This window comes from Ylistrum balloti, unplaced genomic scaffold (genome assembly GCF_031769215.1).
Source record: "Ylistrum balloti isolate Yb309-2 unplaced genomic scaffold, AGI_CSIRO_Ybal_v1 Utg370594, whole genome shotgun sequence".
Taxonomy (NCBI): domain Eukaryota; kingdom Metazoa; phylum Mollusca; class Bivalvia; order Pectinida; family Pectinidae; genus Ylistrum; species Ylistrum balloti.
In genome coordinates this window covers 144,958-268,856 of record NW_026782368.1, presented here as the reverse complement: position 1 = coordinate 268,856, position 123,899 = coordinate 144,958, and the positions used below count along the sequence as shown (strand labels likewise).

The 123,899-nt window shown below is 34.7% G+C and overlaps 7 protein-coding genes and 1 non-coding gene across 10 annotated transcripts in view; 2 read left to right on the top strand and 6 right to left on the bottom strand.

Annotated features, from left to right (window-relative positions):
- Window positions 1–6,995: 6,995 nt before the first annotated feature.
- Window positions 6,996–8,219, bottom strand: LOC132556862 (uncharacterized). Its single transcript, XM_060221303.1, has one exon. The coding sequence runs from the start codon at window positions 8,217–8,219 to the stop codon at window positions 6,996–6,998; it is 1,224 nt and encodes a 407-aa protein (XP_060077286.1).
- A 6,816-nt stretch (window positions 8,220–15,035) lies between these two features.
- Trnae-uuc (transfer RNA glutamic acid (anticodon UUC)) lies at window positions 15,036–15,107 on the bottom strand. Its single transcript has one exon. It is a non-coding gene; the product is annotated as a tRNA-Glu (tRNA).
- Window positions 15,108–18,116: 3,009 nt separating this feature from the next.
- Window positions 18,117–30,503, bottom strand: LOC132556841 (SEC14-like protein 2). Its single transcript, XM_060221278.1, has 11 exons — window positions 30,393–30,503; window positions 26,049–26,118; window positions 25,715–25,758; window positions 25,308–25,464; window positions 22,820–22,914; window positions 21,565–21,721; window positions 21,185–21,271; window positions 20,959–21,065; window positions 20,397–20,512; window positions 19,174–19,337; window positions 18,117–18,752 (listed from the first exon to the last, which is right to left on the bottom strand). The coding sequence occupies exons 1-11, from the start codon at window positions 30,501–30,503 to the stop codon at window positions 18,631–18,633; spliced, it is 1,230 nt and encodes a 409-aa protein (XP_060077261.1). The 3' UTR covers window positions 18,117–18,630.
- Window positions 30,504–40,219: 9,716 nt separating this feature from the next.
- On the bottom strand, window positions 40,220–46,958 carry LOC132556840 (SEC14-like protein 2). Its single transcript, XM_060221277.1, has 11 exons — window positions 46,905–46,958; window positions 44,986–45,055; window positions 44,620–44,663; window positions 44,148–44,304; window positions 43,858–43,952; window positions 43,154–43,310; window positions 42,626–42,712; window positions 42,063–42,169; window positions 41,634–41,782; window positions 40,901–41,067; window positions 40,220–40,347 (listed from the first exon to the last, which is right to left on the bottom strand). The coding sequence occupies exons 1-11, from the start codon at window positions 46,956–46,958 to the stop codon at window positions 40,220–40,222; spliced, it is 1,215 nt and encodes a 404-aa protein (XP_060077260.1).
- Window positions 46,959–50,042: 3,084 nt separating this feature from the next.
- LOC132556839 (uncharacterized) lies at window positions 50,043–51,326 on the top strand. The gene is made up of 3 exons (XM_060221276.1): window positions 50,043–50,226; window positions 50,684–50,839; window positions 51,127–51,326. The coding sequence occupies exons 1-3, from the start codon at window positions 50,043–50,045 to the stop codon at window positions 51,324–51,326; spliced, it is 540 nt and encodes a 179-aa protein (XP_060077259.1).
- Window positions 51,327–55,022: 3,696 nt separating this feature from the next.
- Window positions 55,023–66,930, bottom strand: LOC132556858 (serine/threonine-protein kinase dst2-like). The gene is made up of 14 exons (XM_060221300.1): window positions 66,880–66,930; window positions 65,075–65,240; window positions 64,861–64,913; window positions 63,984–64,439; window positions 63,321–63,510; window positions 62,514–62,680; window positions 62,059–62,160; window positions 59,940–60,111; window positions 58,791–58,883; window positions 58,395–58,483; window positions 57,956–58,056; window positions 56,326–57,289; window positions 55,779–55,883; window positions 55,023–55,440 (listed from the first exon to the last, which is right to left on the bottom strand). Exons 2-14 carry the CDS (start codon window positions 65,109–65,111, stop codon window positions 55,411–55,413), a joined length of 2,559 nt encoding a protein of 852 aa, XP_060077283.1. The 5' UTR covers window positions 65,112–65,240; window positions 66,880–66,930; the 3' UTR covers window positions 55,023–55,410.
- Window positions 66,931–67,015: 85 nt separating this feature from the next.
- Window positions 67,016–73,620, top strand: LOC132556854 (density-regulated protein homolog). Of its 3 annotated transcripts, none has more exons than XM_060221293.1 (7): window positions 67,016–67,041; window positions 68,995–69,118; window positions 69,584–69,603; window positions 70,017–70,101; window positions 72,616–72,780; window positions 73,017–73,156; window positions 73,512–73,620. In XM_060221293.1, exons 2-7 carry the CDS (start codon window positions 69,001–69,003, stop codon window positions 73,554–73,556), a joined length of 573 nt encoding a protein of 190 aa, XP_060077276.1. In that variant the 5' UTR covers window positions 67,016–67,041; window positions 68,995–69,000; the 3' UTR covers window positions 73,557–73,620. The 3 variants fall into 3 exon arrangements, with proteins under 3 accessions (XP_060077276.1, XP_060077275.1, XP_060077274.1); XM_060221292.1 differs by having other exon boundaries at window positions 67,022–67,055; XM_060221291.1 differs by lacking the exon at window positions 67,016–67,041 and adding an exon at window positions 67,532–67,614.
- Window positions 73,621–111,221: 37,601 nt separating this feature from the next.
- Window positions 111,222–123,899, bottom strand: part of LOC132556863 (LHFPL tetraspan subfamily member 7 protein-like) — a 14,276-nt gene continuing 1,598 nt past the window's right edge. The window contains exon 2 of the mRNA XM_060221304.1: window positions 111,222–111,448. Within this exon, the coding sequence (XP_060077287.1) occupies window positions 111,222–111,448 (227 nt within the window). The remainder of the gene's footprint in view (window positions 111,449–123,899) is intronic.

Sequence of the window (123,899 nt, the reverse complement as noted above, 5' to 3'; positions counted from 1 at the left end):
GTCATTTGTATATATATGATGTGTATATAAACGTAGATGATGGGGAGGCCTGTTTTATATGTATATAAGTGAAACATTAAGTAATGATATGTATAGATGTTGTTGACCGTGCTGCATCTGCGCGTATGTACATTCGCTGCTTGTAGGTAGTGTTTTGGTGTGTCGACAGTGGCTATATGTGAATATATGTGAGTAAATGTGTAGATATGTCAACAGATGTGAAAATGGTAGATAGTATTTTTCAGCTGAAAGTCTTTTATATGTTGCATGTTTTTAATATGTAAGTGTACTGTGATATTGGTGGTTACAGTGACGCATACTTGCTAATATTTATGTATACTTGAGCCATCTGAGGGTACCGCCTATATGGTGATACTAAGTAAATGTACAAGTGTATATGTGGGTGTATTAAGTGCTATGTATTGCTACACAGTACTCAGAATTTACATGTATTCAACGTGTCATACTTCTGTAAGGGGTTGGACCTACACTATTATTGAAGGGTTATACAGGTGATACTTGTACAGGGTGCTAGTAAGTGGAGTCAAGCTGTTTTACCTTGATTAAGTGTGTGAGTGAAAAGCATTTAATTTAGAACCTTTCTATTACAAAGTTTGTGTGGTAATACACTTAGTTTATCTTCAAGCTTTAAAGATTTAGAGATAAATTTATTCCATTGATATTCTTTTGACTTTAATATTCGACTCTTTCTCTTCTATATATGTTTCAGACCTGTATTATGGAGATATGTATCTTTGATCTGATTTGGACACCAGTCTTAAAGATATGTCTTTGGTCTTGACGATTCTAACGTGTCTTTAATCCAGACAACTCTCACAGACATGTCTTTATCTTGACAAATCTCATGTCTTTTGATCCAGACAAATATCATAGAGATATTGTGATCTGGACAAGTCTTACAAATGTGTGTTTGATCTGGACCAATCTTAAAGACATGTTTTTGACCTTGAACAGTCCAACAGATGTGTCTTTGATCTCCAGCTGTTTCATAGAGACATGTCTTTGATCTAGAACTGTCTGACAGCTATAGAGTTGTATGGCTGAAATATGTTATGAACCTTCTTTAGGAAGGAATTGTCCAATATATTTTGGGAGAACTTCTCCAGGCAGGAATATATTTTAAGATTATTTTAAGTACGTTTGGCAGTAATGAAACAGGTTGTTTTTGGTCATGCCTGTAACAAGAATGTTACTGCAGTCAGAATTATGTGGGATATGATATGACTAGTTGTTTCCAGAGTAACCAGTTACAGGTAACCACTGTTAACTACCTTTCCAGGTCAGCAAAGTGACAGGTAACCAGTGTTAACTACCTTTTCAGGTCAGCAAAATTACAGGTAACCAGTGTTGTTACTGCCTTTCCAGGTCAGCAAAGTTACAGGTAGCCAGTGTTAACTACCTTTTCAGGTCAGCAAAGTTACAGGTAACCAGTGTTAACTACCTTTTCAGGTCAGCAAAGTTACAGGTAACCAGTGTCGTAACTACCTTTGGAGGTTGGTACTAGTATGAGTACTTATAGGTTAGCAATCTCAAGGTATTAACATGTTAACAGGTTTACAACCTTGTCCGGTTGTCATAGTGACGGTAAACAGTAGGTTTACAACCTTGTCGGGTTGTCATAGTGACAGGTAAACAGTAGGTTTACAACCTTGTCGGGTTGTCATAGCGACAGGTAAACAGTAGGTTTACAACCTTGTCGGGTTGTCATAGTGACAGGTAAACAGTAGGTTTACAACCTTGTCAGGTTGGCAGTGTTACAGGTGTTGGAAGCATGACATACAAGTTGCCATTTGTATTTACAGCTTGTGAGATTGGCTGTTTCATACAGGTTAACCAGTTGTGTTTAATTTATTATAAATTGTGGTGAGCATTTATTCTTGCTTTCAGTATTACTGTTCTGTGGCAGTTTGTTGGTGTAAGTGTTGGACATGGTAGCTTACAGTACATAGCATTATGGAGCCATGCTGAAATGATGCTATATGTTAATTAACTAGTACCATAGTATATTTGTGATCAAATCAATCTCCTTGAGTGTAACAGATATTGTTGTTGAGAGCGTGAAGTTGATAATTTGAAACTGTTTATTCTCTTCGTAAATACATCCTGTTATATCCTCATCAAGCCATCCATCCCAGTACTGTGTCCTTGACATTGTCCTTACCCATGTCTTTGACCTTGTCATTGTCCCCTTGCCCTTGTCTATGACCTTGACATTGTCCTTGCCCTTGTCTGTGACATTGTCTGTACTGTGAAGTATTTGTATCAGTTTGTAAGTGGAAAGTCTTTAAAGAGATGTGAAATTATTTATTTTTCATATTGTTTACATGATAACATTGTTTCTGCATTAGATGTTATTGTCATTTGACTTAATAAATCGCCAGCTGATAAAACAGACATATTTGTTTTAGTTATTTCAAATACAGTGAACTGTCAGGTATAAGTTTGAAGGTGATGACAGTAAATACTCTCCTTCCTTGGACGAGGCACAACAACTATATACATCTTTGTCATCTAGGTGATGAAAATAGTAACATGTTAAAATAATTTAGAGTTACACAAAATTGACTTTATGAAAGTATTTGTGAATATACAGTATGTATTAGAGTATAATCCTGGTAATGTAGGAGGATACACAGGTAAAACAGGTGGGAGAACAACACAGGTAAAACAGGTGGGAGAACAACACAGGTAAAACAGGTGGGAGAACTAAACAGGTAAAACAGGCGGCAGACCTTAAACAGGTAAAACAGGTGGCAGACCTTAAACAGGTAAAACAGGTGGCAGAACTAAACGGGTAAAACAGGTGGAAGAACAACACAGGTAAAACAGGTGGAAGAACAACACTGATAATACAGAAATAGACTTAACTACTGTCACGACATTACTGCTCTCGTGTTTTCTCGAAACGTGGCCTAGAGAACGGGCCACAACAAAAAACATTAAGACAGCCGGTTGTATTTTACAACTTGTTAGCTACTTAATTTTTGATAGATGAATGATCAAAGCGAGTGATTAGATTTTTACCTTTTAAAAACGTTTACGACATCGCTAAATCTCGGGGACTAGCTAGCCACGGTTTTAGGCTTTAACAAGCGAGACCAAAGGTACAACATTATGAAGTAGTGTCCATCAACTTACACATCGCCGAATTCTGACTTGATGGACTAAGTCTCACAAAAAAATGTACAAAAGAGGCTGCGTATATATTGCAAACGGGATAATTTGGTCGTGTGATTTCAGTAGTTCTTAATTACGATAGATATGTACGAATATCTATCGAATTAAGGTATAAAATATTCACAGGAGATACCTGCTGTGGGTAAAAAAACACTCAAATTGGTCAAACACGCGTTAATGAATGTTGTGTGTTTTGATGAATATGAAGAGACAAACCAAACCATAATTCCTGAACTACATGGCCAGTTCCTGCCTCATATGACTTAATTAGTATTTTGTCACACAAAACCTTCTTTAATTTTAAACCATTTTCTTTCAACATTTGTATGCATTTATAATTAAAACACGACATTGTGTTTCATCATGAAAACATTAAGCGCCGCATTTCCTTTGGGTGTTCGACTCGATATTACGATTTCCACGTCTGTATTCATTTCGATATAGTAAATATTGTGTTTCTTTGGCATAGGACGGGCGAACATTGTTTTGTTGTTCAGGCCAGTGGTGCTTGTTTCCTAATCCTCTCCCAGCATGCATTGGAACTTGCTCCAATTGCAGGATCCCTAGAGGCAACTTAACACTGTCTGAATTTGGCGCTTTGTTGAGGGTTAGTCCCTGTCAAACCACTAACCAAAGACTTACTGAGGGTAGATTAAAAGTTCTTATAACACAACCAGTAAAAGATTAGAGTGAGACGTGTCTATGTCCACACGGTCATCTTCATCAGATAAATACGAGATTGTTAGGAATCGAACAATGTTTTTGATTTACTATAGTCATATATGTACACTAAAATCGAAAACAGTGTGGCAATATGGTAAACAGATAAAAGAACACATTATGGTTCCAATGTACTGTAGATAATTTTGCTGTATGGAATGACCTGTAAGATTTATTGATATAGGGCTGGGAATGCTTTCGCTCTCATCCAATGAATTGTTTGCCTTTTTGGGACTCCTCGTCTTTCTGATGTTCATTAAGTCGGACTCTGAATCTCCTGTCCGTTTCTCCTATCGAGAGCCCTTGGCGTAATGGATCACTACCTGTCCTTTCCTGTCGTTCTTTTTCTTGCTGTTTTGTCTCTTAGTCATTTTGCTCTCATTAATTAGTTGTTTGATTTCTGAAATGCCAAATCCTGGGATCCACATGTTTTCATGGCACTATGGATGTGGTTTTGTTTATGCTTCTTGTTCTGTGTCAATCGTTTCTGTTGACCAGTTCGTACAACGTCCAACGTCTGGTGTAAGTGGTGGTGAGACCGGAAGTAGGGGTATTGATGTGCTCAGTCAAATCACTCTATGACTATTTCCTGGTTATTTCCAATATATCGTCAACAGATCGTTTCCACAGACTGGAGTCGTGGCTATGGCCTCTTTGTCCAAGTGATCCATGAACAAGTTGACCACAATCGGAGACACTGGACTGCCTGTGACTGTGTCGAACCATTGCTGATTGATGGTATCTCGGAAAACAAATAATGTTGTAAGCACAAAATTCTAGTAAATCTATCTTGGGTATGGAAATTGACATTCTTTCATCGTGACCAGTCTTGCTCTAGGCTGCTCCGAATGATAGCAAGTGCTTTTTCACTTGGTGTGTTGGTGAAAAGAGACACTACATCGTGTAAAATGAATTCCTGGTCGTTCTGGAAAAACACTGTAGACATACTTCCTGCGAGGTCTTGGAGTTTTTGACGCACATACTCTTGCACATCTATGACTAAGTGTTAAACAAGCGTTGCCAAATCGAATTCCTTAGTTATCTATCGATATTGTAGTAGTGTAACAACTGGATGCCTGTGGTCAGTATTAGGTGACTGGGTGATGTGTTTGACTTCCGCGTGATTGCGCTATATTGTCGGCTCCAACTCCTCACGTGCAAGTTGGTTTACACGAACCTATTGGACTAGTAGCGGTGAGTGCATGTTCTGAATATCGATTTTTGTTTACTTATTTATTTATCTTATTTTCTGTTTATTGATTTGTTTTTTGTCTTGGTTACTGATCGTGACAAAGACAAAAAGTTGTAAATAGCTGATCGTTAGAACCCTTCCGCCCATCAGCTCACATACACAGGGAGGCCATTACCTTTAAATGACCACAGCTGTTGATAGTACGTTCAAACCAACAATTGGGTACATGTATGAGAAGACTATTAACACAAGATCATGCTAGCTTCCAGTAACTATACACTTTAAAAACCATTAAAAAGATAAAACAACGAGTTTGGAAAATAGATGACTTTAATAGAATGGAATGTCGGATTTTTCAATGTACAAAAATATATTATCAATGACATTAAACTAGGAATTGTTCATGAATATAAATATTAAGTTTGATTTTATCACAACAGATATAAAACATCACGGATCAATCACTAGAAATAGGACGTGCTTTAAACATGGATCGATGGCAACTCGTTGATACATCTGGTTATAAATAATCCGGGTATCAGCCCCCATCGGTCACATGATCATTAACCAAAGTGTACTGATCAAAACACAGTACATGTATATCTAAAATACGACAGTTATGCACCTCTTCTGTCAACAAAAAAACTGAAACTATTAGGTCGTCTTCTCAGGTAACTAATATATACAATCAAATGATATCTATTATATAAATATATTAAACTCTGGCCGAATTCTGCAAAATACCCCTTGTTACATATTCTTTTATTTACACCAAGAATAATTGTCACAAACATCACTTGTCTGGACAAAAAAATCCAACTCAAACTGGCTACAATTACTGGCTCAATACTTAAATAAGAAACAATGCCACTGAATAGTACAAGCATGCTATGTAAGGAAAGTTGAAATCTTTTTACCCTGAAATTTTTCAACTTCAGTAAAGTTTTGATTAAAAAAATCAGCCTAAAATAGACAGATAGCACGGAAATGCAAACACTTAATTAAACAAATAAAGTGAAATAAAATATAAAATAATGGTAAAATGATGGAATGTAAAAACGGACACTTGGTGTCATTGGAATGCGAGACGTCACTAAAAACAAGTTGTCCTAGTTTTATAAACAAACTACGATCACGAGTACATATCATAACAAATGGTCACACATATATGGCACACAAAACTTTCTTTGATCGTCAATTAAGTTCGTGTTACTCCTCTTACTGTCATGATGTTTGGAAATTATTACCAGATTTTTATCTCAGCTATCATTTATATTTTTGTGTGCTGAGTTTATCGTCTCGTGAAAAAAAAAGTGTCACCTTGTAGTATCTGGTGAATATCTCACTGAACCACATACAGAAGACCGTCGCATGTCACCCAGAGAGAGGTAAAGTGTCTAGCCCAAGTACACAACCACACCAGCTCAGATCGGTTCGTTTCTTAGTCGCATGTAATATACAAACCGCCATTGGTAGCGAGGGTCTAACCACGCACCTCGGAGTTTTACCTATTATTACATAGGACAACGTTCTACAAACTTGGGAAAAGTGGGCTCTTAAGATCACATAGAATCTAAAACAATAAATGCTGTCAGTGTTGTAGAATACTGTCAATAGGCGGTATAAAGTTATGTATTGCATTTCAATATTTATAATCTTTAAACTTTTACAATTATTCAGTACATGTGTATACATGTATCCGAGAGGTAAGTGTTCACAAATCAATCATGCATGATATTCAGGGGTTACTCTCTTTACGTTGTAAATTATTTATAATTTCTAGAGATAAAAGTGCATCTGCCTAGCTACCCGTTCAGACAGCCCTGACTATGGAAGCTCAAATGTAAGAAAAATGAACCCGAAACATCCTATGTTGTTGTCAACATCATGAATGGTACACTACCACAAACGGAAGTCCATACACTCCGAACGACATGTTTTTTGCCATTTTCGATAAGCCTTCCGTTTCTATGTGATGATCATAAATTTCTTCCGGAAATATAAGTCCTTTTCTATGGCATTCGGCTTTTATTAACAAACTGCATCCACCCACGCCATCCAAAGCCACAACTCGCCCTTCGGCCCGAAGATCTGATAGATACAGCCTTAGAGTTGTACTGTATCCTTCCACTACCAATTCGTATGGCTGAAGTGTCTTTTGGTTCCTAAGGGAGTCTTCAGTTTCCCGCCAAGTGTTTTTGTCGTAAACGCGGTCAACACCGCCGGAAGAGAAGAGACAGAGCGGTGTGACCACATCTTTATCAGGATACAAAAGTTGCTGAATGAGGTCAGGTGGCATGCTTCCTACATCACTATCTATCCATAAAACATAGTCTTCGTCTTTGAGACCGCCTTTAAGTAAAAGATTCCGCGCCTGCGCAAGGTGCTTCCGGCGTTTATATTGAACTGTTATATGATGTATATCGCCCCAGCCACCTTCAACCTGTCCTGAAATATTAAAATGGAGAACGTCGGTCCTCTTAAAGCCGAAATCTTTCAAGTCTTGCGCAACCTCGTGCGCTACAGTGAGGGTGCCATCATGGCTACCGTCCTCGCCGAAAACCACTGAAATAAGATGATGAGGGTAGGACAAATGGTTAATTTCCCGAACATAGTTCATCAGGCTGTTTTCGCTGTTATGAATGGGTGTCAGAATCACCACTTTATCTGTGTATTTTCTTGATTTCAATTTCAGATAGTTCTGCATGATGGTTTTATTTAACCTGTACACTCTGTCTGTTGTAGACACACGAGGGACAGGGAGGATGAAATCCAACGTATCACTGTACTTATACTTGGACATGTCTAATTTATTAGAGGGGTTAACATTCAGGTTCGTCATTTTATCGGCTTCTAGTGGGCGAGCTACCATTTCCCTGGTACCTAACATGGTGTCATACACGGAACCTTGGGCAGGCTCCCACTTCAGCGAATCATAGGCTCCAGATTCACTTAAATCACTGAAGGTTTTGGCACGTGAGTAGTAACCATCCATGGCGTGACTGAGCCAGCGCGACCGTGTGTTCACAAGGATGATCATCAGCAGTCCTAGTATATTTACGGCGAGAATGGCCGTCACCACGTTTGGTTTATATCTCCGGATGTTCATACTTGGCACTCTTGCTGTCTGTTGATGACTCTCTGTCTGCTACCTCTTCAGAATCCAGTTTCCTCACATCTTTCCGATCGTTTGTTTAAACGTCCATCCTTACAAAAGTGAAAGGTTTGCGTCCGGCTAGATGTCCATTTTGTTTTTTGTGCTGTGTCTAACTCCCGTGACCTGCAAGAAAAAGAGGATTTTTTCTGTACGTCAATATAACACTAAATTTGAACAATTTTTTTCTGATGACATGATATGTGTTTGTGGCGTTGTGTGAGAGAATGAGTTACTCTAAAACACAAAATGATAGTTAACTTCATGACAGGAAGTGAACGTGATACTTTCACAAACAACGCGTAAGATAAAGTCAGCTCAGCACAGAGGATGACCTAGGTTTAACAGAAAAAAGTGTAGTAGTTTCTGTCAGTCATTGTGTTATAAAATTGATTGTACACATCATTATATATATGAAGAGCTAGGAAGTTTACAGAGAAATGAGATAGAATATAGTGAGCAATGTTCCAGACGTGACTCACTCCGAACATCAACATACAAAGGGCCGTCATTCCGTATACTGTTAGCATGGTATCAAATGAAAACATTTCATATCAAAACAGATTAGTAGTCTTTTTTTTGTTTCGGTTTATGACTGATAAGCCTCTTGATAAATCCTGATATCCACTTCAGTATTGGAAGACATTTTTCGTAGGCGGGGAAAGTCATGTATGGTCGACATCGAAGCCTCGGTTGTAAGATATACAAGCCGAGGTCATAGAACAGTAAACCGTCCGAAGACGTACTCTATTTTTTTTTTTTTTTTTGACTGGTAAGAACGATGGGGAGGGGATGGGGGTTATACTAAATGTCGGAAAGTCAGGTTTCTACAGTGGCGGACATGATATCAATAAATATTGCGTGGTTACGAAATATTCCGTTCGAATGGAATATCTTTGCACGGTTACGAAATATTCAATTCTAGTGTAATGTCATTATTTAGTTACGATCTATTTCCATTCTAATGTAATATCATTGCGTGTGAACATACTATTATTGCGTATATGTAAGAAATGATCTTCACAGCTATCGTAGGTCTCAGAATATAGTAGCAAATCAATGCTACTTTATATATATGTGTGTCCCACGTTATCTAGAAAGATATTTATTCTCTGTCCAAACGTAACACAAGCGATACTGATAATAACTCGTCATGTCTTGTATATAGGGTAAATATGTGTCACGTGTAACACGTGCCGGAACATGCAAAATATATTTATTACTTCGATTTCATACGTCTTTCTTTAAAGTTGCAGTGGGTTTTTTTAATGTCGCGTAAGATTTAAAACAGTGACAGTGTGCTAGAAAAAGGACAGTAAAGCACATGTTACTATCTAATGCTCTCTCTCAAGAGGTTCAGTGTGTTATGTGTAAGATATCTAAAGACTTGTTATCAGTATCAGATTTCTCTCGAAAGGGGTCGACAATTGATAAATCAACAACACAGATATTGTGGGGATCATTTATGAACGCCCTTATGATCTCATTTAGAAATTACGGGGAACATTCTATTTCCTTGTGTGAATCAGATGTGTTGGATGTTAATATGCTTGCCGATGGTTTATATATAAACACGGTTCTCATTTGAGAACGTGGCATTACTTACTTAAATTATTTATCTATTGATTATTTACCTATTTATTATTTATCTATTAATAATTTATCTGACAGGCGGGCCGATGAAGCAGACGCTTATTATTTAAGAACCTCTCCTCATATGAAATCATTTTCATGGTTAAATATGGAATTTTGTTCAAGCCGACTTTCTGTAAACTCGCGTAAATCACAAAACCGAACTTTAAAAGATAAACGAAAACACTGAAAATAATATCTTATTTTCCAAAATCTATCTGATCATTAATCTATCACTGAAAGGATTTGTGTCTAAGCACAAAATGTGTATCTAAGCATGTGTACGATTTCGTGAACAGAAGACTAGGGTAGGTCTATCATTCACCTAGACTGTAACAAATTCTCAGGTCCTTGTGATACAGACTTGGGTAAGTCTTTATTCACATATCCTGTAACCTATTCCCTGATCCCCTGTGATACAGACCAAAGGTTGGCCCATATTCACATACCCTGTGGGTTATTAGCTGGTCCTTGTGATACAAACCAGGGTAAGCCCATATTCACCTGTAAGTAGACGGTAAATTGTCGAGTCCCTATGCTCTTTCATCAGCGAGAAACGACGTGTGGGATTATTTCGTGTCCTTTCAGTTCGTGTACCCTAGCTGTCAGTTGTTGACAATGTGACTGTTGACTGGGTATTAACATGGATAGTTATTGATCGATTGTAACTCAAACAAACCATGGATCGATACTGTAATCAGGTAATATTTAAAATGTAAACGAGTTATGCATAGTATATATATATGTAGATATAGCACCTGAAAGTAGCGAAAGTGCATAATATTGATTAAGCACATATACGACATAAAAGAATTATATTAGAACAATTACTTCATCAATATATTTATGCAGATGACCTTACCTGAGAGTAGTAGTGCAGGGGAGAAGAGAGTCCTCACAGTTTGTAGCGTACCTTTCCTTACCTTACCTGTGTGCTGATATATAAAACCACTTCCGTGAAAACACAGACGAGGTCAAAGGTCATGCAGGTAAAACGGAAAAGGCCATACACCGGTGTTGGGTCAATATGAAAACCCTGTCGTTTTTTGCCCAGGTGTCGGTGTTCTGTTAATTTAACCACACAATGAAGATGACATTTAACATGTTAGTTTTGGTATTTTACATACGACACATGTATCTATATATACTGAATCACTACTTGTCGTGTTTCCGTCATCTCTGATTTACAGATGTGTATCATTTCTATTTCAATGCCTACTTCTATGTGTCATTTCTATTTCAATGCCTACTTCTATGTGTCATTTCTACTACAATGTCTACTTATATACAATTTCATCTTAACACGTGAACTTAATCTAGCATCCGTACCAGATATGAAATAAGTATTTCAAACAGAACAATTTGAATTTCTTTTTAGCAACACCGCCATAGACAGATACAACTCATTAGTTGACTGGTGGACCTTATACTGCATCAGTTTAAAAATCATAGTGTAGAGAACATTTTCTTTTATGTAGAAAAATTGGATATAGTCAAATCAATGGGGTCTTCAATATTGATTTGCAACTATCTCTCGACTTTAATTTATCAAATATAACACACAGTCATGTTAATTCTAGGTCTTATTTAACTTTAGCTCTATAAAACGCACCAACCTGGCAATATCAAGCCAATTCTCACTAACCTGACAATATAAAGTCAATTCTCACAAACCTGGCAATATAAAGACAATTCTCACAAACCTGGCAATATAAAGTCAATTCTCACAAACCTGGCAATTCAAAGTCAATTCTCACAAACCTGGCAATATAAAGACAATTCTCACAAACCTGACAATATAAAGTCAATTCTCACGAACCTGGGATTATAAAGTCTATTCTCACAAACCTGACAATATAAAGTCAATTCTCACAAACCTGACAATATAAAGTCAATTCTCACGAACCTGGGATTATAAAGTCTATTCTCACAAACCTGACATTATAAAGTCAATTCTCACAAACCTGACAATATAAAGTCATGACAAACCGCTTCACAATGTGACTTACCGTTGTTTGTTAGTCTGGTAACAAAGGTTTATAAACACTGTAGTTGTTTTATACTTGTGTTGTATATAACACCAGACCCACTAGTACTCGTACGACTAATTGCCGTGTAATTATCGTCTGTAATCTGATATAATTACTGATAATTTTCATTGTGTAATTATTTGGGGGGATCATTACTTCCGGCGATAATGGTGTTTTGTAAGTTAACACATCTACAGTACTGATGGTCACAATAAATTATACATACAAACATGTAATTATCACATCAATCAAACTACTTCTCTAATTGGACATTCAACCGCAGATATCATGTACAAAGATTTTTATATCAATATAGACGATGACATGTGTTCCTAGAACAACGGATCTATAGCTACATGTCAAAGGAGACATTTGGAAAATGCGACTTGGGATTGTGAAACAAAAATCTATACAAAGAATGATGGACTCTGTTCATAAGGAAACGAAAAACTTGGCAGCGCTCGTAACTGTCATTCAGAGGTAAATATATTTTAGAGTAGGATTGTATATAAATTTCCGATATAAAACCAAACTAATTTTGTGTAGACTTTTGGGTGAACTATTGATTACTAATATATCTATTTTCTAATTGAAAATATCCAGGAATTGATAGATAAAAAGATCCACTGACTCAGAGGGCTGGGCTTCCAGATAATGTGACATACACCTGTGTCATGCACCTCTACGATGCAATATTGCACCGAAGGTAATAAGAATGACCCAGGTGTATCAGAGGACAGAGTAGATAAGAAATGTAGGTTAGGTTAAAAATGATAGTCGTGCACATAGAACATTTGTTCTGTAGAATATAAACATGCCCCTGTGAATATAATTAGTCTGTGGAATATAACCAGGCCCATGTAAACACAATTCGTTCGTTAGAATATAAACATGCCCCTGCGAATACCATTCGTTATGTAGAATATAAACATGCCCATGTGAAAACAATTCGTTCTGTAGAATATAAACACGTCTTCGCGAATAGAAATCGTATTCTGGAGTAAAACTATACGCTTGTAACTTTAATTCGTTTTGTAGAGAATAACTTTGCTCGTGAGAATATAATTAGTTTTGTAGCGTAGAACCATGATCATATGAATGTATTAAATAATATGAAATTAACTTTGCAGAATATAAAGCATGCCTTTGTGAATATAATTTGTGTTAAAGAATATCACCTGTGAATATAACGTATGCAAACCTTTCCATACGGAGGTTATAGTTTACAACTATCTGTGTGCAGTCCCTACATGGGCGCCAGTGTTACAGACTATTTTGTGCCGAGGGGCATTCAGAAAGCATTACATAACGAAACAATCAGATTTATACGCCAAATGATATAACCACAATGTATGTTTTATCGTGGTTAAGATTCGTCAATGTTTAACTATTTGTTTGTTTGGACAGTCATTAGCTCCACCAGGTGATTAATGAATGATCATGAAATGTTGTTAACTTGCAGAAAATAGTCACAGGTAAAAACTGTCTAGACAATTGACCTCCACTGTAGCACGTGCGCGAAACAAAAACGTTTCTATTACCATGGACAATCAGATTTGTGAACAATTATCGTCTCTGTAAGGTGATGTACCAATGACTTGTGTTTTAGAGGAGGTTTTCAACCGAGTTTTGTCACCGTTTGGTCACGTGCATTGATATAGCATTATCTGTCTTGTTGACTATGACAGTAGATGTACACTGGGTTCTACAAATTACACATCAACTGACTTGTTTATCAACCAGTCAATAACCTTCTATCTATAACCGCTGCACTGGTAACATACATACCTGACCGATAGCCACCCGTATAACTTAAGGCATGACTGGAGAGCGGTATCCTCAAGAAATGTGTTTGTTGTTGTTGTTTACTGGGTTTATTGGCCTGTGAATGTCCAGAGTTATTTTGAGGCGGTGTCTCTTTGCAGTAGCTGGTGGCTACCTCAGTGAACAACATACAAGAGGTCTACGCATGCCATCCACAGTAATAAGGGTAAAGTTGTCACGTACAAGGACACAGCCATGTCAGCGAAGACCGTCCCCTTTCTCAGCTTCTTAAGAAACAGAAACTGGCACGCGTAGAGGGTGTCATTGTCGACTGTTTGGTGACGTCACTTCGACTCTCACTTTTATATTATCATAGCTTTTTGGAAGACAATAAATCGTAAACAAAGACATACTAAATCACCACATGAATTAAGTTTATGACTCCACATCTGTCGGATCATCCACTGAAATACAATGACACATAACTGTTCAACACTCACATTAAAATAAATTCTGCTGTAGACCTATTTACACAGATACCCTACTTTAAATAAAGACCCACAGTTCTCTTCACTGGGACATACACCCATTGAACTATGAAATTTTCATGCATTAGCAAATATCTAAAATTACGAATTTTTCATGTTACACATACACTAATGATATGACTCAGATATGCATTCCCTAAAACAAAGCCCAATGATAATTATTTCTCTATCTGTATAACACTCTTCAAAACATTCGATTCACTCCAAGGAAATTTGCTCACCAAAAGCCACTTTTTTCTCATCAATGTACCATATCTGATATGACCATAAGTTTCCTACTAGAGATGTTACTACAATGTCATTCTCGTTTGAAAATCTGCCCCTATTATTGCTGATGAGGAGTTTGAAATTGCAGTGTACTTTCTGCCCAAATGTCTCACAATTTCCCAATATTGTGGATTACGAACGGATAATAATCGCAGCCTATCAGTGTACAACAGTAGGCGGTAGCTTGGTTTTGTAAAACTGAATGTCCTGTCAGTTTCTATGTTCATTCCTTTACGTGAAGTGAGCGTATTTGTTTAAACGACAGAACTGATGGCAACTTTAAAGTATTTCCACATTTAAGTACAGTGGCAGAAAAGTCACCAATCAGGCCACCACACTCAGTCACATTGTAATGAAGACGGCAAAATATCGGTCTGAAAATGTGTCATTATGATAGAAATTCGAAAGTATTAAATGTTACAGACGTACTCTCTTACTATCAGCATTTGGATTACTTACATATTTTATATTTTTTTGCCATGAACCCCAAACGTAAGAGCGACCTCTTTCATTAGGATTAAAAAATGATTTTCCGATGCCGGGAATTGAACCCGGGCCGTCTGGGTGAAAACCAGAAATCCTAACCACTAGACCACATCGGATCATGCCTATAGTAGATATTGTAATGAATTAAGAAGGCGATATTGATTAATTATGATCACCAGCGTCAGTAACATTAACTCCACATGTTTATCGTTTATCTTACTAGATTGAAGATGATTGTTGTAACATTTATAGACTAACGGAACAGCTTATTCAATGAGAATCGATGAATTATCGTAAGATATGTCTAATATCAACATACATTATAGTGATATGGCGGGCGTAAAATATTTTTCTACATATTTTTACAGCAAAATTGCAATCATGTAGAGCGACCGAGTCAATCCTGCTTATTTGTATCAAGTGTTAAATGGTAGTTAATCGACTTTTAGAACATGTTTATTAAACAGTGTACTGAAAACACAACTGACCAGAGACAGTAGATCTATTACAGGGCTGTAATAGACCATACAACAAACACAACAGATCAGTCATTGGGCCCTTAGTGTTGATTAAATGGGTGATACACATTATGGGGAAAGTTTGCGGTCGTTATAAGAAATTATTTGGCAAATGTTCTCTTCCCTTATGCGAGATGGAGTTGGACGTTTAATACTCGTTAGTATGCCTGGTGAATCCACTGTTGTTTACTCACTTCTCGTTTGAGAACGCGACATTACTCGCTGGGATAAATTTGGTGGGTGTCGTTGATGAAGCATTAATGATATTTCTTTATAACATAAGCTTTATTTATTTTACAACTATTTATATTATTTCAGTCATATCGTTTTGGTTGGTTGGGATGGAAGCGCGCAAGGACAAGTTTCAATTGAAGTAACTTTATTATAATTTTCCACCAGTAAACAAGAACAATTCCTTGTGCTTAATCATCAAAACCATATAGCACCGTAATTCAAGTATCAACCCTACGATCGATGTATTACGTAAAAATAACAATGCACTCACCATGGTATTAATAAATCACAAAAATGATGTTCCAAACTTTGATTACATGAGCGATATGCAAAAAAGTAAAACATTTAAAGTTAAAAAATTTAGGATTTTTCATATTTTCTTATGTTTCCACTTATGGATGTTTTATGTTCAATAAATGACAAACTTTCGAACTAAGGTAGATAACAAATATTAATTGGCATTCGATTTTCTATAGTTAACAACTGTAATTGTTTTCTTTTTGTGTTGAACATTCACCTAAGATTGTGATTCTCACAGGAAGATGGTGCACTCTATTTCCTGACCAATGTTCTGTAACATTGGTAATGTCTGTTGACAATTACGGTGATCAGATGGGTGTCGGCTAACTTGTTCATATTATTTGACATTATTGTATTACAACTTTTAAATAGCTGTTGTATGTTACACCGTTATCCACAGACACTATCTTCTCATATCACTAGCAGTTATGAGGGCGTGAACCAGTTAAATACCATACTAAAACTGTAGGAGTATGATATTGGTCTACACATTCGCGGTAAATCCAATGCATTTCCCGTCGTACATGAAGAACAGAATTGATTCGAAATGAAGCAAAGTTGATGTTTGAATTCATACATATCTAATTAACGAATGCACATGAAACAGGACCGGTTCGTTGTCTGATGTAAGTATAGACTGGATTTGTTTATCCGAATCATCATGCATCACGAACATCCATCACTATTAAAGATTTCATAAAAATCTATTAAATGAATAAAAAGCAATGATGAATTGATAAACAGATACAACCATTATATCTATTCTTTACCCTGCCCGAGAATGTTTATTCCGTCACACATGACATATCGTCATGCTCTTGCATCAGACGTCATAACGCACGTCTCCTCAGATTAATTACACATACGAGTGTTCGTTAGAATTCGGCGAAGTTGGCGGGCATTTTTTATTTATCTAGTTAACAAGACTTTAAAACACATAAGGTAGACAAGATCGAAACTATAATGAAATTAACCGAAAATTTCTGTTTGTCCGGAGTTTTTTCATATCTATTAATTTAGTTTTTGTTAAAACACATCGGATTCGTAGACACTAGATTGTTCATATTACAGGTTCGTAATTAATCTTTTAACTGCAGACTAACGATGCCGACAAGTCTCTTATTGCCTCCATCTTTTTTCTACAACGAAACAACAGGAACAGCTCTCCCCCATTTGATAAGCGTAACGATTTCAATTTCCCTATAATGAATTTTCCATTTCTAGGTAGTAACGTTGAAAGCGTTAGAGTATCTCATGTGGTAGCGGATCTGATAGGTTATAATTTTTCTAGTTTTCGAGAAATGCAGGTTGATGAAGGCTACGAGAAAGTTTTATGGACACATACATGATTTTATTAGGGAATTATTTTATTTCCATTTGTGATAAAATGTTCGACCTTCGTTTGTTGTTAACGGAGGTCTTGTGTGTGACCCAGAATACGACATTACTGACCAGGATTTAAAATTTTAACGGTCCAGAACACGTGGTCTTATTCTACTTTTACTTTCTTTAATAAGATTTTGTCCCTATGTCTTCAACTTTGAATCTGAATTCAGTTTTTAAACAGTCTTTAATTTTTTACCGTTCAATTAGTCAAATTCTTTTGGTGAAGTGCTAAGCGTCTGTTTGCGACATCGTGTATGGGAAGCATTTACCTATAGTAATTCCTACTGCGTCGTCGAGTCAGTAAAACAATGATTTATGACCACAGAGTAAATGATATGCCACATTTAAAGAATTGTCCAGCGTGCTCATTCGATACACATAGGGACAATACATCAAATTTACATACTGTCGACACTACACACGTACAGTATAGATATGACCAGTTGTCCGACTTTGTTTTATCACAATATCGTTGTATGTAAGCTGAACACATAATATCTATATAACGTGGTGTTTCTCCATGTATATTTATTTATTTTGGCTTCTAATATTTCTAATTTTCCAAGCACAATTTTTTATAAAAAAAAACTCAGAAGAATGTCGGTTTAATCTCCATTCACTTTCCTGATCAGCCACATTTCCGATACATGTACGTGTGTTTTATAACACAATTTATACAAAATAAACTTCTATAGAAAGGACGAAGCAAAATCTTTAATAAACTACAGACGACAATGATATAAAAGTACAAAATAGGTTGCAGTATAGCAGAATCTAACCTCACTTTCCTCACTACATTTGTTGTTCTACAGCACAGAAAACAAAGATTGCCAAAAACGCACACATGTGCATTTCATGGCGTTGATACAACGTATTCAACAAATTCGAAAAGAAATGCTTCATCCTTCAAATCGGTCAGGTAATATTTGCGGCGATAATCTGATGTCATTTCAAAGATGTTTAACGTAAAAGGGTTGACGGTTACCGTCTAATATAATACATGTATTTGAACATTCAGTTCAAAATGTAATCATAGTCAATGTTTCGACACTGCAGATGTCCTGTATCAATAAGCTGGCGAATGCTTCGATGTTGTCGAAATCACGTGATCAAGAACTGGTTACTGGTTATAAATCGGTGTTACTGAATCACGTGTTAATTAACTGGTGAAAATTTCGACGTTGCTGAAGTCACGTCCCATTTAACTCGTGAATATGTCGACGTTGCTAAAACCATCCATACTATCTGGTACCATGACGTCAACAGAGTAGAGGATCTTCTTACTACGAGTCCAGCTGTATGTGTTGTCAAATCTTATAACATCTGTAAATATATGAAGAACCCTTTTTATACACCTAAATAAAAAATATGATAACACATTCCTATAATTTAATTTGAAAACAAGATAAACAATAAAACAGAAAATGTCCTGACACAGTGACGCCAGGGAAAATAAAGCTTCATATATGAGTTTCGGACGAGACGCTTACGAATTGATTTCTAAAGGTCATCTTCCGTAAACAAGATTATCAAGAAACTAAAGCACGTGATGTAAACTTGACTTACAACGGCCTAGATCTTACATAATAGTTGTTCTTTAAAGGCATAAAATGAACACCACCCAAGTGTAATTAGCACAGTATCGTAAATACGTATTTGTTTGAAATGAATTAAATAAATAAACTTTGCGTGTCTTAAAATAAGATGCAAAATAATTATCAGATCAATAATTATTGTAGCTTACATGTGCCGACAGTTTTGCACACGACACTTCCATCTCCAGGATAGATATGACTAGTTACTCTCTCTGTCGGAATAATCTCCTCCAGATTGCCTTTCCTCAATCCATCTTCTATCCGCTTGTAGACCGCGAAGCCAATATCGTAGCCCTCCGTAAAGAACTGCCAGCTATAACATATTTTCGTGTGAAGTTTACCATTCATAAAATGTTGTTAGAAGACACGTGTCTAAGGAAGCACCACGGAAAAACGGTTAAAAGGTCAGGACAGAGTAAAAAGAAAAGGAAATTGACTAACTGAAAACGTTGTCACATTTTATAATCTGTAATCGTTGTTACATTTTATAATCTGTAATCAATGTCACATTTTATAATCTGTAATCGTTGTCACATTTTATAATCTGTAATCGTTGTCACATTTTATAATCTGTCACATTTTATAATCTGTTACATTTTATAATCTGTAATGTTGTTACATTTTATAATCTGTAATCAATGTCACATTTTATAATCTGTAATCGTTGTCACATTTTATAATCTGTAATCGATGTCACATTTTATAATCTGTAATCGTTGTTACATTTTATAATCTGTAATCGTTGTCACATTTTATAATCTGTAATCGATGTTACATTTTATAATCATTTTATAATCTGTAATCTTTGTCTCATTTTGTAATCTGTAGTCACATTTTATAATCTGTAATCGTTGTCACATTTTATAATCTGTAATGTAATCGTAATCGTCACATTTTATAATCTGTAATCGTCGTCACATTTTATAATCTGTAATCGTTGTCACATTTTATAATCTGTAATCGTTGTCACATTTTATAATCTGTAATCGTTGTCACATTTTATAATCTGTAATCGTCGTCACATTTTATAATCTGTAATCGTTGTCACATTTTATAATCTGTAATCGTTGTCACATTTTGTAATCTGTAGTCACATTTTATAATCTGTAATCGTTGTCACATTTTATAATCTGTGATCTTGTCACATTTTATAATCTGTAATCGTTGTCACATTTTATAATCTGTAGTCGTTGTCACATTTTATAATCTGTAATCAATGTCACATTTTATAATCTGTAATCAATGTCACATTTTATAATCTGTAATCGGTCATCTTACCCACCTGTCGTACACTTTTATAATCTGTAATCGGTAGAGTGTCACATTTTATATCCAGTAATCGTCACATTTTATAATCTGTAATCGTTGTCACATTTTGTAATCTTTTATAATCTGTAATCGCATTACTGTCACAGACGTAAATTTGTCTCTGTCCAGGCTGTTAGCGTTGGCATAAAGTTCTTTCGGTACTTCGCCTCCCTGGACAATCTAGTTTTATGTGTATAAACAATCATTGATCTATTACCCAACATTAACTATTCAGGATTTGCTATTTATGTATTTTTTGAAGCAATATGTGTCTAACAAACAATAAATGCTATACCTAAATACAGAGTCTATATCATATATCATCAACATGATTAACAGTCACAATAGGATTAATCCAGACGTCATTTCTAAGGAATACTTAGTACCAGTAAATTTATCAAGATTAAAAACGAACGATCTTTGGAAAATGTATTGAACATTTCTCTTTTTTATAGGTTACACATTGTATGTCGGCGAACTTGGAACTGAAAAAATATGTATATTCATTTACAAAAGACAGTAAACAATGGTAAGACACTTTCTGTTCTGGAGAACCAGTTGATATCTACGTAACTAGTGACATTTCTTCCATAGACAGAAATCACCCCGCCATACCAAAAACCTACCATTTCACCACATCTGGGATCTCCACTTTTGTCCACTAGCGTACCACCATAGGCAGCCGGTAACTGGTCTGCATCGATGTATTCCAGCAAAGTATCTTTGTAATTCGCTGTAAAAACCCAAAATGATATAACAAAATAAAATACACGCATTTTGGATTCATTACCATGCACTTAACAACCGTTGTGCTTAAAATATTCAAATACATTTTGTTAAAAATTTACATACTTGTACCAAAAACTTTAATTTTCTTTCTGGTTTCCTCCGCCACAAAAGGTCGCACCAGTTTCCAGATCACAGGGAAAATCTTTGGAGCTAAATGCAGAATCACAATTAACGATTTCAATCATCATCACATATGTAGATTAAAACAATTCCAACAGACGGTACCGCCAGGTTAAGCTATATTATAACCAAAATACAACGAACAGGTAGATTCCTCTCATACACTAATCTGGACTTATCACTGCTATAAAGAAAACGATGAATACCTCGCGAAGGGAGATAACTCAAAGCAACACGAACAATTCTATCTCAAATTATTTGTGATCGCAAATGCTTAAAAAGAACTCTGAAGCGACACTGATATTGTAATCATAGCGTTTTACCATTGATAATAAAGATAAACTTCAGTCTCTCAGGGTAGTTATCTTCCACAAGGGTGACAAACTGGTTAAATGTGTCAATTCCGGGTTTCCACAGATGACGCATCCCAACCTTTTCCATATCGTATATTATAGTCTCCTTGTCTATCACCTTTCCTAACTACAAAAGAAAACATTGATGAGTACATGAATCGGAAATTATGATACCGCGTATTTTATCATTTTCAACATATTGAAAAAATGTTTTTTTATTTAATGAGTGTAAGTATATTTGAATTTTAGGATTGACATGTAAACAAAATCGTAATACAATGTATATTAATTAACAAGGTAATATACTGTAACAGAATCTACCCCTGTACGTGTGTAGTGATGGTGTCATGTAATTACATTAGTGCAGAAATGAAAACGGTGTATCTTTAATATAGTCATACATATAGGATAATGGTCTAAAAAGAAAACTACGGCGTGCCTTCAGTTTAAAATGAGGTTTGGTAATTGAAGACAATGAAATATATCCAATGTTCTTACTGAAGAAATGTTTTTAAGAACAGGGCTTTAAAACTCTGTACTTCTATGTTACGATGAGCAGTGCAATTAAACAAACTACCAGGCTATTACTTGGATAGAGATTCAGAAGTTACATACACTTATAACAGATAAGTGGTCGTGCATCATCTCACAGCATATCATAGCAACATGAATCATGATGCTACTATCAAGGGAGCGTAAAATTATACATCCAAATATACATAAATAGGGTGTGTGCATGCTTTATCTTATCGACACTAAATGTTTAATCACGTTGCGTTCAAACATCACATCAAAACATACAGAAATTGATCATTTAATTCTTGTGTATGATTGTCGAAGTACTTTAACTACATGCTGTTAAACTGGTGATGAATTTCCTTATAGTAACATTGAGCAACACAATATGACAAAAACACAGCAAAGCTATGTAAACAAAAACCTGTAATATTGCATGACGCAAACGATGCTCTTAACACATTGATATCGAGAAAACTGAATACAACACTAGGCCATCATGCAACGAAACTTACCGGCATCATCAACTCGTAAAACAGAAAGTAACACGAAAGAGACAAGTAATATTTGGCGTACAAAGATTTTCGATAATGATTTGAATGCAGATGTTACTAACTGCTGCACAATATGCATATATTGCATTCAAATGCATATTCCAATGCCTGGTCATACCATTACATAGCATACTGACATGTAATGTATAGCCCACCTTGTGTGATTGCTCCACCATGACCTTTGAGAATCGTTCCAGGTCACACAACTTGTGGAGTAGCATGTCTTTTTGGTTGGCTGATGCCATTAAGCCTGTAAGGATAACACTATATAGTAGGAATGTATAACACTGTATTGTAACCCTGTAAGGATAACACTGTATTGTAACCCTGTAAGTATAACACTGTATTGTAGCCCTGTAAGGATAACACTTTATTGTAACCCTGTAAGGATAACACTGTATTGTAGCCCTGTCAATATAACACTGTATTGTAGCCCTGTAAGTATAACACTGTATTGTAACCCTGTAAGGATAACACTGTATTGTAGCCCTGTCAATATAACACTGTATTGTAGCCCTGTAAGTATAACACTGTATTGTAACCCTGTAAGTATAACACTGTATTGTAAACCTGTAAGTATAACACTGTATTGTAACCCTGGAAGTATAACACTGTATTGTAGCCCTGTAAGTATAACACTGTATTGTAACCCTGTCAATATAACACTGTATTGTAACCCTGTAAGTATAACACTGTATTGTAACCCTGTAAGTATAACACTGTATTGTAACCCTGGAAGTATAACACTGTATTGTAACCCTGTAAGTATAACACTGTATTGTAACCCTGTAAGTATAACACTGTATTGTAGCCCTGTAAGTATGACACTGTATTGTAACCCTGTAAGGATAACACTGTATTGTAGCCCTGTAAGGATAACACTGTATTGTAACCCTGTAAGTATAACACTGTATTGTAGGAATGTATAACAACGTATTGTAACCCTGTAAGGATAACACTGTATTGTAACCCTGTAAGGATAACACTGTATTGTAGCCCTGTCAATATAACACTGTATTGTAGGAAAATTAGACCCTGTATTTGTATGGTGTGCTTGTTGTTTTATTCGCCACGTGAAAAGATGGTGCCATTTTCATGAAGGATCTACCTGTATAAAATAAAAACGCAGCTACCTCAATGAACAACACTAGGGACACTTGTGTCAGTCAGAGCCTTGTCCAAGGACACAATCATATCAGTACAGGACGGTTAGTTTTCTCAGCTTTATATACTGTACAAAACGTCCTGAGTAAGGATCGAACCAGATACTTTGAATCTCCAGGATTCATAGTCCGATGCGCTGACGACTGAGATGTTGAGGCTTATGAAGAAGGAATTAATCACACTGCCTTATACAATAAGGACGCCCAATACTGAATTGTTAAATATAGGATAACTCCAAATATAGAGAGGTCATTAGTGTGACCTTCGCAAATTGAGGAGATGAAGACAAGACAGATGACCCAAATGTTGACAAGCTATAGTCCCACACGACCAGGGATACAGGAGGCCATTTTTTCACCAAACCTGTTGATGGCAGCAGAGTAATCACCACGCACTAAATACACGAATGTATTGCAATACTGTTCACAAATACACTCAGATTGCAATTTTATCCGTGGTATAAACTTGTTTAAAATATAATTTGTGTAATTACAAGTACAAAGACCACACCATTATTTTCTACTATGTAAAATAAAAGATGAGGAAACAAGTTTGTTACCATGTGTTTCACATACCTTTCTGGACTGTTCCTTCATAATTCTGCTGAACAATTCTAGTCGATAAACTTTGTGTTTTATCAGATCTATTTTTCTTGCACATGCACATAGCCCTGAAAGGGGAAAGTTCTAATTCGTGCACATGCGAAAAATGAAGCGATCGTTGGAGAAGTAAGGGCGACTGGGGTGATTAAAGTATTTTATATCAAAATCGCTACTTCTCAATTCCAAAGAGCAAAAAAAAAGTAAAAAACAAAAATAAAAATAAACTAAAAAAACTTCTAAAAACGTCTCTCAAATGTTCTCAGGAATTAACTTGGAATCAATCAACAGGGGTGTTTATTGTAGAATTAAGTATTAGAATTTAAATATAATATACAAGTGATTCGCGTTCCATATTCATTTGAGTGAGCTATTGACATTTTGACTTGGGGGTGAACATTGTGATATGAACGAAAAGGAATCAAAACGTCACAACGACACTTTCAAACTTAATAAGCCCAAAATAGATAATTACTTACTTACATTTGACGATTTCAAAATCAGGAAAATATTAATACGCTACTATATGATTATCCATTCTCTTACATATCACAACTACCGTTGGATATCAACATGCATATGTTCTCAACATATTAGGGTAGAAAGAATACGCCTAGAAAAAGGTACAATTCAGTTGGTGGAGGAAGAAGCTTGATCAAGTTCCAACAACAGTATATCCATATTGTAAAAAAGTAAAACACGCAATATGTGGGATTCTTAATGCCGACAGATACATAAAAAAATTCAAATGTGACGTCATCATTTTCTTCTACAATTAAATAATTGTACCAAAGATTTGACGTTATCTTCTACGGCTACCGAAATGTCTTTCACTTCATATTTTGCTGATTCTGGGTCAAAAAAACAAAACAAAACGCACCTTTGAAATCCAATCTACCTAACGGGTCCACCCATATAGGGCATCCCTCTTTGTCGAAACCACTAGTTCCTCCTGTAAAGTACTTCTTCAGGACATCTGGCGACTCAAAATCATCTAGAATCGTGTCGACATTATTCTTTTCTCGCCACGACAAACTCTACAATGGAAAAGATCCATCAGAACGACATGCGTATCTGCGAGAATGTATGTGGAAAATTTGGGTAGGGAATTATCCATGGTTCCAGACTATAACATAGTTCTTTCTTTGAATAATTTGAAACATGTTATACTATGAATTCTATCGGTAATACACAGATATAAAATCAAACATCAAATATATATATTCTTCCTTAACTGATATAAATACATATAAAGCCTTCTGACCTACTTATTTGCCGTGTACTTACATTTCTTAGCATCTCCTCGGATTTGTTCAGGTCAAATTTTCTAGCTGTTAAAAAGAACACATTAATTCTCTTTTAAATCAATTTTCATGAACATGTTTATGAAAGTTTGTATATGTCTCTTATTTGATGACCCTCTTTTGATAACCCTTGGACTTGGATTTCTTTTTTTCTATGAAGACTTCAAAACAAATGTATTTCTGATTAAGCATTCCAATAAGTTGTAATAATTTCAACTGAAATTTTCTGATCGTTGCCAAGACTTATAATTACCTTTCGGTCGAGTTATCATTTATTTCGGGGTCGTGGCTTACTTCTGAACCAGCGTCATACTTACCTTTAAGCCACCGGAGAAGGAATCTATCATCATGCTCTTGACGCAAAACATCTTGAACTTTGTTCCTGAACTGTATGTAAAAATAATTCTTTAGTTACTATTTCAAATATATATGTTCATTCGTTAAATATTGACATACTTTGAAACATTCAAGGCTACACACAAAGACTTTGTATCGATTTTTCCGCCATTGCACATTTCAATACTAGCTGTAATTGTCATACAGCACTTCGAAAAATCTCATAATGGGAGAACTACACTGACATGTTATAGTGTTATCACACTGAAATGTTACCACCGGACGTGGTATGTTATTCCAGTTGGGTTAGAGATTTTGTCCGACGAAAACATAGCATGCTCATACAGACAGATAAAACATATTTGCTAACAACCCTTTGACAATAAAGACGGGTTGTCAGTATAAGGCAACCGGGTGGCATCTAAACTAAAATCATTTTAATTAATTCCATGGACTTTGTTCTTCAAAACCAATGCAATTGAATTATTACCATTTTATGTAAAAGAATTCAATTGCTTTTTCTATAAAGATTAATTATCTTTTAATTATCCAATTTAACAAACCGACAGTCACATACACCTCATGCAAATAACCATTGAACCCATTTCATTTTTTAGGTATTATTTATTTTCCAGAATGATAAGTACTATCCAGAATTGTATCTAAGACGTTGGCAAAATTTTGAATATTTTATTCCCGTAAAACCTATTGATGTTTCCTTATACATCCATTCACTAATTACGTATATATATATTGTATGTGGTACTAAATGCCTCCATGTATAATCACTATTGACATAAGTGATGGTCGGAGAGAACCACTTAAGTGACATCCTGTTACAAGTGCGTCATTCGGTTTTCCCTATATATCAGCCACTCAGATCTCGTGATGAGAATAATACTTCAGCACGAGACGAACATATTATTATTTGTCATCTATAGGAATAATTTAGTTTTCCGTAAACTATGCTTGCAATATTCGGAATGATAAATCATCGGTATTATCCGTAATACCCGTATCCCGGACATATGGACACACTTCCAATTACGTTTCTATGTTATTCCGATATTCACAGTCGATTTCCAATGCTAGTTTTAGGGCTGAATGTATTCAGGGAATCCCTCTCGAAGTTGTTGATATCAATTTAGATAACGATACCGCATAGCCAATCAATGAAATAGCAACACATAGCACTCCCCGATGGCATTAACAAACGCTAATGTTACCGATATGCAAGTAAAAATGTAAAGGTTTGAGATTATAATGTAAAGGTTAGAGATTATAATGTAAAGGTTAGAGATTATAATGTAAAGGTTAGAGATTATAATGTAAAGGTTAGATATTCTAATGTAAAGGTTAGAGATTCTAATGTAAAGGTTAGATATTATAATGTAAAGGTTAGAGATTATAATGTAAAGGTTAGATATTCTAATGTAAAGGTTAGAGATTCTAATGTAAAGGTTAGATATTATAATGTAAAGGTTAGATATTATAATGTAAAGGTTAGAGATTATAATGTAAAGGTTAGATATTATAATGTAAAGGTTAGATATTATAATGTAAAGGTTAGAGATTCTAATGTAAAGGTTAGAGATTATAATGTAAAGGTTAGAGATTATAATGTAAAGGTTAGAGATTCTAATGTAAAGGTTAGATATTATAATGTAAAGGTTAGATATTATAATGTAAAGGTTAGAGATTATAATGTAAAGGTTAGAGATTATAATGTAAAGGTTAGAGATTCTAATGTAAAGGTTAGATATTATAATGTAAAGGTTAGAGATTATAATGTAAAGGTTTGAGATCATAATGTAAAGGTTAGAGATTATAATGTAAAGGTTAGATATTATAATGTAAAGGTTAGAGATTATAATGTAAAGGTTTGAGATCATAATGTAAAGGTTAGAGATTATAATGTAAAGGTTAGATATTATAATGTAAAGGTTAGAGATTATAATGTAAAGGTTAGAGATTATAATGTAAAGGTTAGAGATTCTAATGTAAAGGTTAGATATTATAATGTAAAGGTTAGAGATTATAATGTAAAGGTTTGAGATCATAATGTAAAGGTTAGAGATTATAATGTAAAGGTTAGATATTATAATGTAAAGGTTAGAGATTATAATGTAAAGGTTTGAGATCATAATGTAAAGGTTAGAGATTATAATGTAAAGGTTAGATATTATAATGTAAAGGTTAGAGATTATAATGTAAAGGTTAGAGATTCTAATGTAAAGGTTAGATATTATAATGTAAAGGTTAGAGATTATAATGTAAAGGTTAGAGATTATAATGTAAAGGTTAGAGATTATAATGTAAAGGTAAGAGATTCTAATGTAAAGGTTAGAGATTATAATGTAAAGGTTAGAGATTCTAATGTAAAGGTTAGAGATTATAATGTAAAGGTTAGAGATTATAATGTAAAGGTTAGAGATTATAATGTAAAGGTAGAGATTCTAATGTAAAGGTTAGATATTATAATGTAAAGGTTAGATATTATAATGTAAAGGTTAGAGATTATAATGTAAAGGTTAGAGATTATAATGTAAAGGTTAGAGATTCTAATGTAAAGGTTAGATATTATAATGTAAAGGTTAGAGATTATAATGTAAAGGTTTGAGATCATAATGTAAAGGTTAGAGATTATAATGTAAAGGTTAGAGATTATAATGTAAAGATTAGAGATTATAATGTAAAGGTTAGAGATTATAATGTAAAGGTTAGAGATTATAATGTAAAGGTTAGAGATTCTAATGTAAAGGTTAGAGATTATAATGTAAAGGTTAGAGATTCTAATGTAAATGGTAAGAGGTCATAATGTAAAGGTTAGAGATTCAAATGATTCTGGTTGTTAACCACGCATCCACATTATGTTTACATATGTTATAAAAATCGTTTGTACAATTATTCAAAATGGCCACATTCAAGTTGAAACATAATCTTATCTACGTTTTCGACTGATGACTCCATCATTTTACAGATCGATCTGATCCTTGTTCATCTTATTTGCTCCTAACTGCTCCTCATGTCTACCGAAACTAGAACGGCTAGACTTGACAGTCCTAAAGATCAGGTAACGATACAAATTGTTAATCCTACGCTCATTCTGTTTTTATGCCTATCCTCTCACATTTACTGCGACAGTTCATCAGAAGCACGAAGATGAGATCTTCAGGGTACCAAGGAATGCTGTACCTACAGGGTACAGTTAATGCCTCCTACAGGGTACAGTTAATGACTTCTACAGGGTACAGCTAATGACTTATACAGGGTACAGCTAATGACTTCTACAGGGCACAGTTAATGCCTCCTACAGGTTACAGTTAATGCCTCCCACAGGGTACAGTTAATGCCTCATACAGGGTACAATTAATGCCTCCTACAGGGTACAGTTAATGCCTTCTACAGGGTACAGTTAATGACTTCCACAGGGTACAGTTAATGCCTCATACAGGGTACAGCTAATGACTTCTACAGGGCACAGTTAATGCCTCCTACCGGTTACAGTTAATGCCTCCCACAGGGTACAGTTAATGTCTCCTACAGTGTACAGTTAATGCCTCCGACAAGGTACAGTTAATGCCTCATACAGGGTACAGTTAATGTCTCCTACAGTGTACAGTTAATGACGGTTTTGACGATTTCAGTAAGAAAAGAAATATTCCTTATTTATGTGTTTGATTCAAGATAGTATGCCAGACTGGTCCGTTGGTGCCTTTTCCTTATATGAGAAAAAGACATATTTGCATTGACCGAGAGTTACATGACAGGTGTACCTGATCTTAATTTCCTTGCACTTTTCCCTGGCTCTCTGTGTAATTCTTCCTATTTTGTCCTAGTTTCATCGAACTTCATTTTAAGTTTAGATTCTGTTGATATGTCAGTATCATTGTCTTAGTAAAATAGTTTTTAAAAAATGCAAAAATAACTTTCTGGTCATATATCTATAATCAGCAGTGTAAAACTATAGATTGTACAGAAGACAAAATTACTCATAGTAATATGTAAATGCACAATATCTTACACACATGAAATACCTTGTATAAGAAGGAAGAAATGGTTAGTTTCGGTTATCTTCTGATCTGAATCACCTTCGATCCAAACATTTATCCAGTGACAATTTGATAGAAATTTTATTCAGCCACCATTAAATGGACTGACAGAACAAACAAACGATATTTTTCCTACGCGATAACTTGTTTTGTTAGACTTAAAACCAACGATGCATGAAACAACTAACTACGTAGTAAAGCACTATAAATAGGGTCTTAATTGCATGCATGAGTGGCTAATCATTTACACGTTTACATAAAGGTGCACGTTACCGTAGCAAGGGCCAGCTCCTGTTCGGGAGTTAAGGGAACAGGTTCCAAGACTCCCTTCCCTAAGTCTGTTTTAGGAATAACGCTGTCCTCCGGCGTGCCCAGATCCCCCATTTTGGTCTGCAATGAGATGGAGGTTAAGTGAAACCTAACGCTTAGTCATGTCAATACTAACATCACGTGCCCTGGCCTACATTAGACAAGTAGAAATATGCTTAACAAATGTCGCACACTTAAAAAACTCTCTTGATGTTAATCAACCTTAACGAAATATGACGAAGCTGACAATGCGGGGATTAAGCCTAACGTTAACGTTACTAAGGTATAAACAGTCAGACATGGCAACTTAACGTGATATTCTTTTTTTACAACCGCTGTCAGAATTATAACATATTGTAACATCGACATTAGGTTAAATCGTCGTTACAGCTCTGATTAGACACGTATGAATACTGTCCATTTATATTTACACAACTCGTTCAGCGGGTTCACTTACCGACAATATTGATTTCTCTCGTCTGTCACATGTTCAAATTTCGACACCTGTCTTACTGATATTGTATTTCTTCACCACAAATACAAGAATATTTCAATATACTACCTCCCCAACGACAACTGATCGTCCTGGTGTGATCTCCACCGAACCATGGCACTATATAGAGATCACCGGGTCTAATCGACTGATATATGACTTGGGTATATATAACCTATGTATACCTAAACAGTTATACAGAACCATTCATACCGGTGTTATAGCAAAAACGTTCTACCTTTAATAAATGGTAACTTTTAGACGCTACCTGCTCTTAAGTTACTGCCTTCTGCCGAGTGCACTAGGAGAGTTTCTCTCAAATCGATCAACTGACGGGTATGTCAAGCGTTTGGTGATATTTGATTTCAAAATGTGTTCATTCAATATTCAAGGGCCTTTTCTCATCATCGCGATTTTCGTCATTTGACGGACAAATTCAGGGTTTCAAAAGATGCAGATTGGTGAAAATTATGAGGAAGTTTTACGTTCGTCATAGTGATCTTATTGAGAATTGCGATATGAAGTTGGGCAACTGTTCTATACCTTGTTCTCATTTGTCATTATTTACTTGGATTGACCAAGGTTTACATTGCGGGTGTCGTCGGTGAAGCAGAATACGTTTACTCTTCTGGAACACCTGGTCATACTCCTTTGAACTTTTCTCCGTGTATATCTGTCTTTTGTTCATATTTTGCCCTAGTTTTATTGAAATTTGGGATAATGATGACGTTGACATGTTGTTTTCTTGTTGTTTATTAATATCATATATTGATGTAAGGTAATCATCTATAGGAGAGAGCAAAGCTACGTGAGTGCCTTTAAGAAAAACCCTCTAAAACTGTAAATAGAACAGAGGAATATCGAACTTTAACACTGAACATGAGGAATTTTATCGAAACATATAGTATTTTATCAAATCTGATCTCTATCATAAAGGAGACAACAAAAAACAAGCCACTTCGTGTAAAATAAAGCATTCCTTTTTATTTAAATCAAAGTATTCATTTTCGATGATTACATAATTTAGTGTTGTTCTTTCTATACCTACAGCTCAGAGGTCAAACATGAAGAGTTAAACAGACGATCGGCCTAATAATTACAGGTAAGTATACTGAGGATGTTGTCTGTAGTTAGAACAGCAACAGGGAGTATCATAATTTATGTGTAAAAGTATTAGAGGGACAAAAATCAATTATTAAACAATATTCCGAAATTTAATATCATTTTCATGTTATTGACCAAACGATGTAAATTCTAAAAAAAATTAAATTAAGCAATTTATACATAAATCAACAGACTAGTTATTGCTTTATGTCGTCATCGATTTTCATACTCAAACACACAAAAATTAATTTAGTATCCTCTCCAACACATACACATCACAAGTCACAGCCAAATATTAGACATTCACGTTTAAAAATACGTGATTCAAGTAAGATTTTACAATATCAACATATTATGGTAATTGGAACACAAGCTGCATCCCTTTAATTAAAAGTTCCATTTTCATTGAAATCTGTTATATTATATTTGAACCCTTTTAAGACAACTGATAAAACCTGTGATAAATCCACTCCTTAACATCAAGTTACACCTCTATAACAGTAAAAGCTGCATTGTATTAAAACATAACAAAATGTCTTCAAATCATTTTCTCTCTAAATCATTCACTATCAGCATTATAAAATACCTCCAGTTTCCCCGTTATTTTCTTGTACTGGTAAATATGTTCCTGATGTGGGTTCATTCAGTCTTTTATTCATTCTACATTTAAATATTCAAGTGCATATTGTATACAAATGAATTCAAACTTATCAGAGATAATCAAACTGTTCTCTAATGGCAGTGTGGAATGAGAATGCCTCATCACTGATTGCTTTGTTTTTTTTCACATCTCATCTCTTAAATATTTTTAATGTAGTCCGGAAGTAAATCCTAAATATTCTGAACACAATTCTATAGGATTGTTTACAAAACACAGTGTGTTATAAATTATACTATTACTATTTTACTACTTACCACAAAATCGCAAACAATAACAATACAATCAAAACAATGGCTACATAAAACAATGTGTTAATTACATACTAACAGTAGTGTTAATTACATACTAACAGTAGTGTTAATTACATACTAACAGTAGTGTTAATTACATACTAACAGTAGTGTTAATTACATAATTACATCATAACAGTAGTGTTAATTACATAATTACATACTAACAGTAGTTTTAATTACATAATTACATACTAACAGTAGTGTTAATTACATGCTAACAGTAGTGTTAATTACATAATTACATACTAACAGTAGTGTTAATTACATAATAACAGTAGTGTTAATTACATACTAACAGTAGTGTTAATTACATAATAACAGTAGTGTTAATTACATACTAACAGTAGTGTTAATTACATACTAACATTTAACAATACATAACAACACAGTACTTCAGTTATCCATTGTCATTTTAACTAATTTAGTCTAGCTATGCATTAGGATGAAAATGTTGAATTTCACTGGACATGGCCAATGACCTTGCACTAAGATGGCAAGGTACATGTTCTATATATTTCATATTTCAAACAAAAGAAAAAATTCAACATTCAACTTCAATAAAAGACAAGGCATTACATCACAAAAAAATCTTTTGATTTAGACCACCTTGTTATCTATATGTTCTATATGCCTTCATTACAATGGTTTGTGTTTGATTTTCTAATGTAAAGAGCAATTTATTAGTGGTGTCAAGTTAGCACTTTTCAAAACTGCACATCCTTGGAACTGTTAATATCACATAAAAACTGGTCGCCAGGGTAGATAACACCGACTGAAGAAATGGTAGCTGTGGGTTAAGTCTTCAGTTTCAGACGATATATATTAAAACATTGAGACAGTTATAACAAAAAGGAAATAAAAGAGAAAAAATAAATAATGGAATGCAAAGTAATAAAAGTATATTCAAAGTAAACATATCGCCAACATAATTAAGTTGTAATCTAGACATCATACATGTATCTACTATCCAGTCAAGGGCGTCTTTTGCTCAAAGTTTAATCGATTCAAATTTTTTCTAGATGAAGAATCATGAAAAATAATATTTGTCAAATACTGTAACCATGGAAATTTTTGCAAGGGGTTAATTTCGCAATTAATTTTCATTTGACTTTGTCTATAGAATTTAAGCATTTCACAAAATATTACGCATAGAGGAAATTTTTGCGATGCAACAACCTTCCTGTAGTTAGCGTTAATTTCCCCCTGGCATAAATTTCCATGTCTACAGTAACACAGAGCTATGATAGAAGGTATGTACATTTGTATTTTGTATACTATTGATCGCATTGTACATAATTTTCCACATTCACTGTAACTTACATTATGTACTTCTACATCAACATTATGTAGTACATTTATATCAATATTTAAGTCAATCGCAACAGGTTCGGGATAAGTTGATTTTTTATTAGTGTGAAACGTCTACCAGTTTCGCCCGAACAGTGGGCTTCTTCGGGACCCTGAAGAAGTCCATTGTTCGAGCGAAACCGGTAGATGTTTCACACTAATAAAAATTCAACTTATCCCGAACCTGTTGCAATTGACTTATATACTTAGTTTCCCCTATTCTTCAATCGCCCTGCATACCGGGTGGTATCGGGGCAAGGGATATAAATAACCAACGGAACCTCAATAAGAATTTACGGTGTTGGCTCTACCCCTGGATTTCTATATCAATATTCGAAACAATACAAGAATACCAAAGAGATACTAAAATGTTCAAAATAAATAAATCGTATAGAGAATTAAAATTATTTGCTATTAGATTTTTTCAAATGATATATCTCCGTATTCTCTTGTTTTCTCTCCATTATCACACTAATACCTTAATTTTGGGTATTTTGATCAAAATGGTAATCCCATCAGTACACAACACATGTTGTAGTAAGGAAAATTAATGACGAGTTCCTATTTTTACTGTTATTTAGCATTTTCCAACAGAAACTGAGAGACAAAATGAAGGCAATTGTTACCAATGTCAAGGAAAACATCTTCAGCATCACGGCTAAAACGGAGAATTGCTTCGTGGCAATTCATCTGTTTTATATGTACCATAACTAATTATAAACATGATGCCAATAAGATGCCCTAACTTGATGCACTCTTTATCTTATATTACAATTTATCATATATCTATATATAGGTACTTCTGTCAATGATACTGTGTACCTAATTATATAGATCATTTTTTGTTTCAAGTATACTTACGAAAAGTGATATCTATGTAGCCATCATGTGCATTTCTGAGTAAATCATTTTTAGATTTTATCATAAAAAAAACTTAAACAAAAAAGTTTTTTTTATTTTTTGGAAACCAAAAATGATATCTATGTTAAAACATCAATAATTTATATTGATCGTGCATTGTAGGCATATACAGAGTGATAATACACTAAATTAAGTATTGACTACCGTGGCAAGATCCACACTCTGATGGGAGATAACAGATTCATTCACAACTAACACAGTAATTCATCTGCAGCTCTGAACTTCATATCATCATTATAATATTATAATAGATTAATGTTGGTTTAATTTTGTATCTGAAAGAATCATTTAAAAAATATATATATAATATTTCTATTTGTTTACAGACTGAGCAACACAAATAAATAAATTTTACATTAATTTGGATACGAGATCAGCGGATGTATTTAGATAAAACATTTTAATATTATGTGTAATTTTACTCAGTGAATGTTTATCTCAACAAGATCTTGCCCTTCTATTGATATCAAAGTGGTTAGAAACTTCAACATAATAACATATTTAACCTTACCACCATATATCTGCAGACAACATTAGCCAGCATTTACACCAATTTGAGCAATGGTAACAACAAAATTGGCACTAAATACCACAAATACTGCTAGGCTAGGCACTTTAACAACTATAAGCAAATACCATATAACAAACATGTCAAACTCTGGTCAAAGGCTTGACATCTTGCTTAACAACTGATCATCTGAGATTTCATAAACACTTAACAGCCAGCTGGAACCAAAGTTCATCGCAAATCAACATACATTTTTAATTATCATAGGCTATGGAGCTTCTGTTACCTCATAATAACAGAAATGTTTACATAATCTGCTGTGAGGTCACGGAAATGGTCTCTATATATCCGATTCTATGATCTATGATATAAGGAACATGAATGATAAATCAACCTGACATTGAGCTAAGGTTCCTATAGTTATACATAATGGTGGATACAACTGTAGATGTCAATACTGTTACATCTGACAATGAACTATGGTTCCTGTAGTTAACACAATTATAGCACTTGTTTCACACCAATACTGTTACATCTGACAATGAACTATGGTTCCTGTAGTAAGCACAATTATAGGTCTTGTTTCATACCATTACTATTAAATCTGACAATGAACTATGGTTCCTGTATTTAACACAATTATAGCTCTTTTTCACATCACTATGACGTCAATATTGTTACATCTAACAATGAACTATGGTTCCTATAGTTGGCACAATTATAGCTCTTTTTCACACCAATATTGTTACATCTGACAATGAACTATGGTTCCTATAGTTAGCACTATTGTAGCTCTTGTTTCACATACATATCATCACTGTTAGAGCTGAAAATAACACACACTTCACATTTCTATGGTAACAGGCATTGAGGGACTCACAACACTCTTATTGCTGGACATAAAGTCAGTTTGGTCCCCAACCATCTGGTAAAAACACCAAAAACCCACGACAGACAAGATTTAGCAAAGACATTGTTTATACAAAGTTACAGTCTGTTTGGTACATACCATCATGTAAGTATATTTCCTACCAAGTCAATGATCATTTCTCAATATTTTTCAATTTCATTTTCATAAAACTCTATATAAATAAGAGGCCCATATGGCCTGTATTGCTCATCTGACTTTGTTTGGCAGAAATTTGCTTCATCCAAACAAAACCAAAGAATTTCAAAAGGTTTCCCCATTTGGCTCCACCCAACTGCCCCTAAGGGGTCAGCCAAACCATTTATAAAAAAGTGTCCTTCACCCAAGCATGCTTCAGCACAAATTGGGACAAAATCTTGGCATTCCTACAAAAGAATGATTTTAAAGGTCTGCCTCTATTCCCCCTATTTAACCCCATCCCTCCCATTGGGTAGAGACCCACTTTGTATACAAAAATTCTCTCCTCCCAACAAGGCTTTAGACCAAATTAGGACAGAATCTATGCGTTCGTAATAGATATTAAATGATTTGTTCTATTTCCCTATTGACTCAACCTTCCTGCTTCAGTGAGCCGAGATCCATCGTTTATACAAAACTTATTCACTTTCAACCAAGGATGCTTCATACTAAACTGGGACAGATAAAGGCATTTCTTCAGAAGAAGGATTTTAAAGAACAAAATTTACTCTTTAAGCCCTGCCCAATAGGTCCCTTGGGGCTAAAACCCAACATTCACACAAAATTTGTTCCACTTCTCCAATGGATGCTTCTGACCAAAATTGGTCAAAATCTGCTAAGTCTTTCTCTAAAAGTTACTAGTAGCAACATTTAGAGAAAAAATAGTCACCACAGTACAGCATAAATTCACTTTTCTTATGAAAATTGTAGAATAAAACCGGGTAACAACAACATTTCATTGTATTCAGCTATGATTTGTTTACTACATCTATAATACTGTATCTGACATAGTAACTTACAGTAAATGCTGTATTAACAGTGATTAATACACGCTTTATAAACATCATCGTTTCACCAGGTAAAATGACAATTCTGAACATCAAAAAATAAACACAGTTCTCCTTAATGTAAAAAACATTGAATTCCTACACGTATAATAGGTTGAAATGTTGAGGCAGGAAGTGGTGCTTGGAACACAAGGTGTAGTTGGATGTAGACGGTGATAGGAACAAAATACTTACACAAATCATAAACAAATCATCAACAATATATATGGCAACATACACAATGTATCGTGGAATTTGGTGTGTAAATTCATCAACATTTTCTTGGAGTATACTTCAGTACATACATAATCAGTTCTAATGTCTAATCCTTTTCTACTTCTTGTAGAATATTGATTGAAAAAATTACGAATTTCCAGTGATTTTAAATACAATCATGATTAACTTATTTAATCACTTGTTAAATTTCCAGAATCAATATTTTTACAATAACTGCACTGATTCAGTATTTCTTTTTGTACTCCATATATTCTCATATTGAACTAATTATAATGCACTAATGGTTTCATTACTTTTTTATTTGAATTTTTGTAGCCATCCATCTCATATTCAACAAGCATTAAAGAAATCCTGAAGATCCCAATGAACTCTTTACAATCACAAATTTTGGAGGTGAAGAAAAATTTTTTTGACGGATTTAAAAGGATGCATGACATAAACAGAAATAAAAAAAAAGAAGCGCAATATGATAAATTATCTGGTTTACAGTGCAATATCATTAAAAATCGTAGAACACGTGACTGTGTCTCGACAAACGAAAATGCAGAATAAAAACAAAAAATGTGATAATGTGATATATAAAATGTTCTGTCCTGAGATGTTCATGTACAATAAATAATGTTACAGATTTTTACAGGAATAAAAACTCAGGATCGTGAATCAAAATCCTGGATTTAATTCTTAAAAAATTGTCTTATTAATCATATTATTTTCTATTTTCAATTTTGCTGCCAAATGACCAATCCTTTTTCTGAGGTTTTACTATACACTAAGATATATCAATAAACAACAGTATACTTTTTCTATATGGTGTAATAATAACAGTTCAGATTTTTGTCAAAAAGACGCACTGAATAATGTTTAAATATTATCAGAAAGTTAATAAAAACATAATAAGTAAATCACTATATATGTATATATATATATATATCAACTTATAAGATAAGCCAATCACTTGTACATTTTCTATATGTAGTACCAGGTAAATTCATTTATTGGTTTTGACAGATAAAAAAATGCTTAATGGTTTTGTTAAATGATACATACAAATTACAATAAAAGAATAAAAGAAATAGCTGTGATATTACATGGATTTCACGGAGTTTGCAGAGTGACATGCTGTAATAGAATTAGATTTGGCCTTCATGTTGAAGCTAAAATAGCAAGACAATGCAAGAATTATATATCAATTGGTTACTGAACTGATGATGAAATCTAAAAGAGTATTAAGTATAAAAAAAATGAATTAGAAACATAAAATGCTTATTTCTTATATGTCTCTGATTAATTTCATTTTCTCTTTCTGTTTTTATGTGAATGAAAAGAAAAGACAAAATAAACGGTGAAAAAAAATTAAATGTTGAAATCAAAATAAAAATTTATCCTCCGTATATTTAAAAAATTTATTTGATTAAACTCTCACACAGATAATACTCTCTTATTTTAAGTACTGTAAGACTTCAGTATACACAACGGATGGAAAGGACGTTTCACTAAAACCCCTGATATCTGATCTTACACAGTTGTTACTAATTTACTTCAATGGTGTTAGCCAAACGTAAGTTATATATCCTTAAATATGCCTGAATCTTCCATCAACAATATCAAAATTTAAGTATTCAAAACATCATCTTGATAAAACATAAGTATCAATTATTTATATCAGTTTTCATTTCTGTAACAGTAATACCCTTGTTTTCAAAATGTCAGGACCTGATTAATTCTATTATTGCACACTGTCAAATCTGATGCTACCAGTAACAGGTAAACAGGTATCTCAGAGTAATATTTGGTCTGTTTGATTATTACCCCATCTATCTCTTGTGATTGAATACAAATTTTAACATTAGGAATAGGAATATTGAAAATCCTAATTATTTACACTGTTACGTTAAAAGTAATGACAACAACAAATAAATAAATAAATAACACCATTTGATATATTTGCAAATGAATATTTCATCTTTAAAATATTGGCACTAAATGGTAGTAATTTCAACTTGTCTGAAGCTAATATTGACTGTAGCTTTTAAGTATTATTACAAAGTGACATGTATCACGGTAGCAACCTGGCAAGCTTATGCTTAAATCTCTCATCACAGAGACAAAACAGCCGTCTCAAATTCACATCATATATCTGATTAATTCTAAAACTATCATACCTATTACATGGGGTTAGTAACCCATGGTGGGACTTGTTCCTGTAGATTATCACAAAAGGTTAGTTACATTTGAAGAAACGTCTGTTAGCACTGCCATATCAGATATGTATCTACTTCTAAATATCACCATGGGTTAACACCCAGTAGGACTTTCACTAGCCAGCTCAAACTCATCTTCTGTGTCCGGTTCTAACATCTCTATAATATAATAAATCTTCTTACTTCTTGTCCAGCTGTAGGTATTATCAAATCTCACAACATCTGAAAATGAAATAAAAATACAAAATTTCAAAGTTCTGTATCTGATAAAGAATTTTCTGAAAATACTTGTGACTATGTATCCTGCCTAGTTTATCAAAAACATCAATAACTTTGTAAGGCATTAACTCAGATAGAATTTTTTTTACTTTTTTTTTCTTAATCAGATGAAAGTTTTGATATAACTTGATATGAAGAAAGATATAAACTGTCCAATTTTATTCCTTTCAGAGAAAATATTGATACAACTTTGAAGTAATTATATAATGAGAAGGATTTTCCCCAAAAATGACTTATTTCTAAGTGTTCAAATGTCAGATTTATGGTAAACGTAAAAACGATAACAAAGTTGTGAATTTTTTTCTTGTTTTGATATATTATTTTTCATTAGTTAATTTTTTATCGTTTAATTTTTGCAGATAAAAAAAACTACCAGCAATATCTGCAAAAATTAAACTATGATGCCAATTTCCTAATATACTGTGTGATTTAAAGTAATAACAAGAAAACTATTAATATCCAAAATAAAAAAAGAGCAACATAAGATTAGATTTACATGTGCCAGGTTCTTGGATGATGACACTACCGTCCTCAGGGAAAATGTGGCTGTTGACACGTTGAGATGGGATCACTTGTTCCATGTCGTTTGCCTTCTGTCTGCTGTCCTTGGTCCGCTTGTACACTCCAAACCCCAGGTCATATCCTTCAGTGATAAACTGCCACCTGTCATTAAATAAGTTGATATACACCTTAACAAAGGTCCAGACATCTCCTCTGTCTTCTTCAGATTATTCACTCTCTCCAATTGTCAGATACTTGTCCATAACAGTGCTTTTCCTTAACATATTTGTATCTAATTTTACAGCATGGTGGAATGATACGAAGATTCAGTTTGATGATGAACTAACACCAGTAGATAGTTGTTATCAACACAGTGTGAAGCTATTGGTGATACCTGGTATACTTATTTGTGGCTATTGGTGATACCTGGTATACTTATTTGTGGCAAGACTACTTCCTCAGATAAACTAATTAAGAAAAATCTATTTATCAGAAAGAAATATTCCAGGAATTGAGCTAATTTATCTATTTATTTAATTGATTTCTAATTTAAATAACAGCAATTCACCATCAAAAAGTATTTTTGGCAATTATTGCATTTCAATTATATATGAAAAGCATAACAGAAGGAAGAGGTTTTCTCTTGGATTTGAATTTCAAGAAACATAAAAAAATTAACAATGGCTTTAGGTAACAAACAGTAAATCAAAGGTATATAGAATATTTACCTGATGGCACTATCTGGTTCATTCACCGTCAAGTCTACTTGTATGGAGGACCCCCGACCTATAGTAACCGCAGTGTACTTCTCCATGTCAAGTGAATTAATACTGACTTTAGAGTAGAAATCTTTTGGCACATCTCCTCCTTGACACACCTGTACAGGTAAAGAAGAAGTAAATGTTATCAGGTACATGAAGTATTAAGTACTGAGACAGCAGTACAGGTAAACCTAATGTAAACACCTGTACAGGTAAACCTAATGTAAACACCTGTACAGGTAAACTTAATGTAAACACCTGTACAGGTAAACCTAATGTAAACACCTGTACAGGTAAAATCTAAAATCTATTACTAAATTAGTCAATGATTTTTTATAAAGAGTAACAGTTCTAAGCTTTAGGCTTTAATGCTTTATTCAAAACCACAAAACCTACCAGAGCACTACAGCGTGGGTCTCCAGGAGGATCGGTCCTGGTGCCACCATATACTTTTGGTAACTGGTCAGCATCTATGTACTGTAGTAGAGCACTGGAGTAATTACCTGTTAAAATGACAACGTTTTTACTGGTTCATGAGTAACTTAAAAGTAGAAATTTGTTGAATTAATTAAAATATCTAAAAATAACACGCTCAATACATTGCACAGTGCTGCCACCATAGGTGAACTGAAATTTTGGCATCATAAAGAGTTGTCGGGAGAGTTTGATCGGTGAAGAAAACACAGGCAGTAGGCAAGAGGATAAACTTGTCATACAGCTTTTGGAACATGAAGCATAGGAATGTCTACATCACCAAAAGGCTATCTATTCTTTCACTACCATTTGATATTTTAGCATGAAAATATCTGAGCATGATGTCAGAGAATATTTGTTGTGAAATATCAGTTACATCAACAAGTCATAACCCTTAGTCACATTTTAGTATATTGGAAAAAGCTGATACCAGTGTCCAGGAGACAGATTTAAACTATACTTATATAAAGTAAACATTTACTCACTTGTTCCAAATATTCGGACTTTACTTGCAGTGGCTTCAGACAAAAATGGTTTGACAATATTGTAGGCTATTGGAAAAAATCTTGGAGCTGAAATATGAATCAAAATGTGATCATTGTAACGATTTCTCAATAAGTACATCATATTTTCTAAACTTCATGTACGCATCTGAACAATGGCACCAGATGAATTTACATCTCTTTATAAAGATTTAAAGATAATTTATCTCACTGTATCTCAAAAGGAGTTATCAGTTATGGTGATATAGGGTAGTAGTATGCTGAATACTGTATCCTGTTTGCTTACAGACATTTGAGTACATGTATCATTATTAAACAAAATAAAGACTAAGACAGACCAGTGAAAAAATGTGAAATATTACCAATTATTGGAACCAAATGTCAATATGTGTATATGATCATATTGTAAATATCGTCTATTTCCTACGACAGATTTTTGCAAGATTCCTATATTTCTATGACATAAGAAGTTTAAATGCGAGTCTGAAATGTTAATCTGAGAAATATTACCATTGATAACGAAGACAAGCTTGAGAGTTTCCGGGTAGTGCCACTCAAACATATCAACGATTTCACAAAATACGTCCACTCCAGGCTTCCATAGATGTTTCATTCCGAGGTATTCAAGGTCATAGATCACTATTACCTCATCCACTTTGTGTCCAAGCTGACAAACAAGCAAAGAAATCCAGCTTAAAATGATTGAAATCCAACAATATCTACACTGAATTCACTTCTGCACATAGTCCTTAAGGTTTTTTTCTATTTCTTAGGGGTGGGAAAAGCGAGAGAGAAAATATTTTTGTTACATCAAAATCTACATGTTGTAATTTGTGGTTTGGTCTCCTGGTGTTCATGGTTATTACATATGTATGGAGACAGATCAAACCACACAACCAAGATCATCACTGAGAAACACAAACCTGCCCTTAAGAGAACCACAAACCTGCCCTGAGTTAGGATTGAACCACACACATTGGGTCTTCACTTGAGGTTGAAAGGTATGATGGCCAAATGCCTGAGCTTACACAGCCCTTATATGATAAACAACACAAAAATCAACATGGATGTACACACTAACTTCTTTCTTTAAGAAGTGAGGCTCAATGAGTTTGTATGTCAGACATTTCTCTTATCTGTAAACTTTAATTTAGGTCCTTCATGTTAATGAGCTAAAACTATGTAATGTGCCCAATGGAACAAAAATTGCTCACTTTTTCTGTCTGTTCTATGTGAACATCTCTCAGTTTTTCAAAGCGATGCACCTGAGTCTTAATTACATCTGATTTCTTGACAGACCGCAAGATACCTGTAACATAAAGTCAAATATTTTATTCCTCATAAATGATTGGATATGATTTCACAACTTAAAAATTGTAATTTTCAAAATTTTAACAGTATCACCATCCTTGATACTGTGTTGAAATTAACACGAACAAAAGGTAACACTATGATAAGAGAAGAATAATTGCATTTAAGGCTACTGAAATAAACAAAATCTTACCCTTAATGTCAATCCTTCCAAATGGGTCAATCCAGATGGGGTTGCCTAACTTGTCATAGCCACAATGTCCCCCTGTTAGGTACTTACTGACGATCTCTGGAATCATATAGCTTTCTAGGATTGTGTCTGCACCTGTTTTCTTTCTCCAACTAACGTCCTGTTCATTATTGACAAGCATCAAATCAAAACATAATTAAAGACAAAAAAACATATCTCATCTATTATTTGTAGATCACAATGACATTTGAAAATGTGAAAATGTGATACGAAAATTTGTATCCATGCGTACATGTTGCATCTATACAGCATAAAATTTTAATGTATATTTACTTCTGACTACATTTATGACACTGTAATTTCAGTGCCTAAACTTCTGAAATGACTGAGACATTCAGTGGTGTTTCACTGAATTTAAATGATGATTACCATAAAGGGATATCATGCATATTACATAAACTTATAAGGAACTTACATTTCTAAACATTTCTTCCGACTTCTTGAGATCAAAATTCCTGGCTGCATGAGCAAATAGAACAATAAAAAAAATGCTAGTAAAGAATTTGATGAAAAGCAATAATCATGAACATAAAACCTGGAGTTATTTTCAAGCTTTCAACATGTAACATATGCTTAGATATACACAGACTTTCTATGGTCTCTCTTTCTGTTCACAGGTATTTTATACTTATTTTGTCAAATTTGAGTTTGAATGAAGACTTCATTTACATGGTGGTATTTTCTTAATGTTTTTGTTTCAGTTCACGATGTATTATCAATGGCACAGTACAACTACATGTATCTTGATGATCTCTCCAGGTACATACACCAGGTACTATACCTCTGAGCCAGCAGAGCAGGTAGTAATCATCATGGCTTGGTTTCAGGACATCTTTAATATTTTCTTTGAACTGTAAAACAAATAATATTAATAATAATGAAAAAGATAAAATAAAAATCCAAGATGCTACTCTAATGAAGATCCTAAATTTCATCCCCAATCTAGTGCATTTTTTACCTCTTATATTACTTGAAGTATTGTGTTCATAACCATTTGTTTGCTGGCAGCTTGCAATGCATACTATCTTCATTTTCATTCAATTTGATTCAAAGTTTTATTTAAAGTCGGTGCGAGAACAAAAGTAAAACATAAGCTCTTATGAGCTATCAAAACCGACACATATAACATTAAAAGACATGCACAGTTTCATTAAGTAAGACATACAATACAGCTAATAAAATGTTCAGATATACTGTTCTTGGGTGTATTACATACTCTACCGACATGTGTTGCATCAGCATTTTGGCCCGTACAAGCTGTTTATGAGTGTTTCAAATTGTACAAGTGTGTTTGTTATTCTGAAGTGGTCTGGCAGGGAATTCCATGTTTTTGGTGCCTGTGATCTGAAAGATTGTTTTCTGTATGTTGTAGTTATAACATGAGGTATATATATCTGCTGTGTTGTGGTAACAGAATGTGTAGGATTTTTCTGTAATGTGGAGAAGATCATGCAGGTAGGTGGGTGTGTGTTTGTGTGTGAACTTGTATACTTCTATTGCAGAACTTCTGAGGCGTCTGATTTTGAGTGTAGGTAATTTTTAACAGGGGGAGTAAAATTTGGTATGTGCTGTCACAGTCATTGTAAATAAACGAGAATGCCCTTTCTGGAATGTTTTCAGTTTTTTAGGTGTTAGTTTTGCAACAATCATGTGAGTGGACGGAAGTTGGAATTTGATAAGATGACAGAGTGATAGCGAGTGAGTTTACCTAATCTGTTCAAGTGTTTTCCAATTTGTAAGAGTACATTTAGTTGTTTAGATACTTTTTTACAGATGTTTGAGGTGTGTGTGTGAACATTTAACTAAAATTCTATTGTGACCACTAGCAATTTGACTTCTGGATTGCATTTGATTGTGTTTCCAAATCGAAATATAATGTTTTGTGTTTTTTCCCCAATATCAATGGCCTGAAATTTATCTCAATTTGCTTACATGTGGTTGTTTGCAAATCTGCGTATGGGTATATTGCTATCTGTTTGTAGAGATGTTTTCAGAGTAAAGCAGTTTGACACCCATACCCAGCTCTTAATGCTGACAGGTAGTGGTGAAAAATATTTTTAAAGAAGTCACTGAGCTGTGTGTGCATGGATCTCTCAAAGACCTTGGAATGTGCTGGTAGTATGTTTACTGGTCTATGACTTTTTTTGTCTAATGTAATGTACTGTTCTTTTTATATAGTGGCCTGACTTGTGCTATTCTAAGTGTGTCTGGAAATTTTGACATAGTGAGTGAAAGTTTACAGTTGTTGTGATGGGTTATCATGAACAGGTGGTCACATTTTCAGCGAAAAACTTATTTTGGTGATCCTGAAGAGAGTGTCGAGAAGGAACTGATGCATTTTGTGTAGTTAAGAAGGTTAGTGAGGCAGTGTGAAGGAATTTCCTTCAACAGTGAGCGAAGTTAAAAAGATTAGTCTGTTGAACACTAATTATACATCTCTGCAGTAAAGGCACTGTAAGCACACATTATTTTTTTGTTTGCATTGACATAAAAAAAACGAACGGTGTCCTATATTGTGTTCGTGATAATGGACAGGTTTATCAAAACATATAAATTTATTGTAACCAGATTAAAAACAGCAGGCGTACTGATCTGAAGATTGTCACTGAATATGGCATTGGACTTTGTTCTGATAATCTGTAGCGTAATCTATTTCAGTTGAGTCCATTTTGACAGATGTCACTAACATTAACAACTCACTGTTTGTAGGGCAGTGGCTTGTACAGCGCTGAGATCACCGACCCTTCCACTCATCCTGTCGCTAGAGTGTTCCTGTTTAAGACATTTTGTGAACTGTCAAATCTGTCAACAATCCATGTTACGCCGAGAACTGTTTGTTTATGTATCCACAAACACGAAACATATTCTATGGGCAGGCGCTGAACCGGAAGCCCATGACTGGGTTGTGTAAATTTAGAAACGGTAATCCTACCTCATTCCGCAATCTACGCCTACAGAGAAAAGACAAGCGCATCTTGCTGACAGTATCAATCTCTGTTCTAATGTGAAGTTGTTATATAAATGAGTATACTTGCTTTAAAAAGAATTTTTAGTTTCTGAATGCATCAGATCAGAAGAGAAGAAGAATTTAACGACATGAGGATTGTTTCAACATTTGTCATGAAATTTTACAGCGACGTGCCTGTACACGTGAAAGGTTTCTCTTGACACGTAAGAGTACCTATCCTTTTTTTATAACCAACTATCATACTTGAAATACTTACACCATTATTCGTGGTATTTTTTTTTAAAATCATTAATCGATATGTACGTTACAAACTAAATGCCTATTTAACTATATACAACAACGGCGCGGGTCACTTGGGACCAATATGCTACCAGAGACGTATACAACATGTCTCTAATGTCATGCAGCAGCATTTAACTTCTAAATGACATTTTTCCTTGTTGTGATTATTATGTTCTGTTCATTATTTGTGGATTTCAGCATTGAACTTGATCTTATATCAATCTATACATGGTGTAAATCTTTTCAATTTTGCATCAACATTTTGTGACATTTTGCACATGACGAAGATATAACTAATCTATACACTTGATGTTACACAATGTATGTTTGTATGTATATTTGAGGTCTTCAAACTACACACCGATGAAATTCAGCGGGGAAAGTAATCATTGTTAGCATTACCCATGTAGATTGATGTCTTTTTTCTTCATCCTCTGCTGCCAAATCAATTAATTTTTTTGTGTGAAAGTAGTAGCATTATTAAACAAACTGAAGTGAGAAAAGAAACAAAGTCATCGTTTTTTTCTGTTATACTATATATATCTAGCTATTCACTCGGGCACGGCACAGCACTGCTATACTTAACTTCGACAAAGAACACAGACCAGTCAGTGTCAATGTCTCGAGGTATTCAGTTTTAATTGGTGATATCACCAAATTGAAAGTCATTAGAAATATTAATTAATTGACTAATCATTCTTGAATTAATTACTATAACACAAATTCAAGTCGAATAGGTGACTGTAATGAATAGACGATATCACTGAAATGAATAGGTGATATCACTGTAATAAATAGGCGGTGCCATTGTAATGAATAGGTGATATCACTGTAATAAATAGGCGGTGCCATTGTAATGAATAGGTGATATCACTGTAATAAATGGGTGATGCCATTGTAACGAATAGGTGATATCGTTAGGATTGATTAATAATATTAGTACCGTGAATTGGCGACTATGATAAATAGGATGTATTGATGATATCAAGGAATAAATAGTAAAACAGTACCCCATATATTACGATGCCGCCGGATTATGTGTGGGATTTCACGTTTGGTAAACAGATGGAATATCAAGTTACTGAGGTAATTCAAGGTATACTTGAGAATATGACGATGATAAAGGTGACGGAGCCACAAGGAACATTTTTATAAAGTGTTATCACACTGAACTTGCATAATGATGACGTATAACTGGGTATCCGTTATCACGCGATCTTCACAGTTATAGATACGCGTGTCATAAGCCTGGAATGAAAAAGACATTTGAAAAAAAAACCAGAATGGATCTACTGAAGTGAAAACACCGATGCAATACAAAAATATAGACAAAAGAAAAGAACAAACAGAATGCAATCAGACTAGAATCTCATAACATCGTTCCTTAGCTTCTGTTTGTCTAGCCCGAGTATAAAAACTTAATGGCGATTGTCTGCTTCGGGTACATGCTAATTAAAACATCCCCAGTTTCTGTACTTATACAGATCGTCTGGTTTTGACAATATTCTTCCCAGCCATGCCAAAAGTAGTTTACAATTATGCTGTAACTCAATATATTGAACGACATACATGTTTTTAGCAAAGGAAATCTGTCTTCCGTAATTCATCATCTAATTGTGAAAATTTTAGTCAGTTATAGAATCATACATGGCGTAAACAACCAAATCACGCATGATGCATCACATCTTACATCTGGTGTAGAAGCCTGTTTGTTTGGCTACAGTTTATCAAGAAGAAATTTTATCAAAATTTTATTCTCCTTTTCAAAACACACGACAATATCTGGCAGTTTATCACATACATTGTACTTCACAGTACACTGGTCCTAACCGTCTTCTACACAGAACACCCAGCCAATAGGAAATCGAGAAACTGCTAACGGTAAAGTCTCGTTCTATTCTAGCTTCAATAGAGTTAAGTATAAATCTAAGTTAACTTGTCAATGATAGAATCGTTCGCGCCAATGGAGAACTCTGCTTCAGAGCTTTGTCAGTCCAGGTTGTCCTATAGTGCATTCATCGAACACGTCGTATTTGATAACACAGAAGAAAATAGGACATTTCAACATGATAATGTAATCTTGCTTTTGTACATTTTTACCCTTGTATAACTATTCATATTTATGGTAGGGTATTGATGGATGTATCGATGTCCCAACAGTGTTATTCGGGTGTCCATTTCGCCCAACGCGGAGTTTAGCGATGTGAATATGTCCAGTGTGTGTTGATTAGATAAAATGCATTCAGTGAAACGATTCAATTGATCTCGAGGTATACGGCTCACTTTTAAAGATTAAGTAGGGGACTTAAACGTTTGTATCTTCGTTGTGTTGAATAAGGCACAAGATAACTCCTCATTGACATGGTGTCAAAACAGTTCGGTCCTGCCCCGTACTTTGAATTTATTTGTTCTCAATACAGCGAACGAATAGGAATGTTTGTAAACAAGATTGACACTCAGTGAATGTTAGTTTTCACAACAATTTTAATGCATTACAGAAATTAGTATGAATTTGTTTAGAAACTGGAACAGATTCTACTTGTATGGTGAAATTTGTTTGAATTTCGTTCAGATATTTTCAAATTAAAATGTCTCAGTTTATGAAGCAATCCCTTTACCTGAAGGCTGCTGTTTGTACATTGGCAATGGGATTTGTGACACACATTATAAGTTTTGCATCTCCATATTGGTTTATAAGTGAAGGAGGTGTGAATCTTGGATTATGGCTCAACTGTGTGGGAACATCTTGTGACGACATAACATCGCCTCCAGGTAGGTTGTCAAACATAGCCATTGTGTGGCTTAATCATCTGTCAATTAAAATTCAAACTGATTACGGTATTCACATCTTTAATGAATGTTTAATTTGTATTGGTTTTTATTCCACATCAGTAATATTGACATGACGACCACGTTTACAGCAGGATAAGAGTGTCATTCACTTACTTTTTAACAGTCGTGCAACTATTGGACCTAAGCAAGGGACAGCTATTCTTTAGACAATAAAGCGAGATCTGCTGGGATGTGCTTCTGTTCCAGTTATTTTAATGCTTTGCAAGCGTTTACAGATATCGTGTGACGAAACAGACTATCTTTCGTTATTCGTTTAGAACTATGCACTGACAAACAGAAAGGCCAGGCATTCTGTACACGGCAACATTGAAATTCTTTGACATTGTCAATTAATTTTATAAAACGAAAGCTTACTAGTAGCTGTCGGATGTTCTAGGTTGGCTTCGCAGTACCCAGGTGTTAGAAACGGTCGCCGTTGTCAGCGGATTAACCAGCTTTGTCGTTCTGACGGTGACGGCCATTACACAGAACTACAAACAGCAGCAAAGAAAGGCCCGACACATAGTAATAATAGTGTTATCGTTTCTGTCAGGTCGGTATTTCGTCTTTGTAATTAATTAGTACGCATTCCTTTAGATCTGTTCGCTAGTGTTGGGTTTGAAGTCATTATGTATATCGGAGTACATCCTAAATTTAGTTTTTCTACTGCAAAAAATTATTTTATAATGTAAAATAGTATCGTATGACATTTGGCAGCAAATGAGCAATTCTGTACGATACCATCTTCAACAACATTTGATAATAACAATGATAAAAGCAAATTGAATTAAATATAAATAGTTGCGTTGTTTCGCTAACATGCCCTCCCTTTCGTTTTAGCCGTGTTTCTACAGATCGCTATTGCTGTGACCATCCGATCGAACTTCACTGTCGGAGGATCGTCACTGTCCTGGGCTCTCTCTGTTAATATTCTAGCCTTAGTTCTATATGGAACCACAGGAGTTGTGCTGATAATTGATATTCTTCATCTAATCTTCCACGGAGGGACTCCAAAGGAAACACCAACGCTGAAGTTGTGAACATACTCACCACTCTGATGAATAATGATGTCCTCGTCTCGGATCGATGTTGAATCAGCCAATTTGATATCGTGATTGTAAAATCTCATTTTATAATTACATTGCTTAAACAGTTCTGTAAATAAATCAAAGACAATCATTTCAATTCAGTTATTTTTTTAAATTCTCGAATTCACGGAATCACTTCAAAATTGGTATGTTCCTTGAACCTATTGAGCTAGTCTTTGGAGGCTATACATTAAACAATCACCATCAACAATATTTATTCTGATATTTTATCTTTCTATTTAGCAGTGTACATAAACACTGAATGTGTTAAATTCTAGTGTAGCAATTATCAAACAGAATCTTCTTCAGTATCAGTTCTTTTCACACGTGCCCTTAGATTAAGACACCATATGTCGTGGCCTGTTAAAAACATCCAATGTTGACCATTAACTCGTGTTGTCGCTGACTTTCATGAGATATTAACTGGTATTGAGATAGGCTCTATAAATCAAGGAAAGCAAAACGTAACCAAAGTAAAGCCAGACTTGTTGTGTTACTCCGAGTCTTACTATTATTTTCATCATTAAAGTCCCAGCGTCTCCTATATTGGTAAAATGTTGACGGGTTTCGACCAAATATCAACCTACTTGAGATCTCGGTAATATTAAGGAATGCAAAATTCGGTTCTAATCTTACAGTGAAAATAACTTATTTGAGGTCTCGGTAATATTAAGGAATACAATATACGGTCATAATCTAACAGTAAAAATAACTTGAGGTTTCGGTAATATTAAGGAAAACAAAATTCGGTTCTAGTCTAGCAGTAAAAATAACTTATTTGAGGTCTCGGTAATATTAAGGAATACAAAATTCGGTTCTAGTCTAGCAGTAAAAAATAACTTATTTGAGGTCTTGGTAAAAAACAAAACTCGGTTCTAATTAAATTATGTGGAGGAACCAGGTAATCATCTTCCAACTTTACAGATTTTGATCAGTATCGAACTAATCCGAGATATTATTGATATACATTATGCCAAATTTGATTCCAATCTTACGGTTAAAGTTCAATCATTTTCAGGATTGTTGACGGATTTTCACCAACATCAAACCGATATCTTATTGATATCAAGAAACATTCAAAATTTGGTTAAAATCTGATGAAAAAGTCGTTATTCGATTCAAATGTCAAACAGAGACATTTTAGGCAGGCAGACAGATGGACAAGGAAAGAGACATACAGAAAGGCGAACAGACCAAAAACATTATGCCCCCTTCCCTCGAACTTCAATCATCATTATTGGTACTATGGTTTTTAAGAAGACGTTTATTTGTGTGTTTTTCGTTTTTGTTTTTTTTGTTTTATCAAATTTGATCCCTGTGTACTTAAAATTGTCAGGAATAGTATTCTGAAACTTGAAAAGATTCTAAAGTATTACACATATATATCTTTGACCTTAAAAAATGGCCGGGGAAATTCTGCAGCACTCTATTCCAAATACCAGTAGCTTTAGTTTTCCGGAACTGAAAGAGGATTCTCAGATAACTGAAATCCCTAAGACAAGGTAATTCATTCTAGTACCTTGTTGTAAAATGTTGGGAGTCTGAATATACTGGAACATGAGAGGATGATTAAATGTTTTTAAAATATTTGACCTCTTGTGACCTTGAAAAAGGTCATGGTAATTTATATGCGGAAACTGTAGAATCATTTCCAGGTACCTACTTGGCAAATATCAGTAACCTGGATCTTCTAGCAATTGAGTTATTACATTCTCAAATGTTTCTTTACAATTCAAGGTCATTTATACGAGGAAACTTTGTAGTTCTCTATCCTAGGTACCTTGTGGTTAATATAATATTACAGCTTTTGGTCAATTGGAATTTGAAAATATTGTTAAAGATACTGACCCCTCTGACAAAAAATAGGCCAAGGTCATTAATATAAGGAAGCTTTATAGTACTCAATCCTAGATAATTACTGATCAAATATCAGTACCCTAGGTTTCCTGGCACTTGAGAAGAATGTTCTCAAATGTTTCCTTAATGTACATAAGTGACACCTATGACCTTGGGAATCAGTCAAGGTCTTTTATATACAGAAACTTTGTAGCACTCTACCCTAGGTACCTTGTGGTAAAATGTTATAACTCTAGGTCTTCTGGAACCTGAGAACTTTCTGTAATTTTTTTAACATATTTGTCCCTTGTGACCATGCAAAAAGGTTATGTTCATGTGAGGAGAATATACTGGTCTCTGACCCAGTTACCTCCAGGTCAAATATCATTACCAAGTTTCTTACAGTTTAGAGTTGATGGATGGGCAGACAAAAGATCCTTCACCATACTAGAAGCTCACTGTGAAAGTAAGCTAACACTCAACAAAACCTTCATGATTACAAAATGTTTTTTATTAAAATAAATATAAATAAATAGTGTATTTGATATATCAACAATAACATAAAACTTCTCTATAAAATGTAGTCCCTGGATGCTGCCTTCAATGCAGACATTGGATATCAACAAATATGTTTTATCAAGAAAACAGACATCCAAACCTAACACAAGTTACCATTTTCCCTCCCAATAAAACATTATTTTATAAATATAGGTATTCCAGACAAACCTTGTAACTAAAAATTCATAACTATAATATCCTTTTTGAAATTGTTATAGACAAAATGTTCTTGCTATAAGATCTTCTTTAAGATAGAAGATTTATTACTCTATAATTGCATGCTGGAGTAAAATTGAAACCCTGTCAAAGTTTGACATGTGAAACTGACCCACTGCTATAGGAATGTGTGTTGTTTGTTTAAGCTTACTTATTTAAATCAAATCCAGTCACTATAACTGTTATGCTGACCTTTTCTGTTCCATTCAACTTGTGTAAAAAAGTAAACAGGGCCAATCTATTATGTATAATCTACAAGATAGCATACATACAGAGCTTTCAATTTTGTCAGATAAACTTACTGAAAACAGAACTTCTCAATTGTTGAGATGTCATTACATATACAAAAAAAAGTTTGATTTTTATATACAAGCACTAAAGCCAATTAATGGATTCTCTTTAAAATTAAAACCGAAAGCAGATAATGATGAAGAGTCGGTTCTTATAACAATCTCATCATATTTATCAATGATGTGGCTGAGCTACCATTTCTTATTGAAAATGTGATTATAGCGGTCATTTGGTGATTCTTATTTAACATCTTGCTTAAATAAACTTCAAAGAAGAGTATGATAATAAAAAGTCTTAAGTTTGGTAACACATCCCACTTCCTGGTCAGTAGTAAAGGTGTTCCACGAAAAATATTGCAGCATGCAGAGCATCGTTAACACGAAATTTATTTCCTAGTTTTTAATGCTGATATATATACCAGTATATCTTAGTTCTTTCACCGAAAATTAAAAAACAGGTTGGAATTTAATGTGACTAGGTGAAAATAATACTGTTTATCAATTACATTGGAATGTATTAGTGACACAATATTAAAGGGGAGACAATCTCATTCTTCGATCATATTTAGTAATTCATATATCTAATGCATAAATCATAATATTCCTTAAAAGATAATCCTAAGATGCCTTCATTTACTTTGTAAAACAATTACCTTATTGTAGATTAAAATTACACGTTAAAATATGGACGGACAATGGTGTGTAAAAAACATATACCTAATTAATAAAAGTAAGATAGTGTGGTTGAAAGTAAAGCTTTTTAAATTCCTTTTCAGTAAATATATTTTGCTCCAAAAAAAGTTGTATTTCCAGCTAGATTAATTTTTTTGCAAAATTTCAAATGACATTTTCAGGTCACTAATTAAAACAAACTGCTTTACTAAGATAAATAAATTGTTATACAATGAAGTTTAAGTCTATACCTAATTCTGCTTCTAATAAAATTTTGGATGAATTGTTTGATGTAATACAGATCCATATACCTGGTCAGTAAAGCCACTAAACAGATTTAAATGTCAGTAGCTGACCATATCACATGGATGACAAATTATGAGAAATATTTTAACAGTTACAGATATAATATCAACTTTTGTGTTGGGTGATTTATACAGGCGTGCACAATAAATCAATCTGTTTCACAGGCTGCCTCTTGCATTGGGTTGGTCCTGGAAAAAACGTAATTCTGATTATAAAAAAGTGATAAAAAGGATAGTAAGAACATTGACAACTAAAGAAAGATTGCTTTTAAATCAAGTTACATAATGATCATCTGCTGTACAGAGTATCCTGTTAAATACTAGTACAGTTTACTCATCATATTTTGACATATTTGAATAAAAACAATTATAGCTCGATGATGTCAGTTGATATCATTGTCATTTATAGACTTTGTATATATACAGAATATATAATATAAATTGTTTGTGAAGGTTTCAGAAAGAGTTTCCTAAATCTAATACATAACAAGGAATACAATTACATGTACCCAGTATGGAATATTTACCTCTTTTAATGGAGATGACGGGTTTGTAGATTTCTCCAAATTTTCTATCATTTTCTTTGATTCTTGTAAAAGACGTTGTAATTTTCTACCCGGTGAAGATTCAGGCTGTAACAAAATACCATTTTCGTTTATAAATTTGAAAAAAAAAAAAATGTATGCTTGAACATATACCTATTTCTGCATACTCCTATCTAAATAACATCACAATTATATTTTATCTTCAGAGTGAAAAATTGTTAACATCTTGGTTGTGAATTATGAAGTTGCATTATAATATCAGTTCTGCAACGTAAAATTGTACTTTATCCAATCAGGAGAGTGATATAAAGCATTGTCAACCTATATTATCAATAATTACACTTTTTATAAACCTAGCGACCATCCAATGTGAAGACAACCGTATATAAGTAATACCTTAAGTGCAAAGTATATGCATTTCTTGGGTGAGGGGGGGGATTATTTGATAATATCCTCAGTAGATTCTATGTGTGTATATATCTATGAGTTTACTTGATTTTAAAGATTACAGCTCTAAAGGAAAACTCACATCAGAGTTAGCAAGATGTCTTCTGTCTGAGGAATTCTCTTCAAACTGTGGTTCATCATCCAGAAACGAAGAAAGTCTGTCTTCAAAGGATACAGATATGTTTTCAGCTGAAGTATGGGCCTGAATGGCTTCTGTGTCAGGCCACTTTCTACTGGAATTTCTAGGTGAACTGTTCCCCATCTGATCATCTTTAACATGTATATGTCTCTGTTCCTGTTCACTATAACTGTGTGAATGATGTCTGGTAGAAACAGGAGAGATAGTCTTGGCGACCTCCCTTAATTCTGTCATTCTGACAGATTTTGGTGAAGTGTTATCTCCGTTCCAGCTGTTGTTCTGTGAGGCTCTGGCATTCACTTCCTCTCGACCACTTCTATGCTTATCAAATTTACACAATGGTGGAGTCCTAAATTGACCATCACTATCCTGGTTTTGCTCAGATATTTGTTCAAAATCTTCAGTTTGTTCAGGTTGAACAAGAGTACCTTGACGGGTACGTTGTACTTGTTCATTTTGTGCTTGAGCTTGAACAACAGGTAAAAGTTTATGAAAAATCTGTCTTTTACTTTTTGGCGAATTTGACTTCTGCTGCCTACTGAAGTTTTCTGATTCCAACAACCCTGCTGGTAAACTCTGATGGAAGTTTCTAGCTTCAAGTGGGCTTGCAGGAACTAACTCCGGTGAATGATGCTGATGGTGGTGCCGCTCATGTCTCTCTGATGTACGGGAAGAATTACCACTCTTGCGATTTGAAGATGATGATGGTGCTGGTATCTGAGAGGAATTAACACTGTGGCGATATGAATGGTTCTGTTTTTCAGCTAATTCCTTTTTTGGTAAACATGATTTTTGTGATCGATTCTGATTTTCTGAGTTATAATACAGTGGTGACTCGTTGGAAGGTGGAGGAGGAGAAAGACTGCTGTGAGACTTACTGCCATAACTGCCACTTCCTCTAGATGAGCTGAGGATAAAAAAAGTCTCTAGAAACCCAAATGCATATAATATGGACAGAAAGTTTCTAAGGCTAAGATACATGGATGAAGCAAAACAATCATAAATAAAAATTGATAAATTAATAATAATTATTAGGAACTACTAAAATATTTATCAATATGTCAATTTCAGTTATATTCATTTCTAATACAGGTAATAAAAAAGTCAGCAGGGGGTCAATTAGATATGGTACCAACACCCTAATAGTTTTATTTCAGAAGTGGTAAAGTGCTAACTTTGACCTTTACAAGTTGACAAACATCCACCAAAATTTTAGCAAGTGTAAAAGTGGATGTTATAATATCATGTCAGGAATATTAACTTAATTTGTGTGTGTGCTTGTGTGTGTGTGTGTTTTATTTTTGTGTTTTCTAAAGGGTATTCAAGCTGTTTGTTTTCCAAAAGAACACTGGATAGTGATCTTTATATCTAAACAGGGGACAGCAACACAAGACGAAAGGCCATTTCTTGAAGTAGGTAAATAATAGGATGGATGGCAAGTTAACCTGTATCAACTACCCAGTGTAATTCTGTAGACAAGGTATTCTGTATCAACTACCCAGGGTATTTCTGTAGACAAGGTAATCTGTATCAACTAGCCAGGGTATTTCTGTAGATCAATCCCAGAACTTACTTATATTCCTCCAAACTGCCTTGTTGTTTTGTAATTATTTCCTTTGTTGTGTCTAGGTTCAGCTGTAACAAATTCATCTCCCTCTGCTGGCGTTCATACAACTAAAACACAACAGAAATAAATAGCAATGAAATACTCATTTACAGCACACTGATAACTCAGAATAATATATCACTATACATTTTATTAAAAAGATTATTACACTGAATGTGAATGGCTAATTTGACACAGAAATAGATATTGTTTCCACTTGTTTATCCATTTTTAACTCCAAGCACTACTGAATATATTTTTCTATTCATTTATGACAAAATTGTTGATACATTTTCAGCTATCTCTCATTAGCTGTGTGCTGAAGTTCACTGAGGACCTACAGTAAGTATCTTATAGTTCAATAAATAAACTGATGGTGTAACAGGACCCTCAATCTCCTCTATACCTCTCTAACATGTCGCAGCTGATGATCTGTTCTGCCTTGCTTCGCTCTAAGAGATTCAATCACTTGTTCCTTACATTTCTCACGATCATCTGAAGGAACATTAGACATTATAAGATAAAAAATCCTTATAAACATAATGTAAAGAAATTCATTACATATATTACAATAATAGCTTATTTACAGTTCAAAATGTTTACCCAAAAAATGGACCTCATTTCAAATTATGATATCTTATATACCAAAATTGGTTTAGAAAAAATTGTGTATATAAAGCTTACACAGAAAGATTAATTTGTATATTTACTTACTCCAGATACATGGAGCAAACAAACATATGAATGATGCAGTATCCATATTACCAGGAATTACACTATATATTTGTTACATTGAACTTACTAAACTCATCCTGCATGACAGCCTGTAGGTGTTTCATCTGGTCCAGTTTCCCAGTCATCTCCTGTACCTCAGAGTCTCTCCTTGTCACCAACTCTGCCAAACAGATCAAACTCTTATTATGTAAATACATATGGTTGTCTTTGAGAAAGAATTTAAGTGTATATATTCAAACGATAAATATCATATAGAACATCTGTCTATATCTGAAACAAAGGTAAACCAATTAGAAAGAAGGCTTAAAAGCAGTGAACACTGAACAGAGATGTATTTCCCAAAGTTATTCGGCATGTATAAACAAGCCAATTTAGTAAAATACAGTCCCACATCCAATGTGAAATCATATGTCAAGATTGTACAGATGATAAATTTGTGCAGAAGCTATTTTTAGACTCTGAATGTTTGACAGACTCATGTACTAAATAAAGAAATGTGATTGGTAATACAACTACAAATAAAACAGCTGGATGAATACTGGTAAGTGGTGCTGCATTACTATCATCTCCAGTGACACCATGTATCACTGAAACTGCATTCGGTGGTATCATTCGCAATGAATTCAGTAATATCAATCTTGTTTCACAGGCATGTATGCTTTTCCTTCAATGTGCCAGTGAACCTATGTCCTACAGTAAGATGTTCCACTGGCAATACTGCAGATCAAGCCCAAACAAACCTTTTTTTTTAATAAAGGTTCAAGTTCAAAATGCACATGAAATCTGACAGGAGTATAATGTGCAGAAGGATGAGCAGACAGACACAATGAAAACCTACAGCCCCATTAGGTTACATAAAGAATGACTTTTGCCTTTGAAGTATTTAAGTTCATTGAAACATTCTCATCTTATGTCGCTTATACTTATATTGCCAAACTCTTCTTCAGGATTTATATTCCCATTCATACTGTCAACATGGCTTCATAGCATTAATTTCATCACCTTAAGATTATTAAGAAGGGCAAAACATTAAGTCATAAATGTACATGCAATCATATTTTTACCATAATGGCATTTTAAGACTTTAAATCAATTTTCTTTACATCATGTGGCAGAAAAAATAACTTAATTGTCCATTTAGAAATCAATTGACTTTCTGTAAAATTCCTCCCCCAAAACAAGTTTACAATAAATATGTACATCAGAAGATTCTCACCTGTGGAGACTTCCAATTCCTTTTTAAGGTCACTATGTTTCTGTTTCCATTGGTTTGCCTGTTTAACAGCCTCCACTTCTCCATTCTGACACTCTTTACAACGAATGTCCAGTTGTTTTAACCGGTCATTCAGCTCCTGTATGTGGGAGGTTGCACTGGTCAGATCTTGTTCCTGAATAAAAACTAGAACTATCAGCAACATGCAAAGGTAAAACTCTATCCTCCTATAGGAAGTAAGAAAATGGGAAAGCCTAGATAAAGACTAGAACTATCAGAAGCATGCAAAGGTAAACCTCTATCCTCCTATAGGAAGTAAGAAAATAGGAAAGCCTAGATAAAGACTAGAACTATCAGAAGCATGCAAAGGTAAAACTCTATCCTCCTATAGGAAGTAAGAAAATGGGAAAGCCTAGATAAAGACTAGAACTATCAGAAGCATGCAAAGGTAAAACTCTATCCTCCTATAGGAAGTAAGAAAATGGGAAAGCCTAGATAAAGACTAGAACTATCAGAAGCATGCAAAGGTAAAACTCTATCCTCCTATAGGAAGTAAGAAAATGGGAAAGCCTAGATAAAGACTAGAACTATCAGAAGCATGCAAAGGTAAAACTCTATCCTCCTATAGGAAGTAAGAAAATGGGAAAACCTAGATAAAAACTAGAACTATCAGAAGCATGCAAAGGTAAAACTCTATCCTCCTATAGGAAGTAAGAAAATGGGAAAACCTAGATAAAGACTAGAACTATCAGAAGCATGCAAAGGTAAAACTCTATCCTCCTATAGGAAGTAAGAAAATGGGAAAGCCTAGATAATGACTAGAACTATCAGAAGCATGCAAAGGTAAAACTCTATCCTCCTATAGGAAGTAGGAAAATGGGAAAACCTAGATAAAAACTAGAACTATCAGAAGCATGCAAAGGTAAAACTCTATCCTCCTATAGGAAGTAAGAAAATGGGAAAGCCTAGATAAAAACTAGAACTATCAGAAGCATGCAAAGGTAAAACTCTATCCTCCTATAGGAAGTAAGAAAATGGGAAAGCCTAGATAAAAACTAGAACTATCAGAAGCATGCAAAGGTAAAACTCTATCCTCCTATAGGAAGTAGGAAAATGGGAAAACCTAGATAAAGACTAGAACTATCAGAAGCATGCAAAGGTAAAACTCTATCCTCCTATAGGAAGTAAGAAAATGTGAAAAACTCAAATAAAAACTAGCAAATGCCTGGAAAACGTGAACATCCCAGCTTTTATGTTAACCAGAATCTAATCAATTGTAGTTCTTGGTACTATGATAGTATGGGTAAACATGAATCTGTTGAGAGGATCCCGAGATATGACACTGATTCAGAACAGAAAGTGAAGAAAAGGACGGACATGGGTAGTGCTATATGCTCCCCCTCTCCTGTCAGGAATATAATGAAAGAAAATGTGTATAAGACAAGAATGGTCTCAACCTGCAGCCAAGTGTAGAATGTGATGTTCTCATAATATGGGGCTAAATATAAATCTGCTACCTGAGATACCAAACATACATGTATATTTCACAGTTCACTTGGAAAATTTGGTAACAATAATAGTAATCAAATATATAAACCACAAGTGACAACATCTTTAATAGAAAATGTAATTCTTTGGTACATGTACCAGAAATACTTAAATATTTAAACCAGAAAGAAGTGGTATTTTACAAAATTTATCAATGACAATTAGAAATGGAACATATACTATGTCTAACACATATAACTGCAGTTTTCACAGAGGTTGGGAGTATAGGTGGGTAAAACAAAAGGTTAGTAGCAAAGAGGTCTATCACATTTAGGTCAATCAAGCTGTCTGTATGAGAAATATATACTTGTACTGTATGGTTATTGAACAAAGGATATCACAATTCAGGAGACAATGGCCTGAAAGTGTGCTCATTTTGAAATACAAACACAAAAGCAACAAATGTGTCTTTAAACTAAGTAAAAAATGTAATGTTAGCCTATAAAATCAAACTAATTGTAAAACATTTAACTTAGTGAAACACATGAATTAAAAACCTATAAAATGAAACAGCCCTTTGAAAACTAAATAGGATGAATTGTTTTCATTTCAAATCAGTTTGGAGGGGACCTACCTTAAGTTTAACCAAAGTGACCATTTCATGTTCTCTGGCCTGGAGTTGACCAATGGTATTGGACAGTTCTCTCTTGGATAAGCTCAATGACTGGTTCTTCTCCTAAAGTATCAATGTATAGTACATTTTGTTTACAGATAAGTTGGCAGTTTACTGTTACAGTTATTGAACCTCTATTTTAACAATAAATAACAAATATGTATCATTTATACCATCAAAATCAATGAACAGTACATATTATATGGCACTATAATCTGTGCATAGTTGTAGTCTTTAGTTGTGAAGAGGATGGCAGGAAAATGATAACAAACTAAAAATTCTGTTAATTCATATCTTGTCTAAATTCATTATAGAAATAACTTTTAACAGTATATAGTTTTAGTATAAACAATATTTTCATTGGAGAGTAAAAACATCACACAGATACACCAATCATCAACCTTAGTGTTTACTACCTCCAGTTCCTGTATGACTGTGGTGTGATGACTGTTCTCTGAGCTCAGTTTGGCCAGCTGTTCCACTGTTGACTCCAGCGTTGAGTTGTGGTTGTGACTTTCATTCTTTAATAGCTTCAGTCGTGACATGGCACTCTTTAACTGCTTGTTCCTCTCATTTAAATCACCTGTGTACAAATCAGGTGACAACGTAACTATCATCATTAAATCAATTTATTTTTTCAAAGGATTATGTTAAACATTTCAGATAATTTTTTTGTCATGTACTAATGCCAAAAACAAGATTTTCTCTTAAGCAGTAAGCGTAATGTTGTTCCAAAATGAAGAAAAATCAGGAACACATTTTCAATCTTTAAGGAAATGTTACCAGGGTATCATCATCCCCCATTTTATGCAGACATTAGTTGCTGTAAGTCGAAGAAAAAGGACTGATACTTTGGTTGACATACGACTGTAGAAAAATACAGGTTTGATATTTCCATTACAGGTATCACTGTATTAAAGGATTATAAAAGCAAATTATAATTGATGTGGTGTATGTACAATGATCAGGAGTGGGGTTCACACAGGATGTAAATCAAACAGAGAGGTTAAGTCAGTGTTTATTTTAATACAATACTTTCTGGTAAACCATCCAAAAATCAAAAGTCATCTACACACCAATCACCCGAGTTTCTGTCATTTAAATTATCCTTTAAATTTACATGCCTGTTAACATCAATTAAGAATATCAAAATTCTATCAGAACCAAATCATTATATTTATAGATATATACTTTCCCTAAGCTTTGTTTTCAGAGATACAAACCATCATATCTTGCACATTTCTGTTCTAGAATTAGGATTCTTTGCCTGTCCTGTTCCCATGCCAACAACTGCTGTTGATGGGCAGACATCATGTCATTAAGTTCCCTGTCACGATCTTGTAACTCAGCAACCAACAGCTGAATCTCCTGTCTTTGCCTCTTTATAGTTGAGCTCTCAAGATCAGAGGCATTCTTTAAATAACAAAACATATGACATGTATCAGGAAAATTGTTACAAATTTTTTATCTAACAACAGGAATAACGAAACAAGTGCTCAAAAAATTCATGTAATATCAAACTAAACCATACATATGACTTTACTTCTGTTATAAATATATAATTTGTTCTGAAATTTGCAGCAGTGTGTTGTGGTTATACTGTCAAAATTTGAGTTTTTATCAAAATGGCTATTTACGAGCTTAATCAAACGAAGGACACATTTATTTTCTGTTATTGAGTATATTTTTCAGGAATGTAGATCAGTCAGCAGCCTCTAATGTGTGGGTCACTTTATACCACTGATGTAGATACATTAGTTTCATTTCAAGTTTGGGCTTATTTCTTAGCAATATTTTTCATCGTTGGTCTATCCATCACAGACACTTAAAATGAAATCCATTTTTTATAAAATAAAGTTTAGATTAAGGCTGACTCTGTTGAATACCTGAGATCTAAATGAGTATTTTTCATGAGCTCTAGCTGGACTTGTCACTGCTCCAGGTTCTGATCTGATCACACTAGACTGACCACCATACTGTCCACTCACAGACTGACCAAATGTTGACAATTGTCTTTGTCCTGCTGGAGAAGTTGAAATTTTCTTGTTTTCTGCATATGGTATTGACATATTACGATAACTTTCATACTGGTTATTGTATGTTCCCTCTGCTGGGGGCCTTTGCGCAATGCCTACATCAAAGGGAGGGAACTGTTGTTGTGGCATCGTACTAGGTGGAGGTGTGTGAGCTAAGGGTGCCACTCGACTGGTGTTGCTTCTCTCATGGTGGCGTGGTTTATCGTTGCGTCTTTGTTGTGAGCTTAATCCCCCAGTCTGCGGTGGTACACTGATAGTTTTCTTCGTGTGTGCTTTCTTTTTGGTGGAAAATGGAGGAATAGATGACTGTAAATATAAATGTATCTACCAGTTATTTGTAGAATCGTGTCCGGTAACATGAAAAAATGCAAATACATTAATAAAATCTGGAAGGAAATTAAAATTATACCATAGGCAAGAGAAATAACTGTATTATGTATGTACTAGTAAAACACATACATACAGTTAATCAACATATAGAATGTATTGTTTGAAATTTCAAAATATTCAAACCATACCATGAAAATGATCATGATTTGAATTTCTTATGAAATATTTTTTACTTGATCTGACCTCATGAATCTAAACACATAAGCATGAAAGAGTTCTTCATAATATTGATAACATTATCCAACAGAGTCCTTCAATGCTATAAATATATAATGCCTTACTTGTAATCTTTATATCTCTGACCCACACTATTTTACATAACACACTTCATGCTAACCTTGACGGGTGTACTGTGGATAATGTCTTCTGCATTAGACACTGGCAATATTCCTGTGGACAGAGATAACATATTAACAATATCCTAACTATAATTATTATTTTCTTGAAATTAAGGTTATATAAACTGTATTGCCACAGCTTCCTTAAAAATTTCTTTTAACAATTTATTTCTTTAAGATTTTTATAAAAGTACAATAGCAGACAAAGCATACCTGAATCATCCAAAAATGTCCCTGGTTGAAAATCCATTCATGGAGCCCAACATGAATATAATTCATAAATCAATCAGGACTGGCTATGAAAGTTGGTCAAGTTCTACCTGCCACCCTTCTTCACTGGTGATTGTAGAAATTGTCTCCCTTTCAGATTCTCAGCTTTCTGAAATAAGATGAAAGAGTTACAACATTAACATATATATATCGTAGTCAGTAGTTAACATCTCTGTTCTGAATGTTTGTAATGTTGGTACATGTATTTGTAGGACTAACAAAGTCTAACAAATATCAAAGGAATTAATCATTATAAATTTCCCCAATATCAACATACTAGACAACTTGACAGAAATTTGAAACTACATGTAACATTATCATTGCAATAGGCAGAAATGACGTTGACATTCACATGATGACTTTCACCTTTAACCTATTCAAAAGGACTGTTGACTTCTTGGTTAATTCCATCAAGCTAATTACATTCACAATGTAATGATGATTTTTTTTAACCATTAACAGATAAACAAAGGGAAATACTTGCCTAGAGGTTTAAATTCATTCAAGTATAAAATATTGGTCAGATCTAGTCACTGTGAAATACCCTGTATAATGTATTAAGCAACAATATATATATCAGCCATGTGAGTATCAAATTTGATTAAGGTAGAACTTCAATATCAATCCATCAATTAATTTCAACTGTGAGCTTAAATCAGAGGCTCAGTGGGCATGCTTCACTTATATTGTTATGTATCTAATGTTTTACCAAGTGGATCATAATCAAATCTATCTTATTTTACTTTATCCAGCAACTTGTGCTGATATAGTCTGAATACACCTGCAGCATGTATTTTTGCTGTGTTTAGCAGTGACGGAAAATAGCTATACATGTATTTTAGAATGTGCATCAATTCAACAGAATAAGTTTCTGGTTTATTTAAACATTTCACTGAAAAATTTAAAAATATATAGATAAGTGATTTAATTTATTGTAACAAACAAGTTTATTTATGACAGGTTTGCCACTATTGTCTTTCTCCATTCTCATAAAAATCTGACTGATATTTTAAGACACTGACCTATACTATGATGAGGATGTGTGCTAACTATAACCACCATAAGTAACCATAAATAAGTATGGCAGATATTTTAAAATTTAAAGTCAGAATTTCAAATGCATGTGATCATGATTAAATGAATTGATGACATTCAACTGAAGACCCCGACAGAAGCTTATCTGGGATAAGACCGATAATTCCTGTCGCTAAAATGTATCATGCTGTAATTAATTATTATATTTTTCTAATCATGCCCTAATCTGGAATACACTTCACCTTCTTCAGCTGTATTATACATGAAACATTCCCATTCTTGAAACCAATTCATTCTTTATGCTTTTATACATCATGTATATATTTGTAATCATATTAATTTATGTAAGTTAATCCAAGTTAATACATAAACTTTTTAACTATTAAGAGAAAAAAAACCAGAAAACCTATCCAGAGGTTGGCTGTATTAGCTCTATTCCTTATTAAACATGAACTTGTAATCCAATATTTGTTTTCAATAATTCCATCCTTTTCTGTATCGCTCAAAATATAGCTTTATAATTATTTTCTCTTAATCTACAGATTAAAATTTTAACTGCAATTCAAAATGCCAATATCAACAGATTCGAAAACATGCACAGACCCATCTACCGGAAAAACGGCACTAGGTTTGTTGTTTTTCCATCTACAATCAAGTACTAGAACATCATGAATAGCGTCAAATATTGTAAAATCGTTATAAAACAAACTTACGAATCACCGGCAAGCTAAACGTAAAAATGAAAGCTACTGATTTATCTCCTGCGAGAGTCCGTTTTTTTGAATTTGTTTACAAAATTTCCTAATCCGGTTCCTGTTTGAAAGCGCATGCTCAATAAGCCGGCTAAGTTACAAGTACATCCGGAAGAAATACATGTGAGTGAAAAGTGGTATGTGATAGTATATTTTGTTATTTTATCGCATGATATTTTGTTCGGTTAAGGATTATGATGTAAATTAATATGAACAATGTACAAAGTAATTGATACCAAAAGACATCAGATTATTTATACGCACCGTTCTGTTATAAAATCTGTTTGAGTTTACCTTCAAAGCTGTGTGACAAAAAAATCACTGCTCGTCTTCGGGAAGACGACTTGAAGATCCTAAACCAATGGTTTATTCTGTTTTTAAAGCGATTTTTAAATTCTTATCACTGTACAAATTTGTGTCATCATTTTCATTGTAAATGTACAGCTCTTCGTCATTTGATGTCAGTCTTCCAGAAGTTTATTAACATTCACGTACAATGTACAGGTCTGGGGCTTGACCAAGACACTGACGATAAATTATAATGTTACATTATCACTTCACTCTGCTGTACAGGTGTATCAAGTTCCATAATGACCTCACAACCTTTTCTGACAATGGAGGTAATAGCTTAAAACATAGACGGGTGTGTCGGGTTGTAACTAACAAGGAAGGTATAAAAGCTCTAAACAGAGACTGGTACGTTCGATTGTACATGAATGTATACATCGCAACATCAAAACACACGCTATTTTAATTTTGTAATTAGCATTTTCTGTATGTTCAGATTTGACAGGCTTAGTCTCCACAACATGAAGTCATTTTTCCCTAAGCAGCAATTTGAGTTGACAGTATATACTATTTGGAAGAGTAGCTGGCACATTTGCTTTCATAATTTCAAACTTGGTGGGTTAAATCACCATGACATAGTGTTGTATATTTTTGGACAACAATTTCATTCTGTTTTTTGAAGAGTTACTACTACTTGTTTTCATAATGTTAATCCTGTTGTGAAATATCCTGTCAATTTTCAATATATTCCTTTCAATATTGGAAGTCTTTATTGCCATGACACAAAGTTTTTTTTTCCTGAACAGCTGGTAGATTTGACTGTTTTCATGTTAATTTTGCTCTACTCTTAGTTTTGACTGATTTCTTTCAAACTTGAAATAGACTTTAAGACATAGAAGTTAGATTCAATGTTTTTTAAAGGTTTTACGGTATTCAACTTATTGCTCATCATCTTTTTTACTTTTTTTACCTTTGTACAATGATCTACTTCCTCAGAATTTCTCTTATCTTGTCCAGATACCACCTTCCTCAGTTTTTAATCTATTTCCTTGAAACTCGTTTTTTCTCTTGATGTTTCAACTAATTTTTACCATTTCCATATTTGTAATTTATTTTATTGATACAATACATCTCAAATGTTTCTTTGGAATATGACTGGCATACTACTGTTGGTAATGGGATGAAATTCATTTTCTCACATTTTACAATGTGGTTAAACAGTTGCAAGTGGATGTAAAGCATGGTAGAGAGTGCAAAATGTCTAGACATCCATCTATATCAGTGATCAGAAACACTTGTCTTTAACTAGTCAAAACAATTTGTCCTGTTAAAAAATATACTGCTATTTATGTACATACACTTGATTTTGAATATTCTATTTTCACTGAAATTAGGTATTAGAATATAGATCCCTGATTGGTCAAACTTTTGTCATTGTTAATCAAAATGTCTAATATACATGTATTGTATGTGGGAGATATGATAACATTTTGTATTACATGTACAATGACCATGCTCATGATATACCTATAATAAGTTGTTTAGGATAAGCACCTGTGTGAGTTCAGTTATCCTTTAGAGGAATTATGAAAATGGGAATGAAATACACCTGTAATTCACTATTAGTTTACTTAGCAAATCGCTAATAAAGGACATTTTTTTACGATGGATAAACCAGGAAGTAGGAATTTGAGTTGAGATATTGTGAACCTCACTTTCTCTAGTTATATACACTTAACAAGCTGTAGATAAAACTTAAAAGAACCATATCTATTTTTTTAATTGCAGTGAAACATGGCTGCTGCTGAACCTGTAGTGGTACCAGCGCCCGCAGCAGAAGGGCGTCAATACCTGGTGTATGAAGGGCCAAGGTCGGATATCACTTACCCTATCAAGGTGTTGTATTGTGGAGGTAGGTAACTTTATTTTCAAAATCTTGTCCATAATCAAAGTAAAAACTTTAAAATTCTCATAAGGAATATTTAATATACAAATAGGATAGTGATATATTTTAGGATGGTGATATGTTTTATATACACAAATAGATTGGTAAGATAATTTGCATGTCAGATTTAGTTACATGTACCATTGTGTCATATCATAAATTGTATTTGCAAGTTTGTGATGTCATTTCATTATCTTTGTCATCACGACATGTCATAATATCAAACATTTTGGTATGTAATGTTGCACACCAAATTTGAAATGTGTATATTTATTGAATAACACCACAATCCTGTGGTCTATGTAAATACTCTGTTATGTGGTATAGAATTCATGAATACCTATCGATTTGGAAGATAGATAAAGGATATACAATTTATATATAATGCTTTATTTTGAGAAGTACTATAGTATTGGTTGGTTTTTGTTTCAGAGTGTTCCATGCCACTTGAGGTAAGCAATTCATTATGACTTAACATGCTTTCTCTACTACTAGGAATACACCTTACCATCTCTAATGTTCAGCAAAGTTATGAACTAGTCTTCATTTTTATGTAATAAGCCCATCCCATTACTTTGAGTTACAGGTAATGTGTTGTCTTCTTGAATTAATACAGGGTAAATTTGGTACCAGGTAGCTTATATCAAGATAACTTTGACAATTTATGCTTCATTCCTCAAACAAATTCAATTTTTTCTCAACAAGAAGGTCTTTGTTTGAGTTAACTATTCGCTTCTACTGACAAAATTCTACCTATTATTTTACATAATGTATGTAATTGTACTGTCTAACCTCAGACTAGTGTTTTTGTTATGAGAGTTATTTCCCTTTAGACCTTGTGTGTCTATTGCCTTCTCTGTTTTAGTACTGTGAGTATTATCCAAACTATGAGAAATGTAAGAAGTGGCTGGAGACAAACTTACCTGAACAATTTGAAAGGCTGAAGGCAGGTCAGTTTAACTAATTTATGTCCAACTAATTTTTGACTTCTTTAAAAAAAAACATCAAAATAAATTTTGTGTGATGGTGTAGGAGATAAATAATACTATATGGTAAAACATTAACAAAGTTAAAGAAAAGTATAGTTTAATATTTTGCTTGTTCCAGAATAGCAATATTATTTTTAAAATATGTTATCTAATAATGTAATGCTTTTGATGATTTTAGGAAATAGAACCTGGGAAGTCATGATGAGTTTTATACTACAGTTTCATGGCAAATATTCCAGATCTAGAATGTGTATATTACTGCTTGTGAACTACTTTGAGACTGTGTCATATTACGAATACCGACAGTCTTCAAACATTGTTTTCAATGGCCTAGGATGTCTTTTGACAATTCTAATTCTGTAAACATACATAATTAAGCACATTCAAATCTTAAAACATTATCACTTCTTGGCAAATTTAGTACAACAATGAATTTTTTCATCCACAATCATTGTTACATACTTTTTAGGTCATCTGACCCGAAGGGTCCGATGACCTATAGTCATCATGCTTCGTCCGTCGTCGTCCGCCGTGCGCCGTCCGCCGTGCGCCGTCCGTAAACTTTTCATTCAAACGACTTCTTCTCAATAATTGGAAGGCCCAGGCAACTAATATTTGGCCTGTAGCTTGCTTTGATGAAGCCCTACCAAGTTTGTTAAAAAGAATGACCTTGACCTTCATTCAAGGTCACAGGGGTCAAATGTCTTAAAATCTTCAAACGACTTCTTCTCAATAACTGGAGGGCCCAGGCAACTAATATTTAGCCTGTAGCTTGCTTTGATGAAACCCTACCAAGTTTGTTCAAATGAATGACCTTGACCTTCATTCAAGGTCACAGGGGTCAAATGTCTTTAAATCTTCAAAGGACTTCTTCTCAGTAATCAAAAGGCCCAGGCAACTAAAATAAGGCCTGTAGCATGCTGGGATGAAGGACTACCAAGTTTGTTCAAATGAATGACCTTGACCCACTTTAAAGGTCACAGGGGTCAAATATGTTAAAATCTTTAAACAACTTCTCTCAATAACCAAAAGGCTCAGATTGCTGATATTGTGCCTGTGGCATGCTGGGATGAAGGGCTATTAAGTTTGTTTAAATGAATGACCTTGAACAACTTTCAAGGTCACAGGGGTCAAATATGTCAAAATCTTTAAATAACTTCTTCTCAAATACTAGAAGGCCTAGGGGGCTAATACTTGGCCCATAGCATGCTGGCATGGAGCCCTACAAAGTTTGTTCAAATGAATGACCTTGGCCCACTTTCAAGGTCACAGGGGTCAAATATGTTAAAATATACAAAGGACTTCATCTCAATAAGCAAAAGTCTATGAGTGCCGATATTTGGTCTGTAGCATGCTGGGAGGAAAGGCTACCAAGTTTATTTAAATGAATGACCTTGAACAACTTTCAAGGTAGCAGGGGTCAAATATGTCAAAATCTTTAAATAACTTCTTCTCAAATACTAGAAGGCCTAGGGGGCTAATACTTGGCCCATAGCATGCTGGCATGGAGCCCTACAAAGTTTGTTCAAATGAATGACCTTGGCCCACTTTCAAGGTCACAGGGGTCAAATATGTTAAAATATACAAAGGACTTCATCTCAATAAGCAAAAGTCTATGAGTGCCGATATTGGGTCTGTAGCATGCTGGGAGGAAAGGCTACCAAGTTTATTCAAATGAATGACCTCAACCCACTTTCAAGGTCACAGGGGTCAAATATGTTAAAATATACAAACGACTTCTTCTCAACAAGCAAAAGTCCATGAGTGCTGATATTGGGCCTGTAAGATGCTTGGAGGAGAGGCTACCAAGTTTGTTCAAATGAATGACCTCAACCCACTTTCTAGGTTTGGCTTGCTTTTTGTCAGATGACCGTTAAGGCCCATGGGCCTCTTGTTTAAACAATATATTGAAACTACAATTACAATAACCATTTATAGTGCAATATTTTCAATGTGAAAAGCACTAAAATAAGATTATAATGAAAATACATACATTGTTTGTAATTAAGTTTTTGCCTTCCTAATTTGTGTCTAATAGAGAAATATAGGAGTTGTGTTTTCAGTTGTCGAAATTTTTCATGGTAAACCCAAAAGCTTGCAACAAAAAGGATGTATTTTTCATGAAGGTCATAAAATGACCTACTCTTTTCTTTACTTCATTTTTAAGGTCTCTTTTTTTCTTGATTTTATTTCATCTTTGAAAATTATAAAAATAGATTCCTTTGATAATAAGAACAATAACATTTTTCTGCACTCCTGTGGTCGATTTCAGTATATGTGTTTAGTATTTAGGACTGTTACAGTGTCAGATATCCTTAAAATGTAAACAAGGGGGAAACAAGAGTTATAAAAAAATGTGCGGTGTTGAGATTAGACTTAAAAAACTAATACAGTACACGTGTAGAATTCATACATTTTGTTCAAAGAGGCTTAAAATGGAAAAATTAGAATTATGTTCTGGATTTTTGTGTTTAGATGGGGAAGAAGGAGAAACTGGAGATGCAGAGAAGAAAAGACAGAAGAGGGGAGGAAAAGGACAGGTGAAAGCCAAAAAGAAGGCCGAACCTCAGGGAATAAATCTGGGGTACATAAAAAGAGGAAAGAAAAGGAGTACAGTGATCACTGGCCTCTCAACCTATGGTAAAGTTTGTTTTACTGCATGCTGTTTATAGAAGATAGTAATGAAGGGGAAAATTTCTCTGAAATCAGTCTGTGAAAACAAAGAAATATATATCAAATATATATTGTTATCTTGAGGTGTAAACAAGAAATTTGATCACTAGAATTGATGATTATAAACTAAGAACCTACTAAAGTGAAATATATTTCATTGATAATTTTCAGGGAAAAATATCAATATTTCATATTTGTTACAGAAATTGATCTGAAGGAAGCTAGTCGATTTTTCTCCCAGAAGTTTTCCTGTGGTTCGTCTGTAGTAGCTGAAGATGAAATCTCTATTCAGGGAGATAAGCGAGATGACTTATTTGACATTCTGTGTGAAAAGTGGCCCCAGGTAATTAGTAATTACAGGTTATTTACTCAAAACATTTACCAATTAAAGTTTTATATTCATATGATTTGCTTTTCTGTTTTGATTGTTGTTAATAGTATTTAGCATTATGTACTGAGCTGTCTTATTAGCTTGTTCAGTCCAGCAGTAAAATGCTCTATCCCAACTCGCAGAAAATATAAGATGAATTCTGACATCAAGTTAAGATAATTTCCAGACAAGTCAGTGGTGATGTCAAGCACAAGGATGTAGTTTTAAAATGTCTCATTGGTAGAGTAGAATATGTCTCTATGGCAGGTAGGTAAAATTAGGATTGTGCCTAATACTTTACTTAAACCAATGTTTTGTTTCTTTTCAGATTGATGAAGACAATATAGATGACATTGGTGAGGTGAAGAAATGATAAAGTTGTTTAAATTATTTATCTTTGGGAAAAAAAATTAAAGTGAAGTAATTTTAAAACAGTATTTTATTGTGTTGTTTTAGCTTACCTGCTGAAAGAATGGTGGAGTTAATGTCCTGAAATTTCTGTTGTCAAATTACTATTTTTCAAGTTCTGAACAACCCAGGGTTCAAATTTGTTAATAATTGTCAATGGTATGATGGTCTTTACAAGCATTTCAGTTACATTGCCCATTAACTAGCTTTTTAAGTCACCAGAGACAAAGTTCTCAGGGTGACCTATTGTGATCACCTTTTGTCTGGCATCGTGCATTGTAAACTTTTAACATTTACGACTTCTTCTGGAAACACCTGAACCAATTTCAACAAATTTTGCAAAAACCTTCCATGACTAAGACGCACCAAAAGTATAAATTATATGGTCCTAGAGGCCTGAGGGGTTGGGCCAGAATTGTCTTTACCAAAATTGTAATTTTCATGACTCTAGTGTCTTATATTTCCTGCTTGGGAGAGGTTAAAGTTTACTTCAGTTCATGTAGAAAAATTAAATTTTTGTGATGAGATGCACATATTGACCTTGCCTGACACCAAGGGCTGTTGGATGGGTCCAAAAATTGGTCAAATTGACTGAAATTTCAAAAAATTTATTTTCAATACTAAGATAAAGCAGAACTAAATACTCTTCATGCCTAATAGTTGTTTACCAGAATTGTGAATTTCATTACCTCATGGGATGGGGTAAAAATTACTAAAGTTTATTTAGGAAAATAACATGTTTGAGTGCGATTAATTCAAACTTGGCTAGAAACCTTAGCATGGGACAGTAGTTAATGTTATGTTCAGTCTGCATTTACAGTATGTTAACAATGTATGATGTATGGTAGTTAAAGTCATATAACTTTTTAAACAAAATCTTCTCTATGACGTGCAGTGTAGCTCAGGTAACTGTTAAAGCTCTAGACCTCTTATTTGTATGTGTGGTTAATTCGGTGTTGACTGGTGGGGAGAGGTTCTGTTGGGGATTTGTAATGAAGTGCAATGAAAGGACATTGTAGTTATTTATGTGTAAAAAAAAAAATAAAGAAAAACTGTAGGTCACTGATTTACATTTCGTCCATTTACCTACGTTAAAGGTAAAGATTATGCGGGCTCTGTCTCCTACAATTATGAGTCACGTGACCGGATGTGGTGCCCTGCTTGGTCTTTGGTTGTCACTTCCGGCTCACTAGAAGCCACACCAGTACGCGACACATAAACTCACCTCACATACACCGGGATGGTTGTCTTTACAATGACCATTGCCGGTAATAGGATGTTAAACAATAATAATAAAAAACAAAACAAAACGTAAATTAAGGATTTGTTCGTGGGCTTAAATATCGATTCCATTCCAATATTACTAGTTGTATTATGTCTCAATTTGTCCTTAAATTATTTCTGTCTTCTATGCACATTAAGCTCTGTATGTCAGTTTACAGAAACATTCGTCTTAACGGCAGTACGCTCAAAGACGTCGCATCTCAGATGTCAAGATTATTTTTATCACTTCATTTTTTTTCTTTTAAAACAATCAATATCCACACAAAAGTAGGTGTACATACCGTTAATATGATTTTTCAAAATCGTATTAAGTAGTACGGATTTCTGTTCTGCCTCCGCATTCTGTTTACTACAGCTTTACTTGTCGCTAAGAAGCTTTTCACTTTGCGTTTTGAAATAGTTGTGTTTTATATTGATAAAAGTACACTGCTCTGTAGAGATACCTGTAACGAGGAGAAAGGGAGAGAGAGGAAGGAGTATGGTGAACCTATCCTCGGACCGATTCAGCGCTACCCGGAGTGAATCCATGTCTTAAAGTTGTCTGTTACAGATGGTTTTTTCCGGAAGAATTAGTCCAGATCCGGCTTTAACACTTGTACACGCAGAGAAATCAGATAGATATCAGCATACGGAGCAATAATTAAGCAAATTTAAAATTCAGCACGTGCACTCACCCTGTGAATATCAAACATGTTCTCCGTAGGGAAGCCAAACACGTGCAATATTTGGCACGTGCATCGCTCGATATAACAGTGTGTTTAATTGATTAAGAGATAAGCTGATATTGACAACTGCACGGTAATACTCCCTACTTAACGTGCTGGTATAACACTGGGGAACATTCGAACCATTTTCTACTTTCCGATATATACACCAGAGTCAATAACAATAATAAATTAAGACAGAGACTGTTACGCAATGTTTACACTTATGGTAGAAGGTTCGAGTTGTTTTTCACATTCACCGTTTCGTTCGTAAATCTTGATTTTCCAGATTCTTCACTCGGACCAAATTCTAGCACATTGACAAGTGTTTCTTAGCCACATGTCTTACATAGGATGTAAACTACAAGATTGATTTATTAAAAAAAATCACAAATCGGTCATGAGACACAAGGTACACAAGCTAATCAGTTCACCCCATCTCACCTAGTTTAGGAGTTACCAGGCCCCACTTGTATAAAACATCTCAACTTGAGATTTCCACAAGTCGAGATTTTCCTCAGCTGATATCTTCTCAGAAACGGCTCGTATAAACTTTTCTCAAGGAACAGAAGGAAGTCATCGGCAAGGATGTCCTGAAATTCCTTGAGGAATTTTCATACAAGATATTTTTAAGGAGATATTAGCTGAGGAAAATCTCGGCTTGAGGAAATCTCAAGTTGAGATGTTTTATACAACTGGGGCCAGGTGTGGTAAAATATCCGATTAGCTTAAACTATATTTATAAATCATTATTTTCATTCATTATTAAAACGAGAATAGTGTTATTACTTAAAACTTTCAAATGTTTTGAACTAATTTGAATGTAAGATATACCGTAAACTGTGGGTGTTTTTGGTTTGTTTTGTGTGTGATTTTTTGTTTTTTTTGCAGAAATTTGTACTAGTTGAAAAGTTTATAAATAAATTGTTCCCAATAAATATTTAAGAATACCTTTTCAGCATTAACACTGTATAGTGCCTTTGAAAAATAAAAAAAAAAGATAATCCACAACATCCTGGATATCATTTTGGACTGATCTCCGTGTTACGTTTTCTCAGCGTCATAATGAAATTAAGTCGTTACATCAGCGTAACATCGCGAGGAGTAGAGTCACGTGATTAAGACATCAAATGCCTGTTGACGTTGTGTAGCGATCAAAAATGTCTGTACAAGATGTTTTTATCGAAATGGATATGAGAAAATTCCATAATTCCTTTTCATCGTTTTAAATATGAACTTGATGAGCATGATGCAGCTGTATAGAAAACTCTTTAATACCATGTGCTTAGACCATTCCTTCACTTCCTCTTGTGATCGATCTGGCAGTTTATTTGAAATCCAATGTAAAACACTTCCGTTTGAGGTAGGCTTCATCACGATGAAGCACGTAAGAGCGATGTAGATGTTTAACAAGCACTAAAACATCATCACATTGGTTTCCTAAGTTCGCTGCATTGATATGCTAGGGTTTTACAAAAACAATTTAGCAGCTAAAACATGAATGACCTTGATTTCATTTGAATGTCAAATATTGCAATTCCATATGCACAGATAGATGACATGTTCAATGTACTTAATAATGGTATACGTGATTACATACATGTACGTTCAGAAAACCACTAGACAGTGCATAACACATGTTATAGCCTTATTCTAGCCTTAATCAAACGGAACGACCAACTTTTTCGGCTGTACTTTAATTCTATGTACACTAAGGTCGAAAATATTGTGACGAGATGGTAAACAGATTATGGATGACAGGGAAAACAACCTTTTTCAGGCTGCTGGTTAAGGAAGCCATCTGGACACGCTGCAGCGGGGAGGGGGTTACAGACTCTCGCACATCTGTGACCAAGTGTTAAAACCAATCGTAGCCGAATTGACTACAGTACAATGTTACCATCCTGTGTATTTATTTCGTCTATAATCTGTTTACCATCTCGTCACATTATTTTTGACCTTAGTGTACATAGGATTGAAATACAGCCGAAAAAAGTTGGCCGATTCCTTAACATTTCTTACACAGTGCTGTTACGCTCCCCACCGGTCATTTGTCTGATGAAGGTGGCCGCGTAGTCATCGGAACGTCACGTTTTAATCTTCTACTGGTTGTGTTATAAGATTTATTATTCTATGGAACGGACTTGTAAACCCAGTGATTCCTTGTTGAAACATTACAAGAGGATATAATTACATAGCTATAAGCGCAATCGAATCATAAAATTTCGAAGCTTGTATTCTGTCTAGATTATCAGGAAATCAAACACAGGAGGCAAAATTAGATAAAACAGTCTGAAACTTTTTAAGGATATAAAAAAACCTCTTTAATGCCGATAACGTTTAGGTATAATTACGTGATTTGAACTGAAAATATAGATAAATAGACTGAGTGGCCTTTATGAAAAGTCCTTATTGGTAAAGCCTTTTAAATGTCGGTATGCTGGTGTCATGTAATGTTGACACAATGTTAATACATTGCCTTGGTTTAGCATATCAGTGTATCAGCATACATGTAGCGCGAAGTTCTAAAACGGCATCATCACACGCTAGAAACACTAGGTATGTAATGTGAAATTTCTGAAACAGAATCATGGGTATTGAGCAACAACACAACTTAAAGTAACGTTTCTGAAATAGAATCGTGTCATTCTAGTTACAGCACTCATTAGAATCTTGTCGCAGCGTGCATGTAACGGGAATGTCTGAAACGGAATCATGGGAATCTAGTTATATAGTACATGTAACGGAATCTCTGAACCGGAATCATGGGAATCTAGTTACATAGTACATGTAACGGGAATGTCTGAAACGGAATCATGGGAATCTAATTACAGAGTACATGTAACGGGAATGTCTGAAACGGAATCATGGGAATCTAGTTACAGAGTACATGTAACGGGAATGTTTGAAACGGAATCATGGGAATCTAGTTACAGAGTACATGTAACGGGAATGTCTGAAACGGAATCATGGGAATCTAGTTACAGAGTACATGTAACGGAAATGTTTGAAACGGAATCATGGGAATCTTGTTACAGAGTACATGTAACGGGAATGTTTGAAACGGAATCATGGGAATCTAGTTACAGAGTACATGTAACAGGAATGTCTGAAACGGAATCATGGGAATCTAGTTATATAGTACATGTAACGGGAATGTCTGAAGCGGAATCATGGAAATCTAGTTACAGAGTACATGTAACGAGAATGTCTGAAACGGAATCACGGGAATCTAGTTATATAGTACATGTAACAGGAATCTTTGAAACGGAATCACGGGAATCTAGTTATATAGTACATGTAACGTGAATTCCAGTTCAAGAATTATGAAGTAAGACCATACATATAATGCTTATTCCGTAAATGGTATTAATTTTATAGTTGTTGAGTCACAATTGCATGGAAATCATCACACAAGATCACTTGTTTATAATAGAATGTTTGTCACAACAGATCACACGAACTCGTGGTTTTCGATACAAATGATGTAGGATGGAAGTTTTGAATTCCCTCCACGTCAGCACAGTCAGCAAGCTATAGAATTCGCTTAAGTGCTGACAGCTCTTTTTTTTCTAATGAAAACAAAATTTACAATACTCTTGCGAGACTCAGGAGGCCCTCTTAAAAAGCTGACTAGAATCTGGCGTTGTGGTTTACACCTTGCGTTTAAGACCTGGTCTTAAGGGGGCATTTTCTCGGATAACTGAAAAAGATCGAAACTGAATTGTGTCATTACCGCTGCAGTGACGTTCACGCTTCTGGTTAATATCTTATTTTAATTGTTTCAGCATGTTTCGGGAATTGTCAGTTGTCTTCGTTGACGTCATGTTACTAAGTTTGCAAACAGAAGTGACAGAAGCAGGCAAGGAGCTCCATTGTGTAGGAATTTATACCTGGTATTATACAGCGGACCATACCTATATCTAATACTGTTTCTGGCAGGTGTTTGTATCAATGTCCATTATACACATGTAAACATGCTGTTACGGACGATAGTCAAATAAGATCACACGAATCAAATATTAACTAAGGGCCACGGGTTGCTTATGTCCTACGTACAACTAAATCAGAGCCCTGAGATAATAAGTAAGGGCCCTGTGTTACTGACAAAGGGACCTGAGATTATTAAGTAATGCACTGTGTTACTAAGAGCCCAAGTATTACTAAGAAAAAATCATAAGTTACTAACAGACCTGAGATTATTAAGTAAGGCCCTGTGTTACTAAGAGCCCAAGTATTACTAAGTAAGGATCATATGTTACTAACAGAGGGACCTAGGATTGCTAAGTAAGGCATCTTTGTAATTAAGATCCCAAGGATTAATAAATGTTACTAACTGAGGGACATAGGGTTATTAAGTAAGAAGCTGTGTTACTAAGAGCCGAAGTATTACTTAGTAAGGATCATATGTTACTAACAGAGGGACATGGGGTTATCAAGTAAGACCCTGTGTTACTAAGAGCCCTAAAATTACTAAGTAAGAGCCCTTTCTTACCAACAGACCTAACAAAACTAAGTAAGGGGCCTATATTATGAAGACAATTGTGATAACTAAATAAGGGTCCTGTGATTCTATCAGCCCTAGGATAACTAAGGAATGACTGTAAGTTACTAACAAAGGGACAAAGGACAACTAAGTAGGGCTCTATGATACTAAGAGCTTTAGAATTATTAAGTCAGGGTCCTATATTACTAAGAAAATTCGGATAAATAAATAAGTTTCCTATGGTACTACGAGCCCTAGGATAACTGAATAAGAACTTTAGTTTACTAACAAAGGGACATAGGACAATGAAGTAAGGTTCCTATTGTACTACGAGCCCTAGGAAAACTGAATAAGACCTTAAGGTTACTAACAAAGGGACATAGGACAATGAAGTAAGGTTCCTATGGTACTAAGAGCCCTAGGAAAACTGAATAAGACCTTTAGGTTACTAACAAAGGGACATAGGACAATGAAGTAAGGTTCCTATTGTACAACGAGCCCTAGGATAACTGAATAAGATCTTTAGGTTACTAACAAAGGGACATAGGACAATGAAGTAAGGTTCCTATTGTACTACGAGCCCTAGGATAACTGAATAAGAACTTTAGTTTACTAACAAAGGGACATAGGACAACGAAGTAAGGTTCCTATTGTACTACGAGCCCTAGGATAACTGAATAAGATCTTTAGGTTACTAACAAAGGGACATAGGACAATGAAGTAAGGTTCCTATTGTACTACGAGCCCTAGGATAACTGAATAAGAACTTTAGGTTACTAACAAAGGGACATAGGACAATGAAGTAAGGTTCCTATTGTACTACGAGCCCGAGGATAACTGAATAAGAACTTTAGGTTACTAACAAAGGGACATAGGACAATGAAGTAAGGTTCCTATTGTACTACGAGCCCTAGGATAACTGAATAAGAACTTTAGGTTACTAACAAAGGGACATAGGACAAAGAAGTAAGGTTCCTATTGTATTACGAGCTTTAGAATACCTCAAATAAAACCCGATGTTACTAAGAGTCCTAGGATTACTCTCTAAGGACCCGATGTTACTAAGAGCTCCAGGATTACTCTCTAAGGACCCGATGTTACTAAGAGCCCCAGGATTACTATCTAATGACCCGATGTTACTAAGAGCCCTAGGGCTACTATCTAAGGACCCGATGTTACTAAGAGCCCTAGGATTACTATCTAATGACCCAATGTTACTAAGAGTCCTAGGATTACTATCTAAGGACCCGATGTTACTAAGAGCCCCAGGATTACTATCTAAGGAACCAATGTTACTAAGAGCCCTAGGATTACTATCTAAGGACCCGATGTTACTAAGAGCCCCAGGATTACTATCTAAGGAACCAATGTTACTAAGAGTCCCAGGATTACTATCTAAGGAACCAATGTTACTAAGAGTCCCAGGATTACTATCTAAGGAACCAATGTTACTAAGAGTCCCAGGATTACTATCTAAGGACCCGATGTTACTAAGAGTCCCAGGATTACTATCTAAGGAACCAATGTTACTAAGAGTCCCAGGATTACTATCTAATGACCCGATGTTACTAAGAGTCCCAGTTACTACGAGCCCTAGGATTTCTATCTAACGAGCCCTAACATAGATAGGCGTGGTTCTTTATCAGCCACCATGAAGTGAGGCGATACGAAATCAAGTGGCAATCTCTTCACATAGAATGCATGATTATAATGTTATGTATCAAAATGTCAGGACAATGCACCTCAAAGTCCGCCATACAATCAATTTACTTATACAAGTTTTGAAGAAGGAGAGATTATTTCAAGATGCTAGATATTTTCTTCCGGTTTGTAGTCGTAATAACACACGTCCACATCTGTAGCTTAACGCGAGTGACATGTGCCATTTCCGAGGGCAAACAAAAATAAATTTTTCATTCCGTCTTAAAGCTGTAGAAACGATTCGCGATGTTTTCGATCAAATCATATGTCTATACAAAGTCACCAAATCTATATCAGATGTGAAAAAGTGCGGCAGCCTTACAATACGGAGCATGCATCATCATACACATGTTGTTAGAATGACTCTTACAGAATTGTGAAGAAACCAATGTGAGATCCTGGAGTAGACGTACTCAGACTTGTCAATTCACTTTTACGCATTCTGCGTAGGCAGACGAAAGAAAAGTTGGGTTTTTCCGGTATTTGTCAGATTCGTTTTACACAAAGGGATGATTTAAGATATAAAGCCTGACACTGATTCCAAGCATGATCAATTTCTGCAAACTTTAGTTTCCATTCATCATTATTCAGTAGTGATTCTGACATCAACGTAGAGATGTCATGACATTTATTGCACAAAATCTTTTTTTTTTAAACACAATATTGTAATCTTATCTCGTTTGATGAATATGTCCCCCTCTGATCAATCCTAATCAAAATATATTAAACTTTAATTTGAGACCCTAGTTTATCGATTTGTTGTCATATCACTTTGAAATAAGGGGGGAGGGGTGGGGCTGTTTCCCGTTTCCCGACCGTCCATTCTTTTTTGCGATATCTTGGCAAAAATTATTCTAAAAACTCCGTGTTGATTTTACTGATGTTCACTGGCGATCCCCAGCAGTGCTACTACCCTGTAAATTTACCTCAAACACTTGACATATATTTATACAGACGGATGTCAAACAATCTTTCGACACCAATCTGGGAAGATAGTGGTCGCCATGCCATGATCGGTTTTGACGATGAACTTGATTATATGCACATGCATGCCTTAAACATCATGAACTTACACAGCAAGCGACGATGGGATCCGGTGTTCTTTACAAGTATGCATTTATTTTGAATTTCCTGTGGTGGTAACTCTGCATTGTTTAAACAGATAATGATCAAACTTCTAGTTGGTTATTGATGTTTATTTCATTAAGATGAATTATAAAATAAACTTTTATTCATTTTACAACAATTTCGAAGCATGTTTTTTCTACTTCTATTAATCACTCTTGTTGGCCCGGATGGAAGCGCCGAGGGGCCTTGCTGTGGGAGGAAACTGGAGCACCCGGGGAAAATCCACGTGGTCGGGCAGGTGACCCCCATACCTTTCCACGTCCATTCCAAGAATCGAACCCCGCACGTCTAGGTGAAAGGCGAGTGCATTACAACCACGGCACCACCCTGTTTATATTCCCAGACAAAGCAGTAACGGGGAAAGATTGAAGAACTTTTGTTCCGGAGGGGGTACACAAAGGTGACATTGAAGAACTGGTGTTCCGGAGGGGTAAACAAAGCATTAACGGAGGGGAGATTTTCATGGTGACATTGAGGAACAATCGTTCCGGAGGGGGTATAAAAAGGTGACATTGAAGAACTGGTGTTCCGGAGGGTAAACAAAGCAGTAACGGAGGGTAGATTTACATGGTGACATTGAAGAACAGGTGTTCCGGAGGGGTTAAAAAAAAGGTGACTTTGAAGAACAGTTGATCCGGAGGAGTAAACAAAGGTGACGTTGAAGAACTGATGTTCCGGAGGGATAAACAAAGCCGTAATTCAGGGGGGATTTACATGGCGAAATTGAATAGCAGGTGTTCGATTCACAACGAGCAAGACGCCTATCACATTGCCTTGTTGAAAACAGTCCCAGTGACTCGCGTTGAAGATCAAGGTAAGCGGCGGAATGTATTTGGTTCCCATGACAACCCCATGGTCTTTTAAAATATCTTGCTATCAGATTCATTTAATTGATATTAATATATTGCAAGCTTGAAATCTGACCATTTTCTCCATTTATTCCGCAGTATTTCCACGAAATAAACCCTGCTGCATCTATCAGCTAAAACTTGTAGAACAATAGTTTGAAAACAAAGCTGTTATAGTATGAGGACAAAGGTGTGCCTTTTCCCCTTTAGCTTGAAATAGGTATGATAGCGTACAATGTGAAAAAAAAATCTTTCGAAAGAACCGTTTTTCCATAGCGACTTCAGGACTGAACCCTTTAGGGTTCCTCAATATCTGGAAAACAGTATCACAACATCTACCATGATTTTAGAGTACTAAGGATGGACGTAACAACTAGACGTACTAACAATTGATAATTATGTTAATGGATTCTTGTAGAGTTAAGGAATCCAGTGTAAACGAGGAAGGTTCGTATCCTTATCACTGATGAGTATTCCTTTAGAATGTATAATGTAATAATGATAATCGTTTGTTTCATCATTGGACATATTGAAAATATCCCAAGCCTATTTCTTTTTAAAATCTAAGCTGGGGATATATTAGTGTTCATACCTTATCTGCAGACATATATGTGTTCTTTTTTTCTATTTCAGGTCGATAAATGTGGTATTGACATCGAGGTAAAGAAATACATATCTTTATTTTGTCTTCATTATATGATATAGGCTGCTAATTCCTTTTTAGAAAAATGGACCTTACAGATTTAATCCTCTTTGAAAGTAACTCCAGTACAGCAGTACACTTCTCTCGGTGAAGTCTTCCATAAAGTGAATGAAAGAAATCTGACGATTTTCCGGACCCCACCTACCATTTTTGTCGCTGATTAGTGCTATTTGTGGCGATATACAGATTATAAAAAGGTACATGTCTATCTAGCCCATAGCTATCAGAGGAATTGGAACAAGAACACGAAGTTATTTAAAATTTCTACTATTCGTATGAATAGGTTAATTAGTCTAATTTGTGCCACGTGGTCAATAATTTCATTAAGTCTCTATGCTAGCTTTCGAATATTATTTGTACCTAACTTACGTAGCACAGGGAAACGAATACGGGGTTCTTCGGATAAGATGGACACCTGTTTTGTAAAATCTCCACATTGCCTTCAAACTTATTAGTGAATCCTGTAGGCCTATGTTGATATTGATGTCTACGATAATGATGACGTCACATTTTGTTTTACCGCATCAGAGATACCCCTTAACAAATACCACATGGGATCAATGCAATCATTTGACACAGTAGTGCTAAGTTGATGTTTGATGGTGGATTCACACAATATACTTCTATAGAATGAAGTTTGGTACTACTTATGAACAATTCATGCCGAAAAATTTACAAAACATCTTTTTTAAACATTTAAATCTTACAAACACAGTTCACGCTGTACGTCGTGTTGCATATCACGTTTGTCTTGTACAAAGTAGTTACACTCTTTGAACTACATGGGTATTTCAATCCCCAATCAATACCCGCTTCCTTTTATAGCCTCATTCATTGCCACCAATGAATGTGTGACTTGACATTTAAACATAATACAAAATCTCCCTGATTCTTCAAGGTGTCTGGCACGGTTGTTGCTATTTCTGGAACAATTAAAACTATCACTGGCTTCTTCCAAAAGTACAACTGACCATAACAATGGGTCATCGTCTATTGTTTTGCCATCTGTAATTCGTTCTAAATTGTTCCTTTAAATGGAGATATTTGAATAATTCGATTTTAATTTTTGATTTATAGTGTTGTCTCCCCAACCAGAGCTGTATAATTTCATAGTTTTTAGTTAAAACATTCGGTGAAATGTTACATGGTAAAAAATGTTCTAGAATGGACTCCTACACAAGAGTACTAATGACTCAAAGTGATCGCATGGAACTCCGTTCAGTACATCTAAAGATGTCACAGTCACTCATTATATTTTTTACCATAACCTGTCATTAAATTATTGAGTCTCAATAGATTCGATCTCTTCTTAGAAAGTATAGGCCGTGTTGCTGCAGAGCTTCTTCAATAACAAGGAAAACAAAAGACACGGCATACAATGCGGAAGTAGCATTGTAACGCTTGTCAATATCTGCGCTGCACGACTAGCTGTTGCTGTCAATCATTCCGTTAATTGACTTGGAAATGTACAGCACCATATACAGAAAACGTTGCTCGGGTCGCGCACCTGACTTTGAATCAACTGGAGATGTCAATTTCATGCAAGTCTGACCCTTGAATGAACTAGATATTTATGCTTTTGTGTTGTAGAGTATACAGCCTTAATTGTGCCAATGGGATCTTGACGTGATCTGTAATCAGAGTTTCGAGTCAATTAAGAGCCTACTGCTATACCAACACTTGTTTACGTTTATATAGACAGTTTTTGGATCGAAATTGCGCGAGATGCTATATACGGATGTGTTCCAGAGTACATGATTCGATGTCAAATATCGCGTTTATGAAAATATTGAGACATATATATATATTTAATTAGACATATGACAAGCCAACTTCACATTTATTCTAGGTGAAATGTCGATCTCGTGTTTTACAAAGTGGTATTTATATCTTTTTATAAATTATGATAAATCTTATAGATATCATATATGAACTAAAGAAGATATTATAACAAGTATATCAAATATTTATATCCCATACATTATCAAAAGATATATTAAAATTCTATATTAGATATTTTATAAAGTATTAAAGATATCTTAAATAATTTTAGAGTTCGTGACTTAGAAAGGGAAAACTAAGTCGAACACTGCTCGACGATGTCAAGAAATATATTGACAGCCGAAACTATTTAATGTAGTACTGGTCATAAAGAGCAATACATGTCCGGTCTCGTTCCGTGGGAGCACCGCCTTTTTGTCAATATGACAGCCTTGTAACAGTGCTCGAGAAATTTGACGGTTTGACAAAGTCTCGTTTCTATAAAATACATCTGATATGAGACGAGACTTCGCATGTTCCGATATATCTTATAAAGTTTATGATATATCATATTATATAAGATATTTTACTTATATATAAGATCATATATCAGATATACGGAAACCTCATACAAATGAAATGAAATCTGAATGAAACATTATAAATAAAATTAAGTCATGATTCTGTCATCTTGGATATACACATGTATATGTTTCTATAACGTTTTACAGGAAGGGAGATTAACTAATAATTAGAAAAAAAATGCAGTGTTTCAAGGCCTAACAATAGGTTTTATGTCATATCACATGTAATTGAGTTCAAAGATTTTAGTAGGATCTTTAAATAAAGGATTACAAACAAGTTTTGTTTGGCCTTATATTTTAGAGAATTAATCCAAACATTCTTCAGATGACATGTATTCATATTGCATTATGGGAATTTTATACAGATAATTCAATTTGTTTCGATTTTGATTAGTTTGAAAAGAGATCGATAATCCGAAAACCATTCGGGTCTTTCCGTCATTTCATCACCGAGATATGAAGGCAATGTCTAATTATGTATGTTCCAAGAGTTTTTGTATGATCATTTTACTGAAAACATGTAAGAAAATTGCAATGGAAATCTATTGAATCTTTTTTTATATCAAAAATTAAAAAAAAAAAAAAAACAAGGAAAGAAAAAAAATGCTACAAATGTTATTTAGATAGAAATGACTCCTGATATTCTGGGATAGATCGAGTGCGTCTCCTCGACTAGACCCTCATTCATGAACATCATGTAAACATGGCGTGCTGTGGTAATGAAACAGACAGGTTCAATGTACAGAGATGGCGTTAGTCTTATATTGAGTATGTAATTATACGTAAACAGGCGACACGGAGGAAAAAGATTTCACTGAATTAAAATAATAGAATTTCGACGGATTGAATCGTCCGGCATGATTAAATTACGGGATGATGTTCGCATCACCTAATTCTATATTCATCGATTTTGATATAATGCCTTTTTCAGGAAACGAGATTTTGGATTAACAGCCAGCAAGTTCGAGGTTAACCAGTGCTTTTAGTATAGAAAACGAAAATAGGATTTAAAAACATCGGTACATTTTAGTTTACTTTGTGTTAATGTTCTGGGTAAATTAAGTGTAATATAATAGCTGCGTAGAAAATAATTTTGATATGAGTATAATTATATACACGATGGACTGGAAATTGTTAATTCCATACATGATTATATGTCTCTGGGAGCCGGAAATTATAGAAGATAGGAAATCTATTACGAATTAACATTGATCAAGTTTAGTTACTTACATTTTGCAAAGGACATTCCCAGTATCTCCTTCTCAACACGATAATTTATAATCCGCCATTTATCGCTTCGTCACTAAATAGGGCAACTTTTCCGGAGTCAAGTGACGCTTCACCCCTCAAATTGTTTCGTGTTTGTGCAAAATTAATGGAGTGAAACACTTGAAATCAATACTGTTTTTCAAGATTTGTTTGAGATTTTGTTCAAATAAGTATCGTCAGCTAGAGATTAAAGCAATTGAACTGAAGGTACCTTCTGTAATTGTTTTCATTACATCTGCAATATTATTTCAAAAACATTTTATTCATAGGTTCAGAGAGAGAGAGAGAGAGAGAGAGAGAGAGAGAGAGAGAGAGAGAGAGAGAGAGAGAGAGAGAGAGAGAGAGAGAGAGAGACGGGTGGGTGGGCAACATATGAACACAATCATATCCAAAACTAAAATTAAATAAAACGGGCAAATATGACCAGGTGTTCCGAAAGAGTAAGCGTCAAATGATACCACGGTCTAAGCTAAATACCACGAAGAACGTTTTTAACATTAGGATTGTAGAAGTACGGAACATAATACCGGGAGAGGTGATATCTCCAACGAGCCTGGACTGCGGAGCAAGGAACACAATTTTGTCATACCCAAACAACAATATTGAGTTACACTGCAATGCTACTGAGTGTAAATGTAAGATTTATTATTAGTTAGAGACAATAAAAACGAAATCTATATTCTACGGCTCGGCTGCAACAACAAACTTAGTCATGACAAATTACCAGAACCGGGTCTTCCTGCTCTCGGCAAATCCATAATACCGTTCAAAATGAAAAATGCATTTTTCCTGAAATTTTGATATTTGACATTATGCAAAATTAAATTGCCGCTAGAATGCGATCGCGAGTTACACTGTCCATAACAAAGTTACGTCCTGAGATAGTACGTTTTAAAAGTGTTTTAAGCTTTTTTGAATCGGTAACGGTGGTAGAAGGAGGGGGGTTAGGATTACTGGGAAAAGATAGATATGTCTGTATCAATTGTGGTGACATTAGAAGACGTAAATAACTATATATTCTATGCATTATTCATGAATCTGTCAGCTAAAACACATCTGTAACAATTTGATCTATTGAAAATAGAATCTAGTTTAGGATTATGCGATCTAACTTGGCAGCGAGTGGAGGAAAACTCTTCCATCGCAGATAACCCTTAATAGTTTTCAAGAAAAGAGTTTCTGTTCTGGACAATTTTTACGAGAGCTTTAATCACTGCTGGGTATTCAGCCCACCCGAACAATGAACATTACACCAAGTATTTCAATAAACCGAGAATAAAACATGTAAATTTAAAAACGAATCCGGACATCACGGAATCCGCAATACCAAAGACAAATCTATTCGATCCACTGCAGTGATGCTTTATTCGATCAACACTATTTTCATTCACATATATTTCAATTTCTACTTAAGCCAGACTCAATGAAACTTCCAAATTTAGCCTGTTTCCTCTGTTGATGAATTTGATCAAATTAACATAGATCTGGACGTATGAATACATAATGTACATGCTTTAAAGGGAGACAAACCTTTACACATGTTTGATGCTAAATTTAGAACAGAATATGAATTGATCAAGATAAATAGTATATATGATAGTTATTAAATACATTTTGAAATAGCATTATGATAATATTTATAAGAGAGCAATTTTGTTTTTCCATTGTTTTTCTGCTTCAGACCTTGCAAATGTTTGCAACATTTTACTGCCCGAAAATGAGCATCACAAACCAGACAAAGAGCTTCCACACTTTTGATATAGAACTGCTCCTCGCCATTATTTTGATGCCATGGATACACAAGCTTCTAAAAAAAAGGTCACAAAACACGGTCCATGACAATTTAAATATGACTGCTACCCAGTTGGAAGCGAAGTGGGAGACGACCGTAGAACTCGCTATAGGCATTATTCTTACTCGTGGCTGTCGGGAAATTTTTATAATTTCTAAAATGCATTGTTCAGATCGATTGTTACAGTTCAGTTATGTTGTTTTGTATTTGTCATTGTGTTGCATAGTCGTATTGTGCCTAAGTGATACCGTTTGGTCATCCTCTAATTAAAAATGTCGGACTGTGTTTTCACGAAATTTTGCTCTAGTAATTGCAGATTTCAATTTATTTAAAATATTAAAACAACCCGTCTTAACTAAAGTATAAGCATTGAATCTTGCTTTTGTCGATATCATGGGATGATGAATTGAGTAGCCCTTGAAATACATTCACCATGAAATGTTTGGCAGTTCATTAAATTTGTCTCAAGAGCATGTCAATTCACCATCTAATGAAATTGACAAAAGCAAGATTCAATGCTTAAATGAAACAGTGAAAATAATGGTATTCATTAACGACATATATGATACATTGTAACGGAATGTCCCGTTCTATGGTTATAACCACTGAAATGGTACTATGAAATTGTCATGGCAACATTTAAGTCGATACAACACTCATTTAACATAAATGTGTTGAAAAGGAGTTGAATAGTGCAATCAGCTAATGAACAAACCAAATGTAATTGAATTTGCCGTTGTCCAAGTTACATTCATATTGTCCATAAATGCCAACTGGAATCAGTTCAATGTTGAATCAAATTGTCAAAGGGTAAGAGCATCTTGTTCATTGAATGTGAATTGGGAATGAAATAAGTTTTTGACAAAGGAAATATTATATATCCGAGAGTGCATGCGAGGACCATGAACGATTTGTATAAATTTATACTGACATACAAGTTGTATGGTCTCTCTTTCTGGCACTGCGGGCGATGTATTCTATATATATCGTCTATTTGACTAGATTCTCTAAAGGGGTGCGATATAAAGGGAAGAAGCTTAAAATGGTCCAATCAACTCTCACGATCAATGAGGTCAAATAAAAAAGGAGATAATAGCACGAGGGAGGTCTATCTTTATGGTTAAGTACGGCGTGGAGTAGTTCATTGATACTACATATTCTCATATCAACTGTATATCACTAAATGGGATTAAACGTAAAACAGTATATATAATGTAGTGAATAGGTTCTAGATGGGTTTACTCTAAAAGGAAGCTATATCGATTTCGTCGAGGTGCTGATGTGACGGAAATGCTTTCAAGCGTCAGTGTTATTTTTACTGTTTATGTACCGCCGAACAAGATGTCTGGTGATAACCATGATGTGTTTCTCTGTGTTTTACTGTCATTTTCTCTAAACAACAGTCCTGCAAACGTCACAGAACATGTCATTTTATCATCGTTAGATTTACGAACCAATGAGTGAAGCTATAGTATACAGAGATATACCATTCATTTAACTAATGTCAAACACTTTTGTTGTCATTTATGTGTACTTGTAAAATAATACCTTTATTAGATCAATTTGTCCTTATTGATTTCCTTATAAGGAAATGTGTGATAAGAACCAATGACTGCATGGACTTTTGGTGGTATTTTATCGCGAACCAATTCATGTTCGTTTCCTGCGCGTGGACTTTTGGTGGTATTTTATCGTGAACCAGTTCATGTTCGTTTCCTGCGCGTAGACTTTTAGTGGTATTTTATCGTAACCAGTTGATGTTCGTTTACTGCTCGTGGACTTTTAGTGGAATTTTACCGTGAACCAGTTGATGTTCGTTTCCTGCGCTTGGACTTTTGGATGGTATTTTATCGTGAACCAGTTGATGTTCGTTTTCTGCGCGTGGAACTTTGGTGGTATTTTATCGTGAAACAATTGATGTTCGTTTACTGCGCGTGGACTTTTGGTGGTATTTTATCGTGAACCAATTCATGTTTGTTTACTGCGCGTGCTGTTTTGGTAGTATTAATCGTTAACCAATTGATGTTCGTTTCCTGCGCGTGGACCTTTGGGTGGTATTTTATCGTGAACCAATTCATGTTCGTTTACTACGCGTGGACTTTTTGTGGTATTTATCGTGATCCAATTGATGTTCGTTTCCTGCGCGTGGACCTTTTGTGATATTTTAACGTGAACCAATTGATGTTCGTTTACTGCGCGTGGACTTTTGGTGGTATTTTTCGTGAACCAATTCATGTTTGTTTACTGCGCGTGCTGTTTTGGTGGTATTAATCGTTAACCAATTGATGTTCGTTTCATGCGCGTGGACCTTTGGGTGGTATTTTATCGTGAACCAATTCATATTCGTTTACTGCGCGTGGACTTTTTGTGGTATTTATCGTGATCCAATTGATGTTCGTTTCCTGCGCGTGGACTTTTTGTGGTATTTTATCGTGAACCAAGTGATGTTCGTTTTCTGCTCGTGGACCTTTAGTGGTATTTTATCGTTAACCAATTGATGTTAGTTTCCTGCGCGTGGACCTTTGGGTGGTATTTTATCGTGAACCAATTGATGTTCGTTGCCTGAGCGTGGACCTTTGGGTGGTATTTTATCGTGAACCAATTCATGTTTGTTTACTGCGCGTGCTGTTTTGGTGGTATTAATCGTGAACCAATTGATGTTCGTTTCCTGCGCGTTTCATTTTATCAGCAGATCTAGAGAAGTAATAATGACGACGAAAGAAAAAACAAAAACAAAATAAAAAAAAGACAAAGAAAAAAATCAATGATTTATCCTTTTCTCAGGACTAAGTAAACTGAATAATATAATTGCGTTAGATAAAACAGAGCAGAGAAGTTGGACTGCTACCTTACTTTTCAAGACCCAAAACATGTTACACAGCATAGTATGTTCATTGGGTTGTCTAAGGATGCCATTTCAGTCTGCCCATATGTAGAAGCTATAATGTGCCAAGGCGTATTATTAGTGACAAAAAATTGACAGCAGTGGTGTTAATTAGGGCCGTGTCTATTTGTAAAATTACCATCACAACGTTGATATCTCGGATGGAAAATGGAAATTGTCGACATCTAAGTGACTTTGTGTTATTTCTTGTTAGGAAAAGGCCGGTCGTAGTGGTGGTTTAAGTTACGTGGGCCGTCCCGTGTTTGGAAAGGTGGTCGGATGGCGCAGTGGTAGCGCACTCGCCTTTCACCTACACGCCCGAGCTCTAATGGAACGTGAAAAGGGTCACCTGCACGACCACGTGAGCATTCCCAGGGTATTCCAGTTTCCTCCCACAGAAAGATCCCATTCACGTTTCCATTCCGGATAACAAGATTGGTTAATATAAGCTTAAAGTGTGTTTTGAAAAAAAAATGCTGTAAAACTAGTTTATATATATAGATATTTTGATTGTTAGTGTGTTAATTACGTCACTGTGACGGGGTTTTACCAACCTCTATTTCGTATCATGTAATGTAACTTGACATTTATATCTGAAACACAGGCGAGATAGAAAAAACAATGTCAAATAGAGAGAAAAAAATATAAATTCTAACTGTAGTCAGACTTTCATACCGATGGGCAGTTGTGTTCCAACGGAAAGGTAAAGTTGCAAAGCTTAATGCTTGATAAGTCGCCGAGATAGACACTGTGTACCAGGCTCCCTAACATACTGGAACTGGACTTAGATCTTAGGCCATGGCTAGTGAAAGCCTGGTTTCCTGGAAGAATTCGGAGGAGAATTAGCAGTTTTCACAAGACAGAAATCAATATGAATATCTGGTGTGGTGAAACACTGTTATCCTGTGTCCATTTCAGACTACGTGACGCGCCTTCAAAATAAATTCAAAAATCCTTGGCTGTATATATGTATATTTCGGGTCAAACTGGCTATACTTGAATGCATATGCGTTTATTGTCAACACTTGGGGATCACCAAGTTCACTTTCTACAAAATATTTCAAAGTCATTATTATTTTATTAACAATTAAATCACTGTTGACTGTTTTATAATTTCGAGTCCGTTTGAAATAAACTTGAAGCGAACAGATTGTTGAATGTGTCAGTAACTTGACGTTAAACGCATATTTTAATTAGATACAATTCACATTACGTGACAAAATCTCACAACTACTCACGGCTCAGCTGAGCAATGATGTGAAAGATAATTATACAGTTATTAAAATTTTAAAAAGCGGAGTTCGGTAGGGTTACATACAGCTTTTTTGCTTCTTCTCCCGTTTGTTCATCGACAGCAGATTAAGGAAATGAACGTAATTGTAGGATTATTGCTAAGTCTTCAGCATTTCCCTGTTTCAATAAAATAGAAAATATTCTTGACTTTCCACGAAATCCGTTCTTTCTGGCTTTTCATTCAATAGCTTAGCGCAACCAAGTGGTAATATGGTTGATGGATGTGAATGGTTTTATACAGTAAAGCTGTCAGCTGAGAATTAAAGTACGTGTCAATCTCGGTATTTTTTGTGCTGGACAGCTCTATGGAAACGAAACAAGGCTGACGTGAGCGGAACAAGAGAAAACGATCGACGTCCTGCCGTGAATACAATTATTTATATTATATTTTCAATCAGATACATGGCTAGAGCAATTAAGTAAAACGATTGAATTTCCAGTCATTTATTGGAAGTTGAATGCAGCCAATTGCCAAATGTTATTGGCGGTCTCGATTTGCTGTTTCATGTTAGGAATTTTTTTTCTGCTTGTTATAATTTGCTTTCATTGTCAAACTTTCTGAAAGCAATTAATTTTTACTGTGGATATATAAAAATGTTTTCTCTTTACATTTCTGGTGTTATGTCACCTTTTTCCTCTGTCTCCGATTCTGTTGTACGTTGTGCAAACAATCGTTTGTTTGGTTCCGTTTTACCTCAATGTTTTGCAATAACACGCGATATTTTAATGATGTTTGTGCCTTGAGGGATATTTGAGGTGATCCTGAAACAACGACTAATGCAGAAGAATTGTCTTTAAGAAAACGAAGAGAAAACCATTGCTTTCACGTAATTAACTTGAAATGTGTAAAACTTTTCTATGAAAGAGCCTATATTGGCGGTTTTATTGCGAAAGAAATAACAAACAATTAAATTTGTCTCTGATTGTTCGGAAACAATCTGGTATTTGTGACACGCCTATTTTATGGCGATTTTTAATTGCATGTATTCCAGGATCATGTAGGAATGGTATTGATATAATAACACGTGTAATGTTCTGATGTTGTGTAGCTAGTTTTTTTTTATCTGTTGGCTGTTTGGTTGTTGTACTGGAACAGGTCGATTAGTAACATCATGCAGCATATTATCATAATGTAAATATCCAATACTTTATTGGTTGATATCGAAATATTACATCGTGTTGGATGAGGATACATTTGTATATAATGTACCTTTAATAAAAAGTGTAGGTAGTGAAAAAAAATGTTTCCTATTATCCCCCATTTTACAGAACAATTTGTCAGGTGTAGATGTTGTTTAATGAGATCATAGAAAGTACACGTCAATATGTACTTTTTACCCTCAGTTTCCACTTGGTATTTTAACTGTGAAATGTACGTCATCGTCTTTGCTTGAAACGACACATTAATACAAGATAGACAGCGTCACATTAATACTAGGTAGACAGCGTCACATTAATACTAGATAGACAGCGTCACGTTAATACTAGATAGACAGCGTCACATTAATACTAGATAGACAACGTCACATTAATACTAGATAGACAGCGTCACATTGATACTAGGTAGACAACGTCACATTAATACTAGGTAGACAACGTCACTTTAATACTAGATAGACAGCGTCACATTGATACTAGGTAGACAACGTCACATTAATACTAGATAGACAGCGTCACATTGATACTAGGTAGACAACGTCATATTAATACTAGATAGACAACGTCACATTAATACTAGATAGACGGCGTCACATTAATACTAGATAGACAACGTCACATTAATACTAGATAGACAACGTCACATTAATACTACATAGACAACGTCACATTAATACTAGATAGACAGCGTCACATTAATACTAGATAGACAACGTCACATTAATACTAGATAGACAACGTCACATAAATACTAGGTAGACAACGTCACATTAATACTAGAAAGACGACGTCACATGAATACTAGATAGAAGCGTAACCTTAATTCTAGATATCCGTATCACATCAAATGGTCACGATAATAGACAGTATCACCTTACAGCGGAAAGATAATTTTAACAACCAGGAAATCAAATATGATTCGTCTTTTTCCCCGAACCAACAGCACCTTGTGTACTACTAGGTAACAGCTACGTGCCGGGAACATATTTCATTTAACGTCTGCTTTTAACCTAAGTGGGTATCACTTTCGCCAATTTGCGTAAAAGGCCGGTACATTAAAAGCAAACTACCGTCGATTGGTCGTAGTCATTGTCCGTCAAAAATTAAAACGAAACTGATTCAGCACTTTTCATCGGAAAACAAAAATTGAATACACATTCTACTTAATTGATTAGACCAAGCTAAGAAAATGGCTAATATTTGTTCTTTCGTTAATTACAAAATAAGAAAGTGTGTAGCTTTGTAGAGAAAGTTTTTTTCATACCTTTATATATTGCTGAAAGCAAAAGTCGATTTCTAAAACATCAATTTGTTGTTTTTGTGTGAGGCTTGCCATGCTTTCAACAAAGGTGTGCTCACGGGTTGTCTGTTTCGTGTTGAAACAGAAAGCAATTGACACGTTCACCGTTAGGCACGCGTATAAAACATCAATAAAGTTCAAGTCCATTACATTCTACTTTGAAAGTGTTATTTAGGCTGAGTTTCGTTGCGAAAACAGTAGACTTTTTTGTCTGGAAAGTTCACAAAATCTTTCTGCGTAAGGTTTCAATTATTAAGATATATATCTATGTTAGTCGTGCGTTGATGCTTTTACAAGAGTTTTATTTGTTTTAAATCAGCGTCCTCATCGCCACTAATGTAAGAGTATCACCTATTTTATTTACTGGTAAGTATATCACATAAAAAACTTTCTCACCACTGACGACAGAATTTGATCAATAATTATTTAGATATGACGTTACCTCTGATTACTATTTGTTGAAAATGAATTAAGAAAAAGACGACATATGTTATGTGTTTCTATTTCGACATCACTTATCAGTATCAAATATTGATAATGTAATTGGGGACAAGTTTTTACCAACTGACGTTAAGCATTTTCTCCATAAAAATGGAAGAAAAAGAAATCCATACAAAATTACTTGGAGAGAGAGAGAGAGAGAGAGAGAGAGAGAGAGAGAGAGAGAGAGAGAGAGAGAGAGAGAGAGAGAGAGAGAGAAGAGAGAGAGAGAAGAGAGAGAGAGAGAGTTATGTAATCGCATATAAGTTGGTCTCTCCTATAACGGACAATTCTCCATTGTTTCACTTTCTCCTGCTCTCCGGGTCCTTCACGTAATGTGTTTAATATATATAGAAAGAGTCAATGTTGATGTGGATAGATGCTGGAAACAAAGGGACGTAACTGTAAACTTAATCCCACCTGCTATTGTATTGGATTAAAAGAATCAAAGAAAGACAGTTTGACATAGACGGCATGAGGAACCAAGCAAAAACAATGTCACTGATAAGCTGGACTGATGGAATACTACAATGTCCAGTCTAAGGCCCCACTGAGGACTGGACATAATTATACCATCATGAGAATTCTACGGAAGCACAGTAGGCTCACATGATATAATTTTTTTCTTGAACGGAAGTTATATCTGACGGCCGCAAAACAATTATCTGTCAACTATCAAATAAATATTTTCGCATTTAACAAATATGTTTGTGAGCCTAATACGCTTCTGTAGAATTTCCTTCTTATTCTAAGATAGATTATTAATAATTATGTGTCAAAGGTGACGAACAAATATACAAAAATATCAATTTGTTATACCTGTAATCAGACACACACACACACACACACACACACACACACACACACACACACCCTCACACACACACAAACACACACACACACCCTCACACACACACACACACACACACATACATACATACATACATACACACACATACATACATACACACACACACACACACACACACACACATAGATACATACAATGCCTGAAGTGTAAGAACAAGAGAAAAAAAAACATTGTGATCGGATGCTGTAAATAATATTCTTAGATAAGAGGAGGTTATTACTTACTGTTGATAGTATATATAGAGCTGGTATGGTATCATTGAAATCATTATGAAATCATTGATTGAAATTCTGATGTAACTTTACAGTTGAGTGCCATCTCGCTTTAAAAACGTCATAATTTAGACAGATAAGCGGTTTACTCACTACAAACAAATCAAAACAGGTTAAAACTAATTAAAATTTTTATCGTACAAAAAGAAATCAATTACGAGAAAAGAATGGAAAAATGGAAAATGTTGCAGAGGATGTTAGAGTTTATTTTTTCACAAAAAAATTCTACTTTTCTGTCCTCATGTTTAGACGTAAAATGACCGTTTTCTTTATGATTGTCGGCTTTTTGACTATATGTGCGATTATTTACCGAGAATGTATTCTTTTTCTAGGCCAACAGTTTATATACTAAAACAGTAACAGAATGGTGATGGGATATTATAACATAAGTGTACGAGATCTGTTATCATGATGAAGGCCTTTACTGGCATTTCACTGATGTTGGTGTTACATGCGGATGGGGTGACGTCATACACAACAAAACTATGACGCCGTCGTTGTCAACACAAACTGATATAGATGACGTTGTCTATTTCAGTTTACCTATGCAAAGGTATTGGTCGTAATCATGTTTATCTGATAAAGTTGCCACTGTCTTGTTTTACTGACATATATTTTGACAGAATTGTTTTAATCGACGTGCATCTGATATAGGTGTCGCTGTCTGATATAGGTGTCGCTGTCTGATATAGTTGGCGTTCTTTGGCAGGATTGGCGTAAGCTGTACCGAGTAACGTCTTTCATATACATGGCACTGACTACCACGCAGTTTGCGTATCGAATGCAGTAGAACTGTAAATGTACGAATTTATTGAGTTAACCGGCGTAATTAACACTGTCTAGCCGCCTTAAATGTCTCTCACTACGACGGTCTGACATTGTTCCTTACCTTATGACGTAGTAAATTTGACAATGGATTTCCTTGATTAAGATAGTACCATGTGGTAGATTTTCCCCCCATACTCGTAGATTTCAAAACCTAAAATGTAATATTTTGCTTCGATCTTAACAAATTTTAACGTTTGAATAAAACAATTCAAGTTGTAATTTGTTCAATTTTAAACACTAATCATGTTTAATATCGGACTCTCCATGAGATAATTGAATCCTACCCTGATAATTAGGAATATTAAATTCTTTATGATACGTGCTAATGTTGTATGAATTCCGGCATTGCTCTCTCACGTGACAAGAATTGTCTCCAAGAAATGTCTCTCGTGGTATCCATAGTAATCCAATTGGAATGCACGTCCAAGGTCATTCGTGTACCGTAATGGCCCTTTCGGCCATCCTTGGACCGTCACAACCTTCCGAGTCGGGATTTTAATGGGGAGAAGGTGTTATATAGAGTATTGATTTCATTTCATCACGCTATTGTCCTTACAGAAATGCAAATAATCTCAGTTCTCAGTGCATTTGTAACGGAGAAAGCGTGATATCGATTCCCATCCAGCTGATGATGCTGGTACATATAAATAAATTTACTACTCTTGAATGTTATATCTATATATCATTTATTGACAAAAAGGTCTTGGAGATTTTTACGAGGTCATAGGTCAGATTCGTATTACATTCCATCGCTACTTTCCCGCAATTTCGTAACCTCGTGACCATGAAATATTCCTATATTGTTCTATGATTGACTCCGCTCGGACAGTTTCACGACCACTAGACGAGAATTGTATTGACAGATATCTGTTGTTCATGTAGCTATTCGAAATGACATGTGTAAATAACATGTGTGTGAGAGAGATCGATGTTGAATCCCCAATTCACTCCCTTGGGCGAAACGTTGGATATACAGGAGAGAATTTATTTAACAAGTGTCATGGTACCCACAGGGTTGAAACATCGGAATCTTTTCTGTGTCAAATAATTTCATTAAAAGATATTTCGAAGTAATGTTATAATTTTTTTTATAGGAAAATCCTCCCCAATCATTTGAGAATCTCGGTGACGAACGTGTATTAAACAAAGTATGATCGCATTTTTTGTGGTAATAAATTAGAAACTTAATATAACTTCATCGTTATCGCATGTTATTTGTCGGCATCATATCCTACTGAATCTTTTTGCTTAAATATTTCCAAATGATTTGAGAGTCACGTTTCGCTTTTTACGTCAATCAAATACGACTTCAGTTACTACGGTGATAGAAATACAACTCCCCTATATTATTACTAGTGTAAAGCCATTCTGTTTATCATAGACACAACCACCCAATTTCAACTACAATTAAAATCGACACCCCTTACAAAGCGCAATAAAATGAAATTGTACAATTTTAAATGTGGGCGACGGACGGATATTTTCTATTCAAGGGACGCTTTACTTTAATTTAAAACTTTGTATAAAAGATATTTCTGAGCGAATTTCGCAGATAAAGTAAAATGAAGGTTTAAGTTATCATTGTGCCCTATTTTCATTAATGCGTTGTGTTCGTAAGAGCTGTGTTTTTATCAAAAATAAAACGATGTACTTATTGCCATATTTCTAACAAATATTGAAATTCATTCGCAACATCATGGTTTTTCGAGGATCGAGTTTGAATGATTGCTTGGTGTTACTGGCCTGTGTATATTCCTGTAGTTAAATTAGTGGTGTCAGTTAGAAACTATGCGGGATGTTTCTGTCACCAACATAATATAAAGTACGTATTTCAAAACATAATTACTCTGCAAATAAAACTTTGTCGACTCTCAAAATAGACTTTATACTATTTCCGTAAGCATTCCCTTGTAGTATCCAATATGCCATCTTTAAGAAGAGTTGCTTTTTATCAAAATATCATAAACACCTCTGATAGATTTTCTGAGGATTCCACCGTTTTGTCAGGGCATTATATCATAGACCAATACAAAAAGACAGACCCGAGTGGTTCTAGAATTCTATCGTTTATCTACACATCATTGACATATTAACCCCAACAATGCCAAATATATACACTGTCTTTAACGTGGATAATTTATACATTGTGATGTGTGATCTACTTATACAACTCCCCCTACCCCCCCCCTCTCTCTCTCTCTCTAACCTCGTTTATAATTGTTTCATTGTTGTTACATCCTACTGCCACCTTGTACATGTATAATGTGTGTATTAATTTGTTTGGAAAGGACTTAATAAAGTTGCAAAACATGTGCTGAATCCTATTGCCACTTACGTGCAATGAAATATGTCTAAATCAAAACATTGTGATACAGGTCCTCATGTTAGCCACGGACGACGATTTGTATCGGTGACGTTGAGTTTGGCTTGTTTATTTGGCATCGTAGATTATCAGGTGCCATAGATTTTGAGTTCGGCTAGGTGATTTAGAGAAGTAGATCATGATTTTGGGTTGTTGTTTTGGTGCCGTAAATGATTAGGATCTCGGCTTTAGCATTCGGTGTCTTAGATTACGAGTTCGACTTGTGATATTGTGCTGTATATTCTGAGTAAGTCTTTGTGACTCGGTGCCGTAGACTACGATTTCGACTTTTGATATTGTGCCGTAAATTCTGAGTAAGTCTTTGTGACTCGGTGCCGTAGACTACGATTTCGACTTTTGATATTGTGCTGTAAATTCTGAGTAAGTCTTTGAGATTTGGGTTCGTAGCTTATCATTTCGACTTGGTAATTGTGTGCAAAAGATAATGAATTGGGCTTCGCGATAAGGTCCGTAGAAAAATGTGTTTGGTATGTGATTCGGTGTTATAGCGCCATAGATCACGTGTTCAATTAGTTCATATGGGGCTTAAGATAATGAGTTCTTATTTGTCATTCGGTTCTAAACGTTCGGAATTCAAACGTCGCAATAACCAATATTCAAATCTATTCATATTCTTATTTCATTATGAATATTAATTACGAAATCTTGTTACGAAGAAAGAGATGGATTTTCTAATTTTGACCGCCAAGTTGTGTAGGGAGTTGTATATGTAATTTTGCGATAACGTGCATCAACGTAATAATATCACCTAACAACAGCAACAGATTTTAATGTTTAGAAATGACTGCATGAGAGACGGATTTGATATTCTAATTCATCACAATATGTCAACTGATTATGCACTTTTTTCAAACCGTGAAGCATGATGAATTAGCAATGATTTATGATACTTGATTAAACTCATTCAAAATGTTTGTTTTATCCACGATCAATGGAACAATATTTCCTCTTGATTGACATGCCGCATAAAACCCGAGTTATCGTAATTATATAAATGCGATATATTCGTCGGCAATTTCCAATTATTCCTTTGAACACTGGCTCATGGTTACCATCAATCATTGTACCAGTAGGATGTCGCCCTGTTCTCTCTGCGGGACTGTAATCTAAGCACTTCCGGCAGACAAGTCCAGCAGCGCAATGTTAATCGAGCACTGCCGCGAACCTGGCAATTTGGAAGATGAGAGAAGTGAAACCAGATGTGTGCTACAGATTCACAGCGGCGGGCTGTTGACAAAATAATTTTGAAAGTTATCTTTGTTAAAAATGTCCCAGCTTGATAAATGTCTGCGTCGGTGTAGATAAAACAGAATCAGCGTTTGTCCGAAACCGGACAAATAAATGTTACGGTCGTTACCAGGACTCTCGCTGTGCACGTGCCGTTTGAAATCAATGTTGTTTGAATCTGATATACATATTTCACATCCAACTGTTTCCCCCACACCCTCCACTGTTCTAGTTACTGGAAGTAGGGTATAAATCTTACAGTTAACTAACCCAGATCTACTTTTGGCATCAGTAAGGTATAATGACTATTGACGTGTCTACCATAACTCCACAAGCACTTGTTTCCAAATCGTTTTATATACAAACAATGTATTCCGAACTTTGCCTGTATCATAAACATAAACACACACACACACACTTCTATTTCTAGTGCGAAAGAAATGTGGTATATATTTGGTGATTCATAACGGACATATGGTCACTGACATAACGTCATACTATGGTCCGGTAGCAGTTAGTCAAAATTAGATTAAAGTCTATTTATCTTGACATTTGATAAATGGAAACTGATTAACATCTTTCTGTATATTTAGCTCTCAATTCCGACTACTTAGTTTATTAAGAGTGACACTGAATGGCTCGTTATGAATAACTAGCTTCAATTTGGAGGATCGGTCGCCATCCTAGTTCCGTTGAGATAAAGTCAATACCCCATCTCCTCGTTATAAGTTTAAAATGCTGCTTTCCTATATGTAACATTTCTTACTTCTTGTTAGGAAAGTGTTTTGAAAATAACATATATCTTGAAAAGTTAACTTACTGTCGCATTTAAATTATACGAAAAACACACAAATATGTTTAGATTTTACCAGCAAAATAAAGCTGTCAGGTTCACACTGTTTAAGATAATTTTTAATTAACTCGAAAACCCATCGAGTTTTCTAAATATTTGGTAACTTGGTAGAGTGTCCCGTAAATCAGGGTCAGGCAAGCGGGACATGATAAACAAGAAACCGAGTCTTTTATGGAATTATTAGAAACCTACAGGAATTTACAAATATTATTACTATTTTCTTATCTATATGTTAATATTTAGAAAGGAGGAAAAAGGTATGGTTCGCATTGTTTTGTAAATCGAAAGTTACATCGCCTAGAAAATCTTATTTATGTGTTGGTACTACTATCACTAAACATATCGTAGGTACTTCAACTCCTCTCCAAAAAAACTGTATCAGAAAATTTCAAAATGAAAAGTAAGATACAACACGTATCAGATCTGAAACAAAACCCGGTTAATAACACATAAGAATCATTGTCCCGGCAAAATATTTCCCGATTGCTATTGTCGGGTTTGTCAAATTAATTTGAATAACTCCCCGAATATCTTTTACTGTGTTACAATAACGAAAAAAATGCTAGAAAGTATTAACTCGAGTCAAGATTCTTAAATTTCTGTTTCTTTTTAAGACTTATGGAGAGATAATAGCATTGCTGCTAGACTATGATATATGTACGGACATTGAAACTATTGTACGAGTACAAAGTCCACGAATGGAATGTGAGGTTAATTTCCTCCCAGTAATTAGAAATTGCTGGAACTTCAATGTTGTGTTACTGAATTTTTATCGACACCCAATGCTTCGGATTAGAACAACAACACGCGCCGTCAATATTTTGAACCTATATTTATTCTGATAGAATGTAAGCGTTTGTGCCGAATGTTAACTTCATCTCCTTATGTTTGTGTCGATATCTAAGAAATGTTTATAGCTGTTTAAATATAAACATGTCACTCGTTCGTTAGAGCTCGTGTAAATATAATGAATCTTCGACTAGTAACTCTATAACGCTAAATCACGTGATTATATCTAGGGTGACCATCGCCTACACTGGATTAATATACCTTCACAGCTGGGAGCTAATGATTGACGTCATCGAAAACAAACTCGCATTCATTTTTGAAGCCAATTTGTCATAAACAATTATGTTAGAGGAAAATAAACTTTAAAAATTGGCATTTTGGTTTAAATTCATTATAATGTATCATATCTCAGAACAAAGCGTCCTTTCATCCGAGTGAAAATCGCTCCAGTGTACATAAGCAATAGTGATGCTACAATGTCTCCTAGCAGCACATACTGTTCTGTGTGAGTATAAAGATCCTATGTTAGACTTCTCCGGCATCAAACGGAAGAGAGCGGTTGGAGTACATGCCGGAAAATGATCTAATGTGTAGAACACATCCGTTTTTGGCGCAAAACTGTGTTAACACATTTTTTTCTGAAAAAAAACTAACACAGGCTCATAAATAATTATCATTGAGCGACAATCACTTTACCAAATACCAACACGAGCATTGTTGTAATGCAATCAGTATTATCCTACGTTTTAACAGAAAACGAAAATAGGATACAGGTGTAACTCTCAATTAATTTAGACAGAATACATTTATCTTTTACTGAAAGATGTTCAATCACGAAGACAGTCTTTTATGAAGCTTGAATACAGAATGTGAAAACAGAAAACTTAAGTGGCAGATCATCGGCATCCGTGCGGATTATAATGTAATCATTTATTTCTGGTAGATAAAAGTAGACTTATTGGTAATTTTAATACGTTATCACTCCTCAAAAAATAAACTAACATCGTGACATCATTCTTTCTTGTGTGATCATCACATAACATCGTGACATCATTCTTTCTTGTGTGATCATCACATAACATCGTGACATCATTCTTTCTTGTGTGATCATCACATAACATAGTGACATCATTCTTTCTTGTGTGATCATCACATAACATCGTGATATCATTCTTTCTTGTGTGATCATCACATAACATAGTGACATCATTCTTTCTTGTGTGATCATCACATAACATCGTGATATCATTCTTTCTTGTGTGATCATCACATAACATAGTGACATCATTCTTTCTTGTGTGATCATCACATAACATCGTGATATCATTCTTTCTTGTGTGATCATCACGTAATACCGTGACATCATTCTTTCTTGTGTGATCATCACATAACATCGTGACATCATTCTTTCTTGTGTGATCATCACATAACACAGTGACATCATTCTTTCTTGTGTGATCATCACATAACATAGTGACATCATTCTTTCTTGTGTGATCATCACATAACATCGTGACATCATTCTTCGTCGTGTTATCATCACATAACACAGTGACATCATTCTTTCTTGTGTGATCATCACATAATATAGTGACATCATTCTTTCTTGTGTCCGATTTCAATTGGTTGACAACACTGATGCTCACTGATTTCTCCTATGAAAGTGCCCCCTTAAGAGACGATATATCGTCTGTTTAAACTCAGCTAATTTTAGTTTAAACAATTTAAATTCATTAATGAAAAAATATTAACACATACATGATATAATATATGCAAATATTTGCAGGCTTACATTAATTCATGTGTGATTTTAGAATGAAATTGCCATCATTAATCACATTTGTAATACTGTACGAAGTAACTTATATTTAATAATATATACAATGATATATGGATTAATACAAATTTGCTGTTGTTATATGGTGTAAAATGATACTCTATTGCTATACTATCGGTATGAAACAAAGCCGTTACCTATCTAATGATTGAATTAGATGTTATATTTCGTTTTTGTCTGCTTTTTCGGATTAAAATTACAATAGTCCAGTCTTTGTCTTTATCCGGACAAGTAGGAGTTAATGTAACTCTACATGTGATATGCCAGCCCTAGTAAATAACAGGATTACTAGTGTTGTGACCATGACGAAGTATCTAGACATTCAGGACACACCTATTTTCGGAGAAATCTTCCCTATTGACTGATTAGCTACAGTCTAAACTCTGTGTAAGTCCGGACAGAAATTACGTGGCGCTAACTGGGATATCGATATATTTCAAACAATGTAAATATATGCTATTTAACCGTTACGTTACAAACATTATTATCAAATGAAATGTTTGCATGTTCTATTTGCATAGAAATCTTGGAGATGCTCATTGTGTATAATCATGACCGTCTGAAATGAAATGATTTTAAAATCATAACAATAACATTTATTTCATGATAATTTTACTCTGAATGTGAGACGGTCTTACTTACCGTAAAGTACTGAGAATCTGTAATAATAAAACATATTAATGGCTTTCTCTGTTAAAACAAACCTTTCAAAATTTCAAGAGTGTTTTCAATGGAATTTCAACACAACAGAGGACAAGTTGACTAATATCTAATCATATGAACATATTATATTTCTGTTTTTTTTCATTCGTTTTTCAAAATGTCTCTCTATACACGACAAAGATTCGCGTTCGTCCTGATGCATAACAATTCTAAACATATTGTTCGGGTGTGTATTTTAGTAGTAATGGATTCCAAAAGTAAAATTCAAAATTGTCCTCAAAATAAATTCGGTATTCTATTATTATAGAGCGAAAGAATTTTATCAATCAATCTTGCACGAGACGACGCAGTTCTTCAACTGTCACTATGATTGACAGAAGGATACTTTACCAAAGGTAATATCTACAGGACTAGAATTAGATTGATTGTGCTGTCCATGCTTGATGCTTATTTATTATACTGAAAAAAAAATCATCGTATATTGTTTTCATGCAATGTGTCCCATGTTGCGCTCAAGATCTTTGATCATTTGATAAACATAACTGCTTATTCTAACTAAAACAAACCCATCTAAGACTTCAATGATCAATCAATTGATCTAGACAGAACTCGGTTTAAATCACAGCAGTTGTTGTCGGCCATGGAGTTTATAGGCCAACTCATAGACGGTACAGTTAACCCAAGTTATATTGGTCTGGTTCGTGAAGGCGTTTGAGCTCAGCTGGTCATCCCGGTCACGAGTACGCTTACGTCTGCAATCGTTGGATTTTCCCGCTATGTGGTCTTAGAAGAAAGTGTATGTTGTAGACGGTGCCTGATGAGAAGGTATAATAAAACGCAGCTATTTTATAAACATGGAGCTATATGTAAGCATGCCCTTTTGTGATTTGTCTGTGTCTGCTGTTGCAGAGAGGGTCAACAATAGCGAGCTCTGTGCAATCAATAACTCTCCTTTTTTGTTTTTGAAAGCAAACCACTTCTCAATAAACCAAGCAAGCTGAAAATAATGAACTACATGACATGACATCTACGCTAATTTGTTACCACATGTCATCATCAAAATTGACCCTCCATCCGATGCCAGAGACAATAAGTACACTTATAACATATATTCAGAACGTAACACAATATCCATCAAAATGTTACAACAGACACTGTTTTTGGAGGTATTTCTTTGAATAATTTTCCTTCAAAATAATTACCCTGACAGTACTAAATGAAATTATACTCACCGCCATAGGAAGTACACTTCTAGGAACACAAAAAAGCTCACAGCTTCGTCGGGGTTTCACATAAGTACAATAGCAAATACAGTACAATTTTCAGTTATTTCAGTGAACGGAAGTGTTTCACCAGATTTCGGACTAAAACGATTTGAGTTTAAAAATGGCGATGTTGTTTAATTCCCCTTTAAGGTTTTCCAGTTCAAACTTAGAAATCATAATTGAAATCATTAAAATAAATAATGATCTTATACATCATGACACAGATAAAACTAACCTGGCAATGGTATTGTGATATTGTAAGCATTTGTGAAACTGGTTGAAGAAAACCGAGTAGTGAGAGGATACCCTACCCTCCTTAAAAATTATGGCATATACACACTACTTAAATAAATGCGACGTAATATTGAACCATATGAACGCCCGGTATAAAATGATGAAAACATATCAACATATATATATATATCTAAGACGTTCTTTGAAGTAATTTTCACCTCGAAATAAAAGTTACTACCTCAAATTAATGTTCATGTATGTGTCCGAGATCGATTAATATCTATTGGAGGCTGACATTATTAACCAAATCTCGTTTGTGACGACGCCGAATATAATATCTCACAGAATGGCAGTCCTAGACTTGTACATTTCTCTGGTATAATCGTGTCAAAATTACATAAAATACTTAATAAATCATGTTCACCTCCATATTCTTCGATCCGAGACAATTACCTCCCTTATCAATCATATTTCGGAAGACTTTAAGATATGACGTCATTTAAATTATGACGTTACTTTGTGCCCGGCTTCGGCGTAGAGGTACCTTACAGATTGTTCGCGACAGATAATCTTATCGATGTGTCAAATTTTGCTTTCTCGAGTACAAGAAGAAATGACGAATTTATTAGAATACCCGAATTCACTTTCGTTTGAAAGATATAAACCAGCATATCAGCATTTCTGTTGACAGATTTACATTCATGAAGTGATCTTAGTGTGGGAATAAAACGTGAGATATTGACTATGAGATAACAACACCTTAAAATAAGTATATTTACTTTAAATGATTTGAAGCTCTTGAAGATTGTACAACAGATACATAAGTGAATAGCACCTTTTAATACAGATTTAGAATTAGATACAGTAGAGCCAAACAATGAATCACAGCTGTTTCGTCCTTCTTGGACTCGTCAGTTATGCTGAAGGCCTAAACTTTGAAGCCTACGAGGCGACTGAGGAATTCCAATGTGATCTAAAGAAAAGTCAAAATCTAGACTTGGAGGTGCCCCAGCCCCATGATTTTAATAAATTTCGTAATTTTCATGTGTCAGATAATTTTAAGACAACGTAAAGTAAATGTGTATATTCTGGACCGTGCCACTATTCGAATGAATTAAGACGTGGTGTGCAGGTTAGGATAAACCTCGAGGACTTAAGAGTCCACAAGCAGTGTCTACCAACGGCTATCTAGAAAAATGTACATTAGACACGCAAGTGAATAGCACCTTTTAATGCAAATTTAGAGTTAGATACCAAACAATGAATTAAACTGTATCATACAGATGTTTCGCCCTTTTAGGACTCGTCAGTGATGCTAATGGCCTTAATTTTGAAGCCTAGGATGCGACTGAGGAAAATCCAATGTGATCGAAAGAAAAGTTAAAATGTAGACAGGGAGGTCCATTAGACATGCACCTTCCCGTCTCGATTTTGATGCAATATCAGAGGCATGATAATTCAGAAGTACACTTTAATAAACCACCGAGCCCGTTCCGCCGTACCAATACAGGTCTCTCAGAAGTTTGTATGGATATGTTTGTACCAATTATATGGTTTGATGATATACCAGTCATGTTTCCTTTGATATGACAGTATGTAACTCTGACTTGAACAGATAAGATCAATATGCCTTAAGTAATATCAGTTCAAATCTCAATAAAAATGGGATTTCCTATTTTTATTCTATTTTTCTATTTTTTTATTTACACAGTCCTCATTTGGACATGTAATATCGATAAAGCAGAAGACGCTCCCCCTTGTAGAATAATTGTTTCTATTTTTTCGTTTTTAAAGCGTCTCCGTGTGTAGTAAGAGGCAAAATATAAATAAATAAATATGGCGAAATACGGGGAGAATAATACAAAGTGTACTGGAAGGGTAAACGTCTTGTACTTCATGAACAGCACACAGCATGTGTATCTTAGTCAATACAAATAAGTAGCGTCATTGGTGGCGCGTTCCCATAGAAAACCAGGATGACACCAGAAAGTCATACAGATGAGCATCGAAAAACCCAGCACATCGCGTAACCAAATAGAATATTCCCCAATGTGATAATCATATTTCAGTCATAAGACTAATCCATCGTCATTAACATGCATCTCTCGAAACCCGGTGTCTTAATTTTATCTCACAATGAAATACAAGAGTTTTCATGACGTTGATCACACACGTTTTCTGTGGTATTCATCAATCTGCATCTGCTGCATCTGCAAACTCCAACCATGGGTTGTTAGTCTATCCATCTTCTATTCATATCCGAATTTGTGATATTTGGAACATTAAACATCCAAAATAATTTATGCAATTTTTTCTAATCATTAACTGGTCGTTTATAATAATAAATGCTAATTGATGAAGACAAACTTGTCACGTATGTTCAGTTTAGCTTATTATTTGGTATGTAACTACACCTCACCTCCCTGTCCTGCTGAACATATTTATCATATAGTTTGTAAATACACCTCACCTCCCTGTCTTGGTAAAAATACTTGTTATATAGTTTGTAAATACACCTTACCTCCTTGTCCTGGTAAAAATACTAATTCATTACCTGAGATTATTTTATATACAGGTAAATGTGAAATGTCGGTCCTGTCCTAGTGCAATGAACTTATTAGTTCTAAACGCGTGTTAAGTCCAGCATAAGTATTTCTGTACAGAGATAAGCACATAAGCAGATGCAGTCAGGTGAGAAGTTCCCAACATCATAACCGACCAGACAGGGATTTTTTTTTATAAAAAGAAATATTTCCATTTCGGAGCCAACACACGTTTGGCCATTGTTTGAAACGAGAGATAAAGATATCAAAGGATATTTCAACTAGTAAATCAAAATTAAAAAAAAAACGAACCAATTGAAATACATGAACACTATATTTTATGGGAATATCTCATCAAATATTCAACCCAACATATATCTTCAACTTCATTCAAAGAATCAACACTTGATGTATTGTTTATAAATAAATAAGAAAATATGGAAAATTTATTCATATGAATAAAAAGAATAAACAAGAGAGAAATTTTCTATCATAAATTAAAAGGATAATCATCTTGTTCTGATTTAAAATCACGTAAATTCCACAAAATAGGACAAAAAATGGATAACGCTGTTCCCATCATAGCCAGCATGTAGCTCCATCCCATACTGCACTGTCCAGCATTGTATACTTCCGCTCTAGGTCCGCAGTAATAATGAAAGAAAGGTGAGTTCATCCCTAAGGGGTAGGTCAATAATGCTGATGTCAGTATGAGAACTGCAATAGAAAAGAGAAAAAAAATCATATGATATATGTTAAATTATTTTTAAATGATAGGAGAAGGAAAAAAATACAAATATGAAAATATCTAGTGGAAATTGTATAGATGACGAAGGCTGACGAGAAAACGAATTAGAATGATTCATTTGGAAGAAGTAATCTTGAAGGACAAAAACGTTTTAAAAGGTTCATGATCATCTGCCTACTGAAGACTCAGGAGATATTTAAAGTGTATTACCCAACATTTATTTATGTAGGGATAGTTCGCCATCAGCAATAAAACACTAGTACGCTTGATGTACATCGTAATAAAGAATACCCAATTTCGAGGAAAACAACCCACGGTTAGATAATTCATTGTCAAAGTGTAATCCCTGGAGAGAATTATATTCACAATTAATGCAGGTTTCAGGCGCTAGTTCTGTAAAATATGGCGGAAATTACTGAGATGGTGATAAAAACACTACCCTAAGGTCTTGGTGTACAGCAAATTAAAGGTCAAAGATATCATTATAAATGGCAACGCCGTCTACCTCGTATCAACGCTTTTTAATTCTATTGTATATGGAGATTCCATCGCCGGATAACACACTTATGGCCAGGAAACTTAGCAATATCTCTTTTTAAATTTCTAACCGAGCTAGTTAAATTGATAATCTGGCAATATTCCCAACAGTGAAATACCGATACAAACACGGCTAACAGGTCTGATGTCAAAGAGTTCAGTAACGTGTCATTACTTCCTAATGAGGTTATGTCATCATTTGAAACAAATACAAACGAAAACGTGCAGATGATAATTTACCTCTTAAATCCTTAGTAAAGCCATTAATTTGTTCACAATTTGTTTTTTATTTAAAAAAAATATAAAAACAGTCATAATCACTACTGATTTTTATATCCTTGTCATAATATTCCAAACTCAGACGTAAATGATTTGTTCCCGTTATTGTCAAAAACAGACAGAAAGTGTCACCCATTTATAAAACAAAGGTACTCCGTCAATTGATACTGGTAACCTTACATATTATGGACAATGAACATATCAGTCACATAGATCTAAGTATATGTATATGATCATCTGCTTCATGCCGTAACCTGTATGTCACGTTTTAATTCATTCGAAATGTACCGAAGTTCGTATCAGAAATATGAAATTTACAAATTCATTGAATTATATGGGCTTGTGAACCTTCCCATCTAGATTGTGATGTCTTTTGACCATTTTGAATTTCCAATCGACTCTCAGTTTAAACATCTAGTCCCTTAGCAGCACTGACAAAACGCTTGTATGATGCAGTTTAATTCAACGTTTGGCTCTACCCTATCTTATCTAAATTTGCATTAAATGATGCTGTTAATTTGTTTTTACAACGTTTTCTGTAATCACAACAACAATAAACATTCTCCGTGGCCGTCTTGAACAAATCATATCGTTTGAATAACATATGTATAAAGAATATTCATGGAAACATTGTCTAAGTCTCTAAGAGGACTTATACAGAGCTTTTCAGCCTGTACTGGTAGTGTTAATTTCATACAATTATGTTTCTATTGTAACGTCACAAGGTATACGGTGTGTTCATCCTTCGTGATTTAAACTATATTGGGTAGTAACAACCAGGATTAAGATTACAAAACATATGCCCATTGATGTGCATATAGATTTGTATTAAAAGGTGCTATTCACACGTGTCTTTTGTATAATCTATATATAGCCATCCATTTCTCTGATTAATAAAGAATAGTAAGATGTGACTTTCATATACATACCAATCGATTTGTGTATATTTAGTGGTACGATCCATATGTTTGTCATGTAAGGTCCCCCCTCTGGGTGTTTGGTTTACTTCACACGTCATGTAAGTGTAGTCAATAAAGTGTTGTAGATGTGATTTATTTCAGTCCTTTTATACAAACTGTGTATAAGGTGACTGCTCCAGGAATGGAGATGGAATTGTCTCCAGTCTCAGAAGGATGGCAAATGTCAGGTCGCACAGTAAACACAATAGTTTCTTGGAACATCACATTTTCCATTAACATAGACTGGTCCAGGACCGCGGATTGGAAGATTAACTGACCAATGGGTTGAGAAATCAGAATAAGGAATATTAAACCAATTTGGAAACTATTACACGAGAATGGTTTGGGGAATGAGAATAATGAATATGAAATGATAATATGGGCATGGAATCTATTAAAAGGAAGAGGAAGTAAGAAGTTGAAATGGGATGAAGAGTATGATGGAAATAATTGATAAAGAGAAAGAGTGAGTACTGGAAAGAGCTGAAGGTAGGATGTTGTTGCTACGTGTAGGTAGAGGTAGGGATTCCTTGGTAGTAGATTAGGGACGGGAGACCTGGGAATGGTGGAAGATAGGGTGGGCCTAGAAGTTGGTGGTAGATAGGGGACAGGAGACTTTGAAATAGTTGAAGGTAGGGCGGACCTGGAAGTTGTTGGTAGATAAGGGACATTAGACCTTGAAATGGTTGAAAGTAGGGCGAATCTTGAAGTTGTTGGTAGTTAGGGGACAGGAGACCTTGAGATGGTGGAAAGTAGGGCGGACCTGGAAGTTGTTGGTAGATAAGGACAGGAGACCAGAAAATGATGGAAGCTAGGTCGTACCAAGTGCGCGGAGGACGAGAGATCTAGAAATGGTGGAAGGATGATTGAGATGGATCATGAAAGAATAGAAGAAAGATTATGACGATTCTGTGAACTTACTCTACTCAGACAATCGTGCTGAAACGGACACCCATCGAGAAATACTGCTTGAAAGACAAGTGCGACATAGCTTTTTAACTTTATTCATACAGCCAGCGATATTAATCTGCCACTTTACTAAGTCTCAAGTTTAATTACAGTGGAATTAGTTTGGCGTCATTTCCTACAGAGCTTTGTAATAGTATACAAAAATGATAAAAATGTTGATGAATAAAAATAGTCTGTGTTCATGTGTGATTTCTCTAAATATTTCAATTACATGCAGAAGTACATGCACAAATTAAAACGAAAATGAGCTGCCTCACCGGGGGTTTGTTTTATCAGATTCCACAAAAAGCTGTATATATATATATATATATAGTATTAATAAACAATGAATAGAATCACGTTTTATTGTTCTCATAGTGTATAAAATTCGTGATAAACAATTTCACATATATTGGCCTTTGTATTGATAATAATACAATTAGAAACATTATATTGTACTGGTAAGTTAACATAAGGATAGGCACATGGTCTTAGTTATTGTCTATAGATTTCTGAATGGAACATTAGAGACATGAATTAAGAACTAACATTCAAAATTGTATTATTATTGGTTTTGCTATGATATTAACTAAAAGCAAGAAAACATGTTTGATGGTTGTAACATTATAAGTATTAATACCAATAAACACTAGCAAAGCTTCTACCGCAAAGATTAGTATCGTACTATCTGTGTGACGTAAATTTTATTTGCACTGCATGATAGGACATACATGTACCATGATGAAATTTGCATCGATAAAAACATTTAAAAACCATTGTTAACTAAATGTCGATGGAATCTTAATTGGGGATGATTTCCAGCTTTATCGTGTATATCACAACGACTTACTAAATACTGGGATTTGCTGTAGTGGTGCAGAGCACAGAGATAAATAGTTAGATTGTACAGTTAAATATAGCAGCAGTGATTATACGCTATATATCAAATAAGATTTTTGAAAAGACAACAATTAATTTCAAGCAAATGCCAATTGAAATAATAATTTATCCAACTTATCTCAGATGATTTAAGAAGTTGCATTAACAATGAAGTATGTTTAGAATAACTTCTTTGAAATGTGCCTCGTCAGAAGAAAGTCAAACAAAATCAGGGAAGATGTGTTCTGCTGAAGTAAAAGTGACGTAATCGGATATAGCAATTAGGTTACTTCTGTCGACATGTTCCCTCCCAACAAACTTTTATCATCCTCTTTACCTCACCCAAAAAATCCCCAAAGATCCCTGGCGCGGACAGACGCACATCCTAAAAACACAATTCCTGTTATTATGATATCTTAAGGGGAATGCACTTCCGGTGCCAAATTGAGACATCGTGTCGTTCTGTAATTAGGCTAAGCAAAACATTCGTGCTTTATGTTTGGTCTAGGTATTCACAGTGTTCTGTAAAAGAAACGCTGTGTACTTAGGTCTTATTTAAAGTATTAATTATAACCAACTATTACAAAAAAAAAAAAAAAAAAAAAAACGAAAAAATAAAACGAAAACGGATTTCTTTTTTCAAAATGAACATTTTACCCATTCAAATTATGTAGCTGTTAGTTTCAAATCTGTGTTCAAATTTGTCTCCTGGGGTCCGTATGTATGGAGACATTTTAGATATTATAGCATTTAAAAAAATAAATGTTATAATCAAACCGTTTGATTAAGAAAACAGTAGTGAATTATCTACTAAGGGATGTAACTAAATATCGCTAGCCAGAAGGATTCAACAAATACTTGACAAGTATTGGCCGTCATGGCCACGTGTGTGTGTACAGTCTGCCAGCGGCAATTGAAGTATAAAAATTAAGGCTTATGGTTTATGAGTGTGGGATACTCACATTGACTTTTTTCATTACTGAATTATTACGTACACAAACATTCAACATTCCTGGCGATTACACACAAGCTGAGAACGAGACAGCCAGCCTGCTTCTGCAAGGATGATGTGTTGAAACGCCTTAGCGTGATACTCGCTTTTACCTCTCATGTATACTCCACACAGGACGTGGATCAAATCTGATTTAAAAACACATTTATTACTACGCGTATAAGCTTATGACGGTATGGTTTTTACTTGTAAAGGTGCAAACAGAATACTTTTTAAGAAAAAAATGGACATCCTAATCTTACATGATCCAGACATAAACGTTATGTTAGTATAAAAAGGCTTTAAAATTTTGCAATTAACCTCATGTAACGGTTAAGTATCAACGCCACGCTGTTTACAGGATACATATCTGTCATAGTTCCAATTCTATTAAATGTTAATGTTAACCCATTTATCGAGACTAGTGGAAATACAATGTACCATGATGCCCCCCCCCCCCCCCCCCCCCCCCCCCACACAAGTACTCCGGCTTCCTCCTGGATTAATACAACTTGTGTAGTAATGATTGTAAAAAGAATAAAGTTCATAATAGTAAAATTCAAAACATAAGAACTGCCTTTACCGTAAAAACAATAGCAACGTGGGCGTCATGGATACCGGAAATATCTGTTATAGAGAAAAAGACTTCAAAATGTTATCGACATTTAATTTCATTCAATTGCTTTGTTCATTTGTTTATTAATTACAAACTGTTCTTCCGGAATTAATACTGAAAATGTTCCAATATGATATTCTTGAATTACCTGTTTTGCCTTTTCTTACGTTCTGTCTCTTTCTGGTATAATATATATTGATTTTCTTACAATTTTGGACGAGTTAAGTGTACAGTAAGATAACATTTTACGGTAGTTTCCTTTTATTTTGCCAGCTGAATTATACGGCGTTTGTCTGGACTTAACAGTATGTTTTCAAAAATAGCAACTTCCGGCGAGCAGTATCGTAAATGGTGACACGTATGTGATAAAGAATCACTTCCGTAATTGTCAGATTCTGCAGTTGACATTTCCTTTCGTCTGTGAACCACTCCAATCTTGTCTCGAGGGAAGACCGTACGTGACACTGTTACAAACATTATAAGTAGAATAGGTCATGTAAATCGGATTTTGGGAAACCGAGTACATTAGAAATTCAATCATTGCGATGCGATCATCTAAAGTTCCAAGGCGCTAGTGTGAGGTTTTTTACGTAAGAAGGGATCTTGCTTAGTATAATGAAACATTAATATCATATATCCTGTTATAAAAGTGTGTGTTAACGTATTAAATATATATAACAACAAACACTTGGTACTAAAACGGTAACCTCATGTCATCTTGTAATCAAATTGTCAGTTTTATAATCTAGTTAATTCTAACCTTTTCTCCATTTAAAAATGAAATGGACATGGAAATTACTTAGACAAAGTACATTAAAACTGTAACTTTAGAAATAGACTGAAGCTGACCCTAGGTTGATGAGTGCAAGCTTAACCCCTGGCGAGCAACTTGAATTGGAGCTTGATCGTTTTGTTCTGGTTACAAAGCTACAAAGTATATCAAAGAAGAAACACTTCACATGTTCACGGATCAAAGCAATATTCTGTCTTTTTGTTGGTAGGAATCGGTACACGTCATAATAGGTATAACAGATATTATCATGATATATATGGAAACAAATATTGAGAAATTGAGAGGGACTACGTGGGCAAAGGAGGGGGATGTTGAGTCATTCACTCCAAATTATCGGATTATAACTACCAAACAACATGGGAAATTGGACATCTACATTAACAGCTTCTCCTTCAACCGGATTTTGTAGAGAAATATATATACACACAGAAGATTACTTGGTAGATGAGTTTGACACGAAAACAGTATCATTGTGGACAGTTATGTTTTCTGTCGACTTCCGATGTCCATAGTCATTGCCTGCTGAACAAGTTCGACACGAAAACTGCACCAATGCAGACAAGCCGGTCTTTCCTCAACTACCGACGTCAGCATAATATATATATATATATATTTACAACATTTATTTACAACAATTGCGAAACAAGTTATGTCAACTTATACTAATCACTCTTGTTGGCCCGGATGTAAGCGCGCGAGGGGCCTTATTGTGGGAATCGAACCCGGTCGGCTAGATGAAAAGCAAGTGCGTTACCACTGCGCCACCCGACCATCCATCAACATTGACAAAGGTACCGAGCATGATATACACCCTCGCGTGTTTGAATCTGGTATTCAAAATACTCATCATTGTCATCCACGTAAATATTTATCAAATGAGCATTTCAATCCTTGATATGATACACGACGGAATCTATAACACAAAACGAGGCGTCAGACGCTGAGTATGTAGGCTTCTATGCAGCACTATAGTATTCATCTTAATGCAGTTTACAAGGCCAAGACTACTACTTTTTCTCATCAAAATTGTTAAATTAATAGTATTACTACATATAAAACTGAGGGGTGACCTTTTCACAGCTTCCTTTACTCGTAATTTAAATGTTATTTCTAGGTTTTATTGAAACGATACAAGCATCTTGTAATTGATACAAATTTTACACAATAAATTGTCACTTAAGACTTAAAGGTCGCGGTATTTACCTGTAATTAACGGTGTTTCATTATATGACACGCGGGAAGGTCTTGTTAAATTGATACAAAGTAATTACTTCTAAGTGTTTCCATGGTAACACGGATGTCATACATACCGGAATGACGTCCACAATTTATCCAGTGACATATCAACCGCATTAAAAGCAAAAATTAAGGTGTCGAAGGGCGTCAACATTTTCTGTTTTTTTTTTAATCTTCCCTGTGTATTTAGATGTTCGTATACTTAATTAGACAGCTAATGTAGCTCGATCTGTATGAGTTATTTGATGTTTTCTATTTCTGTCATTGTGGATTCATTGATATTGGAAACGTGTTCTTCATAAAATAAATCTGACCTAGGCTCATAAGCATTTATTACTGCAAGGCTTATTTGATGTTTGTGTTGGTATACCTGTACAAATAGATTAAATATACAACAGTGTTAATACACACAGACAAAACACACAACAGTGTCAATACACATAGACAAAACACACAACTGTTTCAATATATGGACAAAACATACAACACTGACAATACACATAGACAAAACATACAACACTGACAATACACATAGACAAAACACACAACACTGACAATACATATAGACAAACTATACAACACTGATAATACACATAGACAAAATACACAACTGTTTCAATATATGGACAAAACATACAACAGTATCAATACACATAGACAAAATACACAACACTGACAATACACATATACAAAACACACAACACAGACAATACACAAAGACAAAACACACAACACTGACAATACACAAAAACAAAACACACAACACTGACAATACACATAGACAAACTATACAACACTGACAATACATGTAGACAAACTATACAACACTGACAATACACATAGACAAAACACACAACTGTTTCAATATATGGACAAAACATACAACAGTATCTCTACACATTGACAAAACACACAACACTGACAATACTCACAAAAAAACACACAACACTGACAATATACATAGACAAAACACACAACACTGACAATACACATAGACAAAACACACAACACTGACAATACATATAGACAAACTATACAACATTGACAATACACAAAGACAAAACACACAACACTGACAATACACATAGACAAAACACACAACACAGACAATACACAAAGACAAAACACACAACACTGACAATACACATAGACAAAACACACAACACTGTCAATACACATAGACAAAATACACAACACTGACAATACACAAAGACAAAACACACAACACTGACAATACACACAGACAAAACACACAACACTGACAATACACATAGACAAAACACACAACACAGACAATACACATAGACAAAACACACAACTGTTTCAATATATGGACAAAACATACAACAGTATCGCTACACATTGCCAAAACACACAACACTGACAATACTCACAGACAAAACACACAACACTGACAATATACATAGACAAAACACACAACACTGACAATACACATAGACAAAACACACAACACTGACATAACACAAAGACAAAACACACAACACTGACATTACACAAGACAAAACACACAACACTGACAATACACATAGACAAAGCACACAACACTGACAATACACACAGACAAAACACACAACACTGACAATACACATAGACAAAACACACAACACAGACAATACACATAGACAAAACACACAACTGTTTCAATATATGGACAAAACATACAACAGTATCGCTACACATTGACAAAACACACAACACTGACAATACTCACAGACAAAACACACAACACTGACAATATACATAGACAAAACACACAACACTGACAATACACATAGACAAAACACACAACACTGACATAACGCAAAGACAAAACACACAACACTGACATTACACAAAGACAAAACACACAACACTGACAATACACATAGACAAAGCACACAACACTGACAATACACACAGACAAAACACACAACACTGACAATACACATAGACAAAACACACAACACAGACAATACACATAGACAAAACACACAACTGTTTCAATATATGGACAAAACATACAACAGTATCGCTACACATTGACAAAACACACAACACTGACAATACTCACAGACAAAACACACAACACTGACAATATACATAGACAAAACACACAACACAGACAATACACATAGACAAAACACACAACTGTTTCAATATATGGACAAAACATACAACAGTATCGCTACACATTGACAAAACACACAACACTGACAATACTCACAGACAAAACACACAACACTGACAATATACATAGACAAAACACACAACACTGACAATACACATAGACAAAACACACAACACTGACATAACGCAAAGACAAAACACACAACACTGACAATACACATAGACAAAACACACAACAGTGTCGTCGATACTCATCGGTAAAACATACCTCAATGTCAGTATAGCAGTATAACACATATGAACAACCATATAAAGACTTTAAGTATGTGTAAACATAATCTAGGGGAGTATTTATCAGGTTTTAATTACGTGTGCCTAGTTAACCGTCTACTCGAAATTGTCGGTCGATTCACCTCCCGTAAATAATGTCGATTTCAAATAAACTTCCACAAACGAAACTGACAAAACATGAAGAATTGTGATTGATCAATTTTCAACATCATCCTCCCTTTTCTTCATCATTGTTATTCCATTTATATCATTCCTAATGTAATCATTCTAGTTTAATTTCCAAAAGAATGTGAAGCTGGGACAGATAGGAAAATGCAGATTGATGCTCCCAGCACCCAAGGGGACTGGTATTATACGGGTCGCTTCATCATTTACCCTTTAATAGGAGACCACATACGGGTTACCGTGTCCCTTAAAGGGCTTCAAACTATCAAAATTGAACTGTTACTTGTCGATTTAGCATAGAATGCATTTATCATTTCTATCAAATCCGCATTAAACCTGGTTATTTAATTAGTTTGCCCACTAGGAATTTTATCGAAGAACACTGTCGGAAATAGTTGCGGAAGGAAGCCTGACAAACTCGTAAACGGATCCAGGACTAAGGATAAAAATTTTGCTGTTTAAGTTGACCCAGCTTTTAACCTTATATTATTCTGTAATACTTTCTGAAAAAAAAATCCTCGAATCTTTGGTTAAAGTGTAATATAAGCTTAATTCGTTTATGCGAAACAAGTTTTCTGGAAACTCTTCCAACTCTGTATGTACATCCACGGCGGTTGGGCGTCTCTGTTACGGCTCATCACAAAAGACTAGTGATAACAATGTCTTGCTTTCTGACAGAAAAAAAACTATTTAGACTCACTTCATCGTAAACAACGAACTAAACATAGTAAAGTAATATAAATACGAACCTATAAAAAGATCTCGCACGCGTCTTCGTATGACGTCAAATGTGACAGGAATTAAGGTATAACAACATGTCTTTGTATATTATTGGTTTTCATGTAATTCAATATTTACTGTTTTATATACATTATTCGGGACTTTAGTCATAAACTCTCTTTACTGTTCAATGGATTTCTGTAAATACGAAAACGAACAATAATGACAGACAGAATGATTTAAGGAACGGAATAAAGGCATCTCTTCTATAAACAAACCGGTGATAATATCAGGGATGTCATTTTATCCTTCGTCGTATTGGATCGATGATAAAGAGGCCGGTCAGTTGAAACACGTGTTCCGGTCGTGTACAATATCATATCTAATTGGGTATGTAATACAGTGGTACAAAGTTGTAAGCTTAAATCTGATTTTATTTATTTTTCTATATTTAAAAATCGATTTCTCAATTGATACACCTGACTGGAACTTGATTGGACAAAACAACAGTGCCACAAAATTCCGAATATTACCTCTTTCGGCTTTTCATTTTTACAAAACGTCATTTGGAAGCGATGAACACGTGTATATGTGCTTACACGAGATATAACATGAAGTATAGAGTACATTAATTTTGTATATGAACTGACGTGACATTTACAAAATATGCACAAAATCTCTCATTAGTGGGGTTTCTTACGTCTTTATATGCTGATAATGTCATGTTTGTAAAATAAAACAGGACGCCGTTAATGCCAGATGGATGTGATTTCCGATAACTCCGTGTCGTTTGATCGCAAGACTGCTAAACTTCAAGGAATGGCCTTCTAACCTTTATGTGCATATGTTAAAGTTGAAATCAATAGTAAAAACAAACACTTTAACTCTAAAGAAAACGGCACACTTGTGTTTTTGTTTAAAGGTAGAAATCGTAAATTACTTCAAGTATAATGTCATTTCAGCTTGAATGTGCTTGCTAAGAATATAATCTCTTGTCGGTCTGTGTGGCTAGCTGTAGGTTTATACGACTCGTACGTTCCGAAGAATGAAAACATTACGGCAAAATCTGCTACATGATTTAGTGTAAAACAGCACGTGCGTACCTTATCACTGTGCATGCAACTTACTGGTACGGAATTCTAGTTTGGAACTTGAATCTTATCATAATTGGTAGCGAAGAGCAACGAAGGAACTAAAACATATATCGGTATCATATTAGTGGATATCAGAAATATTTGATACAAACCACTGCTCCAGATGTTCTGTAAGTGTATAAAGGGATATCACAACATCATTACATATAGGTGGTGGGGTAGACTTGTTGTCATTGGCTGTGATTTTGTTTCCATAGCACATGTAGCGTTTAACGTTATCAGAGGAAACCAATTAATACGTTTTTATTGGCGTAAAGAGAATCTCATGCGAAATATTCCGCTGTAGCAGAGGAATCAAGCATCCTTCCCTAATACAGGGTCCGTGTGTAGATTTAAACAAAATTGCGTTTATAATGAAAACTGTTCAGATATAACATAAACTTGACGATAAGATCCCGACATCATTTAACTGTAAATCTTCCAACACTACACCACGGTAGTTTTGGTTTCTAGGCGCTATTTGACACGCAGTGATCTATCGTTAATTACTTTCTAAATAGAGATGTATAGACTCCATATAGAAACGAAAATCAGAAAAAACTATGACATATTTTGAATTTGTGCTATAAAACATTGGAGATATTTATCTTTTTTCAATTTTCTTTTCGATTGCTACGTGTGGAATACTTTAATGGTTTGAGACGGACTTTCTTAGCATAGTATTTAGATAACATGTTTATGTTCACTGGAAACTGTGATATTTTTTCTTGATATTATTGTTACAC

Excerpts from the sequence above, each read along its gene's own strand:
- LOC132556854 (XM_060221293.1), top strand. The coding sequence starts at position 69,001 with ATGGCTGCTGCTGAACCTGTAGTGGTACCAGCGCCCGCAGCAGAAGGG. Across the intron at positions 69,119-69,583 it reads CAAGGTGTTGTATTGTGGAG|AGTGTTCCATGCCACTTGAG; the intron begins GTAGGTAACTTT and ends TTTTTGTTTCAG. Across the intron at positions 72,781-73,016 it reads CACTGGCCTCTCAACCTATG|AAATTGATCTGAAGGAAGCT; the intron begins GTAAAGTTTGTT and ends TATTTGTTACAG.
- LOC132556841 (XM_060221278.1), bottom strand. The coding sequence starts at position 30,503 with ATGGGGGATCTGGGCACGCCGGAGGACAGCGTTATTCCTAAAACAGAC. Across the intron at positions 21,272-21,564 it reads GTTTATCTTTATTATCAATG|CTCCAAAGATTTTCCCTGTG; the intron begins GTAAAACGCTAT and ends TTCTGCATTTAG. Across the intron at positions 19,338-20,396 it reads ATTATAAAAGATTACAAAAT|CTGGCAGTTCTTTACGGAGG; the intron begins GTGACAACGATT and ends AATATGTTATAG.
- LOC132556839 (XM_060221276.1), top strand. The coding sequence starts at position 50,043 with ATGTCTCAGTTTATGAAGCAATCCCTTTACCTGAAGGCTGCTGTTTGT. Across the intron at positions 50,227-50,683 it reads CGACATAACATCGCCTCCAG|GTTGGCTTCGCAGTACCCAG; the intron begins GTAGGTTGTCAA and ends CGGATGTTCTAG. Across the intron at positions 50,840-51,126 it reads AGTGTTATCGTTTCTGTCAG|CCGTGTTTCTACAGATCGCT; the intron begins GTCGGTATTTCG and ends CTTTCGTTTTAG.
- LOC132556858 (XM_060221300.1), bottom strand. The coding sequence starts at position 65,111 with ATGGATTTTCAACCAGGGACATTTTTGGATGATTCAG. Across the intron at positions 64,440-64,860 it reads TCCACAGTACACCCGTCAAG|TCATCTATTCCTCCATTTTC; the intron begins GTTAGCATGAAG and ends TTATATTTACAG. Across the intron at positions 58,057-58,394 it reads AGCTGCGACATGTTAGAGAG|TTGTATGAACGCCAGCAGAG; the intron begins GTATAGAGGAGA and ends GTTGTGTTTTAG.
- LOC132556862 (XM_060221303.1), bottom strand. The coding sequence starts at position 8,219 with ATGAACATCCGGAGATATAAACCAAACGTGGTGACGGCCATTCTCGCC.
- LOC132556840 (XM_060221277.1), bottom strand. The coding sequence starts at position 46,958 with ATGAGTGGAAGGGTCGGTGATCTCAGCGCTGTACAAGCCACTGCCCTA. Across the intron at positions 43,311-43,857 it reads ACATAGAACAGACAGAAAAA|CTTGGACACAAAGTGGATGA; the intron begins GTGAGCAATTTT and ends CTTGTTTGTCAG. Across the intron at positions 41,783-42,062 it reads ACCCACGCTGTAGTGCTCTG|GTGTGTCAAGGAGGAGATGT; the intron begins GTAGGTTTTGTG and ends TTACCTGTACAG.